The sequence below is a fragment of the Cavia porcellus genome, unplaced genomic scaffold, assembly GCF_034190915.1.
Source record: "Cavia porcellus strain 051 isolate PalLab524CR breed Dunkin Hartley unplaced genomic scaffold, mCavPor4.1 scaffold_17, whole genome shotgun sequence".
NCBI lineage: Eukaryota > Metazoa > Chordata > Mammalia > Rodentia > Caviidae > Cavia > Cavia porcellus.
The window spans coordinates 54,184,083-54,308,001 of record NW_026947500.1 but is presented as its reverse complement, the minus strand read 5'-3'; the positions used below and the strand labels follow the sequence as shown (position 1 = coordinate 54,308,001).

The window sequence follows — 123,919 nt, the reverse complement described above, 5'->3', positions numbered from 1 at the left end:
GGAAATAGGGTCCCGAAGTGGGTGTGAAGGACAGATTGGAGTTGGGCACAATGGGCCTGCACCAGGAACCGCAGTGGCATCAGTCAGCCGCCCCTAGCCCAGAGAGGACTGGTGGGACCTGCTTGGGCTGGTTTACACCCCTGGTTGGGACCCAATAGGGATGAGACTGTCTTGAAACTGTGATGTCCACACAGCACACACTAATGTGCTGAAGGCACTTGCTACGGCTCAGAGAAAAGGGGCTAGCTCACATTATCCCTGTGTGTACCTCAGATAACAGTAAACTGTGGCAGCAAGCCCCTAGCCAGCGTGCTGTAAACCGTAAGCAATATGGAGAGGGCCTGAGACCTCCACCATATGCCTGTCTGAAAGAAACCCAAAACATGACGAGAAAGAAGAAAAAGCCTCCATCTGCTGACCCTGGGAAAATAAGTCCAGACGAGGTAAATACAGAAGAGATTCAGGGCAGCAATCATGCAATATTGGCCACAGCATCAGTGGACATAAAGAGATACCTTCATGACCTCATAGACAAAACTGAAATTCTAACCCAAGTGAGGCAAGATATAAAAAGATTAATAAATGCTAAGCCCCTCTCAAGAAGACACATGGAAGAATGGAAGAACCCAGTAAAAGAAGAGAAATCTTTGGTGAAGAAGATAAAATCTTGAATACATGAAACAAATCCAAAAAGATTACCAGGAAATTAAAAATTCCATTCAAAGCTGGCAAAATGCCTTGACAGAAACTAAAGTTAGACTTTCAGAATTGGAAGATAGATTTGTAATGTGTGATCATGAAAGGAAAGACCTTAAAAATAGCAAGGAACCAGGAAGTAACAATACAAAGGCTAGAAAACAACAAAAGGATCTATAACTTAATAAAACATGAGCAAAGAAGCAGGAGTAAACACATGAATTACAGAGGTTATTCATAGAAATAAGGAAAACTTCCCAAGCACAGGAAAAGGAAATGATACCCAGATAAAAGAGGCATACAGGGCTGGGGATTTAGCTCAGCAGCATAAGTGCTTGCCTTGCAAGGGCATGGTCGTGAGTTCAATCCTTGGTACCAAAAAAAAAAAAAAAGCATACAGAACTCCAGCCAACTATAACCAAAACAGATCTACACCCAGACATACAATAATCAAGATCCCAGAAATTCACAAGAACAATATTAAAAGCAGTCAGAGAAAAGAAACATTACCTATAAAGGAAAAATCTATCAAAATCACAACAGACTTCTCAACACAAACTATCAAATCAAGAAGAGATTGGGGTGAAGTAGTCCAAGCCCTGAAAGAAAATAACCTCCAACCCTGATTGATGTGGCCTGCAAAACTCTCAAAATTAGTGGAGAAACAAGATGTTTCCATGACAAAGAAGAACTGTGGGTGTTCGTGACCACCAATCCAACCCTGCAATTACACTGAAGGACATTCTAGAGAGAGATAGAAAAAAATACCAGGATTCTAGCAACAGTGGCAGAGAGGCCTCAACGAATGGGGCAGACAGTGGAATGAAGGAGAAAAGTGGACAAATAGTAGCAGAAAAATAGAATAGCAGAGATGAGGAAGAGGTGAGCTATAATCTCTAATATAGATGGCCTTGATACACTAACAAAAAGAAACACAGGCAGAGTAGATCAGGAGATAGGATCCATCGAGATGCTCAGAATGGGAATAATACTCAACCTGAAAGGGGGTTAATAAGCCAAAAGTCAAAGATGAGAAAATGATGCTTTATGTGACAGGGAACCAGAGAGAAATAGGGACAACTCGTCCAGCAGCTGCAGATAGGTTGGAAAGTCATGCAACTTGTGCAATGGAGAACTACTCAGCTATAATGAAGGAAAACCTTGAAGGTTTAGTAAATAAATACAGCTCAGGATCAAGCTCGGGGGTAAAAGGTTCAGTGCCACTCAGATAAATAAAAGGTTGCCCCCCTAATTTAAAAACTAAAAGGAGTTAGTGCGACTCACAATATACAAAGCACTGTGAGAAAGGGAAAGGGGAGGAATTGTCTAAAAAAGGAAGGCAGAGGATATTGTTAATAGTGTAACAGGATTTAAAAGCCACATTTATCTCTCTGTTTCATTTGATTTTATTCTGTTCCAGTCTGTCTACTCATACTAGATTTGAGAGCACAGAAAGCTATCCCAAAAATAGCAGGTTATACCATGGTAACTGTGCTTAATTTCCTATTAACTTAAACTGAAGCCCTGTATTACTTACATTGTCTTACTATGACTGATCTTATTTAAAGCTGTTTTGTTAGACTGCTTTTTTGCCTTGACTGATTTTACTTGAATTTGGTATGCTTGATAGTATCAAGTCTAAGAGTAGAGGCAACTACTCTGAAGATGACAAGATGCAATAAGATACCCATTCCGGTTTGATTATTAACTGCTTTTGAGGTCCTACAATGTCTCCAAAGTTGTGTTTTTATTAAAATTGCTATGTAATACTGTGTTGAATTATGCCTGATGATGTGGACAATTCTATTGAAAATAACAAGAGACAGCATAGTAACTACTGTAGGTCACCTAGTATTGTGGTTTTTTTTTTTTTTTTTTTTTTAATTTTTTTTGTCTTTTTCTTTTTTATCGGTACCAGGGATCGAACTCACGACTGCCTGCTTGCAAGGCAGGCGCTTATGCCGCTGAGCTAAATCCCCAGCCCGCAGTATTGTGATTTTATGTATCTTTTTCATTTCATGTTTTTCTGGGAATTTGTTTTCTTGTCTTGTTTTGATCTGTTTTTCCCTATAATACAGAAAGGATAGATATACATGTAGAGATTCACACATGTGTAGAATATGTTCTAAACAGTTTATGGGAACAATTATACAATGCATGATGTAATGAACAGATACTCTGAAGAAGAAGAGACACTAAGATACCCAGTGCTAATTTGATAGCATTATGTATATATGATATAGCATTATGATATAAAATCTAACAATACTATTATTCACTGTTCAGAGTGATATTAAATCTAGTTTCTTACGTTTAATTTCAATATACGTAAAGATATGGACAGCTATTTTGAAGAGAATGAGAGACATTATGGCAGCCATTGTTGACTTCCCTATTGTATGGTCTTGAAGACCTAAAAAGCCTTCATCATCCTGTTCTGATTAGTTTAGTACTATATTGTTCAGTATGTATTCACTGTATGTGAAGCTGTGGACAACTATTGGAAGAAAACAAGAGACAATATGATAGACAGTGAACATCTCCAGTGGTCTTGCTTTGAAATTTGTGTTTCTTAAAATTGTTTCCTTATGATCTGTTTTGTTCTGTTTAATTTTACCCTCTTTAAAATAAAATTAAAAAGTCATCACATGGGTGTTGTTTAAAATCACAGCAGGCAGCTTAGTGAAGAACCAGCATGTGTGGCCTTCTTGGGTGAGAGGTAGACTGGTCAGTGACTGGCCACAGCAGATCTCATGGGTCATTAACAGAATGCAGTCAAGTTTAAAGCAATGCTAGTAAGAATTTGGGGCTGCCACCCACTGATAAAAATAAACATACTTTTCTGAAAAGTTCTATAGCAATGTAAAAACTTCCCATGGCCTTTGACTAATTAATTTGGCCTCAGGAATCTAAACAAACTACAAAGCAAAGGTATTTATGACAGAATGATGCAACATTCCATACCAATGATCCTGCCTTCTGGGAGGGGAAGGCAGGATGGTTGGAAGTTGAAAGCCCACCTGTGTCACTTTGCAAGTCAGGTTTCCATTGAGACTTGACAAAGGAACACTACAGGCTGCAGCCCCTCCAGGGGGAGATCCACACCATGTTGGAACTTAGGGTGCTGGGAAACCAAGCAACCAGCCTGCCTCCCTGCTAAGCAATAGTGAGCCTACTGGTGCACGGGCTGGGAGTCAAACATCCCACTTCCCCACACCCCCTTCCCCTGCCTCCTGTTAGCAAATGGGAACCAGAGATCTGAGCATCTCTTGAGAAGGTTGATCATAGCAAATAAGGGGGATTTCCTTTTACCACCTCTTTAAAGGCAAATATTTTTATTACTGTTTTGCTTTATTCTGATTAATGGTACTGCTCTATTCAATATTCTGTTTTGATAAGTTCTGTAATGTTCTGTATTTCATTTTATTTTGGCAGTGTAGTACTACACAGCTAGAAGGAAGGAAAACCTTGTGGCTTTAATACGTAAAGGAGTACAGCTCAAGATCAAGCTCAGGGATAAAAAGGTTCAGCACCACTCAGATAGATAATCGGTTGACCCCCTAATCTAAAAACTATAGGAGCTAGTGGGACCCAAAATACACAAAGCATCCTGAGAAGAGGAAAGGTGAGGAATTACCTAAAAAAGGAAGGCAGAGGGCATTGTTAATAGTGTATCAGGATTTAAAAGCCACATTAGTCTTATCCCTCTGTTTAGTTTGATTTTATTTTGCTCCGGTCTGTCTACTTATACTAGATTTGAGGGCACAGAAAGCTATCCCAAAAATAGCAGGTTATACCATGGTAACTATCCTTAATTTCCTATTAACTTAAACTGAAGCCCTGTATTACTTACATTGTCTTACTATGACTGATCTTATTTGAAGCTGTTTTGTTAGACCGCTGTTTTGCCTTGACTGATTTTATTTGAATTTGGTATGCTTGATAGTATCAAGTCTAAGAGTAGTGGCAACTACTCTGAAGATGACAAGATGTAATAAGATACTCATTCCGGTTTGATTATTAACTGCTTTTGAAGACCTACAATGTCTCCAATGTTGTGTTTTTATTAAAATAGGTATGTAATGCTATGTTCAATTATATTATGTCTGGTGATGTAGACAATTCTATTGAAAATAATAAGAGAAAGCATAATAACTACTGTAGATCACTAATATTGTGGTTTTATATGTCTTTTTCATTTCATGTTTTTCTAGGAATTTGTTTTGGTGTCATGTTTTGATCCGTTTTTCCCTATTATACAGAAAGGATAGGTATACATATAGAGATTCACATATGTATAGAATTTCTAAATGGTTTACGGGAACAGATTATATAATACACGATGTAATGAACAGATACTCTGAAGAAGAGACACTAAGAAACCCAGTGCTAATTCTGCAACATTATGATATAAAATCTAGCAATAATATTATTCACTGTTCAGAGTGATATTCTATTCTCTTATGTTCAACTTCAGCATACATAAAGATAAGGACAGCTACTACGAAGAGAATGAGAGGCATTATGGCAGTCATTATTGACTTCACCAGTGTCAGGTCTTGAAGACCTAAAAAGCCCTCATAATTGTGTTATGATTAGATTACTTCTATAATGTTCAGTACATATTCAATGCATGTGAAGATGTGGACAACTATTTGGAAGAAAACTAGAGACAATAAGATAGACAGTGAAGATCTCCAGTGGACTTGCTTTGAAATCTGTGTTTCTTAAAATTGTTTCCTTATGATCTGTTTTGTTCTATTTAATCTTAACCCTCTTTAAAATAAAAAATAATAAATAATAAAGGAACACTACAGCTTTAGAAAGAAAAATTATAATCTAAATGTTCAGTGTCACGATCATCTCAGTGGCATGGATAATTAGAACATTTCATTTTGGACTGTTCACAATGTGAGAGGCCTGTCTACATGCCTTGGATACATCTTTTAATAGAAAAATGCATGTGTGGTACATGGTAAGGAAGAGGACACAGGAAGACAAGTTCTTAAAAATTACCAGTGTCTGTCTCTGGGGCTTGGGATTTTTGTGAATATGCTTTTTGCTTTTCATTACTTTGCAAGTTTCCTACTGAGAAAATACTTTGTGTCCTTAGGGGGGAAATATTCTAAAGAAAAACTGGTTGAACAGTTAACACACTAAGAAAATGTTAAGTTTTAAAAAAAAAACCAGTAATAAGATGGCGTATGTGTGCTGAGGATGTGTGGGGGAAGAGGCCTGAGGGCAGGCACCGGCTCTGGAAGGCTTGCTCTGGGCTCTGTGTGCAGGTACCTGCTCCTCCTCTCCGTATTCTCCAAATTCCTGCTCAGCAGGGTGTGCACTATAACCATAAAAGGTGGTTATGCTTTAAAAACTGCCAAAAATAGCATCTATTTATCTCTGTGGAGGAAACCTGTCGGGGGACAGACCTGGAGATGCTGGACTTCAGAGCTCGGCTGTGGTGGGAAGTTGCAGGGGCTCAGGACCCCTCCTCAGAGGCAGCAGCGCTATCACCAGCCCTGAGATGGCTGCCTGCTCGGAGCAAATGTGTCCCAGCTCTGGCTCCCATGCCACCAGTGTCCATAGTGACACTAAGTTGCATTTTTCTAAACCAAAGCTGTTGCAACACCAAAGTTTCCCTGTGAAGAGTCAGGGAGTACAAGAGGAATTCTGAATTCAGGGGTGCAGTGAATTTCATTATGTGGGAGGCTGAAGGGAGACCTAGGCATCACCTTCCCCAGCGGTGTTGGAAATAGATCGACAGTCCCCAAGCAGCCTCTCTGGGCTCCCTATCTAGCAAATCAAGGCTGTGAAAAGGAGCTCCAGCACCATTCTGCATGACTTTACAGCTCCATCTTCAGCAAATTTATTCTCCAAAGCAGCACCAGCCAAGATTTGGAAAACATTAGAAAGGAGCTGGGAGCACTTGGGCAAGCATGAATATAAAATTGTTTAAATTTACCAGTCTAAAGAATGAGAAAGTAGGGCCAGGGATTTAGCTCAGCAGTGTGAGTGCCTGCCTGGCAAGCACAAGGTCATGAGTTCAACCTCTGGTACCAAAAAAAAAAAAGAAAAAGAAAATATAGCCTGGCATAGTGGTACAGGCCTGTAATCCCAGCACTCAAGAGGCTGAGGCAGGAGGATCCCTGCAAGGTCAAGCCAGGCTGGGCTACAAAGTAAGTTTGAGGCTAGCCTAAATTGCATAGTGAGACCCTGTCTCAAAAAGACAAAAGAGAGAGAGAGAGAGAGAGAGAGAGAGATACAAAGGGAAAATACCTCATGTCCCACACCTCAGAAAAACTACTAACAATTTAGTGCACCATCCTCCAAGGTTGTTCCACACACAAGTACGTGAAGAATTGTAGGTTGCTTCTTCGTGCATCATGGATTTATCTGTCAGTGTACAGAATGCAGCCCTTCTTTGTTAGGGTTCCGTAGGGCTCCACTGTGCCTCTTGTGCTATGATTTACTCCACTTCTCCCCAGGTTGCAGAGCTCAGTCTTCAAGTTCCTCTGCTCTGTCCTCAATGCTATCTGGCAGTGAGCAGAGGTGAAACACATAATTGCCACTCAAATGTTTTCATGGCCATTGCAGAGTGCACCGAGAGCCTCCTTCGTTTTCTGTTTGGATCTCTCTACCCTGAAACAGAATAGCCCTTGTAATTACACAGCCCCAAAACAATCAGCTAGGCCCCAGCCAGGAAAGGCTAGACCTGCTCTTTAAATCATGAATGAAATGCCTTGTTCCCAAAACAGGCAAAAGAGAAAAGAGGGAGAAAAGAGAAGAAATGGAAGCAGAGCTTTACAAATCAGGAGAGGAAGGGACAAAAGTAGAATTAAGATGTGGCTGGGGATTTAGCTCAGCGGCATAAGCACCTGCCTTGCAAGCATGTGGTCATGAGTTTGATCCCTGGTACTGGTAAAAATACAAAAATACAAAAAAAAAAAAAAATTAAGATGCAGTGTGCACAGGCGCAGATTCCCTGTGATGAATGTGATCGTGTGTATACCCAAAATGTACTGATAAACTTTATTAACTTAAAAAACCCTTTTTTTGGTGGGGGGGCACTTGTTTGTTTTGTGCCAGGAATTAGACTTCACACTCACCAGGACAGTGCTGCGCCACTCGCTGAGCTGTATCCCTGGCCCTAAACTTCATTAATTTTTATTTTTTGGTGTCAGGGATTGAACTCACAGCCTCAAGATTGCCAGGCAGGCACTTATGCCACTGAGCTAAACCTCTGGCCCCAAACTTCATTAATTTAAAAAACAACTTTTAAGTCTCCTGTTCACAGACCCATCTATCTTCGTGTTGGAGCAGCTAAAAGAGCTTCAAGACTTTAAAGATTAGGTCTGCAGTCTCTTCTGATTGGATTTTAATCTTTCTGCTTTCAGCCGTCAAATGAAGGGGCTTCTCTCGGGAGCAGAGAAAGGTGTCCCAGCTGTCAAATGAAGGGGCTCCTCTTGGGAGCAGAGAAAGGTGTCCGGTCGAGGTCCTCTGTCAGGGACACCCGCAGGGGGTGCCGCTGGCAGTCTGGGCCGCAGATCTGTTCAGAGGTTTCTAAAGCAGTGGCAGCACCTTCCTTGCACGCTTCTTCCTTCCCAGTGTGGTATTTGCTGCCGTTTTGCTTTTCTATCCAAGTGTTGAATCCGGAGCCTCTCCAATGCTAAGCATGGACTCTAGCACTGAGTTATAGCTCTTCCCATTTGTAGTTGATTTTGAGATAAGGTCTTGCTATATTGCCCAGGGTGATCCCAATCTTGTAATCTTCCTGCCTCTTCCTCGAAAGTAACTGGGATTAGAAAGTGCATACTACCATGCCAGCCTCCAGAGTTCTGAAATGCTTTTACTTTTTATATTAGATATATTCAATCCCAGGGAATCCATTCTCTGATTAATTCACTCTACTAATATGTGAGCCCCAAATGCAGAAGCTGCCTTGCCATACCTGTTTCCAAAACCTCACATGGTCAACACCTGGAAGGCAGTCAACATATATCTGGTGATGACATAACTAGTTATGCTATAAGAAACTGGAATTTAAACCAGGCATGATGACATGTGTCTGTAATCCCAGCACTTGGGAGGGTGAGGCAGGAGGATTCTTGTGAGTTCAAAGCCAGCCTGTGGTACACAGTGAGACTCTGTCTCAAAATCATAACAAAACAACAACAACAACAAAAACCCAGAGTTCAAATTGGTTGTGGTGAGGCATGCCTATAATCCTACCATATCCTACCATTCTGGAAGGCTGAGGCAGGATGGTCATTGTTTGTCTTTTTTTTTTTTTTTTTCCAGTACCAGAGATTGAATTTATGACTTTATGCTGGCCAGCTGGTACTTATACCACTGAGCTAAATCACCAGCTGGCCACAAGTTTGAAGGCAGTTTGGCTCCACAGTTAGGTCAACCTGGAACATTGTTTCAAAAATAAAAATATTTAAAGGGGTTATTCAACGAACAGACCTGATTTAACCAAGGTCTATTTGTTTCCCAAGGTCCATTTCAGAATACATCGTCACTTATTTTATCACAAACACCCCAGTCAGTGACGGAGGTGACAGATACAAAGTCACCACTGTCCTGGTACCCAGGGCCACATGCAGAACAGAGAGTATAGGGCAGAAGGGCAGAGCTAAGGAGCCTGGAAGCCTTGAGGATTGGTGAGCTTGAAGCAGCCACCCGAGTGGTGAGAACTGAGGAGGTGCTGAGGACAAACCAAGGTGTCCAGTGTCTGCAGGTCACTGTCACCAGAGTGGAGGGGCCAAGTGACCACTCTACCTGGGCCAGCCTTTTCTCACTGTAGGGGGGCAGTCACAGGCAAAGCCACACAGTGAGAAGCATGGACCAGTGCAGGCATATGGGGAGACAGGCCAGAGCAGGTCACAAACCCATGTCCAGGGGCAGCACTGACCCACCCAACATGCTGGCCATCAGGCCTCAGCCAGAGTTTGGGCAAGGACTAGCCACACTGGGCCAGGTGGGGACCCGCCAGAGAGCCTCCCCCTGTGCTGAGACCAGGACTGGAAACCCAATGGGACCAGGGTGGGGAAGTCATTTCTCTGAAAATATATTCAGGGTAACAGGTATCGTTGGTATGGTGAGAGCAGTGAGGCTGGGAGAGGCATGCAGGGAAATGGTCCTGCCTCCCAAGGACTGGGTCCCTGGTTGTGCGCTACCATGCCCTGCTGATCTCTTGAGTGTCTTGTGTGTCCTGTGCAGTTCATGGGTTGAGATGTACCTCCTGCTTTGAGGCCCTGGCTGGGGACTCGGCAGTGCTAAGGACGGCACACACACACACCACTGCCCTGATGCCATGAGGGAGGCTGCACTTCGTGGAAACTTTACCTTCAGCTTGGTGGATCTAGAACTGCTCTAAAAAGTTAATCTATCGGGGCTGGGGATTTAGCTCAGTGGGATAAGCACCTGCCTTGCAAGTAGGCAGTCGTGAGATCGATCCCCGGTACCGATAAAAAGGAAAAACACACATACACAAAAAAAGTTAATCTATCTTTGTGAGGAGGGGAATGGGCTCTGGGGATGGGGCAGGGAAAGGACAAAGACAGTAACTAAAAAGGAAGAAGGTGTCTAAGTGTCTGTCCTGTAAACCACTGTGAATAGATATTCATCCTGTATTTCGAACCTATGCCTGTGTTTAAAAATACCTAGCTAGCATCACTTAGTGAAACCCCGTGTCAAAATAATATTTAACAAGGGCTGTGGATACATCTCTGTAGCAAAGCACTTGCCCAGCACATGAGAGGCCATGGATCCAATCCCTGGTACCACTCACCCCCCAGAAATGGGAGTCCCTGAAAGACGGGGGGCGGGGAGAGATCGCTCAGTTTCGGTTACTGACTGGATACAGGGATGAGAACGATGACTCCCTAAGAAAATCGATAACACCCTAAGAAAATCAAATACCAGTTTCTAAAAGTTGTAATTATTTCCCAACTAAGCATGGACTATTGGCTGTCCTGGGCCCAGTGCCATCAGCTTTCTCTCCAAAATGTATCTAGGACATGTGGACTTTGCTCCCTGCCTGTCGCCACCATGTTTAATCAAGTTACCAGTATTTCTCCTCTTAACTGTAGCCTCTCCCCACTCTGCTGACTCCAAACCTAGTTAAACAAAAACTAGGGTCACTTGAGCCAGGCATGGTGGCTCAAACCTGTAATCCCAGCACTAGAGAGGCTGAGGCAGGAGGATCATTAGAAATTCAAGACCAGCCTTTTCCAAATGAATGTATGGCAAAAAAAAAAAAAAAAAAAAAAAAAAGACCAGCCTGAGTTACAAAGTGAGCTCAATGCTAGCACAAACTGCATAGTGAGACCATGTCTCGAAAAAACTGGAAACAAACAAAAACCCCCTAAGGTCACCCGCTTTAATTACTTCCTATGGGCAAAGTTCCTGTGGCCCTTCTGGTCAGAGGGGTCCAGGCCTTCTGTGTCCACCTCTGTCCTTGTCTCCCCGATGGCCCTGGATTATTGCTTGAAGCGAGTTTATCCTTCCTTGAAACAGGTTACACCTGCTTTATCCCTTCCCTCCATAGTATAGCACATAAATATAGAGTTACTGGACGTTTTTCCTCACGTGAACAGTGTATGTTTGCACTTGTGTGTTTCCTGTCTCATACCTGACTGTCCCTAAGAGCCTGTGTTTGAGTCTCTCTGTACATTCACTACCATGTGTGTCCCAGCAAGTGGCTCAGGCTGGAGATGAAGAGTTGTGCAATAAATACTTGTGGCCTGTTTGGTTCAGTGTGGTCTGGTACAGACAAGTTCTATGTAGCCTAGGCTGACCTCGGGGTGACCCTCCTGCCTCAGCCTCCCAAGTGCTGGGCTTACAGGTGAGTGCCACTGAGACCAGCCATGAATACTTATAAGTAGGTGGCTCTTCTAGGCTGTGATGATCTATAGATGAAGCAGATACGGATCACGCTGGAGGAAATTCACCCTCTGGGTGGGAGAGAGGACTGAATTAAATGTCTATAAGGGAGTTAACATCAAAGGAAACTCTGTAAGTTATGAGAAAGGGACATTATTTATGGCCACAGAAATCAGAGGACACACTTCAGAAGGGTGGAATAGCCTGGCATGGGTGGGGAAAAGGCTATACAAGGGCACTGGTCTGAGGGAGAGAATAAAATCAGAGAAAGATGTGTGGAGGAATTCGAGAGGAGGTGCAAGAGAGAAGGTTTAAAGCAGATGCCACGCCAGATGGTCACAGACCTCACTTGCCAGGCTAAGAATTCTGGTCTGGTCTCACCAGGATGGGACATATCTATAATCTAAGCACTCAGGAGGCTGAGGCAGGAAGACTGCCATGAGCTTGAGGCTGGCCTGGCGTCCAGGGAAAGTTCAGAGCCAGACTGACCTACATGGAAAGACCTTGTCTCAAAAAGAACAAAAACAAAAAGAATTCTGGTCTGTAGGCCAGAGGCAGTGTTGGTAACAACCCAAGTGAGTTAAAAAGAATTAAACGAGGGCTGAGGATATAGCTCAGTGGCACAGTGCCTGCCTGGCAAGTGTGAGGTCCTGAGTTTAATTCCCCATAAAAAAATTAAACTATATAATAAAAGTAGAATTGGTAGTACAATGAACACTACATTTTGTTACATTTGTTTAAGAGACAGGGAGCTGTATCTGTGTATGTGCATTTCAAAGTATGTGTCACTAACTTTGGCTGATTTTGCTCCCTTGTTTTACTTTTTTTTTGGTGGAAACTACAAACAATATGATTCTTCACTCCTCAATACTTTAGCACATTCTTCTACATTTTATGTATTTTTTGTATCTATCAGACCATTGCAGAACTGAGCAAATACAACAATTGCCTAATAATATCTGGCACAGGTCCATTTTAAAATTCCAACAGTCCTAAAAATGCCTAAAATAGCTGTTTTTACAGAAGAACCTAATCACACATTTGACTGTGTCTTTTAAGGTTTGTTTTCTTTTAATTTAGGACAGTCACCCCAACTCCTTTTCAGGACGCTAGTTTTCCTTGATCCACTCTAGAGGCCAGCCCTCCTTCAAAGCACTTCTGACACAGCTGTCTCCAGGATGCTCCACATGCTCCACTTATCTGATTATGTCTTTTAGTGTCTCCTTTTACTAGCTTCTGTAACCTCTAAGGCTTGGTTAGATTCAGCTTCAACTTTTCTGGCAAGAAAACTTTTCTCACTGAGAATGTGTACTTCATGCTACACCAGGGACCTAAAAAAATACTGACTGTCTTGGGGTTAGCGATGCAAAGGCAGGTAACTAGGTTAAGATGGAGACAGCCTGACTTGCTCAAATTAAAAAGTACGGTATGTCTTTTTTCTTTGTGCTTGGTAAACGACCTGAGGGACCCGTGGCAACAGAACCCATATTGTTATAGTTGTTCCCTATTAAAAAAAGAAGTCTGCACATGGATGTGCCCTTAATAATGAGCATTTTTGTAAATTACTTTTCCAAAATCATAGAGCCAGTAAGCAGCAAAGACATGACAAAAGCATAAAAGGGTTAACTTTAGTTTCCTTTAAAAAAAATTAATTGTAATTAATTTACACATACCGAAGATGTGTATTGAATTTTTTCTCCAGAATTCAATAAATATTTCTATTTGAAACCATTTTCTAGAACAGGACATTTTTCTTTATTTCCTGTTTTTCTTCCCCGAGAAAAATCCATTTGTTTTAGTGTCCAAAAGCTACACTTCAAACTGCTAGGACAAACATGTGTTGAGTTCCCAAAATACCACCCTTTTGGCTCTATTTGTAGTAATAATTACAACGTCTAAATGTTACACTGGTTACTGAATTTGTGATTTTTTCCCCCCACAACGTATAGACAAAGTCAACTGATGAAAAGTTCTGATTTCCTGTCTAAAGCCTGTAAAATGTACGCCTAGGATGCTAAAGCCAACAAAGGCCTTCAGGGATAGAAGAGACATAAGTCCTCGCCAATTTACCTCAAGCTGGGTCAGCAATGCGTGGGGGCAAAATAGAGTCTGGGGATAGTCTGGAATCCAAAGATGAAGCGTGCGGGGCGACAAAGAGCAAGCCAGAGAAAGAATCTGGCGGTCCGATCATTCAGGAGCCGCGGAGGGTGCTCTCTTTGGGAAGCACCCCTTAGGAAGAGGGGTCCCTAACTCAGGGTGAGAAGCGGGGGTCTTATAGGGAGGGATGTAACTGCCAAGGGTCACTCTGCCGGCCCAACTCTTCCTAACAAGGTACCACGAATCTCGCAATTCAGAAACGGAATTCAACACAGAGCGAGACAGTGAATATAATACCTTAGGAGGGACGGCTAGCCTCGGCCTCCCATCAATATCCCTAAAACCGGAAGCAGACGGGCACGCCTCCGAATGCTGTTCCTGGATTTCATTGGTTATCCTGCCTGCCCCTCTCTCGTTAGGTTTCTTTCATTGGTCAGCATTGCCAGGTCTCGCTTTCACAGACAATCCTCTGAACTAATCATTTTCAATCACCGCCCCGAATGTAAGTGACATAGATACTAACCAATAAGCTATGAAAATGAGAATGTAAAGACGAAACTCCTCCCTTTCTGCCTCATCGTTCAGTGAAAGGTAGAAAAGGTTGAGCAGCTATATCAACCACCAATCCCGAAGGGCGGAAGAGGACGCCAAAAAGAGTGATGGGCGGGGTGACGTGGCAATGACTGAAGCATACATAGAAATGAGTGGCGGATATATGACCCAATCGGCGAGCAAATAGGTCGGCGTCTCTGCCTTGGTCCGTCCTCCCAGAGAGAGGAGAGACTTCAGAAAAGAACCAATGAGGCTGTAGCAGAGTCTGATTGGCCGTCATCTGTACCAATCCACGGTGGGAATGGCGGGCGCACCCCACCCCGGACTCTCACTGGGCGGAAGAGGTTGACGGGCCCGAGAGACATGCCAATGTCCGCGGGGTCTTCCGCAAGTGACACTCGACCGCGCCAATTGGCGTGCTGCTTGCCGGAGGCCGAGCCCTCCCCCGTGGCCGTCGACGGGGCGGGGACGCTGCGCGGCGGCGGCTGAGGCGCTAGCCGTGTGGGGTGCTCCGGGAGGTGGTGGCGGCTGCGGCGGCCCTCGCAGGCGTTTCGGGTCCTGCGTCTCTGGGCGGCGGCGGCGGCTCATGGCGGCGGCCGAGCTGAGAGGAGTGGTGGCTCCGGGCCCCGCGGCCCTCGCGGCTCCAGGCGGCGGCGGCGCCGGGCCCCCGCTGGCGGGCGGCGGCGGGCGCGGGGACGCGGGGCCGGGCGCGGGGCTCGCGGCTGGGACGGCGACGGGCGCGGGAGCGGGCGGCGCGGGGCCCGGGGCGGGGGCAGTGGCGGCGGCGGGGCCCGCGTCTGCACCGCCGGCCGGAGGCTCGGGCTCGGCCCGCGAGGGCTGGCTCTTCAAGTGGACCAACTACATCAAGGGCTACCAGCGGCGCTGGTTCGTGCTGAGCAACGGGCTGCTGAGCTACTACAGGTAACGCTTCCGGGGCGCCGGGCCGCGCGGTGACAGCGCGTACCTCCGCCCCTGCCTCGCCCTGCGGCGGCTCCGGAGTGCCGCGAGCGGCCCTGCGACGGAGCGCGGGGTGGACGCGTGGGATTGCAGTAGGAGAGTATGCGCCCAGGTTCCGGGGCCCACCCCTGCTCGCTGCTGTCCCGGTCGTGCACGGCGCGGCTTCCGAAGCCGGGCCGCGGCCTCCTGCGTGTCCGGGCAGCGCGCGCGCGGTGGTCTCCCGCACGGCACCAAGAGCCTGCGTCCCAGTGGGGCCGCGGCTGTCCCGGCTTGCCCCACCTCTTCCCGGAGGAGCGATGCAGCGCCTTGGCCGGCGTTTCTGAGATCTTGGGGTTGGTGGAGCTTGCGCTCTGGAGAAAAGGGAGGCCGAGTGTTTGACAATTTATTATGCATTTGGCCCCTCCTGAGACTGTAGAGAGAGATGTGAAGCTGGGCCATCTGAACTGGGGCCATAAAGCATTTCCCCAGGGCCGGAGGTCGTGGCAAGATGATTTACATACAGTTTGTCACGGGCTGCCAACAGCCACGCTGGGAGTTAAGAGATGTTCCTGTCCTCATGATGACGAAACGGGCCGCGGGCACCTTTCCCGGTGTTGGAGGAATCGGGAGTCGAAGTCACTTGCGTTCTCACCAGCATAACCTAAAACCCAGTTTAGTGTTACAGGAATTAGAGAAGCAGTTACCTGTCTAACGCTAGAAAGTTTGTAGGTCGTGGTTACTATGTGTATCTTATACAAAGGGTATAAAAAGTATCCATTCTGGGAGACTTTATGATAGTATCCTTTCTAATTGAAATCTTTTCCCCGAAGACTTTCTTATCCAGGCCTCTTCAACTGATGTTGAAGAATAGCTCGCTTTGGGTTTCTTTTCGGTCATTCGGCTGACCAGGAGTTAGGGGTGAGCAGATCCCTTTGCCTTTGTATTAGCTTTTAGAAAATTTGAAGATGAGCTTGAAGGTGGGAGTTGGAGACAGGAATACTTTCTTATCGGTCCTTTGACAGTAAAAGATGTTGCCTCAGATATCTCAGCCTCTCAGCTGACACTGTGAACAGGTGTGTATCTCATTTGTGTTATTCAGATTTGATTTTAAGTTTAGCTTTTCTGACTGTGCATCTAGGATTGTTATAAATCTCAGATTTTAGCTTACCGTGTTGTTTTCTCCCCTACTTGAGTGCATGTTTTCTTGTCATCACTGTCTGTCATTCTCATGTCCAGTTGATTTGTATCCTGCTATGACTTGAAAATCACTATTAGCTGGGTTCCCTGTTTTCACAAATGGTGCATAGCCGAGGGTCTTAATGTGTGATCTTGTCTCTTTCTTGTCCAATTTGGGGGCCAGTGGAGTGTTTGTTCAGTACTAGTCTTGGTCAGTACTGATTTTGGACATTAGTAACTTACATATTGTGTTGCAGCCACTTTCAGCTTCCTTCTTACAAGAGCTGACACTTGTCTTGACTGTAGATAAGATTCCTTTCAGAGCATACCAACCCTTGCTGGACATGGTGGTTCACATCTCAGCATTTGGGAGGCTGAGGCAGAAAGGTCACTGAGAATTTGAGACCATCCTGGGTTACATAGTGATTTCAAGGCCAGCTTGAACTACATAGTGAGACCCTTTCTCAAAAAAAGAAAACAGCTAGCCATGTGGTGGCACATGCCTCCCAACACTTGGAAGGCTGAGGCAGGAGGATCACTGTGAGTTCAAGGCCAGCTTGGACTACCGAGTGAGACCCTGTCTTAAAAAACCAAACCAAACCAAAACCTTACCAACCCATTTATAGGGGAATACATGGGTGCCCTGTTCTTTCCATGCTGATGGTCCTACCCACAAACAGCCCAGCAGCAGAGGCCAGAGGAGCAGATGTGTACCACCCTCCAGATGAGGTTACAGTGCAGTGCAGTGCTGCCTGCTGTCTCTGTGGATGTAGGCAGTTTACCCATCCCATCAAGGCTGTCAGGTGTGCATCTCCCTCCCAGAGTTACTTAGAGTTGTCGTGTGTCCAGAGTTGTTTTTGGGCCTCCCTAACCTGTAGTCTCTTATGTATCCCCACTGTTCCTCTGCAGTGTGCTTCCTAGACTCAACCTCTGATGAACCGCCTTGATAGACTTTGGAGAGCCATTCTGTGCTTCCTGCCTCCCCTGAGTTTTCTTACATGCCTGTTTCTTCAAAACTTGTTCAAAAACGGCGTGGTGGCACATGCCTGTAATCCCAGCCCTCTGAGGTTAAGGCAGAAGGATTGCCCTGAGTGTGAGGCCAGCCTGGGCTATATAAGTGAGTTGAAGGCCAACTTGCACTACATAGTGAGATCCTGTTTAAAACAAAAAGCTTTAGGGATTTATCTCAGTGGCATAAGCAGTGGCCTGGCAAGTGTGAGGTCATGAGTTCGATCCCTGGTTCATCAATCCTGGGTTGGTTCAAAAAAAAAAAAAAAGCTTTATGTGAATCCCAGCTCTCTCAGAAACACCAGGGCAGGTTGTAGTACTGGTTTCCCTGGCGACCTTCTAGAGGTTAAGCTACTATTTGAGCCAGCCTTTTTAGGCAGGACCTTTCTAGCCAGAAAACATCACTGGAAGAACTTTTCATGTTCTGCACTAATCATTTATAAGCCTTGTTACATCTGCCCAAACCTGAGAGCTTTCAAGTCAGCCCACCTTGCTCCCAAAGTGGCTTGGCATTTGTTTTTTTTTTTTTTTTTTGTCTTTTTCATTTTTATCGGTACCAGGGATTGAACTCACGACTGCCTGCTTGCAAGGCAGGTGCTTATGCCGCTGAGCTAAATCCCCAGCCCCCGGCTTGGCATTTGTTAAACTGCTGTAGACTGCATGTGTGAAGAAACTGCAGTCTGGCAAGATCACCCATGCTGAAGAGGCTTCTAGGAAGTGGTCAGTGGAAAACCATAAGAAAGAGGAATTCAGTAGATGGTCCAAGCAGCACTCCTGGAATAGACAGTGAGGGTGAATGGCTGGTCAGCTGTGCATCTGTAACTCAGGCTGCATTATTCATCATGTAACTGAAGCTGGGGGCAGGAGGTAAGAATAGAAAAACCAGGACTTGCTTTATGGCGGGGTGGCAGGTGCATACCATGGAAAGTGGCCCAGTCCATCGAGCCCTCCCCGGCTCCACGCACGCCCGCCTGCTGGTTTGGGTATAGGCTTTCTTAGAGGTCCTGAACCTTGGTCTCTGAGTGCAGGGGTGTGCCAAGTCTGGCATGCAGGAATTCTGGATGTGCCAGGTGTGTTTGGCCACTTGGCTCCCCTGCAAGGGAACCGTCTCAGCTTTGTGCTGTGGCAGTTGGCAAAGGACTTTGCCCTCTTTCTGTGCCAGGTTGGACAGGGAAAACTGCAGTCTCAGTGCTCAGGTCCCAGCCTCACCAGCAGGCAGTGGGGACGGCCGCATCACTCTCTGCACATTGGACATGGGGCAGGCTCGGTATTTTATGTGAAGTGCTTTGTCGCTCATTGTCACCAAATACTGCTGCAAAGTTCAAAAGTGAGGCTATTAATAGAACTGTGAGTCAGGAGAGATTGGGAAAATTTTACACCCAGCCCCTTGAGCACAGATCTGCTGAATCTCTTGTAGCTATTAATAGGATGGTTGAGGAGTTCCCACTGGTGGAATTCCATGGTCCTTAGGAAGAAATATATTCCAGAAAGGTTAAAATGCCTGGTGACTGTTTCATGATTATTTGTTCCTTGCTCTGCCAATCCCCGGTATTTCGTATCATTTGAGCCCAAGCTGATATTTAATAATGTAAACACGTCAGGGTGCTGTTTTACACTTCTTCGATGTAATTTAAGCTCGGTGTGACCGCTCTCATTGGGGCCAATTTACGGGGTGGGGGTTCAATAGGTGTGTGAAGTGGGGCGGTCTTAAGAAACGAGGTTAAAAAAAAAAAAAAGAAATGAGGTTAGGCAAAATCATGTTGCAGGGTGTTGCAGAGCACTTTGTAACTTCCAGATAGAAAGTATTTCTTGACTGCCGGAGGACATGAGGGAGCTTTTTGGATGAGGGGACTTTACTACATCCTAAACATGGTGATGGTGAAACCAGTGGATACATTTGGGAAGCTTCGCTTAAGCTGTGCCCTTAAGATTGCTGGATTCATATTGCACGTAGTCATGGCTCAGTAAAGCTTGCTTTTAAGAAGCTGATAGTGAGCAGGGCCAAGGGCAATAAAACGTAATTTAGAAACAGTACTTCGTAGCTTTGGAGAGGAGGTTGTTTAAAGGAAATGTAGATTTGTAGATTCCTAAGACTTCCATTTTCCAGAGAGCTGGGAGTTAGGAAAAGAAACGGGGCGTGATGAAAGATGAAGCACCGTCACCTTTGTGTTCAGCTGCCTCTGTCTCCCCATGGCAGGTCGAAGGCAGAAATGAGGCACACCTGTCGTGGCACTATCAACCTGGCCACGGCCAACATCACGGTGGAGGACTCCTGTAACTTCATCATCTCCAACGGGGGTGCGCAGACCTACCACCTGAAGGCCAGCTCGGAGGTGGAGCGACAGCGTTGGGTGACTGCCCTGGAGCTGGCCAAGGCCAAGGCGGTGAAGATGCTGGCAGAGTCAGGTGGGGGCAAAGGGTACCTTGTCACCTGCAGTTCTTCCCCAAGGCTGAATCTGGGGTGTGGGGTGGTGGGGGTATGAGTTTGAGGCAGTGTCTGGAGACAGTTTCAATTGTCACAAGTGAGGAGGTACTACTGTATAGTAGAGAACAGAGGCAAGGGTCCTGCTAAACTCGCTACACTGCATGGAGTAGCCTCTGTAGCAAAGGACCACCTCATTGGGTGTGGAGAACTGTCCTAGGCATGACACTCATGCTCCCACTGTTAATGCCTGCCAATACCTTAAAATCTGGAGACAAAATCTGGGAACATAATTATTAGCCAATCAGGTCAGTTTTAGGATTTATTTTTGTTACAACTCGTACTTTAGGTTTATCCAGGTCCTTTTTCCAGTGCTCCCTTGTTAATTAAGTTGAAATAATGCTAATAGACAACCAAAAAACTGTGATGTTTTCTATGTAGAATTTTCATTTTGCTAAATTGTTCATTAAAGAGAGCAATCTGGTTCTGTTTTGATTTTTCTTCAAGGAAAGTGATGAGATCTGTGTCTCTGAAAGGCTAGGTGTTTCATCTTAGTAAGCTTGTTCACTCACCTGCTGACTTTGTTTGCTAATTTAGTTTCTCCTATGTCTTCCTGTAGTATGTTGAATGTCTGCTAAGCAATGAAAGGAAGATAAACTGCTTTGTGAACTTTTTGAACTAGGTTATATTTTTGACCTTGACTGCATCTATCTAGCTGATAGGGCAGGTCTCATCTTATTTCTTTTGTTTCAGTTTTAGTGCTGATGTTAGTTCTTCTAGAGGAAGTGACAGTGCTAGAAAAGCACTTTGCAGTTACAAAGTGCTCAGTATGAAAGGTAGTAAGCAATGCAAGGTGTCTTGCTTGTGGTGCTAGGTACGGGACAGCTATTTAGTATATGCCGCAGGTGTTTGCTGCAGGTGTCCTGTGGACCACAGTGTAGAAAAGCGGCCTGGGCACAAGGAGCCAAAAGTCAGCCGGGGCATGACTCCAGGGGCCAGCCTCAGTGGAGGGCATGGTTGGAAGGGGTCCTGGCTTTCACCCTGGCCAGGGATCACTCATCTTCTTGGCTTCCCTGCAGATGAGTCGGGTGATGAGGAGTCTGTCTCCCAAACTGACAAGACAGAGCTGCAGAACACCCTGCGAACACTGTCCAGCAAGGTAGAGGACCTGAGCACGTGCAATGACCTGATTGCCAAGCATGGCACTGCCCTGCAGCGCTCCCTTAGCGAGCTGGAGTCCCTCAAGCTGCCCGCCGAGAGCAGTGAAAAGATCAAGCAGGTCAACGAGCGGGCCACGCTGTTCCGGATAACGTCCAACGCCATGATCAATGTGAGCACTTGCACTGTGTCCCTGCTGTCCTTCTCCCCCTCCCTTCCTCTTTTTTTGCCTCCCTCCTTCCCTCTATCCTCTCTCCCTTCTATCCTCAGCGTTGTGCATGGTAAAGCAGAGAACTTCAGCTCCTGTCTCCTGCTTGGGGATCTAGATTGCATTGTCAGTCTCGCCAAGTGAGACTTCTGCCCAGATAGTCAGGCAGACAGTGTGATAGCCGGGGAGCAGACAGGAGGCCAGCATTCCAGCCTCACATTGCCTGCAAGTAGGATGGCGCTGGGGATGTCAAGTCCCTGTGGGCTGTAGTTTAATTCACAGTGGTGCCTCATTTCAGGAGCTCATTTCATTCCTGGATTCTGGTAAAGGTGATCATGGGTGTGTTCCTGCAGGAAACATGGCTGTGTCATGTTTGTCACCTCCTGCAGAGCTCAAAAGCAGAATTTTACTTCACACTTTTGTTTGAGAACCAGATTGTTTGCAAACAGAAGCATTCGTGAGGTGAGGTGCACTGTGTTTTTTACCACCTTAATCTGTTGAAAGTGAGAATCTGCATGGGTCCATTCTCCCATCCTGCTCCTCAGCATCATGCTAGGGTCGTGTCCTGCTCGGCCATCATGTCCTGCCCTGGGGGGTGGTAAAAGGGTTTGCAGCTGGCCCCGATGAGAACTCCCTCCTTGGTCTTCAATTGCAGGACTGACTCTTGATAAGAAAATTACTGGCCTCTGCTTGGACACCTTACTTTTAAAAGAGGGCATTGCTCCTGGCTGCTCAAGGTGCCAAGGGTGGCCGTTGTTGGTTTGCAAGATATTTTAGCTGTCCAAGCAGAGGCTCAGCAAAGCGTGGTGCCCTGGCTCAAGGACGTGGTGAGAAGTGTGAGATAGATACGTGCTCCTGACAGTGCAGTGCTCCCTCTCCTCATCCTTGGTGCTCATGAACCAAGTTGTTTTAGTCCCTCTCAGGTAGAGACACTCAACTTTTCCCAGGTGAGAGGTCTGTGCTGTGGGAAGGGCCCCGTGCGGGTCCTACCAAGTGGGAGAGACCATGCACGTACAGTGACTTGTGTCCTCTGCCCAGGTGGTCAGGCAGACAGTGTTATAGCCAGGGAGTGGATAGGAGGCCAGTGTTCCAGCCTCACATCGCCCCCTAGCAGCAGCTTAGTACCACTTGAAACGCACTGTTACCAAGCTGTCTTCCCTGTAACTTGCTATGCTAGTTGTGGTGCCTTCAGTGTGACGCACATGTTAAGGTGAACAACCAGCACATCGCAGCTCTGAACAGAGCTCCATCAGAGGGAGAATGCTTTTCCCTTATTTTCTAATTTGCTTAGGGCGGAGCTTTTCTCACTGGCAAAGTGGGTCTGATGAAGTCAGTTTGAGGCAGTCAATATAGGTCAGTGTAGTCAGCCACTGATGAATACCTGGGCCAGGGGACATCCCTTAGGCTATTGCCAGGGAGCTGGAGACAAGGTGGTAAGCTGAGCCCTTGGGAGGGAGCATGTTGAGTGTGGGGGTGGAGTGGGCTGCGTGGAAAAAGCCATGGAGGTGTCGAGTCGCACTCTGCTCAGGGCAGGGTGACCAGAGCCAGGACGACTGAATGCCACAGTACCCTGGGAGTCTTCCATGAAGAAGGGCAAGGTGCATGGTCAGACATGCATCGCTAGTGGCTCTGGCAGTGGCTTCAGTAGCAGGATGTCCCTCAGGAATGTAGGGGGGCTGATATGGGGTGATTCATGCATGGTACCCCACAGAGCACCTCACACAGAGCTCTCTGGCTGGCTGGATCTTGGTCAGCCTTGTTCCAAAAGAGCAAGGGGAAAGAGCAGGTGTCTGGTGGCAGAGCGCTTGTGTGGCATGTGCATGGGTTTGCAAGAGGGATATTGGGGGCAGTGGTAGCTGTGGTTATCCCTCGATGGTGCCCTAGAAACTGCCACCAATGGGCTGTTAGTGCAGAGGGGTGTTGCTGGCGCTGAGGCTGCAGAGGAAGGAGGCCAGGTGTGGGTCTTTGGAATTGGGTTTAGTGATAGCAAATGAGAGGCAGACTTGGCCAGCTCTGATGTGGGCATTAATGTGGAGCCTAGGTTTCACTGGCCGCTTGCTCTGAGCCTGTCTGGTTCTGAAATCCTTGTGTGAAGTAGCACCTTCTGGATGGAAGTGGTTGCTGTACTGTTGGTTTCCCAATAAGAGGAGGAGCCCCAGGTAGGTTAATAACCTGCCTGGCCTGCAGCCTGTGCTGCTGCCTCAGGGCTCCACAGATGCTAGAGGAGGCCTGGCTGGGTGGGAAGATGGATCTGAGGGAGCAAGTGAAGCGGAAAGAACGATGTGCTTCAGGTCTCTGGTGTGGGCCGGACAGAGAGCTTGGAACTGCCCTGGGTTGGGCAAGGACAGAGAGAAACAGGTGGTGAGGGAACCCTGGGAGTGGGCTTTGGGACTGAGGGTACTGTGAGTCAGAAGTGGGGGCCTTCTCCACAGCTCACTGAATTTGCAGCCTGGGAGCTTTGGCTGCAGTCGGTCCTTGGGGTAGACGCGCCTTTCAGCTTCTCTGTGATGGGGAATGGGCTCCCACACGCGCATCATCTCCTTCATTCTTCATCTGGCAAACTTCACCAGGCTTCTCTTGCATCAAGACAGCCAGGAGGCATGAGATTGTGGGAATGAGCTCTGAGATGTCCTTGGTTTGCTTTTGATTCATCTGGAAAGGAAAGGCAGTCGCCAGCCTGGGCACAGCAGGCTGGAAGGTGGCACTGAAGAGGCAGCCGCACCGTCTTTATTGAAAGTGGAGCTTTTTCTTAAGAGTGAGGGGACAGAAGAGGTGTGTACTGAGGTCTGTGTGTCCCAAAAGCACTGGGTGGGCCCATGGGAACCTCGGGAGGGCGCCACTGCGTGGCGTGGACCCTCCATGGGCACAGATGGCTGTGGCTGTTCGTTGCACTTGTCCTGGTGGGAGCCTGCAAAGGCGTGGATGCAGCCAGATTAGTCTTTTCTCTGGATTGCCTCTCAGGTTGCTGAAATACCCTTCCGATTTTTAAGGTCAAAAGTAAAAGAAATCTCTCTGTATTTAATTCAGCAATGATTCCCTGCTTCCTTCGGCTCAAGGCCTCTGCTTTTGGCTGTTTGGTGCAGCCTCTGAGGGTGGTGGTTTCCCTGTGCTCTCGAGCAGCCTGCACACTGGGCTCTGTGGTGGTGTCGGGAATACCTTGCCTCCTAGGTGTGCTGCTGACTTGGTATTTGTTTGGTTCTCACAGTCAGGAAAAGATAAGAGAGCCGTCACAGCCGTGGTCACACTTCCCTGGGCTTGACCTTGGTCGTGGCTCAGCGCTAGCTGCCTGGTATGGTGGAGGAACAGGGTGTCCTTCATTGTCATTGGCCTGCCACAGTCCCCCGGAGGCCAGGGCAGGATCCCTGACCGCACTTTCCCTGTGCAGGCGTGCAGAGATTTCCTCGTGTTGGCGCAGACCCACAGTAAGAAGTGGCAGAAGTCACTACAGTACGAGCGAGACCAGCGGATCCGGCTGGAGGAGACCCTGGAGCAGCTCGCCAAGCAGCACAACCACTTGGAGAGGGCCTTCCGAGGGGCCACCGTGCTGCCTGCCAACACCCCAGGCAGTGCCGGGTCCGGAAAAGGTGAGACACGTAGCCCCGTAACGTCTTTCCACCAGAGCCTGCAACTTCCTGTGTGTGCTAGGAGCACCCTCACTTTCCATGCCCAAGCTCATGTGGAGTGGCACTGGGCTCTCCAGTCCTCCCGCTGCTTCTCTGGCTTTCTGCCATTTGTTGCTGAGTGCATGCTTGCTGAACCAGGCATTGGTGGAAATAACTGGCAGGAACAAGCACAACTCTTCTCCTTGTAGATCAGGGCTGTGCTGGTAAAGGGGACATGAGTGATGAAGATGATGAGAATGAGTTCTTTGATGCCCCAGAAATCATCACCACACCTGAAAGTCTGGGCCACAAGTAAGTGACCCCAGGTGGGCAGGGAAAGTGGGTGCATCTGGTTGGTCCGGGGTTCGCTCCACTGCAGGGGCAGGAGGCTTGTCCGTCTCCATACTTAGCAAGTGCTGGCTCCTGTCTTTCTGAGACAGGGTCTCTCTGTGCAGTTCAGGCTGGCCTTGAGCTCACTTTGTAGCCCAGGCTGGTCTTGAACTCACAATGATCCTCCTGCCTCAGCCTCCCAAGTGCTGGGATTACAGGCGTGAGCCACCATGCCCGGCTTTTTTTCTTTTCTTTTTTTTTTTTACTGGCTCCAATCTTGAGCACAGCGTGGGCAACTCTTAAACCATGTCTCCCTGGGCCTGCAGAGTCGTGCATGGGCACCCTCCTCTGGTTGCCCATCCATGAGTGGCTCAGGGTTTGCACTGTGCAGTGCTGCTGAGGGCCAACCTGACTCTGCTCTTGGTTCTTCTAATGCTTCCTGCGTTTCCTGTTTGCACTGTGCAGCGGTGCTGAGTACCACACCCAATTCTGGGCTTGGTTCTAATCCTCCTGCATTTCCTGTGCCTGCAGACGCACTGGCAGTAACATCAGTGGAGCCAGCAGTGACATCAGCTTGGACGAACAGGTAACTTGGTCAGAAGCTGTCTGTATGAGGGCTCGGGCCATGATTCCTAAGGGTTTAAATTTGTGATACACTAAGGAAACAGGAAGTCCTGATTTTCAATTTTTTTTTTTTTTTTTTGCACAGGGGAAGGGAGAGTTATAGCCAATTGTCTCTTGTTTGTGGGTGATTGAATGGCCTTGTTCTTGCTCTCAGTACAAGCACCAGCTGGAGGAGACCAAGAAGGAGAAGAGAACCCGAATCCCGTACAAGCCAAACTATAGCCTCAACTTGTGGAGCATCATGAAGAACTGCATTGGGAAGGAGCTCTCCAAGATCCCAATGCCGGTGAGGCCCTCGAACAGCCAGTAGCTGCCCGAGGACTCCCTGGCCCCTGGGGAGCATGCCACTGGAACAGTTCTACCCACTTGCGCAGCAGCATCAGCTGTTGAGTTGCTGGTGTGGTTGTGGCAGTGGCCTGGCGCCCCTGCAATGCCCAGAGTCCAAGTCTGTGCTCAGGACAGTCACTTACAAGAAGGTTCCTCCGCTGGGGCCTGCAGAGAGAAACACGGCCTCGGTTCTTTCTCTGCAAGGTCTGCAGTTAAATAGGCAGACAGGTTAAAAAAAAAAAATGCTCTGAAATTGTTAGGGGAAATACAGTTGACATACAAGAGCATAGATGCAAAAATAAGTCACTGCAGGCTGAAATACAGTTGACATACAAGAACATAGATGCAAAAATAAGTCACTGCAGGCTGGAAGCCAGGGTCTGTTTCCATGGTGACTGTGGGATTGGCTGAAGTCACACTTGCGGTCCTGTCCCTCTAGTGTAGATCCATTCACCCTGATTCAGTGCCTTGGTGGGCCTGATGCTTCCTGCCTGAACCTCCTGACCCTCGGCCCTTTGGTATGGCTGTGGCCCAGACCATTTCCGGCAGGATCCAGCTCTCATGTTGGCTCTCGGGGAGGCTCTGGCCCAGCAGCCAGGATGACCACCTTGCCCAGTTCTCCAGGAGCTCCATTGTTAGCATGTGGTAGGGCATTGCACTGGCTCACTCTGCAAGCATTGGCCATGTGCTGCCTGTTTGCCTTGTATGGGAATGGGTGTACCAGTTAGGTCCAGCTTCTATTTAAAGGCACAAGTCCAAATGTGTTGGTTTAAACCAGGGGTCAGCAAACCAAGCTAAGGACGGTTTTTATATTTTCTAATTTTTAATGTTTGAAAAATATCAGGGGCTGGGGATTTAGCTCAGTGGCATAAGCGCCTGCCTTGCAAGTAGGCAGTCGTGAGTTCGATCCCTGGTACTGATAAAAAGGAAAAAGACAAAAAAAAAAAAAAGAAAAATATCAAAACCCATACACTCAAATGCTCCTTCCTGGTGGCGTGTGCACAGCTGCTGTCCTGGGGCCCTGGCAGTGTTGAGCAGGTGCAACAGGGGCCGCATGGCCGTGTGACTCTGGGTGTCCAGCGTTCCCCAGGTCAGGCTTTTGGCCCTGCTGTCACATGTGCAGGAGCTCCTGCTCTTGGCATGATCTTTGGGCTCAGTCCTTAGGTACACAGTGGCTGCCTTCTCTTGAGCCATCAGGATCACACTAGTGCTTCAGAGGGCACGTCTGGAAACTTCCTGACTCATTAACCTCTTGAGTCTCCGTGGAGCTGAGTTATGTGGCTTTTGTCACTGGAGAAAAGGCTGGAGGTGGAGGGGGGGAATTGTGCTGCAGATTCTGTCCATGGGCACATATTTGGCCAACCGAACCATGGGAAACATTCTTCCGCTTGCACCTTCTGCCCCTAAATGACCCCAGTCTTCATGGGCATTTACTGTGTGTGTGGTCCTGGTATCTTTAGCCTGGTGCCTGGAACCTGGAGATCTTCCACAAATGTCCAAGTAATTAGTTAACTGGGTCTTCAAAAGCACATAGGAATTTATATCTAAATTTATAGGATTTTTGTTAAATTGACTAGGGCTGGGAATGTAGCTCAGTGGTCCCATCAAAAAAAAGTTGACCACAGACAAGGCAAGGCCGAAAATAAGCACATGGGAGAACCAGGAGGCGAATGGGGGGAGAAGTCGTGCTCCTGGGATCTGAGAGGAGAGGCTGGAGGGTGCAGCAGGCAGGTGGGCTGGGGGGCATCCCAGCCTCGGAACTGAAGCAGTTCCAAGCAGTGGCTGTGAGCAGTGGCTTCTAGGATAGGCGACCTCTCCCCTCTCCCCACCAGTTCCTAGTTGACTTTGCCTGGGGAAGGCAGTCCTGTGCCTGTGTACCCGAGCCATCCCTGTCTGTTCTTGGGGGTCATAGGAAGTGAATTCTGGCTGTCTCTAGGCTTTGGTCTGCTGCGGCTTGGCGGGGCTCCCCTCCTGCATTGGTTTCTGGGAGCTCTTACAGGGCCTCCCCACACCGCCTCGAGGTTTTGGTGTCTACCGGGCCCCCAGCCCCTGGGCTGCAGGACACCAAGGCTCCTCTGTACCCTGCCTCTTGGTCCCCTGCTGTTGGTGGGCTCTGTGCTGATCTTTGTGACTGCTGCCTCTCCATCGCCTGGACAGCTGCTTCCTTGCCCTTTGCATCCTTAGATGCCTTTGTTTCCCTTCACCCCCTGCATAATGAATGGCCATTGTGGAAGCTTGGTCCTTTCGGAGACACTGGTTCCCGGGACAGTTGTTAGAAGGCAGGGTTGGAGTAGGATGGACCCGTCTGATGGCTTTGCCAGCTTTTGTGGGATATGTGGGCACGCTGCTTCACAGCACCTGAGGTTTTGCTCCCTAGAGTTGTGTGGGTGTAGTTAATCAGCATCTCTCTGATTAGGACTTCACTGTCTTAGGTGGCTTCCTTCAGTGTCTGGAGCATGGTTTTGGGGTGCGGCACTCTGTATATGTAGGTGCCACTCCCAAAGGGTGAGCTCCAGAGTTGGTCCTGTGGTGCTGTGTTGATATAAAAAGGTGCCCAGAATTTCTTAGAAAGTGTAGACCCTGTTGTCTCTTTTTAAATATATAAGCACATACAAATAAGAAAATACTGCTAGTGGCTAAATCAGTCTTTTTCCTTTATTCTTCATTCTTTTTTTTTTGGTACTGGGAATCAAACTCAGGACCTTGTACTGCTGAGCTGCATCCCTGGCACCATCTTTTGTTAAAAATAAACTCTTTGTAGTGAAAATTGTATGAGTGATTTTATAGTTGAATGCTGACAGTGAATATTGTAGTCAGGGATTGGTAGTGGAAAGGTGGACAGAAATGAAGACAAAAGGGGAGTGAGTGTAAGAAAGCGAAGTGTTAGTTTTCATCTAACTGAAATGCTTCTTAAGCCAGAGCTTTTCAGCGGAAGGAAACTTTCTTTCTCTGTGGTCTGAACTTGGGCTCACATGAGGTGACATTCAAGCTCATGCAGCTGCACTGCTGATTGCATAAGCTGTAGGCTAGCTTGGGAACCCAGCTTCTTTTAGTGCAGTCTGTAATTGGTAGAATCATTTAAGATTTTGCAAGGTCTCTTTAAAATAAAAAAAAAATTTTTTTTTCTCTTTAAAGAAAAAAAAAAAAAAGATTTTTGCAAAGTTCCATAGGGAGTGTTTCCCTGTGGGTCCCAGGTAGTGAGTACTATCACTCTGCTTGAGTTTTCATACCCCAGGGAGTAGCCCTGGATCTGGAACCCTTGTGTTCAGTTAGTGTCTCCCATATAGAGGTGCCCCCTACACACACACCCACATGCATACATGTACTTTATCTCGGGGGAAAGTGCCCTATGCTGGCTCGATTCTTGGATGGGTAAGAGCAGTGCTTTTGGCCCTGGTAGGGCACACCAGAAACAACAGTCCAGACTGGGAGAAGTCAGAATCCCAGTATTGTCTCGTCCAGGGCAGAACCTGACCTCAGTGACCTCGCAGCAGTCAGGTCAGGGCAAATTTGTGATCTTCTGTCTGAGCTGGGCCTGCTGGTACACAGCTGCTATCTGTCCCAGCACCAGAGAGCAAGAGGGTCCCTGAGCTTATGGCAGCCTAGGCTGCATGGTGAATTCAAAGCCAGAAGATCTCAAAAAGCCAAATTAAATTTACCCTCTTTTCTTTCCTCGTGCAAGACTTCTGGGTGTCCTTGTGCTGAAATCTGTTATATTTTGTGATGTACTCATCACGCATCTGATGACAGCCTCCCTTGGTGCCTGGGTCTGTCAAGCTTCCCATCTCACAGAGCTTGTGGTTAGTGACCGGTGTGACAGTGACCTCCACCACTCAGTGCCAGAGGCAATCAGCCAGAGAAACCGGGTGCCTACAGGGTCAGCCCAGGAGCCACTCAAAAGCCCAGGCACTGCTCTCTCTCTTGCAGGGGTTGACAGTATCCTAGCATCTCTGCATCTGTTTCTCCACCTGCAAAAATAAATACACAAATAACATACAATAAATAAAATAAAATATGTGGCGAGTATTTGGGCCTAGTGTTTACATCTGCTCTTTTCCTTGTAGGTGAACTTTAATGAGCCCTTGTCCATGCTGCAGCGCCTTACTGAAGATCTGGAATACCATGAGCTGTTAGACCGGGCTGCAAAGTGCGAGAACTCTCTAGAACAGCTCTGTTATGTTGCAGCTTTCACCGTGTCCTCCTACTCCACTACTGTCTTCCGTACCAGCAAGCCATTCAACCCACTCCTTGGAGAGACCTTCGAGCTGGACAGGCTGGAGGAGCACGGGTACCGGTCCCTCTGCGAGCAGGTAGAGGCCTGTGGGTCTGCCACTGTCTGAGGGGAGGGGTGGCTTCTAGAGTGGTTACCCTGGAGTTGCTGTCACCTCAGCCTACTTTACTTGGGGGCCAGCCCCAGAAGCCCTGGCACCGTGGGTGAACATGAGTCTTGGGGACTTGGAGTGCGGGTTAAGTTGCTCCTCCTTCCTGCCACCTTTACTTGAACCTGGTTTCTTCAAGGTGAGCCATCACCCTCCTGCTGCCGCGCACCATGCGGAGTCCAAACATGGCTGGACACTGCGTCAGGAGATCAAGATCACCAGCAAATTCCGGGGCAAATACCTCTCCATCATGCCCCTTGGTAAGCATTGGTGTGCAGGGTGACAGGGTGTCCTGCCTCAGGGACTGTGTGCTGGCGTAGGCATCAGACTTATGCTTGGCTGAGTGGTTTGACTTTTCAGCTAGTGGAGGAATCAGGAGGTGCAGAGGCCAAGGCCCATCTTGGCACACATGCTTCGTCCTCTTATCGGAAGTGAGCACTCCTCCAAGCCCCACGCAGAGCATCAATCTCGGCACGCAGTATTTCAAAGCCCTCTTTTCCCCTAGTGTTTCTTTCACTTCTCCATGACCCAGCCCTCTGCGAGTCAGAATCTGTGATGGCAGGTTGGGTGTCCTGACTGGCCTCTACTGCCTTCCCCTCTTCCTCTGCCTGCTGGCTTAGGTATCCTTTATGTATTGGATGAATTCAGCTAGGATGAAACGACTTCAAAAGATTTTGTAGGATTACAGGTTAATTTTGTGCAAAGATCACAAAGATCAGGCGTGAGAACAGAAATCTGAATGCACAGTGTTAAAAATAGTATATGAAGTCTTCGCACCTAGATAGATCTGGTAGCTTTTCCTTACCTTGTGTTTTGTATATTTTAGGGCCCCTAAATATAGGTCAGTGGCACAGCACCTGCTTGACAAACGTGAAGCCCTGAGTTTGATTCCAGTACCAAAAAAAAAAAAAAAATCCTGTAATCCCAGCACTCTGGAGGCTGAGGCAGGAGGATTATTGTGAGTTCAAGACCAGCCTGGGCTACAAAGTGAGCCCAAGGCCAGCCTGAACTACATTGAGACACCCTGCCTCAAAAAGCCAAAAAAATAAAATAAAACTATACATTTTATGTATTGTGATCTCATCATCTATAGTTTTATGGTGTTAATTTGTGCAGCTTAAATTACATTAGAGAAAAAGTTGCAAGCAAACCACCCTTACACTGTCTTATTTGTCTAACTGCAGTTACCATCGTGGTCCAGTTTTGTCTTTTCCTTCCTTTTTTTTTTCTGAATATGTATATGCATGGTTTTAGGGATTGAACTCAGCCTACGCTCTATTCTAAACTGCATCCATAGTGCCTTTTACATTTTTCATTTAGAAACAGAGTTTTGCTAAGTCTCCAAGTTTACCAGGTTGGGTTTGAACTTGCCATCCTCTTGTCTCAGCATCTTATTTATCTCAGTGTAGATTTGAGTTAGTCTCTTGTGTCCTTTCATTTCAGCCCAAAAGACTCCTTTCGGAGTTCTTATAAGGCAGATCTGCTATTTACAAATCTGTGCAGGTTTTATTGATGTAGGAATATCTTTTTTTTTTTTTAAATTTTTATTTTTTTGGTACCAGGGATTGAACTCAACCTCACACTTGCTTGCCAGGCAGACGTGTATGCCATTGAGCTAAAGCTCCAGCCAATCTGGGAATGTCTTAATTTGCCTTTGTTTATGCAGAAGTCTTGTTTTGCCTCGTCCCATTTTGAGTATGTCATCCCACTGCATGCTGGCCTCTCAGGTTTCTTCTTCTTTTGTTTTATAATAAATACACAAAACCTAAAATGTAGCATCTTAGCCATTTCAGCTGCAAGGTTCTGGCCTTCAGTACATGTGGTAAGGGTAGACAAATCGGCCTGTCCAGCTCTGGGGGTCTCCACTGTGGAAAACAGAAACTGGTCCCTACTCCGCAGTGGCTCCCATTCTCCCTTCCCCAGGCCCTGGAAACCACTATTCCGCTTTCTGGTTCTGGGTGCTCTCAGGATCTTTATGGCTGGAATCACACTGTGTTTGTGTTTTCACGATTGACTCTTTTCACATAGCATGCTGTTCACAGGATGCGTCCACTCTGTAATGATGGCAGAACTTCCTGCTTAAGGTGCACGGTGCTTGCTGTATGTAGAGACTATGGTTTGCATGTGTGCGTGTCTGTCAGTGGATCCGGCATAGTTTCCATGTTTAGCTCCTGTGAATAGCGCTGCTCTGAACACAGGTGTGTGGGCAGCTCTTGAAGACCTGCTTTTCGTGTTCCTTTGGGTGGATACCAGAAGTGGAATTACTGGATCAGCCTGAGCTGTATAGAGTTCAAATCAAGATTTAACATAGCGAGAGCCTGTCTCCAAAATCCAAGAGGAAGGCCGGCAGCCAGATGTGCCTAAATCACAGTTACCATGCTCTTTTCCTTAGTAGTTATGGAGGGAATTTAAAATAAAAGCATTACTGAGATTGATTCTATTACTGGCTTCGTGTATAAGATTTTGATTACTTTAAGTCCCCAGCTGTGCTCACACCACTGATTTTGGTTTGGTACTCATTTAAGATTAACTCAGAGGAACAGGAAAGCGTACCTACTGAGTGCTTGTAATATTTCAAGTGTTTTGTTGGGCAAAGTACAACATGGTGTTGTTAAAGTAAGAAGTATCAGTAGAGGGAAACCAGTCCATTGTTATTTCCCGTCTGCGTGGTGCTGTTTGTCCAATGTTTCTTTTCACTTGTGTACCTCCCCACGTCCAGGTACCATCCACTGTATTTTTCATGCAACTGGGCACCACTACACTTGGAAGAAAGTTACCACGACTGTGCACAACATCATCGTGGGGAAGTTGTGGATAGATCAGGTAAGGCCAAGCCCCTGTGCCTCTGGATCGAGATAGCCTCTTGGGGTGGATCTTCGCAGATCACTTGAGGACTTCCTGTCATGCGATAGGACTTTTATCCTCCTCAGTCCCTGTGCTACAACTTACCATTTGTAAATGACCAGATCACAGCATTCATCTGTGACGACTAGACTGTGTTGAGCACTCTGAAGGTTACAAGAAAGTAAGACCCATGCTGCCCTCCTTTTAAAAGGCGAAAGATATGAACTAAGGAGAAAGCAGAGCCTGGTCTGCTACTTTAGTGCTTTCATTACTCATGGAATATTTATTGCCTAACAACAGCTAGGTGCTGGAGTTAGAGTCAGGTGAGACCTCCTACAGGGCTCTGTGTTTGGAGATTGGTGACAGTCACCACACAGCACTCCAGGGCAAGAGATGTGCTTGGGCCTTTCTTACTCCCTGATAGTTTGCTCAAGAGAGAGCGCTGCTGTCTTCTGAGCAGTGTGGCTTGGAGCCAGGTCTCAGAGTGGCTGGAGACTCAGGAGGCAGAGAGGAGACCTGAGGAGGTGTGGAAAGGCTCGCTGTGCACAGCCTGGATGCTGTGAGGGGGACACTGCGAGTTCGGCAGAAGGGTCTTGGAGTGGGGATTGGAAAAGTAGACAGTGTGAATCTCAGTGTGTGTGCTAAAGGTCACATTGAGCCACCTCACATGTGACACAAAGCAGCAACTGTCCTTGGTCTTGATTGCAGCCTGGAGTCCCAAGGTGGGGAGAGCCTGCTGCGCTCTACAGGGTTGGCGGAGGTCAGCGTCCTGAGCAGGGGGCACCAGGATGCCAGGCTGATGGGTAGAGGGCCTTGAGGTGTAGGGTTCACAGAGCTAATCCATGTTCCTTTTCCTTTTGCAGTCTGGTGAAATCGATATTGTAAATCACAAGACAGGAGACAAGTGTAACCTTAAATTTGTTCCTTATAGCTACTTCTCTCGGGATGTAGCAAGAAAGGTAAGGGAAGCCGGATTGAAGTTTTCTCACCTGACCAACCGTGTGTGTCTCAGGGCTGGCAGGTCCACGAATGTGTGCTAGATTGTGTGGCTAGATTGATACTCTAAATATGGTGCTTCATGAAAGCAAGGTGGTAGCACAAGGGCATAGACAGACAGACCTCCTGAATGTGGTGAGTCAGAAGCACAAGACAGCATCTGCAAGAGTGGACTGTATCGTACTACACCAGTGGCCTCGTTTCTTCTCTGTGGTAACAAGTGAGAAGTCAAAGCCAAGAGTGTTGAATAGAAGGACCCCTGTCAGTTGCTTCTTCTATTTATATCCTTGCATTAAAACTCCCCCTACAGCCAGGACTGGCAGTGCATGCTTGTAATAATAGCACTCCAGGAGGCTGAGGCAGGAGGATTGCAAGTGTGAGCAACTTAGTGATTTAGGGAGAGCCTGTCCCGAAGCAAAAGACTGGGGATGAAACTTAGCGTGAAGGCCCTGGGTTCAATCCCTACTACCAAAAACAGTAAAAACCCCTGTGCAACACTGAGAGTAAGAGACTCTGGGTGGAACCTATGCCAGCCCAGGACCTCGCTGTGCTCTGCTGCTTAACCTTGCTGTCTGCCTTGCAGGTGACGGGGGAGGTGACTGATCCATCAGGAAAAGTCCACTTTGCCCTCTTGGGGACCTGGGATGAGAAAATGGATTGTTTCAAAGTCCAGCCAGCTGCGGGTGAGAACGGGGGTGATGCCCGGCAGCGAGGCCACGAAGCTGAGGAGAGCAGGGTCACACTGTGGAAGCGGAACCCTCTGCCGTGAGTACCGGGTGGCCCTACAGGGCGAAGGACAGAGAGGCCATGGAGGGATGGGGATCGCCTCAGGGGTCATGCCATGGTGCTACATGGATGCAACCTGCCTCCTCCCCAGGACACTCAGACCAGCTGGACTGGGCTGCCGGGAGGATTTGCCCTCTGTGAGGCCCAGGGCACTATGAATTCTTCAGCTTAGACAGCTGTGCAGGAGCAAGCTGCCGGGAGCAGCCAGCCAAGATGGCCCAGGGAGTGAGGGGGCCTGTGGTAGTGGCCTGGGTTATCTGGGAAGCCCTGGAAGGAGCGCTGGGAGCTGGCTTCCTGGCCCGGCCTGGGTCTTGGGTGGGCAAGGCCTCAGTCTCGGTCTTGGTGTTGACAGTGACCCTGGGTCTCATGTGGGTGAGGCCTGGCGGTTGGGTCTGGATCTCAGCCCTGGGCCCAGGTGTCACCTTCCCTCTCTCCTCTGCCTCCAGGAAGAATGCAGAGAACATGTACTACTTTTCCGAGCTTGCCCTTACGCTCAATGCCTGGGAAGGGGGCACGGCCCCCACCGACAGCCGGCTACGGCCAGACCAGAGACTGATGGAGAACGGGCGCTGGGATGAAGCCAATGCTGAGAAGCAGCGCCTAGAGGAGAAGCAGCGGATGTCCCGCAAGAGGCGGGAGGCCGAAGCCGTGCGCGCCACAGAGGACGGTAGGGGCCAGTGCCTGGTGTGGTGCCCTGGAGGGCAGGGTGGGGTGGGGAGCGCCCTGCTGACCCTGTGTCGCTTCCCTCCCCAGGCACACCACATGATCCCTACAAGGCCCTGTGGTTCGAGCGCAGGAAGGACCCGGTCACCAAGGAACCCACCCACATCTACAGGGGAGAGTACTGGGATTGCAAGGAGAAACAGGACTGGGGTGCGTGCCCAGACATTTTCTGAGGGTCACACAGGGAACGTGGATGGAACAAGGACAGGACAGCGGGAGCTGGCGCCACCCTTCAGGAGTGCCCGTCCTTCCCGAATCAGTCACCTAAAGCAGCCCTGTGGTGGTGATTGGCTGGTGGCCTTAGCTGATTGACTCAGAGACCAATGGCCTGATGAGTTGGAGAGGGAGCAGCCACTTGACTGTGGTCCTGGCTATTCCCCTGCCTGCTGTCGCCCTTGGCCCAGCCTCTGTCTGATCCCGCTTGGCTGGGTGCAGTCTGCGGGGATAGGGTGCGTGGGCATTTTGGTGCTGTCCAGAGCTGAACTGATTGGGAAACTGCTCCGGAGGAGCCTCGGGGGACTGCAGCAGCGGAGAGCCTCAGGGTGGCTGCTCTGGTCCTGCGCCCCAGGCCTGCCCAGCTGTCCAGTGCCGAGAGCCGCTCCACTCCACCCTCTAATGGCAGCAGCAATTCCGTGGCAGGGAGAGGCTGGGTTCAGGGGGACAACCAGGAGCCCTACTCGCCTGGCTCTCGTCCCTGTCCCTTGTCGCCTTGAAGCTGCTCCCAGCGCCCAGGTCTGCACCTTGAGCAGTGGGCGCCTGTCCCACCCTGAGGTCCTCCAGGAGTGGAGAGACTTTGACCTGGGACCTGGATCACCATCTCTTGAGCCCGCGGACTGGAGCCGCCTCTGGAATAATGTGTTAAATACCTGTATATTATATATATGTAGAGAAAAATCTAATTTTTGTTTGATTTCCCTGCTCTCTGTTAAGAATCTTGGTTCTGAGAGCCCCGATGTCCCTGGGACTGGCCATTAGGGGCCAATGGGCCGCATGCACACTCGGCCACATCTGGCCACCTGGACTGTCTCCAGGCTGCAGTGGGGCTGCAGGCTGCCAGGCTCTGCCCAGCTGCTGAGGATGGGACCTCCCCTCCCGCTGCCTGCTCACTCTTCCCTTAGGAAGAGCATGAGGGAAACCTCGAGGCCAGTTCCCAGCACCAACATGGGAGGCAGGGGGCTGCTGGGTGTGCTGTAGTCTTGTTCTGAAGCCGCTCTCCCCCGCCAGGCGGCTCATCCTTGTTGAGGATCACAAATTGAGGTGCCTTCCTTGTATGCTTTCTGTTAGTTTTTCGTTTTTGTTCCTTAACTGCTGAGCCTCAGCCAGTGTGGGATCCTGGGGCAGAATCATTCCAGAGGAAGCCACTCCACCAGGACCAGGTCTCACGGGCAGGCAAACCAGTCCTTCACTCAGTCTCCTGCATCCCCTTCCAGCCGTGATGAACAGAAAAAGAGGGACAGATGTGGGGTGTCTCTCCTGGGTCCCTTCCCCAGCACCAGCTCGGGTGATGTCGGGGTCCTCAGTGGACTCAGTAGGGTGGAAGTCCCTGTGAGCACCCTGCTTGCTTCCTCTCCATCTGCACTACATTTCTGCCCCCACCCCTGCCCCTGTTAATGGAAGACACGTAGAGCCTTCAGGTGGAATAAAGTCACATCAAAACAGAACTATATATATTTTCAGTTCTTTTGCCTTATTGCTTTTTTTCCAAAAAAACTACTAAATTAAATAATTTTTAAAAAGCCATATTGTGTGTTTGGTTTGCTTCTGTTCTGCTAGGCAGGATGCGGTGGTAGACAGCAAAGGGTCTGCAAGAAGTTTGGCTCAGGGCCCTGGCCTTAGAGAACAACTGGTACAAAAAACCCTGGTGTTTCAACCCTGCTGCTGCAGTGGAAGCTGTGGGAGCTGATGAGGAGGACTTTTTTGTCTTTTTGAGACAGTTTTACTTACACAGTTCAGGCTGGCTTTAAAGTCACTCTGTAGTCCACGCTGATCTTTAAAGTCCCAGCAATCTTCCTGCCTCAGCTCCTGAATGCTGGGGTGACAGGTGTATACCTTCACACTCAGCTTCATTTTGGTCTTGAGAAATAATTGGTAATGTTTGTGATTGTGGTCTGTGGCCCAGTGTTGGCTGGGTTGAGTGTTTGCTTCCTAGGTACAGTGAAGTTTCCTTGAATTTGATTTCTGCCCATTTAGGGCCTCAGGCTCTGACTCAAATAAGGGCTCAAATCCTGCTTTTTGCAACACAAGCAGCTGATTTTGACTAAAGATTCCTGAGAATGGCTGTGACCTTAAACACACCTAGTTCATGTTTTCTCTGAGGGTCTCCACCAGGCAGGGGAGGCAGGGTGATGGGCGGGGGCACTGGGCCAGATCAGAGGAGGCTGGGTTCCCCACCATGCCAGGCCTTGGCCTGCACATCTGTGGCAGTGGGCAGGAGCCAAGGTGACACCACCACTAGGTGTGGTGCATACCTGTAATCCCAGAACTCTGGGAGGCTGAGATAGGAGGATTGCAAATTTGACTCCTAATGTGGGAAATTTAATAACTTGGTGAAATCCTGACTCAATAAAAAGGGTTGTATGTAGCTCAATGCAAAGGACCTAGGTTCAATGCCCAGTGCCAGGGAAACAAAAAATTAAGTCACAGAGATACGGTAGGGCACTTGGCTGACTAGAGGGCATCCTGGGACTGCATTAGGAATTTTCCTTGTACATCTATCTAGGCAAAAATAAGCTAAACAAAATGATAGGCTCTTGAGTCTGAAAAAACTGACAAAATCTAATTTAGGCAGGACAGCTGTGTGTATGTCACCCTGGAAGCACGCCCTCTGGGCAAGCTCCTGAGAACAGTGGCCTGGAGCCCACACGCTGAATGTGTAGTTTGTGAACTGCACTAAGGAGTGTGCTCTTCCATCTCATGCTGTAGTAACCCACACTCACTGCCTACTTATGAATCAAGTGGGTGGGAAACACTGAATTACTCTAACTGCCTTCCAGAGACTATTTAAAAACAGTTTTTTGGCAAGTTAATCCAAGGATGCAAAGTCATGCAATGGGAGGTGGAGGTGGATGAGAATCAGCAAATTAGGGACATTATTAAAAGCACAGCTTGCTTTTTAGAGCTGTAAAGAGGCCCAAGTCCATTCCATTTCTTGATACTATGTAGTTAAAGATTTTTCTAAAAGACAAGATGGGATTAAACAAGATAAGGTACTGTGGTGGATTGATAAGTGATCACCCTGGAACATCCAGCTGGACTGAATCAGTGTGGTGTTGGGTGTGGGAGGCCCACCAGAGGATGGCCACCACCCATGTGTGTAAAAGGAGAACTGGAGGGGAAGATGGTATGCTGTTGATTCTCCTGGAGAAGCTTGGCACGCTGGTATCTATGATATGAACTCAGCTGTTATCAGAGGAGCTCGAGTCCTGGCTGTCACTGAGGATGGCTGCAGTCTCCAGGGGAGCTCTGGTCCTTACCTTGAGCATCACTTCCTGGCTCCAGTGCAGATCCCTCAGCTGCTGGCACAGATCCTCTTCGCACTGGCACAGACTTTCCAGCTTCCATCCCTGGCCTTTGGGCTTTCCCAGCGCAGATGTAGACTTGGATGAGGTATTGCCATGGGCTTCAGACCTCCAGCTGGACTTGTGCAGGTCATTGCTGTGGGATCCAGGCCCTCAGCTGGATTTTCTGGGCCTCTGGTGTATGGACAGATAGCTTGCACTCTCCTGCATTTGATTTTGGGTGAATATTGTAATATAATCCTATAAACTGTGTGTCCTTAAATCCTTTTCCTTCCAAACTTTGACCACAACAAGTAGATACATTGTTTTATTTTAAAATGGTGAATAGGGGCTGGGAAGCTCAGTAGCATAAGCACTTGCCTGGCAAGTGTGAGGTTGTGAGTTTGATCCCTGGTACAATAAATAAATAAATAAAAATGATGATAAAGAATTTCAAAACAATAGGAGACAAACACTAGTTAATATATTGCATATTGTTACCTTCAAAGTAGCCATTTAGATTACAAGATATAGATATGAAAAGAATGATCAAACAATTGAACAATGGAAGCACAAATGCACAAACTGTTTTTATTTATTTATTTTTGTCTTTTTGAGACAGGGTCTTGCTATGCAGTTCAGGCTGGCCTTGAACTTACTTTTTTAGCACATGCTGGTCTCGAACTTGAACTCTTCTGCTTCAGCCTCCTGAGTGCTGGGATTACAGGTATGCACTACCATGCCCAGCTTTAAATTGTTTCTTTTTAATAAGTACAATTTAAATGTAAGGTTTAGCAAATCCGTGCTTTTTAATAAATACCATGTTATGTATACTACAAGATGAGATATAACATCGTAAGTCTACATGTGAAATTTTACAAATGGCTTTTTTTGTGGGGGAGGATTGTATTTTTCTTTCTTTTTTCTCTTTTTTGTATTGTGGAGTATCAAACCCAGGCTAGGCACACTCCAAGCCCTCTTCTAAACATTTCTGGTATTTGAATTGATTATTATGTAAAAAAAAAACCTTAAAAATGCCCATAACTTTGGACCTTGTAATATCTGCCTCCATGCAAGAATAGCACATTATACATATACATATACATATACATATACATATATTCACATGTAAACATTTGAATAATAAAATCAAGGGGAAAAATAATGAAACCTAGGAGGAAAGTTTGGTGAAATGGATCGTATTGTGCATACAATCTACTGTTATTTACATATCCACATGAAGGATTAATTAGCATGAAATCGGTTCATATAAATGCCTCAGCTGTGGGGGGGGGAGCCCCACAAGTTATTTTTATATGAGAAAAATAGCAAAGCAATCAAAAACCTTAGAAAAGTACTTATTACTTCTGATTTGTGAACCAGATTCTTGCCTTCTCACTTCTGCTGCCCACATAAAATGTTTGCTTCCAACTAAACTTGCCTAATGACCTTCTCCAGTGTCATAAAATGAAAGCTTCATTGTATTTAATCAGGAACAAGGCCACCTAGAGGCAGCCGAAATAGCTCAGTTGGGAGAGTGTTAGACTGAAGATCTAAAGGTCCCTGGTTCAATCCCGGGTTTCGGCAGTGGCTTCAGCACAACTTGTGCTATTACTTTTGAACTTCAGGCAAGTGTGAAAATGAGGGCTGTCCACAGCGGCTGTGGGGAAATTTGGACAGTCTTCGTTTCTGTGGTGCTAGATTTAACTAGACTGTGCACTTTCATCTGCTACATCCAAATCCCCCACCCGGCATCATCCTGTCCTCTTCCAGCCTTGCAGCCCTTCTACCTTTGCCCCAGAAGCTTTGCAGTTCATGCTCCAAAGGACAGACAGACAGGCCCTACGACTATTTCAGGTTCTCAAACCCTGCAGTTTGCAACTGTATTTGCTTCCATCACCAATTTGTCTATCACTGGGAAGGGACAACGAGCCTAGAGGCACAGATTCCTGGGGAACACCTAGGGCACAGGTACCCACCTGTCCCCAGGAACTGGACACTCCTCCTCGGGGCTCAGGCAGAGGAGGGAGCAGCAAGCTGGAGGCTCCATACTGGATCCTGATTTTCGAGCTAACAGCTGGGCATGGGACCCATGCTTATAATTCCAGCAGTTGGAAAGCTGAAGCAGGAGATTGCCAAAAATTCAAGGCCAATCGAGAACTACATAATGAGTTTAGGGCCACATTGAACTATCCAGTGAGTTCCTGTCTCAAACTAAAAATAGAAAAAAACCCCAACTAAACACAGCAAGACAGCTTCGTGACAATGGGCCTCCTTCTGAGGGAGGAAATGCAATGGGGCAGCGCACTTTCCGGCAGCTCTCTGTTCATCCAGTTGCAGATCTCTGGTCACCTGCTAAGCTGCCAGTGGATGAGGGGCTCTGTCCTCCGAGTGCTTCGGCTCTTGGGAGACTGATGCACTCTATTAGGAATCCTTTGGAAGATCCAAGCATTATCAGAAGGAAGGGCACCGAGATGGCAGCCTCAAAAGTTGGGCAGAGTGAGCTCTGAATAAATTGTCAAATCGGGACTGGTCATTTTATTGGCCAGTGTCATTAAACTGCAGCAACCAGTGGCTCGCTCTGGCAGATCTTGTGAAAGTATTCATCGTTAGAGGCAGGATTAGCATTCCCCTCGGTGGGCTTTGAGAAGCCTGGTTGTACCTCATCCACTTACTGGAGGCCCCCAAGAGCAAAGATTTCAGCTGACAAGGAAGGGGTTCTTAGAACTGATGGAAAACCCGCCCAGTAATTTGAGTAACTGAATGAATCTGGAGCGCTCCAACTGCATCAGGTGGATCCGTCCATTGATAGATTCAAGGCTCAGCAGGCTCCTTGGGAAACAGTCGGGCTGGGTGGGGTGGGTGCTAGGTGGAGGTTGGTTATCTTTGGAGCGTTTATCTTGACCCCTTCCCAGCTTTCAGCGCATCTTCTGCTCCTTCTCTGGCTCCACTGTGTCCAGCTCCTGGCCGCCCTAAGGTATAGCTTTCCACTATGAAGGAATTGGCTGGGGCCATCGTGATCCATGAACCCTGACACCCACCTGCACCGGGCCTCAGGACATCATTGGCTCACTCCTTGCGCTTCCCCAGCCTCCTCCTTGGGCAGCCACGACCTCTGGGCTCTCGCAAGCCAGGTGCAGCAGGGAGCCTCGAGCACCCCTCACCGAAGTCCCCTGCCCACGACCCTGAGAAAGATGCCACCGCTCTGGGGGGAGCTGCCGCTCTGGCCTCAGTGCCAGCCCGGTCCTTCAGGTTTGTTTTGCAGCAAATCTGCCCGGCGGAGCCCAAACCTGTTTCTTTTTCCTTCCCCTCTCTCCCATGCCCTTCCGTCACCGGGTTTCTGGGTGTGCGGAAACACCTGAAACCATGACCCAAGTAAATACTTTCTTCTTTCTTCCTTAGACGCAGACAGGCACCTGTAATGACATCATTTCGGTTTCCCTAGGGTGCTCCAACCAGGGCGCCGGCTGCACCTTGCAGCTCTCCTTGCCAAGGGCGGGCAGATGCTTCAGTCTCAGCGTACGCCCGGGGAAGGGGAGGGCAAGCCCGGCTCCACTGCCCCAGCCGATCACCCACATGGGCCGCGCTCCCGGGAGACCCAGGCCTCTGTCCCGGGGGCAGCGCCTGGGTTCACGAGGACAGCAGGCCTGGGGCCGAGTCAGCGTCGCCGTCCCGGGGAACCAGGACGTTTTTCTTCGCGTTACCATGGGAACCGCGCTCCCAACCCCGCCCCTTTGGGAGTTTCCGGGATCACCCCGCACCCCAGCTGCGTGTGATTTTCTTTTATTACAGAAGTCTCCGCTGAGAGCTCAGAACCGTAGCGAGAACGTTGGTTCTCCTTTGCAGGTGATGAAGCCGGCAGGGAGGTGACAACCCATGTAGCCGCGGAATCACCCCAGCCCAGGAGACAGCGCGGCACCAGCCGATCCAGTTGGGAAGTGAGTGGGCATTGCGCGTGCGCGGACCGGTGGTGGGCGGGGCTATGGGGTCGAAGGCAGGGCGACGGGGTGGGCGTGGCCGAAGGCTAGTCAGTGCGTACGTACCGAAGCGGGGGGGGGGGGGGGGGGAGAGGGGGGGTTACCGTTCGTAGCTTTAAAAAATCTCGTCTGCTTTCTCCCGCAGCTGATGAGGGGTGCGATTGTCCTTAACAGTGGCCTCTGACCTGCGCGCCTACGGCTGAGACTGTTCCCTTCTCCGCTCGCGGCTGTGCGGAGCGCGAGCCCCAGCGCACCAGGGGCTCCGCATCCGCAGCACTACGTGGGTCGTGCCCTGTCTCTGCAGGGTGCTGCTACGGCCCGGCCCGCTGCGCGACTCGATGTTTCGGAACCAAGTGGGTAGGGGCAGATTCACAATCAGCCTAGAATGCTGCTGCGGGTTCACGTCCTTAGAGTGCTTTTCAGGAGCTGAGACAAGACTTGATAGTGTGAGCCCGGATAGCTCAGTCGGTAGAGCATCAGACTTTTAATCTGAGGGTCCAGGGTTCAAGTCCCTGTTCGGGCGCACCTAAATTTTTATAGTAATTTTTACAAAATGAGAAACTGGCTTTAGGATACGCGTGTGCTGCCGAGTGTTCAGGTTCTCGGTGAGGTCTACTCATCCCGGGGCCGCGGCCAGCTGAGCTTCTTTTCAGTCTCTGGGGCTCCAGAGCTCTCCCGCCTCCTCCCACTGTCTAAGCCTAGCTGCCTCGGGAGGAACGGATAATAGCAGCAGCAGCCGACCACTCACAAGCCTGGACGATTGGGATGATAACGCACGCGTTCAGTATTAAAGTGATCATTATTATCATTATGAAGAACTAGCTTTCTTTCTTTCTCTCTTTTTTAAAATAAGTTTTTCGATCTGGCATTGAAACAAAAGATGTACACGGCGACAGGCGAGGGACCCTTACCGAGTTATGCCTGCCCAGCGTGTCCAACAGCGGAAGCCGCACACCCATCCAGGCCTTTGATGCGCACCCTGCAGGTCCCATGGGACGGAGTCTGCTTCCCTGCTTGCGAAACCTCACCGCAAAACATAATACACTTTGTGAAGCAAAATTAGGAAAAAGTAAGAGGATAAGGAAACAAATTTTTTTTCTAAATTTCTCTTTGGCAGGAGGAAAAGGGCTTTTGTGCTTGCCGAAATAGCTCAGTTGGGAGAGCGTTAGACTGAAGATCTAAAGGTCCCTGGTTCAATCCCGGGTTTCGGCAGCTTTTGCTAGCGCCCGAGCAGCCCAGGGCTCACACCCCGCTGGGTCGCGCTGTGCCCACCCGTGGCAGACGCGGAGCCCCTGCCCTTCCCACACCTGGTTTCAAAGGCTCAGTTCCTACTGGAAATGTTAACCCTCGTGATCCTGAGGGCAGGCTAGCATTTCCACCGCTATGCTTTATTGACGTTTTGAATATAAAAGATGAAAAAAAAATGCATGTCAGTCTTAGGGGAAAAGAAAAGGGATCCGAAGACTCTCTTCAGGAAACAGGCCGTGAGTTCGGAGAGAGCTCGTTTATACCCAACACTGGGGCGCCCCTGGACAATTCACTTTAGAAACTAAAACAGCTTCCGCCCGAACAGGGACTTGAAACCTGGACCCTCAGATTAAAAGTCTGATGCTCTACCGACTGAGCTATCCGGGCTCTGCACTTCTCGTCTGCCCCTTGCCTAACCGCGGTAGGAGAGAGCCATTGGCAGGTTCTAACTTGGTTAGGATCCGGAGTCTTTCCCGATTCCCTCAGAGGCAAATCTGCCAGTCGGAATTCAGGCTTTTGTTTCTCCTCCCCAGTCACAGAAACCAAAGTCCCAACCGCCTGCCCGGCCCGTGCCCCTGCGGACTGGGCCAGGGAATTAATTCTGAGCAGCCTACGATGGATGAAGCCGCTCCCTTGGTCGGGGAATCTGCATATTTCCCTCAAGTCGCCACGGAAAGCTTTTCTGTCTTCCGGGCGTTGTTCTGTCCGCGGCCGCTTCCCAGGCGCCCCTAATGAGTCTTTTGTGTGATTTTTATCCCTGTTTCTCCAGATCTTCGCTCCCGCGGCGGTAGGATGACAGTCCCGGGAGGAAGGGAGGCCTGGGGAGGGATGCGGTCCAGCCTCCCGGCATTGCAGGTTGAGCTCTGGTCCAGAGGCCCCGCCAGGTGGGAGGCGTTGAGGCAGGAGATGAGGGAGGGCTGTGGGCAGAGATGAAAGTCAGTCAGTTCTGGAAGGACGCCCAGGTGAAGTAACGACAGCAAACACTGCCCCGCGGTAAGCGCGTAACTTGCGAAAACTAACGTACACACACACGCATGCGCTAACGGCACGTTGTGTTGTTTGTGGCAACATAAGAGAATAACCTGATCATCTGAAGTCTGCGGTCTGGGAGGGCGCGGTCTCTGCTGCATCTTGGCCCCATCACCAACACGGAAGAGTGGCGCACGCATTACTTTTACAGTAACACAAGTGGGAAAACGCGGTCTGTTACACTATTTCACGCTTTTGGGATTTCCCAGTTGGCCGCTCAGATCAACACGTCTTTAGATGCTATGACTGCTAAGCGTTTAGCAGAGAAACGATAAAAGCGTAGAATTCCTCTTTAATGCTTCGTGGTTGGGGAGGGAAGCAGCTGATACTAGAAAACCAACGTGCTGGGTTCAGCGCTTTCATTTCTTTCTCTCTCCCTCTTCCTTTTTTCCCTCCCTCTGCTGCTTCTCCTCTTACAGTTTTCACCAAGATACGCATCCCTAAGCACCGGAGGCCAAGCCAGGGTCCACCCAGAACTTCACGCCAGAGCCCTGGGAAGGGCCTGCCCGGAGCCTGGTCCCCCAGCAGCACCGGCTGGAAGTGGCTGTCGAAGGCAGCTCCAAGATGAACAGAGCAGCTGTTTTGCGCTTTCCCTGGCCAGAGGCCTGGGGATCGCTGGCTGACCTCGCAGAGGCCCCAAGTTGTCTGGCAGGGTGGGGTGAGATCCGAGCCTGTCTCTGCCGTGGTTCAGCACGGCCCACTTCGCACCTTCGGTGCCGCTGCCCTTTCCCCGGAAATGGAGCGCAGAAGCCCCGTGCGCCACGGCGCCGGGCCAGGCCTCCTTGCCAGGGGTTCTCCCAAGCTGTCTCCGGCAAGTGGGCGTGCCAACGTCTTCCCCGTCGCTGCCCACGCGTGGCCGCGCAATGACCTCGGTGAGGAGGATCGCTTGCGTTGTCATCTCGCGGACAGACCCTTCCTGCTTCCCAAACCACAGACTGCGTTTTCCAACCTGCGTCAAAAGGAGCGCGAGGCTTCTAGTGAGGTTCGAACCCACAGGGATACTAATCCACTAGGTTTTAAGTCTAACGCCTTAACTACTAGACCATTCTGATACCGGTGGACAGGTACTGCAGCTCGAGCGACTCGAGCGACACCGATTTTCAAATCCCCAACAATCGAGGTGGCTCCGGATGCACACACGCGACGGGCCCAAGCCTAACGACTGAGTTCCACCGCGGGAGCCTGATCCAGCTCGAGACTCTCGCAGTCACCTGGGCCCAGAGCGCGCGGGTGGTGAAGGGCGGGGCTTCGGATACTGGTTTCTCCCTTCGTCTTCAGTGCCCTTCACCTTTCTTTTGTCAAAATAAAAGCGACTCTGGTGGGACTCGAACCCACAACCTTTGAATGCCTCCATCTGTCTAGAAGTCCAATGCGCTATCCATTGCGCCACAGAGCCAGTTGCTTGTTCAGCGCTCCGCGCCTCCACATCTGAGTCCGCACGCGCATCCTCCCCCGTGCCACGAGCATGATGAACGCGAAGCCCGGGGACGCGGAGCTGAGTCGAACAATTCCGTCCGGGATCAGGATGTCACAGGGCTGGGCTTCATGTGGCACTACTATGTGTGGAAGCAAATGGCAACAGCGCGGTTCCATAGTGTAGCGGTTATCACGTCTGCTTTACACGCAGAAGGTCCTGGGTTCGAGCCCCAGTGGAACCAGAGCGGTTTCCATACCTTTTGAAGGTGCCGTGCACGGTTCCTTTTGCAGGCGCTGTGCACCAGTTCCGGAGTTCAGGCGGAGGTTACATTTGCTTTCCCAGCGCGAGCGGCCCTTCCCGCTCCGTGCCTAGCGTTCCCGTGACGTCCGCTGTGCGTACTTACGTGCGTGCGTGCGCGTGCCCATACACCACGACGTATTACTGAAATAGCCTGAGCCCAACCTCCTCCTTGCATGGTTCCATAGTGTAGCGGTTATCACGTCTGCTTTACACGCAGAAGGTCCTGGGTTCGAGCCCCAGTGGAACCAGCGATGGTTTTTGAGTGCAGATCAGCTTTTGCCTTCCGGTTTTTGCTCCCCGCGGCCGGAGAGGAGCGGGCGGTTCTTTCTGGCTTCCCTGAGCTTATCGCCCCGCTTCCCCGGCCGGTTCCCGGCGCTCGAGGCCCCCCGGGGCTGCCTCCGCGTGGCGACTCCGCGGAGGTGCGGCCGGCGCTCTTTTGGTCTCCCCCTCGCGCGTGCGTGGGTCTCCGTGGACGCGCCGCCCCCTCCTTTACTGAGCGTGAAACGCGTGGCAGCTAGAGCGGCGCCCTGCTCTCTCTTCTGCTGCTCCTGCTTGCCGCGCGATCGCCAGGGTTTCCCCGTATCTGCAGCACATATGCGGAGCGTTTATACACTGTTTCTTTCCTTTTCAGTGTGGGCCACGGGGCCCCAGGCTGCAGCCCGCAGGCTCGGCCAGAGCCCGCCTCGTGAGCTGGGAGCCGGGTTCACCCGTCCGCCAGGTTGCGCCGCACCCTACTCGCTTTTACAGAAGGTGGAGGAGCGCTGAAATTGCGTGCCTAGAAAAACCCTTCCGCGCTTTGCGATTCCGAACTGCCCATTGCGCTCGCTTTGCCCCGGTGGTTCTTTCTCCAAGGCTCTGAAGTCCTGGCCGCAGCGGAGGTCTCTGCTTCTGCGGGCCCCTCGGGACGGGTTTGGAAGACGCTGGGTGCTGGGTTTCGCTGCCTGGCTGTCTTCTCCCGCGTCCGCTGCTGACTTCCTTTATGTGCAGCTCTGTGCCAAAGCACCCTTTCCCGAAGAATACCCGTTATGCTGCATCGGGACCCACCTCTGATTTTTTTAATTTTAATTTTTTGGTCAAAATGATTTAAAAAAATTTTTGTGTTTCTTTTTAAAGATGTTTTTATTAGTACATATTTGTGGTCCATCGTGATTCCAGTCACCTTGGGAACAGGTACACTTGTGCACACATTTCACTTCTTTACCCTCCCTTTCCTGGCCTCTCCCCCTCTCCCTCTATCTTGACATCCTCTACCTCAACCCATTTGCAAATGAGCTATCTCAATGTTGCCTGTTGTCTTTAATTTTGGTTTTTAAATTATTTATACTTTGACTTTCTCAGATGAGATGTTGCATGATATTTAAGGTTGTACACCTGTTTTATTTATGGTTGCAAGGGGCATCCATTTTCTTACAAATGACACAAATTTTTCTTTATGGCAGAGTAGTACTCCATGGTGTGTAACACTACATTTTTTTTTATCCTTTCATCTGTACATGGACATACAGGCTGCTTCCAGGATTTCACTATTATGAGCTGTGCTGGTATGAAAATGGGTGTGCATGCTTCACTGTAGTGTGACCCTAATGACGGCATTTTAACTGGGCTATACCTGTGAGGATTCTATCTTCAAATAAGGAGGCCTCCTGAGGTGCTGGAAGTTGGAATCTTGGCATAGGGCTTTAGGTGGAAACAATTTGAGCCATAGCATAAGTTGTCCAAAGCAGGAGATGCCATTTTGCTCTCAAACATGGGCCGGAAATTCCAGTTCATCCTTGCGGGGTTTGAATCCAGAGCAAGACAGAAGGGCCTGGTGGAGAGAGCCGCTCACTTCGTGGTGCCCAGGAACCAGAGAAAGGAGGAACACAGACTCCAGCTCCTGACCACAGGCCAGCTGCAGCACTCTAAACCCCTGCCTGGAGTGCATGACACCTTTGGGAGATTTTATTATGTATTTCGCGTGGGCAATTATTTGAAGATAATAAGATATATTATGGTAGCCACTGTTGATTTACTATTATCTTGTTTTGAAGTCCTGCAGCACTTTCATTGTTTTGGTTTGATTGGTTCTATTCTGTCTTATTTTCTTTAACATAAGATTAAAAAGATTTATTCTGTCAGCTTGTGTTTACATTGGAGAGTTGAGATCATTTACATTCATTCATTATTGAAAGATATGGACTCATTCACATAATTTTGATTTTCTTCAAGTTGTCATGTAACAGAGTAGGACAGGGCTGGGCAAAGAGAGATTCTAGAAGAAAACAAAATAAAGTCTTAATAAAAACCACACAACAGACTTTAAAAAGTCAGTTGAAAGTCTTAATAACAGTCTACGTCATGCAGAATAAAACACAGCAGAACTTGAAGGTAAATATTCATTCAGAAAGAAAAACAGACATTCCTTGTATAATGACCTACCTGTTTAGTGACTATTGGGACTGAGCCATGATTTTCAGACTTATGCCTGAACCATGCTTTTTGGACTTATGACCCTCCAACTGGGTTTAATTTTTTTTTTGTCTTTTTCGTTTTTATCGGTACCAGGGATCGAACTCATGACTGCCTGCTTGCAAGGCAGGCGCTTATGTTGCTGAGCTAAATCTCCAGCCCCTGATCTATTTTTTTTTTACAGTTCTGTATGTTTTATTTATAGATGTCTTTCTTTTGTGCAGTACACCTTGTTTACACAGCACTGTAATTTTTTCTGACTGTATTTACGGAACAGTACTATGGTTTTATGGTCTTTTATCCTCACAGTATTACATATGAGTTATACAACTGAAAGCAAAGTCATCGAGTTGGTGTTTCCTTTGACCTTTGTTCGGAATATTGTAATACACACACTTGATATAGTTGCTCATCTGATGACCAGACCATTAAATACCTATTCTCAGGACAGAACTCAGTCATTAAATGAGTAATCCCCATAATGAAGACACAATAAACAAGATACCCACTTGGTGGATAGCATGGCCACAAGTCAGGAGTATCAAAAACATGGATCAAAATCCGCGAAACTCACTCTGTCTACAGCACTGATGGTCCAGGAGTGGCTTTCATGGGATATGATGGCCATTTTGGTCCCTTTTCTGGGGTTAAAAGATGTCATACAGCACATCAAGGCCTTAACTCTCCTTTGTGTGTCTTAAATGCCACCTTCTCTGGGGTTCCTTTTCTGAATAAAGATGTCAAGTGAAGGAGACAAGCTGTCCTCCAAAATCAGATGGACCCGGACGTTGTAACAGCAGCAGAAGAAAGGACCATGTGAGTATAAACACTAAATGTTGCATGTACATTCCTTTTCCTTCTGGTGATATTTCAATGGCTGCTCAAAATACTGAATGACAGAGCCTGCATGATAGTGCACACCTGTAATCCCAGCACTCAGGAGACTGATAAAGGAGGATTGCTGTGAGTTTGAAGCCAGCCTGGGCTACAAAGTAAGTGCAGGCCAGGCTGAACTGCATAGTGAAAGGCTGTCTTAAAAAGACACACCCCCCCAAAGATATTGGATGACAGGTTAATTCCATGTCAATTCGGAGCTCCCTGTACCTTCTCCTTACCCTCTTAGTTGGAGCCTGACACTGGCTCTTCCTGGTGGAAACGTTTGTTGGCTGTATTACCAGAAGTCTTGTTGATCTTATTATTTGGCTCATGCATACTGAACTGATTTTTTTTCGGCTTTGTATCCTTTTTTTTAAAAGCAATATGCCTAGCTAAGATGAGATGGCTGGTGTCCATCAGAAGCCTCTCAGTAGAGCCTCTGAGGAGTATCTCTGACCATGAGCCATGACTATGACCCCTTCATCAAGAAGTCACCAGCGTGGGCTTCGCTCATGCGCCCTAACAGTAATTAGGGATAGCTCTTCTGGCGGGGGGTGGTGGTGGTGGTGGTATTGTAGACATTGTAGACAGGCGGAAATCAGTAGGCAGTCAGGCAGGATGGGTTCTCAAAGGAGTCAGTGCCACAAATGAGAAAAAATCAAAACTGTGGTTGGAGGCGCCTCAGAAGAGGACCAGACTCAAAGTCACAGGGTCCAGGCCTGCACATTTCCCTGAGAGATAAACAGTGGCTTGAGATTACTCTGTAATTAGCACCATTGAGTCCAGTAGGCATCAGATGTCCAGGTTGGTGACCAGAATATCTGCACCCATCCCTCCCTTCCCAGAAATGTTTTTGGTCTTTCTATTTAAGAAGTCACGTATCTGTGCTACACTCCTCACCTCTCTCTTGAGTTGATGTTAGCCAAGCAACTCCACCTGTGTAACACTATAAGTTGATTATAGTTCACGCCACATTGTACCCACTTCATAATTTTGCTCTGTAAAATATTTTTGGAAGTGTTCCCTGTGTGGCAGATCACTCTTGGGCTCCCCACTGTCTCTCAGGAGCTGACTCTTAATAAATCTTTCCTACTCTTAACTTCTGTTGTCCCTTGGAATTCACTGTTTGATATTTGGGGACATGAACATGGCCCCTCTGACATCTAGCAGGCTAGGGGTTAAGTTTCTCCTGTATCCACACACATTGGTCTTTCTGAGCCTGGCTTATTGTGCTTAATACAGTGTCCTCCAGCCTCATTCACATTTCAAATGACAGGACTTTTTCTCTCTTTGTGGAGCACATACACTAAGCAAGCTGTCTACCCCATGAGCTGTATCCCCACCCAAAGTTTCACTGTTTTTAAAGACTGAATAATGTACATACATGTACCATATTTTTTATGTATCAACTAGAGATTTTATTTTATTTTAAAGAGAATAAAATTAAACAACAAAAATAAAACAAAACAAGTCATAAGGAAACAATTTTAAGAAACACAAATTTCAAAGCAAGACCACTGGAGATCTTCACTGTCTATCATATTATCTCCTGTTTTCTTCCAAATAGTTGTCCACATTTCACATACAGTGAATACATACTGAACTTTATAGTACTAAACTAATCAGAACAGGATGATGAAGGCATTTTAGGTCTTCTAGACCAGACAATAGGGAAGTTAACAATGGCTGCCATAATGTCTCTTGTTCTCTTCGAAGTAGCTGTCCTTATCTTTATGTATGCTGAAACTGAGCATAACAGACTAGACTAATATCACTCTGAACAGTGAATAATAGTATTGCTAGATTTGATATCACAATGCTACAGAATTAGCACTGGATATCTTAGTGTCTCTTCTTTTTCAGAGTATCTGTTCATTACATCATGCATTATATAATCTGTTCCCGTAAACCGTTTAGAAATTCTATACATATGTGAATCTCTATATGTATACCTATCCTTTCTGTATAATAGGGAAAAACAGATCAAAACAAGATGCTAAAACAAATTCCTAGAAAAACATGAAATGAAAAAGACATACAAGACCACAATACTAGGTGATCTCCGGTAGTTATTATGCTTTCTCTTGTTATTTTCAATAGAATTGTCTACATCATCAGGCATAATATAATTGAACATAGCATTACATAGCAATTTTAATAAAAACACAACATTGGAGACATTGTAGGACTTCAAAAGCAGTTAATAATCAAACTGGAATGGGTATCTTATTGCATCTTGTCATCTTCAGAGTAGTTGCCTCTACTCTTAGACTTGATATTATCAAGCATACCAAAGTCAAATAAAATCAGTCAAGGCAAAACAGTGGTCTAACAAGCCAGCTTCAAATAAGATCAGTCATAGTAGACAAGGTAAGTAATACAGGGCTTCAGTTTAAGTTAATAGGAAATTAAGCATAGTTACCATAGTATATCCTGCAATTTTTGGGATATTTTTCTGTGTCCTCAAATCTAGTATGAGTACAGACTGGAACAGAATAAAATCAAACTAAACAGAGCGATGATTAATGTAGCATTTTAATCTGGATACACTATTAACAATGTCCTCTGCCTTCCTTTTTTAGACAATTTCTTCCCTTTCCCTTTCTCAGGGTGATTTGTATATTTTGGGTCCCACTTAACTCCTTTAGTTTTTAGATTAGGGGGGCAACCCATTTTCTATCTAAGTGGTGCTGAATCTTTTTACTCCTGAGCTTGATCTTGAGCTGTATTCCTTTACCTACTAAAGCCTCAAGGTTTTCCTTCCTTATAGCTGAGTAGTTCTCCACTGCACAAAAGTGTCATGACTGTCCAAGCTATCTACAGCTTCTGGACAAGTTGTCCCTTTTTCTCTCTGGTTCCCTTTCACATAGAGCATCGTTTTTGCATCTTTGACTTTAGGTTTATTAACCCTTTCAGGTTGAGTATATTTCCTATTTACAGCATCTTGATGGATCCTATCTCCTGATCTACTCTGCCTGTGTTTCTTTTTGTTAGTGTATCAAGGCTATCTATATTAGAGATTATAGCCCACCTTCTCTGCCTCCTCTCTGCTATTCTATTTTTCTGCTACTATTTGTCCACTTTTCTCCTTCATTCCACTGTCTGACCCATATACTGAGGCCTCTCTGCCACTGTTGCTGGAATCCTGGTATTTTTTTCTATCTCTCTCTAGAATGTCCTTCAGAGTAATTGTAGGGTTGAATTGGTGGTCACGAACACCCACAGTTCTTCTTTGTCATGGAAACATCTTGTTTCTCCACTAATTTTGAGAGTTTTGCAGGGCACATCAATTGGGGTTGGAGGTTATTTTCTTTTAGGGCTTGGACTACTTCACTCCAAGCTCTTCTTGATTTGATATTTTGTGTTGAGAAGACTGTCATGATTTTGATAGCTTTTCCTTTATAGATAATCTGTTTCTTTTCTCTGACTGCTTTTCATATTCTGTTCTTGTGGTGAATTTCTGGGATCTTGATTGTTATATATCTGGATGCTGATTTGTTTTGGTTGTATTTGGCTGGAGTTCTGTATGCCTCTTTTATCTGGATATCATTTCCTTTTCCTATGCTTCCTTTAATTATTTCTGTGAATACCCTTCATAATTCATTTGTGTTTACTCCTGCTTCTTTGCTCACATTTTTTATTCTTAAGTTATAGATCCTCTTGTTGTCTTCTAGCCTATGTATTGTTACTTCCTGGTTCCTTGTTATTTTTAAGAGGTCTTTTCTTTCATGATCACACACTGCAAATATATCTTCAAATTTTGAAAGTTTGACTTTAGTTTCTATCAAGGCATTTTTGCAGCTTTCAATGGAGTTTTTAATTTCCTGGTAATCTTCTTGGATCTGTTTCATGTATTCTAGATTTTATTTCTATTCTTCACCAGAGGCTTATCTTTTTTTTCTGAGTTCCTCCATTCTTTCTTCTGTGTCTTCTTGAGGGGGTGCTTAGCATTTCTTTTATTAATCTTTTTATATCTTACCTCACTTGAATTAAAATTTCAGTTTATGTTCATCTATGAGGTCAGGAAAGTATTTCTTTATGTGGACTTATTTTCCTAGGGTCAGCAGATGAAGGCTTTTTCTAATTTCTTTCTCTTATCATGTTTCTGGTTTCTTTCAGACAGGTGTATGGTGGAGGTCAGGCCCTGTCCGTATTGCTTATGGTTTTCTAAAGTGTGCTGGCTGGGGGTGCCCTCCCCAGTTTACTGTTATCTGAGTGCACGCAGGGGCTATGGGCTGGCCCCTCTTCTGTGAGCCAGTCAACCAGTGAGTGACTTCAGCAGGTTAGTCTGTGCTGTGCAGATGTCACAGGTTCGGGACTTTCGTCCCTGGCTATTGGGTCCCAACCAGAGGTGTGACCCATGCCAAGCAGGTCCCACCAGTCCTCTCTGCGCCAGGGGTGGTGACTGATGCCACTGCGGTTCCTGGTTCCCAGTTCAGGCCCATTGTGCCCAACTCCAATATGTCCTCCAGCCGGCCACACCTGCCGCAGGACTCACTGTGAATTAATGCAACTCTCCACCTTAGCTATATGCTACATTGCACTGCGTCCTCCGGACAAGGTCCCTGGGGCTCACCAACTCCCAATTTTGGCAGCTGCAGCTTCAGTGCGACTGTGAATCGTCCAACTCCAGGGTGCACCCAGCACAGCATGGGACTGGTCCCAGTGAGCACGTCTGGTTCCAGATTTTCATCCACATTTTTCCTTCCTTTCTCTCTTTTTCCCCAGTTTTTTCCTGGGTTGTGAGAATCCCTCTCCTTTCGTCTGGTCTTCTCCATGTTGTTAAATTCTAGCGTCTGAGTTGTTTTTCTCAGACAGGCTCTCTACTCTGCTACCTATCAAGCCGCCATCTTCAGAACTCCCTCCATATTTTCTTTATCATCTGTTATGGCCAAGGTTGGTTTATTATCTTGGCAGTTGTGAATAATGCTGAATGAACAGGGAGGGGACTGTAGAGAAAACTTTGATATTCTAATTTATTCATTTGTTTATTTATTTAACATAGGATCCTGTTGTATAGTGCAGGCTGGCCTTGAACTCATTATGTATTCCAGGCTAGCCTCAAACTTGTGGTGATTCTCCTGCCTCAGCCTCTCAAATGCTGGGATTACAGGCATACAACACCCCACACAATTTTGGTTTTGTTTCTTTTGGATATAAACACAGCAGTGGACTTGCTGATCACATGGTAGTTCTATTTTTAACTTTCTGAGACTCTTCCATGCCATTTTACACTCTTACCCACAGTGGATGAGGGTTTCATTTTGCCTACATCGTTGCTAACATTTGTTATCTTTCATCTTTTTGTTTTTTGTTTTTGTTTTTTTTTGGTCTTTTTTTGTTTTTATTGGTACCGGGGATCGAACTCACGACCGCCTGCTTGCAAGGCCTTTCATCTTTTTGATGAAAGTGTGAACATTATGGTTTTAATTTGTATTTATCCAACCATTAGTGATTGTTATAGATTAAAAACCTGTGGTCAACTTAACAACAGCAAAGTAAATCACCATGGTGCTGAGCATAGATGTTTCACCTGAGGAAAGTTGCCAGCATAAATAGAAAGGTGGAGAAGGAAAAGGAAGGTGTTGAGGTGCTGAGAAATTGTGGGTTCTCCTAGGCATTGCTGTTTGAGCCGTTGGTTATCCTGGAGAAGCTCTGATCCTCAGATCGAGCATTGCTTCTTGGCTCCGGAGGGGAAGACATGTGCTGCTCAATCTCCAGGATGAACTCATCATGCTGACTTCTTGGCATGTACTCGACTGTGCTTGTTGTTGGGAGGAGTTCAGGGCCTCTGTATCACTGAGGATGGCTGTGCTGTTTTTCAGAACAGCCCTGGTCTTTGTTTTAAGTCTCACTTCTTGGCTCCAGCATAGAACCCTCATCCCACTAACACTACAGCTCCTTCACCCTGCTGGCATAGACTTTCTGGCTTCCGCTGCTGACCTTTGGTCCTTCCCACCACAGATCCATAAAAGAGACTGGTGTGAGTCCTTCTTGTGGGCTCTGGACCTCCAGTTGGACTCCTGGGAGGCATTGTCATGAGTTCTGGGTCTTCATCTGGACTCATGTGGGACATTGTTGTGTGATTCAGGCCCTTGGCTAAATACTCTATGTCTTTAGTGTTGTGGATAGATTTCCTGCATTTTCTTGTGTTAACTGTCATAAAATTTAAACTCCATGTCCTGATTTTAATTTTTCTCTTCACAACCTTTGACTACAACAGTGATGTTGAATATTTTTTATTTGTACATCATCTTTTAAAAAATGTCTCTTCCAATCCTTTGCCCATTTTTAAGTTGGTTCTTTGAGTGAATATTTGCTATGGTATCAAGTTTCCTATATATTTTGGATATTGACTCCCGCTCAGCCATGTGATTTGCAAATATTTTCTCCCATTTCAAGGCTGTTTGATTTTTCTGAAAAACTAACTTGAATTCTGTGGTTTTTGTACTGTTATTTCATGAAAAATGAAAACAATAAAAAAGTGGCAGGTCCAGGCCCACAGCATTGCACTTTGTAGTGTTTCGGGATCTTTGATTTGAAAACTGGTGACTTGGAGCTGGGTTTTTCTGTTGTACATCTCTTTCAGAACTGAATGAAATAGAGAGGAAGCTGGTGGTGAGGAGGGGTCTGCTGGTCAGAACACAGGAAATAGTCTTTGGGAGTGAGTGCCTGGGATTCTGTGTTTCATTAAATTGTGAGATAATTTAGATATTTTTTTGAGACAAGCTCTTGCTATGTAGTCACCCACTGCAATTTGGACCTTTCCCACCCAACCTCAGAGTAGGATGCTCTAGGGAAATGCTCAGCTCTTCAGCTGTGATCTCTAGGGTCCTACAGGACTCCACCAGAAGTGCCTCAGCAGAATAGTGGCAGAGCTGCTCCTCTGGGTGACGGTAAGATTGATGCACAAATTAGTTTCATCTGCTAAAATGCAGGCCTACAACCTTAGGGAGCAGAAAGGGATCTGATGGGATTTGACACTTGACCTGCAGAAGTAAAACCTCAGGCTCTTCAGGTTGACCTAAGGGAGAAGGCCAGGGAAGCAATGGCTCCACCTAGCGGTAAGAAAAACATTTTACTGGACAGGCAATTCCACATAGTACTTTCCTCAAAATAAGACCTCACTGGATAATAAACTATAGCACAGTTTTTCAGTGTGTTTGTTATATAAGCCCTATCCCCAAAGTAAGCCTCTGGACGAGTTTAGTGTGATCTTTGCCACACATGTTAGACATGGTGAAGCATAAAATAACGTTAATGTATAATTTAAATATAAATAAGTACTGACAATAGTTAAATGCTAATATAAATTGTAATTTTTGCAAATACTCAGGAGGATGCCTTTGGACCAGAGGAAAATACCTTTGTAAACTGAGGCACTAGAGGCTTATTTCTGAATGACAATTGAGTCCACTCATATGCAGACACCTGGAAAGGACCTTTTCCATCTCAAGCTTAGGGTGACACTGTAGACCCCAGCTCCCAGTGGTCCTGTGAGAGACCCTGCAGCAGACAACCCAGCTAAGCCGTACCCACATTAATGACCTATGCCAACTGGGACTAATTTGCATGGTTTTCAGTGACTAAACTTTAGGGTAGTAGATTACACAGCGAGAGATCACTGATCCAGGACTGAACTAACAGTCTATTTTATTGGATGAAATCTATATTGACCACATTTTCTTACCTACTTAAAAGGCAGGTAATGCAACAACAACAATGAAACTCTAGAGCTCTCTAGGACAATGTTTGTGCCTGTGGCTTTATGGGTAGTGAAATATCCTGCATTGTTGATATAGCTTAATGTAAGTATAACTTCTTAGATACTAAGCAGAAGCCACTTGAATCTTTCCTGAATTTCTCAAAGAATTTCAGAACGGCATGGTCACTGCTAATCCTGTCAGTCTGTACAGATAGGTGAATTTATTGGCCTTAGTAAATTACTATGGAAATGTAAAAACAGTCTTCCCTTTATAGAAAAAAAATGCAGATAGGTACAACAAGTATATGTGAACTGAATAGATGGAAATAGAATGTGCTTAATGTCTGAGTGTTTTCTAAGAACATGTCTGCAGCTGCAGAAAAATACAGGTTAAGGCAAAAAATCATTTGCTGCTTTGTTGACAGAGAAGTAAATTTCTGAGGCATTTGATTGCTGCTTTTCATCACTGTATTTGGTGAAGTTATTTTGAGTGTGCCAACAATAAAATATCTGCACTTGGGAATAAGAAGTCTGTGCAGACCTTTGGGTATTTAGAATTCTGCAGTCACCAAGGTTTGGTCAAGGTAGAGTTGGCAGAGAGATGAGCCAAAGGCCTCACTGCACAAAACTCCAGGGGCATGGGGAGCACAGGTCTCGGGTCAAGGGCAGAGCCAGGCAGTGCATGGGGCTCAGCAGCTGCAACATCCAAGAGGGTTTCTGGGGGGCACTGGTGTTTTAATGCTGTCGAAGTCCGCCCTGGCTTGGGAAATAGTCCAGACCATGGCTGAGTAGTGGAAAGAGACTAGAACGCAACACACCATGGGAAAGATCAGTTGACAAAAAGACCCTCATTCCTGTCTTTTTATTTTTTGAATATCCATCCTGTTCCTAAATATTAGTGTTTTCCAAAATAAATATAAAATTTATGTGTGTTTGTGAATTCAAAGTAAATGCCATACTGTATTCAGGAGCTTAAAAGCCTTTGTTCAGAAACAAGTTAGCAAGTCTAAGCCTGTGAATTCAGTGGTAAGAACACAGACTTATCTTACAGGTTAAGCGTTTTGGAGGTGGACAATTCCTGCCAGGTGTAGCTCTCTGGTGGGACCGTAGAGGTGACATACTGTTCACGTCCTTCTTCCCTGTCAGGGTGATAGAGTTGCATCACTTTCCTCTGGCTTGTCATTTCAGGGTGACAGTCTGGCTGCAGCCAGTATTCGGGGTCTCTCTCAACTTCCCCAGTGGCCGTCTGCTTGGTCCACATGCTCGGTCCACACTCAGACCTTGACCGAATCAGCACTGCTCTTTGTTGCCCTGGGGTCTCAGGGCCTCAGTTTCTGGGAGTTCGGGTGTCTTGTCATAGTCACAAAGATGCGCGATCCCCAGGGTCATGGGGGGTCTGACAAGTTGGAGAAGACTCTCATTTCTTAAGGTTCCTGCACTCAAACACTTACAGTTTCTCTGAGTGCTGTCCTCAGGATTGATCTGTGCAGAATCCACTCCACAGTTCTGACTCCAGGGGACCTAAACTTTGTTATAGCCTAGTTTTAATCCTTGTGCCTCATTTCTGTTTTGTATGTGCTGCTCAGCCCCCCCTTCCCTTCCTATCTTTCTAGGTTAAGTTTCCATTTCCTGAGAAAGCTGTAAAAGCCTTAGGTATCAGTTTCCCTGTATCAGTTTCCCCTCTCCTACCCCTCATCTGGCTATCTGTAATAAAATGTGCTGTTCTTTAAGAAATGCTTAACTTCAAGGAAATTACGGAAAGTTCTATAAAGCCCAGATGCTACCTAACTGTTGTACTCTAAGAAATTAGCTTCATTATATGTGTATTATAACAAAACCTGAAACACGGCTTATGTATGTGTTTTCTTTTTCCCTTTCGATGACCTAATTGATATGTTAAGCAATGCTCTCCTCTGTAAAGAATTGTAAAACCTTACCTAATTGTTATGTTAACCATTGTTGGCCTCTACATAACAGAAGTTGTGCTAAAACAAGCTAACAAGGGTTGTTAATCACTGTTAGGCACCTCTATTCTCCGCTAAAGAGCTAAAGAAAACTAGGATGGCCCTCTAACTTACACTTGTTTGAAGTAACTTGCTTGTGTGCAGGGAGATTTGCTTATTAGCATAACCCTTTACCTGACCTTGATCCCCCTCCCCAGAAAGAAAGAAAAACATAACTGCCGTTTTCTGTTCTGTATGGCACCTTATTGCCTCCCTCTCCCCTTACCTATCTATCTAGGCTAGGCCATAAAGATTTTGGGTTTCTGGTGGCCTCTTCCTGACCTGGTGGTGGTCTGTCATAAAATGTGCCTTAGCTTCAGAGAAATTACAGGAAAGTGTTGTGGCTTAACCCAAATGCACCAAAAGGGTTAAGTTCCAAATCCTTGTGAAGGCTTAAGTTTCAGCTTCTTGTAACTTTTGACCCCTTCCCACCTGTTAGTGTTAACGAGCTGTCCTGAGATAATTAGCTTTCTACTTTCTTCTCCAAATGCTATTGCAGATAATTCCTATCTGCAGGATGGGAGTAACTCAAAAGGCGCCAAAGGCTCCCGAACTAAGTGGACAGCTATACAGTTTCCAGATTCGGGTCAACAAGTTTGATGGCTCTGCAGGTTTCTTTGTTTCCTCCCCCCCTTTTCCTCCAGCCTCTTTTTAAAGTCCTTCCTTCAGTCTCTGGCACGCAGTCTCCAAATTGGCTCCCGGGGATTGCATCACCAAGCCTGGCCTAAAATAAAGTCTTTGCTCCCCAAATTTTAATTTCTTGCTTCCTTGGGTTTTATTCTGTGATCCGAGCTATCACATTTGGGGGCTCACCCAGGATGGGAGCAAGACCCCAGACTCATTTCTGAAAATTTGAAAGTAAGTACTCTGGAGGGTTTGTTTGGGCTGCAGTCAGTTTGTACTCTTGGGGAGGGGACACCCTCAATTTGGGAAGTGGGGACTTCCTGAGGACAGAGTCAATTGGTTTTTTGGGACAAATCTTGTCTGTTTGTATAGTTTTTGGGACGAACTTCATCCATTTGTGACTCTGCCCTGGGTGGGGAACTGCTCCGTTGGTTAAATTGTTAGTTCCTCCAGATTCCAAAATTTGACCAATTTTTGAGCAAAGGCCATTTTGCTGCAGTTTGTCTTGTCTTGTATGTCTACTTGTGTGTCCATTTGGTCTAATTGTTCTTCTTTTGGTTACCCCAAATCTAACAGAACATTCTCTCCTAGGAATCCCTTATATGAGCCCAAAACGGGCAAAGGGATTTAGATATTTATGTTCAATGTTTTTGTACTTTAGAATTGTCTGCCTGTTTGAATTTGTTACTAACTTAGGGACTTGTTGCCCATTTCTGTTGCAGGATCCATATGGCTTATTAGACTCAAGCTTCATAATAAAAAAAATTATTTCCTTTAGCTCACCAAACTGTGCATGAAGCAACCTTTGTTTGTATCTTTAATGTTGTGGCACCTTGTTTAATGTTTTAGTCCTCAATTGATTACTTGGAACCTCAGCATGCCTTTTAAAAAAGAGTATTTTCTTTCTGGTTAAAATGTAAACATATGTGCACATATATATGTATATTTATGGTTTTTAAGAATCATATCAACTTTACCAAGTAAAAACCAGGTCATACTATATTTGAGCCAGTTAAAAGATGACAGTTTTTTTAAAATACAGCATTTTAATGTGGTAAAAGGACATAAAATAATTAAATATGTTTTAGAGTACTAAAAGGTGACTTCAAGGGTTTTGTTGAGAGTTTTAATGTTGTCTGCGAAGCGAGAGGAAAGGTAATTGACTGGTAATAGTAAGAAAAAGAGGGACAAAGAAAGTGGTTTTGTCTTCAAGTAAAAATGTCTGGCTGTGCCAGAATGTGGAAGAAGATAAAAGCTCAACTTGGGGGTATATTGTAAGTTGTAGAAAGCTTGAGAGGATGTGAATTTTATTTGTCTTGGTTTATAGTACTGCAAATAATAGGTTTGAAAAGAAGTAAATGTGTTCAGAATTTGACAGTATTAGATCAGTTTTGGTAGATTTATTCATAAGACTGGTAAACCTTTGCTGCAAAATGTTTTCATTAAAATGAGATTATAGGTGATTATAGAGATAAGATACAAGTTCTTACATGTGCTGTGAACATCTGGGAGATTATGTGGTACACTTTTGTTACCTATGAAAAAGTCCTTTTTTGTTAAGCATGTAATTTCAGTAAAATGATGGCCTTCTATGTGACACCCTGAGACAAAAATTGGTGTGCCATCCAGATGAAGCCTGCTCTCTGATCCAGAATGCCAAAACCATGTTTTCCTTTTGTCCCACCTTGATTGGACATCCAGAGGTAAGGAGGTTTCCCGAGTATCACCAGTTGTTCTCTTTGAAACTCAGTCGGCTCCACATGTTAGACAAAAATTGCAAAGGTTTGAGAGATTTGAGAAAATGCCCCTTAGCCAGTTAATAGAGATAGCACAAAAGGTTTTTGAGAACTGAAAGAATTTACAAGAAGCTACCAAAAAAAGATAACCAAGGTGTTAGAATTGCTCTATGAGAGAGAATTTAAAAAAAAAAAAACAGATGAGAGTTCTGGGGGCGGTTGGCTACTGTAGCTAAATTTTACTGAAAAGCTCACCTCTATATGACTCCCGTAAGGGAGAAACTCAAAACTCACTGAACTGGACTGATAAATGTGAATGGGCCTTCCAGCAGCTCAAGTGGGCCTTGACAGAGGCCTCAGTCCTGGGACTCCCTGACATTACCAAGCTGTTCACCTTGTTCCTAGATAAACTCAGGGGCATTGCCAAAGGAGTCCTAACCCAGGACATTGGCCCTTGGAAGAGGCCTATAGCCTACCTCTCCAAAAGGTGAGTGGCCCCCCTGCCTGAGAATCCTAGCTGCTGTGGCAATGTTACTTACTTATGGACAGAAGATTTCTGTGGTGATCTCCCACAGTTTAGAGACTATTATCAAAATCCCTCCCAAAAAATGGCTTTCTAATGCTAGAATTTCACACTATCAGGTCCTGCTCCTAGACCCAGAGTCGGTAGTTTTCAAGACTTCTTCAGCTTTAAACCCAGCCACCCATATGCCTGATGATGAGCCAGAGGAACAAAGGACACCTCTCCATGAGTGTGCTGACATCCTTGAACTACAGCTGATCTTACCAACCAGCCTTTGGGAAATGCCAACAATGATTTCACCAATGGAAGTAGCTTCATCCAGAATGGCAGATGAGTGGCCGGGGCAGCAGTGACCACAGAAAAGGAGGTACTCTGGGTTAAGCAGTTAGAGCCTGGTACCTCTGCCCAAAAGGTGGAGTTCATTGCTTTGACTGAGGTGCTAAAACTAGCCACAGGAAAGAGGGTAAACATCTATACTGACTGTAGATAAGCTTTTGCTACTGTACATGTATGTACATTGAGCCATCTATCAGGAGCGAGGTCTCTTAACGTTGGCCGGGACTAAGATAAAAAAATGCTCCACAGATCCTAGACTTGCTGGCAGCAGTCTGGCTGCCTCAGTGGGTTGCTGTTATTTACCCTAGGAAACAATTTGGCAGATCAGGCCACTCAAAAAATAGCCTCTACATCAGAGGGGCCAACCGAGGAGGTAACTGCTCTGATGCTAGTCCCTCCAATCTTGTCAGAACCAGTCTACGCAAAGAAAGACCTACAGTTAGCATCTCAACTTGGAGCAAACTCCCCCACCCCAGGGGGCTGGTACCAGTTACCTGATAAACGAGTACTGTTACCGGAGGCACTAGGGCAGGAGCTGTTACATCGGGCACACCAGACTACCCAGTTAGGGAGAACTAAACTTGTGGAATTGTTCAGAACTCGGTTTTTTATTCCAAAACTCTGCAAACTGACCACCTCTTTGAGCTCCAGATGCCCACAGTGGTTGTTAGTCAACTCAGCCAAGAGCTCTACGCTGGAGACCACCCGACATCGAGGAATTGTTCCAGGAGACTTCATGGGAAGTAGACTTCATGGACATGGTAAAGCCTGGTTTACAGGGGCACTGCTATCTCTTGGTATTAGTAGACACCTTCACTGGCTGGATAGATGCTTTCCCTACTAAGTCCAAGTCAGCCTTAGTGGTAGTTAAAAAGCTATTGCATGAGATCATACCTTGATTTGGCCTCCCACTATCACTGGGGCCAATAATGGCCTGGCTTTCTTTTTTTTTTATTTAAGGAGAAAAGAAAAAAAAAACAGTGAAAGGGTACAAGTTATACAGATTTACAGAAGAAAAAAATGAACAGTAGGAAATCACTAGTTAATGGATTACATATTGTCATCTTAGAAATAATTGTTCAAGTCACAAAATTAAAGCTTGTAGAGTGGACATTCCAACAATGATACTGCAAACAGTTCTGTTCAATGACCCAATAAAACTCTGTGATATCATTTTCTATCTTATACACTTAAATATACATGCAGTTATATAGTTTAGAGCACTTTCTTTTCCTCTCTTTTGTACAATGACTATTACACATTTTGGGAATGGCCTGGCTTTCATAGCCCAAGTCACCCAAAAGTTAGCCCAGGCATTAAAGATTAATTAAAAAACTCCACTGTTCCTATTGGCCACAAAGTTCAGGGCAAGTAGAGCACTTGAGCCAGACTATTAAGGATACTTTAGCTAAATTGTCCTTGGAAACTGGCGATAATTGGGTGAGCCTTCTTCCCTTTGCACTATTAAGAGCTAGATGTACCCCATATGTTTCTGGAATTTCCCCCTTTGAAGCCATGTTTGGGAGGCTCCTGCCATTGGTTCCAAGATTGTCAGAAGACAAATTAGCTGAAATTACTAATCAAAATCTTGTTAAGTCCCTGCAGACTCTCCAACCTGTGTTGACTTCAATCCACCAGCTGTTTAGACAAAAACACCTGGATCTGCCTTCAGAGATGCCCCTCAAAGTGCCAATCAAGCTGGGGACTTCAGTCTTGGTGCGATGTCACCACCACGACTCCCTCGAACCCCGCTGGGAAGGACCTTTCACCGTGGTGCTCAGCACTCCCACAAGATAGCAGGAAAGACTGCGTGGATTCACCATACCCACGTCAAACCACTGGAAGCAATAGACAGCGAGGAGTGTTCTCAATGGACTATACAGTAGATTGGTAACCCCTTAAAGTTAAAATTGACTAAACATAGTTAGATTATGCCAGGCATGAACTGTTTTAGCTTGCTTGCTTTGATTTTTTTTTTCCTTTTTATCGGTACCAAGGATTGAACTCACAACTGCCTGCTTGCAAGGCAGGTGCTTATGCAGCTGAGCTAAATCCCTAGCCCCTGCTTGCTTTGATTTTAATAACATTGATGCTGACCTTGCACGGCGGCTTTGGTTCCCTTGTAAACAAAGAGCAATTGTTAAGATCTTTGTATGGGAACCCCTGTGATTGTGGAGGGGGCTATATTACTAAAGGTAAAGGCAGCAACTGGGGGGGGGATTATACATACAGTGGGAAACCAGGATTGTGATGCTTCCCACACAAATGATAAATTGTATACATACAGTCTTTGGACAGATTGTGGGGACAAGTTAACTTTCTTTGTTGCTATACCCTCAGTTACAGGGGTTTTGACTCAAAGGTGGATGTGTATGTTAAAGCCCCGTGTGATGCCTAACAAAGGTAGCCAGCCAGGGCCATGCCCTCAGAATTGTTCTTAGTATTCAGAAATGCATTCCTCCTGCTATGACTCTGTACAAAAGTACAGGCATAGAGAGCAAAACTTACTTCACTGCTGAGCTTATGAGGACACGGGCTGGAAGTGTTGGAGGTGATTGGTCCACCAATCCAATAGTAATAGAAAGTTCAAAGTATGTCCAAGCCTCATGTCTCAGCACGGTTGGTAAATCAGTGTGCTGGAGCAGGGAGGCCCCTATACATGTGTCTGATGGGGGCGGCCCACAAGATAAGATCAGAGAACTCTTGGTTGAGGAATGAGTCAAGCAGCTAATAAAAATAATGTTTCCCCAGATACATTACCACCCCTTGATGCTGCCTAAATTGCGGGGAGTTGATCTGGATGCTCAAACTTCTGATATACTAGAGGCCACTCATAAAGCCTTAAATGCTTCCAACCTAATTTTGGCTGATGCAGGACACAGGGCTCCCTCATACCCCTTGCGATCCCCACCAATGTTTCTCTGACTATGCTGGAGGAACAAGATTACTTAAATTGTAGTGCTGGTCCCCCTTTAGAGTACAACCAGTAGGCTTCAAGGACTCTCTCTGTCTCCAAGGAGGTTTTCATAATGATACCTCCGACATTGATGTGGAGTTCATTGCATTTACTAATTGTAGTTCCATAGTTAACTGGATTACCTACCTTTATCCCACCAAAGGGACAAGTATTTATTTGTGAAGGAAATATGGCCTATACTTTCCTCCCAACTAACTGGACAGGGATATGTGTAACAGCTGTCCTGTTGCCTGATATAGAGATCCTATCTGGGGATGAGCCTGTCCACATTCCTAGTTTAGATTACATTACAGACTGCTCAAAGAGGGCAATTCAGTTTATCCCTTTATTGGTAGGCCTAGGAATATCAGGAGCCTTAGGTATGGGGGCAGCAGGAGTAGGGGTTTCTGTCCAACTTTCTAACCAGATTGTTAGTGATGTGCAGGCATTATCTAGTACCATTCAGGTCATTCAAGACCAAATAGACTTGTTGGCTGAAGTAGTTCTCCAAAACAGAAGGGGACTAGACCTCCTAATGGCAGAACAAGGAGGGATCTGTGTGGCATTGCATGAACGATGCTGCTTTTATGTAAATAAGTCCGGCATTGTCTGAGATAAAATCAAGAGACTACAGGGAGACCTAGTTAACAGGAGGAGAGAGCTATTTGAAAACCCTTTATGGAGTGTCTAAAACGGAATCCTGCTCTATCTCCTGCCCTTGCTTAGACCATTGTTAGGGGTACTGCTCCTGGTCACAGTAGATCCTTATATACTCAATAGAATAACTACATATGTCAGACAACAAATACAAGGCGTAAAGTTGATGATGTTATGCCAGCACACCTACGAGCCCGTACCTCAAAATCCTTAAAAATTAGGTCAAAGATTTGACCTCAGTCACAACATCAGAGGGGAATGTTATAGCCTAGTTTTAACCCTTGCACCTTATTTCTGTTTTGTATGTGCTGCTCAGCCCCCCTTCTCTTCCTATCTTTCTAGGTTAAGTTTCAATCTCCTGAGAAAGCTGTAAAAGCCTCAGGTATCAGCTTCCTGTAACCCCCTCCCGTACCCCTCATCTGGCGATCTGTAATAAAATGTGCTGTTCTTTAAGAAATGCTTAACTTCAAGGAAATTATGGAAAGTTCTATAAAGCCCAGATGCTACCTAACTGTGTCAGCTATTACAACATTCCTGTGGTTTTCGGCTTTAAAACCCAACCTTTCTAGCTGTAAGGTGCGCAGTCTCCAAACTGGCTCCTGGGGATAGCATAGCCAAGCCTGGCCTAAAATAAAGCCTTTGCTCCCCAAATTTTAATTTCTTGCTTCCTTGGGTTTTATTTCAGGGTCTGAGCTATCACAAACTTCTGTCCACCATCCTCTTAATCCCCCAGTTGGCTTTGGCCACCTCCCATTTCTTTAAATTACATTTTCTCACTTTCACAATGATTTCGTTTTGGGTCTCTGATTCCCAGGGGTCCAGGAGTCATTTCTGGAAACAAAGCTATGTATTAACAAAATCCTGAACTGGGCATGGTGGAGTCTCAGCTACTTGGGAGGCTCAGGCTGGATTTCCAGCCTGCATGATTAAGTATCTGTGAGACTATCTCACAGAAAAAAAATGCTGGGGATGTAGCTCAGTGATGGAGCCCTATCCATAATGCATGAGGAGTCTCGGGTGTGATTCCCAATACTGAAAAAAAATCCTCCAATGCTCCTTGTCACCTGTCTGATGGAGTAACACCCATGGGAGGGATGCCGGGGAACACTGCATCTCCTGTTCTCTGGAAACACAGCTTGGTTGCAGTCTCCAGGCTTCCTTTCTGGTAGGCGAGGCCACGTGACCAAGAGCCAGCCAATGGGATGTGGTCCCGCGCCATCCCTGCTATTGCACTAGGCAATGCTGACCCCCATCCCTTCCTCCATCTCTTGGGGAGCTCAGTGTCTTCGGCGCAATAGCACCGCCTTGTTTCACGAACTGGAAGTATGTCTTTTGTGTTTGCCACTCACCATTTGGCAGTTTCTGCTTCAGTACTGGGCATTCTCTGCTTAATACATGAAGGCCAGCAGATTTGGCTTGAGATATAGCTTAATGGGTATATCACAGTCCAAAAATCTCAATAGAGCCTGGGTTAAATATAAGCTTGATTGCCAGATAATCCTCTCCAGCACCATTCCCAACCCTTTCACTAGAGAGTAACCAAGTTTCAAAGTAGATAATTAGACACCCTTTTTACTATCCTTTCTCCACCTGGGAAGGAACTTGTTGGAAAGTACAAAGGACACTGATGTTCTATCAATAGACGTCCTGGGAAAGCTGGGCTCAGCTGGACAGGGGATGGGAGTGCGTGCTGGGGAACAGGGAGTTAGTTGTTTCCCATAGCTGCCTTTACCCGGCTTTTCAGAGTTGGGTAAGCTGTCCACCAGGCCGCTCACTAGCGCTGTTTCTCTATGAATACTCCTGCAGACAGCATGGCCTCCTTCTCCCAGCAGGAAATCGTGGTCTTCAGGTCATCTGCAGAAGGATCCTATGTCCCCAAGAGGAAAAACAGATTTGCATGGCTCAGGGGGCCACTCAGGGAATTCTTTTTTTTAAATTTTATTTAAAGAAAGTCTAAACAAAACAGCAAACTGGTAGAAATAACACATACTTTCACAGAAAAAAAAACAGTAAGAAATCACTAGTTGATTATTACAGATTGTCCTTTTACAAATAGTTATTCAAGATACTAAAGTGGAGCATATAAAGTGGGGATCCAAACAGTGAGACTGAAACCAGTTCTGTTCAACTATGCAACAAAAACTTAGAAATATGGTTATCAATCCTATACACTTAAACATACATGCAGGTATCCATATCTTCAATTATGTTGAGATTGAACAAACCCAGGCAGGCTAATATCACTCTGAACAAAGACTAATGCTATTGCTGGATTTCACATTATGACACTCCAGGATCAGCACTGGGTACTTTAGTGTCTCTTTTTCTTCAGGATATCTGTTCGTTTCATCATGTGTCATAAGATCAGTTCTCATAAACTGTTTATAGATTCTATACATGCATGAATCTTAACATGTCTTTCTATCCTTTCTATATTAGAGGGAGAAACAAAACAAAGAAAGACAAAATAAAACATATTCCTATAAACACATGAAAAAAAAAAGACATGTAAGACCATTGTACAAGTTCTATCATAGTTCCTGTGTTGTCTCTTATTATTTTCAATAGAATTGGCTATTATCAGACATAGTATAATTGAATATATCAGTACATAACAGTATTAATGAAACACAACTTTGTATATAGTATAAAACTTCAAAAACAGGCAGTTATCAAACCAGAATGTGTATTGTAGAGTCTTGTCATCTTCAATGTAGTTGTCTATACTCTCAGACTTGATACTATAAATCATACTAGTTTTGAATAAAATCTGTCGATACCAAACATCAATCAAACAAACCAGATTTAACTAAGATCAGTCATGATAAAACAGTATAAGTCATACAGGGATCCAGATTAAGACAATAGGAAATTAAAGATGATTACTGTGCTATATCCTGATGTTTTTGGGATTGCTGTCTGTGCCCTCAAATCTAATGCAAGTAGACAAACTGAGACAGAATAAAATCTATCAAAAAAGAATAAAATGTATCTAACTAAAGCAGTGCAAGTAGTGTGGGTTTTAAATCCTGATACACTATTAACAATATTTTCTGTCATCTTTTTTAAGACTCTCCCTCCCCTTTCACTTCCCCAGGGTACACTGTGCATTTTTTGGGTCTGACCAAGACCCTTGGTTTTAAATTGCAGTGGGGGGGGGCAACTTGCTATTTACCCTAAGTGGTTCCAAACCTTCTCTCTTCTGAAATTGATCTCAAATTGTATTCCTTTACCTATGAAAGCCTGTCTTTCCAACCTATCCACAAATACTGGTCTGGTTGACCTTATTACTCTCTGGTTCTCTGTCACATAGAGCATTGTTTTCTCATATTTGATTTTCAGTCCATGTACTCTTTTTCATTTAATTATATTTCCTATAAATAGCATCTCCGTGGACTCTACCTCCTGATCTACTCCACGTGTGGTTCTTTTTTTAAAATTTAGTGTATCAAGGCTATCTATATTAGAGATTATAACCAACTTTCTCTGCCTCATTTCTGTTATGCTCTTTTTTTTTTGCCATCAGTTGTCTGCTTATCTTCTTCATTCTGTTTTCTGCTCCATTCATTGAGGCCTCTCTGCCACTGTTCCTGGAATCCTAGTTTTCTCTCTCTTTTTGAATGCCCTGCAATATTCTCTGTAGAGCTGGATTGGTGGTTGTGAATTTCTCCAGTTCCTCTTTGTCTGGGAAGCATCTTGTTTCTCCATTAATTTCTAGAGACAGTTTAGCAGGGTATATCAACCTGGGCTGGAGGTTATTTTCTCTCAGGGCTTGGAATATTTCGCTCCAGGCTCTTCCGGACTTGATGGCTTGTGTTGAGAAGTCTGCCATTATTCTGATGGTCCTTCCTCTGGAGGTTATCTATTTTTTGTCTCTAACAGCTTTTAATATTCTGTTCTTAAATTGAATTTCTGGGATCTTGATTATTATATGCCTGGGTGTAGCTCTGTTTTAGTTGTAGGTGGCTGGAGTTCTGTATGCCTCATACATCAGAGTATCATTTCCTGTTCCTCTGTTTGGGAAGTTTTCCTTAATTATTTCTGTGAATAGCCTTTGTAGTTCCTTTGTTTGTACCCTTGCTTCCTCATTCACATTCTTTATTCTCAAGTTATAGATTCTCTTGTTGTCTTCTAGCCTTTGTATTGTTACTGATTGTTTCTTTGTTATTTTAAAAAAGTTTTCCCTTACATAATCTCACATGGCAAAACTGTCTCCAGTTTGGGTAATCTATCCTTAGTTTCTTTTAAGCAGTTTTGCCATCTTTCCATAGAGTTTTTAATTTCCTGTGATCTCTTTGAATCTACTTCATGTATTCTATATTTTCTTTATATTCTTCATCAAATGGTTCTCTCCTTTGAGTTCCTCCCTTCTTCTGTCTGTGTCTGCTTGAGGGGTTCTTAGCATCTCTTTTATTAATCTTCTTATATCTTGCTTTACTTGGCTAAATATTTCACTTTTGAACTTGTCTGTGAGGTCTCAAAGATATCTCTATATGTCCCCTGGTGCTGTGTCTGATATTGCATGTCTGTTGTTCTCATTCCCCTTTGTATTTACCTGTCAATGTTCTCAGGATTGGGACCTGGAGACTTTTTAAAAAAAATTTATTTAAAGAAAAGGAAACAAAAAAATACATGGAGATAAAAAAGGGTAGAAATAATACAAAATTACAGAAAAACAAACGGTAAGAAATTGCTGGTCGATAAGTTACACATTGTCATTCTAGTAATAGCTGTTCAGGTTATAGGATTAAAGTATTTAGAATGACATTCAAAAAGTGACCCTACAAACCGTTCTGCTCCATGATCGAACAAAAGCTCAGTAATATGGTTATCAGTCCTACACATTTGTTTTACATCTCAAAGAGGGTAAGATTAAACATATCAAAACAGAACAGAACATTTAAAAAAAAACAATTTAAAGAAATACAGATTTCAAAGCAAGTCCACTGGAGATCTTCATTATCTAACTGTCTCTAGTTTCTTGCAAATAGTTGTCCCTGTCTTCACCCACTTTATATACTTATTGCATATTATAGAACTAATCAAATCATTACAGGATGATGAAGTCTTTTTAGGTCCTCAAGTTCCAAATTATGGAAGACAATAGTAACTACCAACGCATCTCTCATTCTCTTTGTGATAGCTGTCCCCATCTCTACATATGCTGAAATTGAACTCAAGAAACCAGTCCAATGTCATTTTAATCAGCGAACAATAGATTGCTGGAATTTATATTATAATGCTACAAAATAAGCCTCGGGTTTCTCAGCATCTCTTCCTCAGAGTATCTGTTCCTTACATCTTGCATTATATAATCTGTTCCCATAAATAATTAAAAAAACCCATGTGTGAATTTCTACATATATATCTATCCTCTCTGTATTATAGGGAAAACCAAGTCATAGCAAGACAGCAAAACAATTTCCTAGAAAAACATGCAATGGATAAGACATATAAGACTACAATGTAAATGATCTTCCATAGCTACTATGTTTTTTCTGTTGTTATTTTCAATAGATTTGACCACAACACTGGCTTATTATAGTTAAACATAGTATCACCTATTTTTATAAAAACTTAACTTTGATAGCATTGTAGGATTTGAGAGATGTTACTAATTAATACCCTTATGGATATCCTTTACAACGTGTCATCCTCAGAGTAGTTGCCTCTACTTTTAGGGTTGATACTAACAAGCATACCAATTTCAAATAAAATCAGCCAAGGCCAAGCCATAGTCTTACGATTCAGATTCAATTAAGATCAGTCATAGTAAGACAATGTAAGTAATACAGGATTTCAGTTTAAGTTAATAGGAAAGTAAGGATAGTTACCATGGTATAACCTGCTATTTTTGGTTCAAGATGTCTGTGCCCTCAAATCTGATATGAGTGGACAGACCAGAACAAATTAAATTCACACTAAATATGGCAATAGGACTACTGTGTCTTTTAAATCGTTATACACCATTAACAATGACCTCTGCCTTTTTTTAAATATAGTTTCAGAGCTGTCTATACTAAAGACTATAGCTTACCATCTCTGCCTCATGCCTGCTACTCCACTTTTCTGCTATAATTTGTCCACCTTATTCCCTCATTCCATTGTCTGCCCCATTCACTGAGGCCTCTCTGCCACTGTTGCTGAAATCCTGGTATCTCTTCCTCTCTTTCTCTGTAATGTCCTTCAGCACTCTCTGTAGGGTTGGATTGGTGGCCATGAACTCCCACAGTTCCTCCTTGTCTTGAAAGTATCTTATTTCTCCATTAATTTTTAGAGAGAGTTTTGATGGGTATATGAACTTTGGTTGCATATTTTTTTCTTTCAGGACTTGGAATATTTCTCCCCACTCCCTTTTTGACTTAAGAGTTTGTGTTGATAAGTCTGCTGTTATTTTGATAGTTTTCCCATTGTAGGTAATCTGCATCTTTTCTCTGGCTGCTTTTAATATTCTCTTCTTTTGGTGGATTTCTGGAATCTTGATTATTATATGTCTTGGTGTAAATCTGTTTTGGTTGTAGGTAGCTGGTGTTCTGTATGCCTCTTTTATCTGGATATCATTTCTTTTTGCTATACATGGGAAATTTTGCTTTAATATATCTGTGAATATTTTTTGTATTTCATTTTTGGTTGCTCCTGCTTCCTCACTCACATTCTTTATTCTTAAGTTATGTATCTTTTTGTCATCCTCCAGTTTTTGAATTGCTTCTTTCTGGTTCCTTGTTATTTTTAAGAGGCTTTTTCTTTCACGATCATATGCCATAAATCTCTCTTCAATTTCAGAAGGCTGTCTTTAGTTTCTGCCAAGGCATTTTGCCAGTGTTCAATGGAGTTTTTAGTTTCCTGGTATTCTCTTTGGATCTGTTTCATGTATTCTAAGTTATGTTTAAATTCTTCTTCAGAAGTTTCTCTTTCTTTTCTGATTTCCTCAGTTCTTCCATCTGTGTTCTCTTGGGCGAGGCTTGTAATTTCTTTAATTAATCTCTTTATATCTTGCCTCACTTGGATCAGGAGTAAAGCTTTAAATTCTTCTATGAGATCATGTAGGTACTTTTTAATTTCGGCTCATGCTGTGTCGAGCAATGGATGGTTACTGTGCTTGTTCTCTTCAGTGTTTACTTCTCCTGGACTTATTTTCTCATTTGGGCAGCTGGGGATTTTTATTTTTATTTTTATCTCTTGTCATGTTTCTGGTTTCTTTCAGACTGTCCTGGGGTTCTCTGGCCCTCTCTGAATTGCTTAGGGCCTTTCAGAAGTGTGCTGACTTGAGTTTTTGCTGTCCTCCCCAATTTGCTGTTATCTGGGGTAGGCTGGGATGCAGGGTTGGTACAGGCTAGTCTCCAGCCTCTGTGCCAGTTAATCCGTAAATTAGGCTGTACTTTCTGGATGTCATTGAATTGTGACTATTTTGTATCTGCTTATTGGGCCCCAAGCAGAGGCTTGGTTTAGCCCCAGTAGCACCTGCCAGTTCTCTTTGTACCAGAAGCAGCTGACTAATGTCACTATGGCACAGGGTTCTGCCCAAATCCCAGCTGTACTCTTTCAGACCTCTCTGTGACAGGAGCACAAGAACAGCAGATATGCCCAAATCCAAGGTGTCTCTCACTAGTTCTCTATATGGAGCTGAAGCCAGCACGTAATCAGGCTCTGCCCAATTTCAAGATGTCTTCCACCAGCCCTCCCTACAGGGGGACCTGGTGATGTCACCGAGCTGTAGTTTCTGCCCAACCCTTAAATGTCTGCCACCAGACTCTGTGTTATTGATTTCCCCGTGGTGGTGGGCACTGTCCAGTTCCAAGATGTTCTCTGGCCAACCCCAGCAGCTGCGGGGTTCCCAGTACTCACCAGAGTCCAGTGCAGGTCCTCGTCCCGGGTCCACCGCACACCAAGCTGCCCACCTTTCCCCCACTCCCGGCACAGCGCAGAACAGTGCACAGCGTGCGCTCCCAGCACAGTGTGGAGCGGTCAGAAATCTGCGCAGCGTTTGGCTTTGGAACTCCAGAGCCTTGTACGGTCTCCTCTGGTGCAATGGTGCAGTCCTGGCTGCTTCTCGGAGTCCCGGGTCCCAGTTTCCCGCAGTCACCAAAAGCCAACATAGCTTTTCCTGCTGGGTCCACGGGTCAGTTTGTTGATTTAAAGGCACGGGATTTGCAGCCTCCCGTTATCAGCGTTCATAGTCTCAGCGCTACTTTAAATCCTCCAGCTGCACTCTCTTGGTTAATAAGAATCACTATCAATTTGTCTGGCCCTCTCCATGTTGTCATATTCTAGCTTCTAGTATGATTTCTCCAGAGAGAATCTTCGCTTGATCCCCTAGCAAGCCGCCATTTTTTTTGGTGACCGAAATGAAAAAATCGACCTGGAGACTTTTTGTTGTTGTTTCCTCTTCCCATCTTTTTTGTTTCTTCCAGGAGGCCCTAGTTTCTTTCTTTGTTGGTTACAATTCTTCTGAAGCATGCTGGCTAGGTGACCCTTCCCACTGCAGTGTGCTAGTGAGTTGCAAATAGGGGCAGTGTATGCTGCCCCCTCCCCTCCAGATCAGTCAAGCCTCTGAGGCTTGCACTGTGTTACTGTGCTCCACCTCCCCTCTGGGTCAGTTAAACTTCTGAGGCTTCACTGCATACCATGCACCACCACCATAGGGAATTGATTTTGGATAACCTATTGGGTCTCAGCCAGGTCACACGACCCAGGGCTAGCTCACTCCAGCAATCCCATTTGGGAAGGGAACGACTGAAATCACTGCTGCCCCTTGTACTTGCCAGCCCTGCTTGGTCCCAGAATGTTGTCTGCCAGAACCCACTCCCCCTTTCTGCGGAATGGCTCCACTCCCATCACTCATCACAGATGGATGCAGGCTCCCTGCCAGCTCAGCTGGCAGACCACCGCGACTGCAGTGTTACTGCGCCTCCAGTGAGTTGAAGCAGCGGGACGTTGGACTGCTCAGCAAGTTGCCTGCTGTGGTAGGAACACTGAACTTTTACTGTTCCAATAATAGCACCGGGACTGTATGTTTGGTTGGTTCTTCTCACCTTAGTTTCTTCTTGGGACAAGAGAATTCATCTTCCTCTGTTTGGGACTCCCCATGCTGTGTTATGTTAAATTCTAAGTTGACTATCTCAGGGAGCCTCTGTAGACAACTGTTATCTATCCGCCATTTTTTGCTTCACCCTCACCCATGGAATTCTTTTCCCTCAGTTTTTACATGTCAGACACTCATGTGCATCCCATGTGTGTACCACTTAGTGGTCTTGTGAGGTTCACCCTAACACTCCTGTGATATACTTACACACCCTTCTCTCACTCCACGCCTAATGCTTTCTTTCCTTGGATTGTGCTTCTCTGTCTTTCTCCCTTTCAAAAGGTCCACACACTGTGGGATACTGTTGGAAGCTCACAAGTACAGACATTTTTTTCCCCAGTGCTTTGTCTTTATTTGTGCACTTTGGCAGAGGGTGTGCTTTTAAGGCAGGGAATTTTGTCCTTGTGCAGCAATATGAACCCCCAGTTTTTTCAGGCACAAAGTATGCGCTTTGTAAATATGTGTGGAATTAGTAATTGAAAGTGAGTAATTGAAAACATGAATGAGCTTCTGTTTATGGCACAAAGACCTCAGCATGAGTTCTAGTACACACTTCTAGGACTCCTCAGAAAGCGTAGAGACCCCTGTGCTTTCAGCAATAAGGTGATCCTTTCCATCTTGAGAAAGTGAAACTTAATGTCTGTCCTTAAATTCTGAGACTGTTTTGTCCTAGTCCAATTTGAATGTTTTCTGAAGGACTCAGTTGTTTCTTTAGCTTCTGTATCACTGACTTCATCTCCTAGTTGTGCAGGGTGTAGATCAAGGGGTTGAGCAGAGAGGAGATGACTGTGCAGGTGACATGGATGGGCTTATCTGCAGGGAGGGTGGTGAAGGGCAGGGCATAGATGTAGATGCTGGGCACAAAGTGCAGGGTCACCACAGTGATGTGAGAGGTGCAGGTGGAGATGGCTTTCTTTCTGCCTTTTCCTGTGTGTGACCTCAGCATCATCAAGATGACCAGGTAAGATATGAGCAGAAAGAAGAATATAAACCAACTGAGTAAGGCATTGTTGGAAATCATGAGGATTCCCAGAGTTATGGTATCAGTGCAGGTCAGTTTGAGGACTTGTGAGACATCACAGTAGAAAGTGTCAAGAATGCTGGGTCCACAGAAGGGGAGATGGAGTAAGAGGGCAATCTGCATCATGGAGTGGACAATATGCCGAGCCAGGAGGCCTAGATAAGGGCCATGCATCACCCCCTGTTCATAATGGTCATGTAGTGTAGCTGCCGGGAGATGGCCACATAAAGATCTAAGGCCATTATAGACAGAGAGAAAGCATCCACTCCCCCAGGAGGTGGAAGAAGAACATCTGGGTGATGTAGCCCTCAAAGAATACGGTCTTCCTTTTGGAGAGAAGAGTGAACAGGACCACGGGTGTAGTGATGGATGAGAAGCAGATGTCAAGAATGGAGAGATTGCAGGGCAGGAAGTACATGGGGGTGTGAATGTGGGAGTACCAGGTCACTGTCACTATGATGAGGAGGTTTCCCAGCAGAGCTACCACATATACCAGAACCAAGAAGACAAATAAGACCCAGCTGTGCTCTCAGGACTGAGTGATTCCCAGAAAGATGATTTCTTTCACTCTAGTGTGATTTCCCAGATCCACTGAATCCCAGATCCTGTTTAGAGGACATCTCTGGAAGAAATAATTGCACAGTGACTAAATGTTGAGCTCTAAAGTCCAGTTTATTTATTTCTTTAGGTTTTGGCTTAGGCTTTAGGGGAAAGTTCAGAAAGAACATACACCATGCATTGGAGCAGCACAGTTCTTGAAGTTCCCAGGGGGAAGGATGGTGAGAGGATGGGAAAATACAGCAAAGAGAGGAAAGCTGAGGTCAGGGGGAGGCCTGTCTCCTGATGGGAGGAAACGAACTGCTCAGTCAGTCTAGCATATTGATTTATACACTCAGGAGGACGATGTTAATTTCAGCTCTGCTGCCTAGCAGCTGGTTTGCCTGGCAGGCCTGGGCCCCTTGCCTTTCCTTCTGGAACAACTGGGGTACCTGGTTCACTATGGGCTCTCTGTGTTTTCAGGGCTGTCCTTACTTTACATGTGATCGGTCTCCAGCTTCACCCAATCCCTACCTCCACATGCTCACAATGGGGATACTGTTGCTTGGAGAAAGACCATGATGGACTTTAGCTCAGTCATCCAATTCTACCATGGAAATCACTGAGATGCAGCTTTGTACCTGGGATCCTATTGAGCTATGCTATTACTGTGAAATCTGACACCTAGTATAATAAAGAAGATGCATAACTTTAAGTGTTTTAGGAGTTTATATTTGCAAAAGACATTGTTAAGAGAGTTAAAAGTTTGCTTGAATGTGGAAGAAGATATTTACATTTTGTAGTAGTCAGCTTTTATCTATAGAGCTGAAAAAATCTCATGTTTGAATATAGAAAGAGCTTACACAAATCAAATTAAAACCCCCAGAGGACCCCCAACCCAAAATGGCAAAAGGTAGAGAGCAATACTTCACAACAGAAGATAGTAATTCCGCTTCAGTAGTTAAGGTGGAGATGCAAACTGAAATTACAGCAAAAAGCCACTGTGCTACTACATAAGTAAGCAGCCGAGAGGCTAAACTGGAAAATCCAGAATCATTGAGTAATGACAAATATGGGCAACAATTAGGACCCCCACATGCTGCTGGTGGGTGTATAAAACCATGTAACCACTTAGGTGTTTGAGTATATCTGGTAAAAATACACACACACATACATTATATGAATTATATGTATCTATGTAGATGTATATTTCCTAAGGGTCTAGTTGTATATCTGTGTCTCTCTTAGTAATATACATTTTTGCTGGGTATGGTGATGCATGCCTTTCATCCCAGAACTTTGGAGGCTGAGGCAGGAAGATCACTGTGAGTTTAAGGCCAGCCTGAGATATATAGTGAACTCTAGGCCAGTCTGAACTACAGTGAGACTCTGTTTCACACACATGCAAACAAGAATATGTATTTCTAGTTCCAAGACATATCCTTGAATGATCATTCCAACACTAGTTATAGATTTCCTTAAACTAGAAAAATGCAAGAAACTCCATAACAGGAGAAAAATAAATTGTGCTAAATTCACACCATATTGCACAGCAGTGAGAATCTATATGCAATATCATGTGAAGAGAACAAGAATATAAACCAGCAGAGTGACTCACACTTGGTGAATGAGTCTCAAGCACAGCTATGTTCTAAATGCCCCTGGAGCCAGAGAGCACTGTTGCACGCTGAGCCTGAATGCACAGCCACAGGGAGCCCTCAGGCTGACTTCTGTTCTCCTACTCATGCTGGTTGCCCAAGTATGTTCAGGTTAGGGAAAGACTCTGTGAGCTGTGTGCTTCTGTGCATCTTTCTGTAAGCAACTTTAGGAAAAGGTTAAAAGAACAAATGTGTGGTAATTCCTTTGCTATATTTAATCTCATGTTTAAAGAATTTAATATAAAGCAAAGTTTTTTTTTTTATTTAAGAGGAAAAAGAGAAAAACACAAAACAAACCAAAGCGGCGTAAGGGTACACGCAATACAGAACTACAAAACACAACAAAACAAAACAAAACAAAAAACCATAACAGTAAGAAATTACCTGCTAGTAGATTACACACTATTTTCTTGAAAATAGTTCCTCAAATCACAGTATCAAAGAACACAAGGTGGACATTCAAACAGGGAGACTGCAAACAGCTGTGTTCAATGTTCCAAAAACATTGATAAAGTCAGCTATTTAACACCCCCAAACACACTTGCTGTTATATCCGTTAGAGATCTTTTTCTTTTTTTTTTTCCCTCTCTTTTTTACAACAAAATTTACACATCTTGGATTTTATTACTCCTTAGTGCTTATTACTTTCTTTGGGGGGGGGGGAAGAATACAGTCAAATATGGCAAAACAAAGCTGTCAGTCAATACCAAGGATAGACATAGCACATGGTGTAGAATAGAGTACAAGTTTATCAACAATGGTTATCAACGTTGTCCCTTGTTTCCTTAAAAAGAATTGTCTATCTTATTAGATATTATAAAGTTGGACAAAACAGTAGAGAACAAGACCAATAAAACTTAGGCATTGTAAACATTACAGGACTTCCAAAGAAGACAATAGTCAAACCAGAATGGGTATCTTAGTGAAACTTATTGTCTTCAAAGTAGTTGCCTATGTCTTCAAACTTGATACTATCATATAGAATGGAACAGAGTCTAATCAGTCAAAACAAGATCGTGGGAGTACTACAGGACTTCAAAACAAGTTAATAGGAAATCGAAAAGAGTTACTATTTATATATCCTAATTTTTTTTTTTGAATTTTTTCTTTAATTAAGACAAACATAAGAAATGACTAAATAATTTTTTTTGAAACAATAAGGGGGAGATTGAGATAAAACAGGACATAACAATATAACAATAGAGGTCACAGCATGACTGTTTCAATAACCTAGTACTTCACCACCTTATAACCTGACTTAATAGTAGTTACCATAGTGTCTTTTTCCTTGAAATATTTGGGTAAAACTTCATATACTCTAGCTTCAAATATTTTCATATCAAGAAGCCCAGAATAAAGCCTTTCTAATTAATGAGTGAAAACTTTATAAGGCTTCAAGGCCACCTAATGGGAAATCATGATTACCACATATTTTTATATATTTGAATCATTACTTACATTAGGGAAACTATTCGGTATTCACACATGCGAGATTGATTTATTTCACTTATGAGTATGGTCTCAAGCTGTGCCCATTTATTGATAAATATCTCAATGTGATCCTTCTTTATAGCTGAATAATACTCCATTGTATAGAAATACCACAACTTTTTTATCCATTCCTCAGTTGATGGGCACTTGGGTTGTTTCCAAGATCTGGCGATTACAAATTGTGCTGCTATAAACATAGGTGCACATATATCACTGTGGTATGATGCTTTCAGTTCTTCTGGGAATATGCCTAGAAGTGGAATAGCTGGAATAAATGGGATTTCCAGTCCCAACTTTTTGAGAAATCTCCAGACAGATCTCCACAAAGGCTGTACCAGTCTACACTCCCACCAGCAGTGCAGGAGAGTTCCTTTTTCCCCACAGCCTCTCCAGCATTTGTTGTCGGTTTTCTTGATCCTGGCCATTCTTTCAGGAGTGAGATGGTATTTCAGTGTGGTTTTAATTTGCATTTCTCTAATGACCAATGATGATGAGCATTTTTTCATGTATTTATTTGCCATTTGCATTTCTTCATCTGAGAATTGCATATTCATCTCAGATGCCCATTTTTGGATTGGATCTTTGAATTTTGGAGGTCTGAGTTTCTTTAATTCTTTGTATGTTTTAGACAAGAGGCCCTTGTCTGAGAGAGAGTTCACTAAAATCTTTTCCCAGTTTGTGGGTTTTCTTTTCACTATGCTGGAGATTTCTTTTGACATGCAGAAACTTTTTAATAAGAAGTGGTCCCAGTTATTGATTCTGGGAAGTATTTCCCGTGCGGTTTGAGTCCTGTTCATGAATTCTTTACCTACTCCTATGTCTCCAAGGTTTCTACCTATTTTGTCTTCCAATAGATTTAGTGTTTCTGTTTTAATATTCAGATCTTTGACCCATTTAGATTTTAATTTAGTACATGGTGATAGACATGGGTCTAGCTTTAGTTTTCGGCAAATGGAGAGCCAGTTTTTCCAGCACCATTTATTAAAGAGACTGTCGTTCTTCCAGTGAACCTGCTTGGCTCCTTTATCAAAAATAAGGTGGTTGAGTGTGTTCATAGTTGTGGTTGTATCTTCTAATCTATTCCACTGATCTTCAGCTCTGTTTTGATTCCAATAACATGTTGATTTTACTACTGTTGCTTTGTAGTATAACTTCAAGTCAGGGATTGTGATGCCTCCTGCTTTGTCTTTGCTGCTTAGAATTGCCTTTGCGATTCTAGGTCTCTTCTGGTTCCACATGAAATTTAGGAGTGATTTCTCTAGATCTATAAGGTATGTTGATGGTATTTCTATTGGGATTGCATTGAATCTGTATAAGAGTTTTGGGAGAATGGCCATTTTCACAATGTTTGTTCTTCCTATCCATGAGCAAGGGATGTCTTTCCATTTTCTGAGATCATCTTCAATTTCCTTTTTCAGTGTATTATAATTTTCACTGTATAAGTCTTTCACTTCTTTCATAAGAGTAATTCCTAAATATTTCATTTTTTTGCTTGCTAATGCGAATAGTCCAGTTTCTCTTATTTCCCTCTCTGTAATTTTGTTGTTCGTGTATAGGAATGCTATTGATTTCTGAGTATTGATTTTGTATCCAGCCACATTACTGAATTTATTTATTGTATCTAAGAGTATTTCAATGGAGTTTAGGGGGTCTTCTATGTAGAGTATCATGTCATCTGCAAACAGTGATAATTTAACTTCTTCTTTTCCTATCTTTACCCCTTTTATTTCTCTTTCTTGCCTAATTGCTCTGGCTAGTACTTCCAGTACTATATTGAATAGGAGTGGTGATAAAGGACATCCTTGTCTTGTACCCGATTTTAAAGTAAAGGCTTTCAATTTTTGGCCATTTAGTATGATGCTGGCTGTTGGTTTGTCATAAATGGCCTTTATTATATTGAGGTAAAGACCATTTATTCCAGTTTTCTGTAGAGTTCTTATCATGAATAAGTGTTGGACCTTATCGAAGGCTTTTTCTGCATCTATAGAGATGATCATGTGATTCTTATTTTTGGCTTTATTGATATGGTGGATTACATTTATTGATTTGCGTATGTTGAACCATCCTTGCATTCCTGGGATGAATCCCACCTGGTCATGGTGTATAATCTTCTTGATGATTTGCTGGATCCTATTTGCCAATATTTTATTGAGGATTTTTGCATCTGTGTTCATTAGGGAGATCGGTCTATAGTTCTCTTTTATAGTTGGGTCTTTCTCAGGTTTTGGTACTAGAGTAATATTTGCTTCCAGGAATGACTTAGGAAGGATTGCTTCCCTTTCAATTTCATTGAATAGTTTGAGGAGTGTCGGCATTAGGTCTTCTTTATATTTCTTGTAGAATTCTGCAGTGAATCCATCTGGGCCTGGGCTCTTCTTGGTGGGCAAGGACCCAATTACATTCTCAATTTCATTAGCAGAGATTGGGTTATTCAACAGTTTTATATCCTCTTGATCTAGTTTTGGTACTTCATATGCTTCTAAGAATCTGTCTATTTCTTCTGTGTTATCAAACTTTTGAGAGTAGAGGTTTTCGAAATAGGTGTTGATGATCCTCTGTATTTCTATTGGGTCTGTAGTGATTTCTCCTTTTTCATTTCTTATTGCATGAATTTGAGCTTTTTCTTCCCTTTTTTAAATAAGGTTGGCTAGGGGCTTATCGATTTTATTTATTCTTTCAAAGAACCAACTCTTTGATTCGTTGATTCTTTGGATTGTTTTGTTAGTCTCTATTGCATTGATTTCTGCTCTGATTTTTATAATTTCCTCTCTTCTTTTGGCTTTGGGCTTGACTTTCTCTTCTTTTTCTAGCTGTTTGAGGTGTAGCATCAAGTTATTTATTTGTATTCGTTCTGTTTTCCTGATGTGGGAACTCAGTGCAATAAATTTTCCTCTCAGAACGGCTTTCATTGCATCCCACAGATTCCGGTAAGTTGTATCTGCATTTTCATTTTCTTTTAGGTATTGTTTAATTTCTTCTTTAATTTCTTCTGTGACCCACTGATTACTCAAGAGTGTGTTATTTAGTTTCCATGTGTTTGCGGAATTTTTGCAGTATCCTTTGTCATTAATTTCTAATTTCAGAGCGCTATGATCCGATAATATGCAAGGGATGATTTGAACTCTTTTGCATTTGCTTAAATATGTTCTGTGAGCTAATATATGGTCTATTTTAGAAAATGATCCATGTACTGCTGAGAAGAATGTGTATTCTGATGTTGTTGGGTGGAACATTCTGTATATGTCTATCAAACCCATTTGTTCACAGGTGTGATTCAGTTCTGTTATTTCTTTGCTCATTTTCTGTCTGGTTGATCTGTCCCTTGGTGTCAGTGGTGTATTAAGGTCTCCTGTTACAATTGTGTTACTGATAATTTGAGTTTTCATTTCTGTTAATAATTGTTTTATATAACTGGGTGCTCTGGAGTTTGGTGCGTATATATTTAAGATAGTTATCTCTTCCTCTTGGAGTTTTCCCCTTACGAGTATGTAGTGACCTTCTTTGTCCTTTATGGTCATTGTTGGTTTAAAGTTCACGTTGTCTGCAAACAGAATGGCTACTCCTGCCTTTTTTTGGATTCCTGCTGCATGAAGAATTGTTTTCCATCCTTTGACTTTCAGTCTGTGAGTATCTTTCTGGGTTAGATGGGTTTCCTGTAAACAGCATATGGTTGGATTTTGTTTCTTGATCCATTCTGCTAGTCTGTTTCTTTTGATTGGTGCATTGAGACCATTTACATTAATGGTTATTACTGTTAAATGCTGGTTAATTGTAGGAATGTTATCTCTCTGCTGTTGCATCTTTATCTTTCTGTTCTGTTTAATTATTTGCTTTGCTTAGTGGTTTTTTCCTTTGTGTATCTAAACTGTCTTTCAATATTTTTTGCAGGGTCGGTTTGGTGTTCATGAAGTTCTTCAGCTGTTCTTTGTCATGGAAGTATCGTATTGCACCATCTATTTTGAATGATAATTTTGCAGGATATATCAGTCTTGGTTGGAAATCATTTTGCTTTAGGATCTGGAATACTTCACTCCATGCTCTTCTTGACTTTATCGTTTGTGCTGAGAAGTCTGCTGTGATTGTGATAGGTTTTCCTTTATAAGTGATTTGTCTTTTCTCTCTGACAGCTTTTAATAATCTATTCTTGTGTTGGATTTCTGGGATGGTGACTATTATATGTCTGGGTGTAGTTTTATTTTGGTTATGACTGTTTGGAGTTCTATATGCTTCACTGATCCTGATGTCAGTTTCTGATCTCATGCTTGGGAAATTTTCAGCTATTACTTCTCTAAATATCCTCCTGACATCCTTCATGTTGTCTCCCTCTCTTTCATTAATCCCTATCATTCTTATGTTATTCTTCTTTGCATCGTCTTGCAGTTGTTGAATTGTTGTTTCCTGGTTCCTTGTTATTTTCAAAAGATCTTTCCTTTCCTGTTCACTAGCTGCAATCCTGTCTTCAAGGTCTGAAATTCTATCTTCACTTTCATTAAGGCGGTTTTTACAACTTTCAGTGGAGTTTTTTATTTTCTGTATATCTCTGTGCATCTGCATTATGTATTCTGTTTGTTTCTTATATTGCTCGTCTAGGGATTCTATCTTTTTGTTTAGTTCCTCCAATTTTTTATCTGTGTTTTCTTTAGATATATTTAGAATCTCTTTCATTTCTTTTATCATTTCTTCTTTTATCTGGGAGATTATTTCGAGTTTGAATTTCTTTAAAGCTTCCTGGAGTTGCTTGTCAATTTCAGTGGCTATTGTGTCCAATATATGAGGTGGATGGGATATATTTTCTTCTATATACATCGCTCCTAGGGTTTCTTGAGATGGGCTGGAGGTTTGAGGTTGTAATTTGGTCTTTCGTTTTGTCATTTTCCTATATTTCTCTGTTTCAAGTGTTATTTGAAAGCTTCCTCAGGATCTGTTGAAAATCCCCTTCTATGTTTGGAGCTACTGGGACTCTGGCGCTGCGCTACTCCAAGCCATTAGGCCTACAGAACCAGTGGCCCTCCTCTGCCTGCTCAGAACTCCGCAGTTCCAGACAAGCTGGGCTTCAGGGACACTGTGCGCCCACCTGCCCCTTGGAAGCTCCACAGTTCTTCAATCGCAGCCAGGTTAGGGTGCTCACCACAGGCCGCAGTGCTTCAGGAACCTGTGGACCCTCCCTGGTTGCAGAGATATCCACAGTCCTCCAGACACGCAGAGAGGCCAGTGAGGGCACCCCAGATCTGCCCAGCTCCTCCTCTGCAGACCTATGGCCAGGCGCGGCAGCTAAACAGGCTGGGCTAGGCTGGTAGTGTGGGCCAGCCCACCTATCGGAAGCTCAGCAGGTCTCCAAATGAAGCCGGGAATGGGGAGGCTGATGTGGAAGCCTCAAACCCACCTCTCTCCTTCACTGCACCTGGAAGCCTGAGGGAACTCCAGCAGTCTGGGCGCAGAAATGCAGAGTTCTCCAGACACGCAGAGAGGCCAGTGAGGGCACCCCAGATCTGCCCAGCTCCTCCTCTGCAGACCTATGGCCAGGCGCGGCTGCTAAACAGGCTGGGCTAGGCTGGTAGTGTGGGCCAGCCCACCTATCGGAAGCTCAGCAGGTCTCCAAATGAAGCCGGGAATGGGGAGGCTGATGTGGAAGCCTCAAACCCACCTCTCTCCTTCACTGCACCTGGAAGCCTAAGGGAACTCCAGCAGTCTGGGCGCAGAAATCCAGAGTCCTCCAGACACGCAGAGAGGCCAGTGAGGGCACCCCAGATCTGCCCAGCTCCTCCTCTGCAGACCTATGGCCAGGCGCGGCAGCTAAACAGGCTGGGCTAGGCTGGTAGTGTGGGCCAGCCCACCTATCGGAAGCTCAGCAGGTCTCCAAATCTATAAAGCAAAGTTTAAGGGACCACTCGCTTTGTTGATAGTTGCTTTTACAGCTTCGTCGTTACGATCTTTACTTTGTATTTCCCACTCACTCGTGGGGCTGAGGTCGTTCCAAGCTGTTGGGTTAGGCAGGCAGCCCTGGTGTCCCTATGTAGCTCTTTTTCTAATTCTGCTTTGCTTTCCTTTTTCTCTTTCCTCTCCTCTCCCTGTCTTTCCTTTCCTTTCCTTTCCTTTCCTTTCCTTTCCTTTCCTTTCCTTTCCTTTCCTTTCCTTTCCTTTCCTTTCCTTCCTTCCTCTCTCTCTCTCTCTCTCTCTCTCTCTCTCTCTCTCTCTCTCTCTTTCTGAATCAGGGTCTACCTTTGTAGCTCAGAGTGGCAGTGTAGGGAACATACAGAAAGAAGACCTTGATTGATCTGGGATGCGAAGAAGTATTTTAACTAGTGACAACAGCCTTGCCATAGGAGTCACTGGTTTCAAATAATTGCCCAGGAAACCACAGGGACTAGCTTAAGAGTTTCCCCCATTAGCTTATTTTTCACCTCCTTCTGCCTGCTTCTGTTTCTCCTCCCTCCTCTTTCTCTCCCTTTTCTGTTGTCCTCCAGGTACCCAGGCACTGGGGAGAGAGCCCAAAGCCTTCATCCTGAGCTTTCTCTTCAACTCTTTCACATTTTTGATTTTGAAGCAGGGCCTGGCTAAGCTACTAAACTGCTTCAGCTGGGCCCCAACTCTCAGTCCTCCTCCCCTCAGCTTCTCTCCTCATCTTTATTTCTGTTTCTTTTCCCCAATCGTGTCACAATGTATGACATGAGATGCTGGTATTGGAAGCTTGTAGGTGACAGGTGACAGTGGCTTAGCCTGGCACCTGGAGAATGTCAGGGATGAACCTGCAGAGTGTGGGAAGTTAGACTTTCTAGTCAGTACAGATGATGCACTGGACTTGCATAGTAACCCGAGCCAGTCCCACAGGGCTCCATGGCTCAGTGCAGGAATGAGTCCTGAGTGTCATCTCCACAGCAGGAACTCCTATTGATAAGACATCCAGTGGAACCCTCTGAATAGTGTCATATTACAGAGGGAGAAGCATACTTTGAAAATGTAGGATTATGCTCATTGCATTGAAATACAAGTGCATATTAAAAAAGAGGGGCAGGGAAAAGATAAGGTAACACAGTTTTGTGCGTCTTTGCAACACCAAAGTAAGGGTCATGGAGCTTTTATTTTTAAATCACCCTTTGGAAATCTGCTCACCAGGTGCTTGGACAGAGCCTGGAAATGATGGCCCCTGGCCGCAGCAGTCTGCAGAGCAGGAGCCGCACCACTGTGGGCACTGAGTTGATTTGCTAGAGTGTACTAGCTCACTGCAGTCTTCTCTGTTTTCATTTTCCAAAGGTTCTTATTGTTGATTGAATCTCTAGGTTTAGAAGAGCCTAGCGCTGAGTGGCTTTTCTCCTATCCAGAGGCACAGGAGGGTGCAGGTAAGTTAGGCACTGAAATGCCTTTCTCCCAGCACCCAGTCTTCCAGGCAGCCAGGAAGCAGAGGTGTCCAGGCGGATATTCCGAGCCCAGATGCCACGGTTGCAGAGTCACCTTTCCCAGATGAGGAAGGTCAGCACATTCTGTCTGCTTTGAAGACCCTAGCAACCCCAAGATCCTGTGAAGTTCCACACAGCCCCATCCCAGGGAGCCCAGGGACCTTTCCCCTCCATTTTGCAAGTTCTACCTTTGCTCTCTCCAGTAATAAAGCTGAGCTCTTTCTGCTCTGCTTCTTGGAGACTTCTGGCTTTGACAGGAGCCCTCTGTACTGAGTAAGGTTTCTGAAAAATCCACACAAGCTCACACACTCACGTGAACCCTGTGGGTAGGAAACCAATATGCTCACAGTGTGCCCCTGTGACTCAGAAGCAGGATCTGGAAAGATCCTGTTCCTGTCAAACCTACCTCAGGGCTGGAGACTATGCCTGCCTCTTGCTATGGGAAAGGCAACCTCAGGCACTCCTGCTTCTGTTCTGCTCAGAAGCTGTGGCCACCAGTCCTTGGCCCTCAGCCACAGCCCAACTCAGCACGGGCAGAGAGAAGGCATCTGGGCATGGGCGTGCCCATGGGTAGCTGACACTGTGCCATTCCCGCAGGAGTCAGTAAACTGTCACTCATTGCTCCCACCTCTGTCCCTTACTGCCTCTTGGTCCCAGCACACACATCCATGCAGGAGTCTCTGGGGTACCAGGAGCAAAGTTTCTTTCCCTAGGGGCAGCAGAGGGCACTGTATACTTTCTGTGCCCAGAGGAGTTTTCCCTGAGGGTTACAGTCCTCCTGTGCAGTCCTCCTCTTGACCAAATTCAGCAGCTTCCAGGCAGCTGTGACACAGAAGGGAAGCCATGGGGATGTGAAAGCCCTGGGGGTGCAGTGAGAGCAGCTCTCAGAGTCTGGACCTGTGCATTTCTTTGTTCATCTCTGCTGAAAGCAATGTGTGTTGTTCCTGTGCAATGATTTTGGTTCGCCTCTCTGAGGTCCACAGTTCACTCAGAATCCTGGGAAAGAGCTTGCTTGGCAGCTTGTGAGATTTATGAACATAATCACTCAACAATTAGATTAGGGAGTTTTTCAGTAGTGCGCAGGGATAGTGATCATTCAAACATTCACTGCCACCACGATGCAGTGCCCATGAACACCCCTGTTGCTAGCAGCAAAACTCTCAATAGACAAACAGCTTAGATGCCCATCCATGAACGAACAGGGGAAATGTCCTGGAAATTTTATTCAGCCATAAATTTGAGCCATTTGTAAGAAAATGGATGAATCTTGAGATTGTAATGTTAAGCAAAGTAAGTCAGACACAGAAGGTTAAATACTGCCTAGTTTCTCTCAGATGAAAAACCCAATTACAAGTAAATTAAAGGATAAAATCATGGATGCACCTTGAGATCATAATGCTAAGTGAACCAGATCAGAGTCCTAAGCTCAAATATGCCATGGTTTCTCTTACATGAGAAGCCCAATCTATAAATAAAGAGCAAACTAAAAGATAGATAACAGGAAACAGGAATCTAGATATTTTGCAAAAGGGAGGAGATCAAGAAATGGAGAGAGGGTAGGGGAAGATGATGAGAGAAGAGTTAAGATGTGTTCTGTACATGAGCCAACTCTGTAAGGAATGTTATCGTGAGGACCACAAACACGTGTTCACAAATTTAAAATAAAAAAATAAAAGCTAAACTTAGGGAAAATAAAATGAAACAGTGCAGAATTTTTTGGAATAGGGGAGGGTATCAGAGGACGTGGAAATCTTAGGAGGGAAGAAAGGGGGAACAAAAATGCTTAAGATATTCTATATGTATCCTAATCCCCTTGAATTAATGTACATTTCATGTATTCCAAATATACACCAATTAGAAGCATTTGACTCAGGAAGTACACATCCAAACATACTTTGAAAGCCATGTGGTGCCTCTATTGTCTTTAGTTTTCTGTAGTTCTTTCTGGAGTTGTCTGTAGTTCTCACCAGCAGTTTAAGAAGCTATAAAAACACATCTCGTCTTACAGTGCAGAAATAACTCGAGATTGTATGTATGTTGGTACTATATGGACTTTGTATTTGTAAGTTATTCCTTGTTAGAGCTGGTCAGAGCCACTGTTTTCATGAAGAGATGCAGCCCAGCTGTGGTGCCATGGGGTTCAGACCGGTGTGACCAAACCCACTTGCATTCCCTTTCCCAAGAGACTGACTCGGGTTGCGCTGTGTGTTTGGTCTCATTTGGGTGTTGGACAAATGCTGTGGCAGGGCTTCTGGGCTCTTATCCCTTTGGGATTACATCTAGGTGCTGTTATTCAGACTTTCTGCTCTTTGGTACCCCCGGATTCTGACACACAGATAGAACCTGAGCAGAGGGAGTCACAGAGAAAGGGTGGGAAGGACACATTGGCATGAAATGGACCTGGCAAATTGGTGTTTGGCAGGAGAAACAGATTGTCCCATGTGTGTGGTTTCTGGGGTTCTCCAGCTCCTCTCATTCTGTACTGAAATAGGTGCCTCAAGGTCTTCATTCCTGCTGAGAGCCCACTGTGCATTTAAGGGATTCTCAGTAGCTCCTGAGGCTACATGGAATTTAATTAAGCTGAGGTAAATTCTTAATCTGTGATAAGCTATGTGCACTTCATGGGCAGTGGTGGTGGAATTCTTCTAGAACAGGATTATAGTTTGGTGCAGAAGACCCAACCCTGTAAGAAATCTCACTCATATGGTAGACAAAAGATGGGTTGTGTATTGAAGCTGGGTTAAGGCCTTGAAAAAATCACTTTTTCTCTCAAGGCTTTTGTTTTCTTATCTTCTTCCGAAAAAAGAGTTGAACTATGAATAATATAACTGTCTAAACTGACATATTCTTACTTTAGTCTTTTGTAAAAATACATCAATCAGTTCAATACTGTAAAACTAGATTATGCTGAACAGAAACCTGGCTTTTCAGTCACTTATTCATTGAAATAGGAAAATGAATGGGTAGTTAGGAAGTGTTTGTGGTTAAATAACAATGTATGTGAACCTAAGATACTGTGGAGAACATAATAAAGTGATCCCTGGTGATGAGGATTTGGGACCCATTTTATTCCTTTTCAGAAGATCCAAGTCTCTTTCTGAGTCTCCGCAAGGCTGACTTCATCTCCTGGTTCCGCAGTGTGTAGATCAAGGGGTTGAGCAGAGGGGAGATGACTGTGCAGGTGACATGGATGGGCTTATCTGATGGAAGGGTGGTGAAGGGCCGGGCATAGACATAGATGCAGGGCACAAAGTGCAGGGTCACTACGATGATGTGAGAGGTGCAGGTGGAGATGGCTTTCTTTCTGCCATCCCCTGTGTGTGACCTCAGCATCATCAGGATGACCATGTAGGACACGAGCAGGAAGATAAACCACATTGTAGTGACCAGGCCATTGCTGGAAATCATGAGGATTTCCAGGGCGATGGTGTCAGTGCAGGCCAGTTTGAGGACCTGTGGGACATCACAGTAGAAAGTGTCAAGAATGTTGGGCCCACAGAAGGGGAGCGGGAGCAAGAGGGAGATCTGCACGGTGGAGTGGACAAAGCCCCCCAGCCAGGCGGCTGTGATGAGGGCTGTGCACCGCCCCCTGCTCATGATGGTCACATAGTGCAGGGGCCTGGAGATGGCCATGTAGCGGTCAAAGGCCATGACTGAGAGAGAAAAAATGTCTGCACCACCAAGGAAGTGGAAGAAGAACATCTGGGTGAAGCAGCCTTGGAAGGAGATGGTCTTTTTCCTTGCAAGAAGGTCTACAAGGACCTTGGGTGCAGTGATGGAAGAGAAGCAGATGTCCAAGACAGAGAGGTTGCGGATCAGGAAATACATGGGGGTGTGAAGATGGGAATCACAGGTCACTGTCACCATGATGAGGAGGTTTCCCAGCAGAATTGCCACAAACACAAAACACAAAAGCAGAAATAAGACCAAGCTCAGGTCTTGGGACTGAGTGAGTCCCAGAAATACAAACTCTTTGACACTGGTGTTATTTCCCAACTCCATTGAGTCTTATCTCCTGATCCTAGTAAGGCTAGAAAAAGTACAGTGTGTTATCTCAGTGAGCCTCTATTCTCCTATCCCAGATTTGGGCTTGTGAAGTCCAGGGTGAGGCCTGAGAGTTCAGGACGGCCCATTGTCACACAGATTACTCTCTCACACGGTTATCGCTCACATGTCCAGAATTATATGACACTCTGCAAGCATGAATTTCCTTGTTTTCTCTTCTGCAAAATACAAATATTTTTGGAAATGTCATGTTCTAAGTAAATAAGTGCTAAGGATCTGCAACACAGGTACTCAGTAAGGGACTGTTTGTGGCATGAGAGCTGTCACAATGGAGTTAGATTTTTGTGTGGATAAAACAGTGCCTATTTTGTGTGACCACAATTCTTTGGGCTCCCCAGGCGTGAATCCTCTGCTCCTCAGACTCCACCTCCATCTATAGGGGTCTAAGGACTCCTATATGCAGCCTGGTGCCTTTCCAACTGAATTCTGCAGGAGTGTTCTCATGATCCCTTTCACATTATAAATTTAATCCAGTGAAAAATCAGAAAATTTTAGACGGCTGTGACCCTGGGTTCAATCTTCATTACAAAAAAAAAAAAAGAGAGAGAGAGAAATTAAAATTTAGAACCATAAAATTCTTCTCTATTGCTCTATTATTCTTCCTTTAAGGGACTTCACTCTTTCTAGTCTTACTGTGACTAATTTATATTTCAGAATCCCTGAGTGGTGAGCAACATTATAGCTATGAAAACTAAAGCAGTACTCAGGTCTTCTCTTCTGTTCATGGTTCTAATTTCTTTCTTGAAGATTAGTTTTTAACAATTGAGTTAGCTTTGGTATATAATGGACTTAATGTATTTGGAGCATACAGTTTGGTATGTTTTCACATGAATACATACTCATGACACCATCACTGTTGTTAAAATAGTTATCCTCCCCAAAGTGACCTTGTGACACTTGGTAGTTTGTCTCCTTAATGGAGCCTTTCTCAAACACTGATCTGATTTTTGCTGATGGTCTCTAATTTGTGTTTTGTAGGATTTTCTATCCATGAAATCTTACTGTGTGTACTCTGTTTCTGTCTGGCTTCTTTCACATGTGAAATACCTCTATGGTCTTGTGTGTAGCTGTTATTTTGTTCTTTTTTATTATGTGAATATACTATAGTTTGTTGATTCATTCACTACCTGGTGAACATTGGGATTAATTTTTAACTTTTTAACTATTCCATAAAAAAGCTGCTAAGAACAATCAAGTACAGGTCTTTGGTGAACATATATTTGTATCTTTCATGTAAATAGCTAGGAGGGGAATTTCAGTAACTCTTAAGTCTCACGAATAAGAAAACAATCCAATTTAAAAAGGACAAATGATCCCGTAGATGCTTCCATAGGAAGATACAGGCACAGAAAGTAGGCATATGAGAAGATGTTCAGCATCTCTTATTACCAGAACAATTTAAATTAAAAATTCATGGTAATGTAAATCACATGACAGTAGATATTCTTTGTCTGACACAGAGTCTTGTCATGAACTTTAGGCTGGCCTTGAACTCACAGTGGTCCTCCTGCCTCAGCCTCCTGACTTTTGGGATTCCAAGCCAGCACTACCATATTCAGTAACACAATGTAAATTTACAAAATATTTTACACTTATTAGAATGATTAATGGATATATTGGGAATAGGCAAAGGTATAGGAAACTGGAACAACTGTGAGAATTAAAAACAGTAAAACCATTTCTGAAGTTTCTTTTTTTTACTAGTTGACTTTTTAATTTTCTTCAATTTTTATTTACTTTTTTATGTTTTTGGTAAGCAGACACTTTTTATTAAATGACCCAATTGTAAAAACACCATGGCAGGGGCTGGGGATTTAGCTCAGCGGCATAAGTACCTGCCTTGCAAGCAGGTGGTCGTGAGTTCCATCCCTGGTACCAATAAAAAAGAAAAAGACAAAAAAAAAAAAAAACCAAAAAACAAATGAGCAAAAAAACCACCATGGCAGATACCTCAGTTCATCCCTCTACTGAGCCTGTTAGTCTGGTCTTCCCCATTTCCAGCACCTCCCCCTTCTACTAAATGGGTATCCTTTTCTCCATTCTGCCTCTGGGAGATGATGGTTTGAAGGGCCGCAGGAAGTTATTTGACTCTGAAGCGTTTTCCAACCCTGTAGATTTCACGAGTCAAATCCTCCATGCAGACAGTGCTGTATTTACCAAGAGACTGAACAATAGATACGTTGCCTGCCAAGGCAATTCTCTTCTGCCTGCTTTTGCCATCATCAAACTTGCATATTAGTTCACTTATGGACCTCAGGTTTGGGGCCCCCATGTAATGTGTGGTTCCACAGTTCTCAGAGGCTTAACTGAAGGCTTGTTGAGCTTCGGGAAGGCACCATTGAAGATTTGGTGAAGATAAAGAAGCTGTGACACCTTGCGAGCCTTTGGGCTCACATCATTGACACCCTGATCTAGATGAGAAAGCAGGCTTTCTGCAGGTTCATAGAAGCTGCCACACAGCTTTTTGTGCCATCCTCGCTGTTCAAATCTGAGCTCTGTACATCTGTCTGGTCTCTTCAGGACATGCCTGGCTTTTTCACAGATGAGCCTCCTCCTTGCCTTTTGGAGAAAACTTCTGGGCAAACATCTTTCCCAGGTGCTTTACCTTCAGCTCTATGAAATGTCTTTGCTTTTTCTTAGGGGTTTCCAGCACAGCAGCAGCCTCCTTTTTCTTCTCTTCGACACCTTCCATGGGTCCAGCCAGAAAAGAGCTCTTCAGTTTTTGTTTACTGTTGGTGCATGGTGTTTACATTCCTCATGGGGAGCTGGGGCCATGTGCACAGAACATCACAATTCTTCCTTCACCACTTTTCTTCTCCTCTCCTTTCTCTCTTTATCTTTTTTTGTCTTTTTTAAGGCAGAGTTTCACTATGTTGTTCAGGCTGGCCTTGAACTCACTTTGTAGCTCAAATTGGCCTCAAACTTGCAGTGATCCGACTGCCTCAGCCTCTCACATGCTCAGATTATAGGTGTGCACCACCACACCCTGCTTCTCTTACTCTTTGTCCCATTTGCAAAATCCCATCTCCCTTTTTCCTACTATCTGTCTTTTATTTACATTTTGGGCTTCTCATATAAGAGAAACGTTGCTATACTTGAGCTTGTGTGTCCGATTTATTTCACTAACATTACGGCCTCTTGTTGCATCCATTTGCCTGCAGAGGACCCAGGCTTCTCTTTCTCTAAGGCAGAGGAGTGCTTCCCAGCCTTGGTAGTTTCTGAGCATGTTAACGAGTTACTCACCATGTACTCGGGTTGCTTTTGGGTTCCCTTCTTCTTCTCAAGAACCTTTGAAGTAGATCTCGCGTGCTTTCTTCCCCACTTATGCCATTTTCTTTCTATAATCAGAAAAAAAAGGGCAACAGTCATTTCCCTACCCTTCTCAAAAATGTGTTTTCCAGCTCCAGTCAAGATGATTCATTTCTTCTAGTTCATTTTCTCTTAAGTTTTCTTTCCTCTCTATGTAATTTTTGTCCATACTTTAAGTAATAAGGAAAAGCAAAAGTCGAGCTATCAAGGGTTAGTGAGTAGCTAGCAGACTGCAGCACAGTAAGGTCTGGTCAAATCCCAGCCAGACCCTGGCCCACCTTGACCCTGCTACCTTGTCCCTGGGGCTCCATATCCACACTGGGCATCTGTACAGGATTGTATCTTCTCTATTGCACTTTTGGGAGAGCAACTGAAACCAGCTACGTAAAATGCCAGTTCTGAAACCACTGCCTAATTCACAGTAGAGTGGCGGTGTGTGTGGCATTACAGAAAATCTCTGGGCTGTGAACTCACAGAGACACAGCTTCTGCCAACACAGGAACAGTCTCTCAGAGAAGCTGTGTACTTCCCTTAATCTGTGTGCTAAACCATACTGCACTGAGGACTAGAGTGACACAGTGTCCCACAGGACTGTGACCATGACTATGAGGACCTGAGTCATGTGCTTTCTTGTCTGAGATTATAGGAGCACAGCAGGAAAGCTGCTTGGCTCAAGGACCATGTAACAAGAGCCACCAGTCCAAGTCCTGACCTCACTTGTGGGTAAATCCACTGGGGCCTCACTGACTCGTCTTTGCAGTGGAAGTAATGCCTGCTTCACAGGGAGCCGTGAGGAGCTGGTGATTCTTAGATGGGAGACTGTGTGCTCTTGGGCTGGCTGTCTGTTGGGGTGACCAGGCTGGGGAACCTTGCAAGAGGAAACTTCTGGGGAAGGGAGCTGCACATCCTGATTAGTGGGAAGAGTGGGGACATTATCATCAGACAGTATCAACATGGTGAAGTCACTGGGCGTGTGGAGTAGAGCCTACTTAGTTATACAAGGCTCCCACAGGGACCCTCATTTACTCAGGGTACTCTGGAGCTAGTCAGTACTTCAGAAGGAAGGACAGGCCTCTTGATGGCAAACTATCCTCAGTATTTCAAAAGCTTCTTCCCCACCCTTCTGCTCTTTTCATTCCTTCTGCTCACTTAGCAGATACTGATGAGCGTTAGCAGAGGTCACCTAAGAGAAACCCAGTAGGAAAAGCGCTGGACTGTCGTGGTTATATCGGGGGTGGGGGCCATCTCAGGACAGATGAAAAGACAGGTGTGAGAAGAGAACGTCTTCTCAGGAAAACGGAGTGGAAAAGGTGACATTTACAGTTAGGGTGCACGTGGTAACGGGAAGAAAGTGTGTGCTGGCTTGGGAGGCCACTGGGACACGTGACATTGTCTGGCTTGGAAGGGAAGGATGAGAACACAGAGGAATCAAAAGACAGAGAGGAGAAAATTATGGCCATAATTTTTGGGTACAAATTTAAAGAAGGGTTTGGGGGTATTCACTGTATTAGTTTTTCAACCTTCTCTATCCTTCCCTTCCCTCTTCTTTCTTGACCTCCCTTTCTTATTTTCTTTCTGCCTTCCTTTTCCTCTTTCCCCCTGCTGTCTCTCCTACCTTCTCTCTCTCTCTCTCTCTCTTTCTTTCTTTCTTTCTTTCCTTCCTTCATCCTCCATTTTTCCTTCCTTCTTTCTTTCCTTCCCCTCTCTTTCCATCCACCCTGGAAATTAAACCCAGGTCCCTGTACATGCTAGACAAGTAGTCTACTACAGAGCCATACCCAATTCTGTGTTTTCATTTTTCTTCCTCTTTTTTCCTTTGGTCTTCCTGCTTTTCTGAGAGTTTGAAATATTTTATTTTACTCTATAGACTAACACTTAGTATAAAGGTTACGTCTGAAGAGATCAATTTCTTAGAGTAAAGATGTCTGAGCAAAGCCTGCTCCTGTTCCTCTGAGCAAGTCCTGGAGAACAAATACAGCTGCTCTGCAATCCCACACCCACTTGCATGTCTGTGTCATGGCGTCCTCTTCATTAACCTTCGTCCTCTGCTGCCTGGCACTGAAGGGTCTCTGTGGAGCGTGTCAGTGCCCACAGGATGGGATGTGTAGTCAGAACGAACTTCTGAATCTTAACGGTCATACCTGGATTTCAGTATTTTCAGTCTTCCTTTCCTGCTCTGGACCACAGAGCCCCACACATCACAAGCACACACGCCCTCATAAAATTACCTATCTTATTTAAGATCTTCAGCCTTCCTTCTTGGACTCCAGGATCCTAAGTAACGATGGGCGTCATTTAGCTTCAGAGCATTCTGCTAAATGACCCTCAGAAGGCTGCTTACTCCAGTGGCTTCTCATCCCTTTGGAGTAAGGAAGGGCAAACTGAGAGAATACTATTTTCTCCCCACCTCCCAGCTGATTCCCAGGGCCCCATCACGTGGACCAATTCCTCTATCCCAGAACCTGTGTAAGAATTATCAGAGGAATTGGCATGGATGTGGCTGCAGAAAAGTCCTGTGGATGTTGACCCAGTTTCAGTGGGAGTAATTAAGAAGTTACAAGGCACATGTGCTTAAGAATACTCATTTTGTCTTGGGTCTGAAATTGTCTTTAGGCTGTGGGAGGAGCACACTCCCTCAGGCTGTGGCTGCAGCAGTAAGAGTGCCCGTGTTCAGATATGTTCTGCTGAATTCTTCAGGAAATGCAGGAGAGGGCTCCTGCTTGTGGTGTATGTGGTGCAGATGGACTTGCAGCTGGCTGGGGCCTGACCCCACCACTGAGTCCTCTGTCCTGTTGCATTCCCAATCTGACAACATTTGCAAGGACATTTCCACGAAGGCTCAGGAAAGGCCCACCGGCTCCTATCTTGGCATTTTGTTCACGAGGATCCTCACTTGGGGAGGAGCCTGAGCAGGGACAGGCCGAGCAGCATTTTTGGCTGTGCATCCTAAAAAAAATAAAGTCAAATGAAATAAACCACCAAGATCACCACACAGTGAGCAGTGCGATTCAGCTGGCTGCATTCTCTGGCCACCTTAGAGATCTATTTATGGCCTTTAAAACTGAATATTGACAATCATTGCTCTCCCATCTGTCTGGGATGCTTCAGCAGCAGAGTTCTTTACCTCCTTTGGCACAGTGTCCAGGTAGCCCGCAGCAGCTTTTGTGGCCTGAAATCTCCCTGAACATCACCAAAGTCCAGACCTAAGTGCTTCTCTAGCTGAGAGCAGAATTAAATTTAGTATGTCTTGCTCTGTCTCTGCTGAAAAGTGCCAAGCAGAATATGCAGCCTTGTAGCACTAGTTTGGAATAACTGTTTCCATTGCCCAGTTTCCATGTGTAGGGATTGACTTTACATTTGCACTAGTCCACGAAGGTGTCCTCCTCAAAACCAGGAATTCCAGCAGCCACTGATAATAAACAAGTAAACAAGGGAGCAGAAATCATTTTAGATGCCCCACTGGCAGCTCAGCAGGGTTTTACTTTGCAGTATTATTAACCCAGAGTTTCCTTACCCACCTCTTCTCTCCCTCGAAGGCCGTAGGGGAAGGAAAACTTTCTGAATCAGGACAAAGTAGTCTATGGCCATACCACCTTGAACATACTGATCTTGTCTGAATCAGGACAAAATAGTTAGAGAAATATCTAGATAAATAAAAAACAGTATTTATTGAGACTTCCCAAATACTTTTTTAAAAAATAAACTTTTTTTTTTTGGTATGTGGGATCGAAGTCGTGACCTCATGCTTGCCAGGCAGGTGCTTATGCTGCTGAGCTAAATCCCCGGCCAGAAGTGAACTTTTAATTTTATGGTGCACTCATAAAATGATGTGAGAATTTTGCTGAGTTTATGTTTCTCTTACATGTGAATTTAAAGTTACTATTATGATGACATATTTATCATAAATAATGAACTACATGTTGACAAATTATTTTGAAATTAGGCCATGCTTTATTTTGATTTTTTAGTTTTTGATTTACCTCCTTTTGCAGTTCCAGGGACCCACCCAGGAGAACCTACATGTGGCTGTCATGCCTCCTGAAGCTCTTCTGCACTGAGCCAATTTCTCAAACTTCCCTTGGGTTTTTTCTTTTTTTTTCTTTAAAAAGAAAAACAAAACAAAACAAAACAAAACAGTGAAAGGGTACAAGTAATACAGAATTTTAAGAAAAAATATACAGTAAGAAATCACTAGTTAATAGATTACATATTGTCATCTTAGAAACAGTTGTCCAAATTACAAAATTAAAGCATACAAAGTGGACATTCATACAGTGAGATTGCAGACAGTTCTGTTCAATGATCCAACAAAAACTTGGTAATATGGTTTTCTGTCCTGCACACTTAAATATACATGCAGTTATATCCTTTAGATCACTTTCTTTTCCTCTCTATTTTACAATAACAATTACATTTCTTTGGTTTTATTACTCCCACAGATTTTATAACTTTTTTTTGAAGAGAAAAAAAATCAAATGTGATAAATCAAAACAGAGTCAGAACAGAAGGATGGGATATAGTACATGATGCAAAAACAGAATACCAGGTGATCAACAATGGTTACCATTACGCCTCTTGCTGTCTTATAAAGAGTTGCCTATATCATCAGGCATAGTAGAATTGAACAAAACATTACAGAACAAGACCAATAAACCTACACTTGAGACCTTACAGTACTTCAAAAGAAGATAATAGTCAAACCATAATGGGCATCATAGTAAATCTTATTACCTTCAAAGTGGTTGCCTATACCCTCAAACTTGATACTATCAAACAAAAGAGAATATAGTAAAATCAGTCAGAACAAGATGGGGGTTCAAATCAGGTTTATAGGAAAAAAATTACTATAATATATCCTGCGGTGAGGTGGGAGCCACAGGTGGACAGAGCTTTCTGGTAGCTTGCATCTGTGTGCATTTTTAATATTGTGATAAATATGAATAAGTAGGACACCAAGATAAATAGGAGGGCAAAGAAGATATTGAAACTGGCCATAAAGATCAGAACCAGTTCATTGACATGCCCATCAGAGCAAGTCAGAGCCATGACTGCTGGAACTTCACAGAAAAAATGATGGACCATGTTAGACACAGGAGAGAGTGAATGTGTCACTTTTAATGACAGATGTGGTCAGGATACCTCCTAAAGTGCAGCCTGTGATCAGGCAGGTGCACTCACTTGTGGTCATGGTGGTGGTGTAATGCAAGGGCTGACACACTGCTTCATAGCGGTCATAGGACATAGTGGCCAGGAGGTAATTTTCTACTGTGGCAAAGGCTCCAAAGAAGAAAGCCTGAGCAGCGCAGTCACCATAGAAAACGATCTGGTTTCCTGTCAGGAGTCCCGCCATGACTGTGGGAGAGACAGTTGAAGAGTAACAAAAGTCCACCAGGGACAGGTTGCCGAGGAAAAAGTACATGGGGCTGTGCAGACAAGAGTCTAGGAGGATGAGCAGGATCATCCCCAGGTTCCCAGTCACAGTGATGGTGTAAATGACAGTGATCAAGATAAAGAGGGGCACTTGTAGCTCAGGGGCACTGGTTAGTCCTAAGAGGATGAACTCTGTCACTTCTGTCCTATTCTTCATCACTGTTATTTTAGAATCAGGAGACGCCCTATAGAAAAGGAACATGCCTGAAACGTAGTAATGATTTCAGTGAAGCTGAGATGCTTCTGAATAATGTGCATTATATTACTATGCCAATTACATGTGTTTCAAAATTCTTATGACTAAAGCATGAGCATATTAATTATCTATGGAGCTCTAGACTTGAATGAGAGTTCTTCATGCCACATCTCCATAGTTTTAAGTTTTTATGTATTTGCAAACTGAGATTTAAAATATTTAATATATTGCTCTACATGATGATTCTGGAATTAATAAAGCAATCAATTAATTATTCTCTAGACTATTAAACTCACAGACTTTATATAGTTAGCATGCCAGGAACTGCCCAGATGATTTTACATCTATATTTTTTGATTTCTCAACAAATTTATGCAATTGGGTAGTCTTACTTTCACTTAGATTATGAGGCACCAGAGGTTGAGGGATACATATTTGTGTTTCTAAGAGTATTAATTGCTGAACTAAGCTTTGGTACCAGACAGAATGGTACCAAGTTTAGTGATCTAAATTAGACTTAAATCAAGTTGCGTTTAAGTCTTTTTTGCAATTATTCATTGTCCTCATTATTTTAATCTGAACATCTGGGTTTTCACAGTGAATTAACTGTGTATGTAGAGCAGATTTGGTGAGATCTCTGGGGGTCACCAGTGCCTGGCTAACCATGGGGGGACTCTTGATAGGAGGGTGCACCTCAGTTACAGAACTTGCAATCCAAGCAGAGAGGAGCTGCCTGTCAGTTCCACATTTACAACCTAAGAATTACTGGTCCTAAATTAACTTTCCTGAGCCAGGTTTCTTTCATCTACAAAATGAAGCTGGTAGAGGCCTTACCTCAAGGAGTCATTGTAATAGACTGAATGAGATAAGGCAGTAGAAGTGGTAAAACGCTGAGTGATTAGCACTTGCCACATGCTAGTCATGCTATAACCATGAGGAGGGGATGAAGTCCTGCAGGTAGGGTGAGAACAGTAAGACAGCATGCAGGGCTTCAGGTGCAAAGCATTTGTTTGGCTCAGGGACCACTGAAATGTTATGACACGCCCCCCACACCCCCAGTAATTCACTTTCTGTTCACGATCTGCCCATCTGACTGGCTACTCTACCTTCTGCACAAGCACATTCTCCTTTTAACTTGTTCCTTGAAGTCCATATTCGAGCTTCAGTTGAAAGGGAGCTCTTTTATCTCATTGCAATCACCCCATAGTTGAATCACAGCTCTCAATCGTCAGAAGTTCACAGTTCATGGCTTACCTTGCCCCACATATTTGTTTATTTTGAAATATTTAAAATTGAGGGGCTGGGGATTTAGCTCAGTGGCTTAAGTGCCTGCCTTGTAAGTGGGCAGTCATGAGTTCGATCCTTGGTACTGATTAAAAAAATTTAAAATTGAAAAATTTTTATTTGAATTGGTGGAAGTATAGGATCAATAGTTTAAATCTGAGCATTTAAATGTATGGCCTTTGGAAACATATCCATCCTTTACTAACTGTAATTCCTTATTAATATCTTTCTATTTCTTTTTCAGCTTCACTTTACAAATCTAGTTCATGAGGATTTTATGTTTGTCCACCCTAACCTACAAAGCACTTCTAGCATATACAATCTTCAACAGGAGATTTATATGTGAGTGTATACATGACAGTGTGTTTGGATATCTATTTGTACATAGGCAATAATACTACTTTTTTCTTATTTACCATTAAGCGAATGGTTAATTTGTGAAGATAAATGATATTCTAAAACTGCAAGTAGTTCTAGGAAGACTCAAGATCTTTTGCTAAAATCTATTTTTATCTTAATCAAAATCTTGTACTTTTCAGTTGCATCATTGTGAATACTCATAGGTGTGTCAACAATCATGAGCGAAGGGGATTATATATAAAATGCTGAAATGAAGTTCAGATTTTGCTAAGTCATTAGTAGTCTGAAGAAGGATCCTTTCAGTATGTATCAATCAGGGTTACAGAAACATACACAACACAAGATATACACAAATGTATAAAAAAATGACAAGATTGGCTTATGATGGTCAGCCATAGAGACGAATGAGAAAATGTGCAGAGGCTGTCTGTCGCTGGAGGCTGTTAGGTTCAGTCCAAGATCTGGAGGTCACTGCAGTGTCCCATGAAAGTCTGTATCAGGAGACAGTGGGTCTGTGACAGAAGGTAAAGAATCTAAGCTTGGGGGATCGAGAAAATGGCGGCTTGCTAGAGGATCAGGCGAAGAGTCTCTCCAGAGAAATCATATTAGAAGCTAGAATATGGCAACATGGAGAGGGCCAGATAAATGGATAACGATTCTTATTAACCAAGACAGTGCAGCTGGAGGATTTATAGTCATGCTGAGACTGTGAAGACTGAAAACGGGAGGCTGCAAACCCCGCGCCTTTAAATCAACAATTTAACCCGTGGACCCAACAGGAAAAGCTGTGTTAGCTTTTGACTGCCTCTCTACACCAGAGGAGATCCTGAAAGACTCTCGAGCTCCAAAGCTGAATGCTGTTCCACACTGTGCCGGGAGTGCACGCAGCGTGGATTTCTGACTGATCTGCGCTGTGCCGGGAGCGCGGGAAAGGTGGGTGGCATGGACCCTGGTGGGTACTGGGACCCTGCGGCTGCTGGGGTTGGCCAGAGAACATCTTGGAATGGGGCAGTGCCCGCCACCACGGGGACATCAATAACACAGAGTCTGGTGGCAGCCATCTTATAGTTGGGCGGAACCTACAGCTCAGTGGCGTCACTGAGCCCTGCTGTAGGGAGGGCTAGTGGAAGGCATCTTGAAATTGGGAAGAGCCTGAGTACGTGTTGGCTTCAGCCTCATACAGAGAACTGGTGGGAGACATCTTGAGTTTGGGCAGTTCTGCTGTGCTGGTGCTCCTGTCACAGAGAGGTCTGGAAGAGAACAGCTGGGATTTGGGCAGGACCCTGTGCCATAGTGACATTAGTCAGCTGCTTCTGGTACAAAGAGAACCGGCAGGAGATACTGGGGCTAAACCAAGCCTCTGCTTGGGGCCCAGCAAGCAGATACAAAATAGTCACAACTCAGTGACATCCAGAAAGTACAGCCTAATTTACAGACTGACTGGCGCAGAGGCTAGAGACTAGCCTGTACCGCCCCTGCATCCCAGCCTACCCCAGATAACAGCAAATTGGAGAGGACAGCAAAAACTCAAGTCAGCACGCTTCTGAAAGGCCCTAAGCAATTCAGAGAGGGCCAGAGAACTCCAGGACAGTCTGAAAGAAACCAGAAACATGACAAGAGATAAAAATAAAAAAAATCTCCAGCTGCCCAACATGAGAAAATAAGCCCATGAGAAGTAAACACCGAAGAGAACAAGCACAGTAACCATCCATTGCTTGACACAGCATCAGCCGAAATTAAAAAGTACCTTCATGATGTCATAGAGGAATTTAAAGCTGCACTCCTGATTCAAGTGAGACAAGATATAAAGAGATTAATTAAAGAAATGAGAAGCCCCGCCCAAGAGAATACAGATGGAAGAACTGAGGAAATCAGAAAAGAAAGAGAAACTTCTGAAGAAGAATTTAAACATAACTTAGAATGCATGAAACAAATCCAAAGAGAATACCAGGAAACTAAAAACTCCATTGAACACTGGCAAAATGCCTTGGCAGAAACTAAAGACAGCCTTCTGAAACTTGAAGAGAGATTTATGGCATATGATTGTGAAAGAAAAAGCCTCTTAAAAATAATAAGGAACCAGAATGAAGCAATTCAAAAACTAGAAGATGACAAAAAGATACATAACTTAAGAATAAAGAATGTGAGTGAGGAAGCAGGAGCAATCAAAAATGAAATACAAAGAATATTCACAGATATATTAAAGCAAAATTTCCCATGTATAGCAAAAAGAAATGATATCCAGATAAAAGAGGCATACAGAACACCAGCTACCTACAACCAAAACAGATCTATGCCTAGACATATAATAATAAAGATTCCAGAAATACACCAAAAGAACAGAATATTAAAAGCAGCCAAAGAAAAGATGCAGATTACCTACAATGGGAAAACTATCAAAATAACAGCAGACCTATCAACACAAACTCTTAAGTCAAGAAGGGAGTGGGGAGAAATATTCCAAGTCCTGAAAGAAAATGATATGCAACCGAAGATCATATACCCGTCAAAACTCTCTCTCAAAATTAATGGAGAAATAAGATATTTTCAAGACAAGGAGGAACTGTGGGAGTTCATGGCCACCAATCCAACCCTACAGAGAGTGCTGAAGGACATTACAGAGAAAGAGAGCAAGAGATACCAGGATTCCAGCAACAGTGGCAGAGAGGCCTCAGTGAACAGGGCAGACCGTGGAAGGAGGGAATAAGGTGGACAAAATATAGTAGAAAAGTGGAGTAGCAGACATGAGGCAGAGACGGTAAGCTATAGTCTTTAGTATAGACAGCACTGAAACTCTATAAAAAAAGGCAGAGGTCATTGTTAATGGTGTATAAGGATTTAAAAGACATAGTAGTCTTATGGACATATTTAGTTTGAATTTAATATATATTGGTCTGTCCACTCATGTCAGATTTGAGGGCACAGACATCTTGAACCAAAAAAAGCAGGTTATACCATGGTTACCATCCTTACATTCCTATTAACTTAAACTGAAATCCTGTATTACTTACATTGTCTTACTATGACTGATCTTAATTGAATCTGAATCATAAGACTATGGGTTGGCCATGGCTGATTTTATTTGAAATTGGTATGCTTGTTAGTATCAACCCTAAAAGTAGAGGCAACTACTCTGAGGATGACAAGATGTAAAGGATATCCATACTGGTATTAATTAGTAACAGCTTTCAAATCCTACAATGCTGTCAATGTTAAGTTTTTATAAAAATAGGTGATACTATATTTAACTACAATAAGCCAGTGTGGTGGTCAAATCTATGGAAAATAACAAGAGGAAACATAGTAACTATGGAAGATCATCTATATTGTGGTCTTATATGTTGTATACATTGCATGTTTTTTCTAGGAAATTGTTTTGCTGTCTTGCTATGACTTGGTATTCCCTATAACACAGAGAGGATAGATATATATGTAGAAATTCACACATGGGTTTTTTTTCTTTTTAATTATTTACGAGAACAGATTATATAATGTAAGATGTAATGAACAGATACTCTGAGGAAGAGACGCTAAGAAACCGAGGCTAATTTTGTAGCATTATGATAGAAATTCTAACAATACTAATGTTTGCTGATTAGAATGACGTTGGACTGGTTTCTTGAGTTCAATTTCAGCATATGTAGAGATGGGGGACAGCTATCACAAAGAGAATGAGAAATGCGATGGTAGTTACTATTGTCTTCCCTAATTTGGTACTTGAGGACCTAAAAAGTCTCCAATGATTTGATTAGTTCTATAATATACAATAAATATATAAGGTGGGTGAAGATGGGGACAACTATTTGTAAGAAACTAGAGCCAGTTAGATAGACAATGAAGATCTCCAGTGGGCTTGCTACGAAATCTGTATTTCTTTTTTTTTTTTATTTAAGAGGAAAAAGAGAAAAACACAAAACAAAACAAAGCAGTGTAAGGTTACACATAATACATAACTACAAAAAAACATAACAGTAAGAAATCACCTGTTAATAGATTACATATTATCATCTTGGAAATAGTTGCTCAAATCACAGTATCAAAGAATACAAAGTAGACATTCAAACAGAGAGACTGCAAACAGCTGTGTTCAATGATCCAAAAACATTAATATAGTCAGCTATTTAACAGCCCTATACACACTTGCTGTTATATCTGTTAGAGCTCTTTTTTTTCCCTTCCTCTCTTTTTTACAACAAAATTTGCACATTTTGGATTTTATTACTCCTTAGTTCTTATTACTTTTTTTGGGGGGGAGAGAATACAGTCAAATATGGCAAAACAAAGCTGTCAGTCAAAACCAAGGATAGACATAGCACATGATGTAGAACAGAGTACAAGGTTATTAACAATGGTTATCAACGTTGTCTCTTGTTTCCTTAAAAAGAATTGTCTATCTCATTAGATATTATAAAGTTGGACAAAACAGTAGAGAACAAGACCAATAAAACTTAGGCATTGTAAACATTACAGGACTTCCAAAGGAGACAATAGTCAAACCAGAATGGGCATCTTTGTGAATCTTATTGCCTTCAAAGTAGTTGCCTACACCCTCAGACTTGATACTATCGCACAGAATGGAACAGAGTCTAATCAGTCAAAACAAGATCGTGGGAGTATTACAGGACTTCAAAACAAGTTAATAGGAAATCGAAAAGAGTTACTATTATATATCCTAATTTTTAAAATTTTTCCCTTAATTAAAATAAACATAAGAAATAACTAAATAATTTTTTTAAAGAATAGTAGTTACCATAGTGTCTGTCTTTTTCCTTGAAATATTTGGATAAAACTTCATATACTATAGCTTCAAATATTTCCATATCAAAAAGCCCAGAATAAATCCTTTCTAATTAATAAGTGAAAATTTTATAAGGCTTCAAGGCCACATAATGGGGAAACATGATTACCACATATTTTTATATATTTGAATCATTACTTACATTAGGGAAACTATTCGGTATTCATACATGCGAGATTGATTTATTTCACTTATGAGTATGGTCTCAAGCTGCGCCCATTTATTGATAAATATCTCAATGTGATCCTTCTTTATAGCTGAATAATACTCCATTGTATAGAAATACCACAACTTTTTTATCCATTCCTCAGTTGATGGACACTTGGGTTGTTTCCAAGATCTGGCAATTACAAATTGTGCTGCTATAGACATAGGTGCACATATATCACTGTGGTATGATGCTTTCAGTTCTTCTGGGAACATGCCTAGAAGTGGAATAGCTGGAATAAATGGGATTTCCAATCCCAACTTTTTGAGAAACCTCCAGACAGACCTCCACAAAGGCTGTGCCAGTCTATCCTCCCACCAACAGTGCAGGAGAGTTCCTTTTTCCCCACAGCCTCTCCAGCATTTGTTGTTGGTTTTCTTGATCCTGGCCATTCTTTCAGGAGTGAGATGGTATCTCAGTGTGGTTTTAATTTGCATTTCTCTAATGACCAATGATGATGAGCATTTTTTCATGTATTTATTTGCCATTTGCATTTCTTCATCTGAGAATTGCATATTCATCTCAGATGCCCATTTTTGGATTGGATCTTTGAATTTTGGAGGTCTGAGTTTTTTTAATTCTTTATATGTTTTAGACAAGAGGCCCTTGTCTGAGAGAGAGTTCACTAAAATCTTTTCCCAGTTTGTGGGTTTTCTTTTCACTATGCTGGAGATTTCTTTTGATGTGCAGAAACTTTTTAATAAGAAGTGGTCCCAGTTATTGATTCTGGGAAGTATTTCCCGTGCGGTTTGAGTTCTGTTCATGAATTCTCTACCTACTCCTATGTCTCCAAGGTTTCTACCCAATTTGTCTTCCAATAGATTTAGTGTTTCTGTTTTAATATTCAGATCTTTGACCCATTTAGATTTTAATTTAGTACATGGTGATAGACATGGGTCTAGCTTTAGTTTTCGGCAAAATGGAGATCCAGTTTTTCCAGCACCATTTATAAAGAGACTGTCGTTCTTCCAGTGAACCTGCTTGGCTCCTTTATCAAAGATAAGGTGGTTGAGTGTGTTTGTAGTTGTGGTTGTATCTTCTAATCTATTCCACTGATCTTTGCCTCTGTTTTGATTCCAATACCATGTTGATTTTACTACTGTTGCTTTGTAGTATAATTTCAAGTCAGGGATTGTGATGCTTCCTGCTTTGCCTTTGCTGCTTAGAATTGCTTTTGTGATTCTAGGTCTCTTCTGGTTCCAGATGAAATTTAGGAGTGATTTCTCTAGATCTATAAGGTATGTTGATGGTATTTCTATTGGGATTGCATTGAATCTGTATAACAGTTATGGGAGACTGACCATCTTCACAATGTTTGTTCTTCCTATCCATGAGCAAGGGATGTCTTTCCATTTTCTGAGATCATCTTCAATTTCCTTTTTCAGTGTATTATAGTTTTCACTGTATGTCTTTCACTTCTTTCGTAAGAGTAATTCCTAAATATTTCATTTTTTTGCTTGCTAATGTGAATAGTCCAGTTTCTCTTATTTCCCTCTCTGTGATTTTGTTGTTTGAGTATAGGAATGCTATTGATTTCTGAGTATTGATTTTGTATCCAGCCACATTAATGAATTTATTTATTGTATCTAAGAGTATTTCAATGGAGTTTAGGGGTTCTTCTATGTAGAGTATCATGTCATCTGCAAACAATGACAACTTAACTTCTTCTTTTCCTATCTTTACCCCTTTTATTTCTCTTTCTTGCCTAATTGCTCTGGCTAGTACTTCCAGTACTATATTAAATAGGAGTGGTGATAAAGGACATCCTTGTCTTGTGCCTGATTTTAAAGTAAAGGCTTTCAATTTTTGGCCATTTAGTATTGATGCTGGCTGTTGGTTTGTCATAAATGGCCTTTATTATATTGAGGTAAAGACCATCTATTCCAATTTTCTGTAGAGTTTTTATCATGAATAAATGTTGGACCTTATCGAAGGCTTTTTCTGCCTCTATTAGAAATGATCATGTGATTCTTATTTTTGGCTTTATTGATATGGTGGATTACATTTATTGATTTGCATATGTTGAACCATCCTTGCATTCCTGGGATGAATCCCACTTGGTCATGGTGTATAATCTTCTTGATGATTTGCTGGATCCTATTTGCCAATATTTTACTGAGGATTTTTGCATCTGTGTTCATTAGGGTGATCGGTCTATAGTTCTCTTTTTTAGTTGGGTCTTTCTCAGGTTTTGGTACTAGAGTAATATTTGCTTCCAGGAATGACTTAGGAGGGATTGATTCCCTTTCAATTTCATTGAATAGTTTGAGGAGTGTCGGCATTAGGTCTTCTTTGTATTTCTTGTAGAATTCTGCAGTGAATCCATCTGGGCCTGGGCTCTTCTTGGTGGGCAAGGACCCAATTACATTCTCAATTTCATTAGCAGAGATTGGGTTATTCAACAGTTTTATATCCTCTTGATCTAGCTTTGGTACTTCATATGCTTCTAAGAATCTGTCTATTTCTTCTGTGTTATCAAACTTTTGAGAGTAGAGGTTTTCAAAATAGGTGTTGATGATCCTCTGTATTTCTATTGGGTCTGTAGTGATTTCTCCTTTTTCATTTCTTATTGCATGAATTTGAGCTTTTTCTTTCCTTTTTTAAATAAGGTTGGCTAGGGGCTTATCGATTTTATTTATTCTTTCAAAGAACCAACTCTTTGATTCGTTGATTGTTTGGATTGTTTTGTTAGTCTCTATTGCATTGATTTCTGCTCTGATTTTTATAATTTCCTCTCTTCTTTTGGCTTTGGGCTTGACTTGCTCTTCTTTTTCTAGCTGTTTGAGGTGTAGCATCAAGTTATTTATTTGTATTCGTTCTGTTTTCCTGATGTGGGAACTCAGTGCAATAAATTTTCCTCTCAGGACGGCTTTCATTGCATCCCACAGATTCCGGTAATTTGTATCTGTATTTTCATTTTCTTTTAGGTATTGTTTGATTTCTTCTTTAATTTCTTCTGTGACCCACTGATTACTCAAGAGTGTGTTATTCAGTTTCCATGTGTTTGTGGGATTTTTGCTGTATCTTTTATCATTAATTTCTAATTTCAGAGCGCTGTGATCCGATAACATGCAAGGGATGATTTCAGCTCTTTTGCACTTCTTTAAATATGTTCTGTGAGCTAATATATGGTCGATTTTAGAAAATGATCCATGTACTGCTGAGAAGAATGTGTATTCTGATGTTGTTGGGTGGAACATTCTGTATATGTCTATCAAACCCATTTGTTCACAGGTGTGATTCAGTTCTGTTATTTCTTTGCTCATTTTCTGTCTGGTTGATCTGTCCCTTGGTGTCAGTGGCGTATTAAGGTCTCCTGTTACAATTGTGTTACTGATAATTTGAGTTTTAATTTCTGTTAGTAGTTGTTTTATATAACTGGGTGCTCTGGAGTTTGGTGCATATATATTTAAGATAGTTATCTCTTCCTCTTGGAGTTTTCCCCTTACGAGTATGTAGTGACCTTCTTTGACCTTTATGGTCACTGTTGGTTTAAAGTTCACATTGTCTTCAAACAGAATGGCTACTCCTGCCTTTTTTTGGATTCCTGCTGCATGAAGAATTGTTTTCCATCCTTTGACTTTCAGTCTGTGAGTATCCTTCTGGGTTAGATGGGTTTCCTGTAAACAACATATAGTTGGATTTTGTTTCTTGATCCATTCTGCTAGTCTGTTTCTTTTGATTGGTGCATTGAGACCATTTCCATTAATGGCTATTACTGTTAAATGCTGGTTAATTGTAGGAATGTTATCTCTCTGCTGTTGCATCTTTATCTTTCGGTTCTGTTTAATTATTTGCTTTGCTTAGTGGTTTTTTCCTTTGTGTATCTAAACTGTCTTTCAATATTTTTTGCAGGGTTGGTTTGGTGTTCATGAAGTTCTTCAGCTGTTCTTTGTCATGGAAGTATCGTATTTCACCATCTATTTTGAATGATAGTTTTGCAGGATATATCAGTCTTGGTTGGAAATCATTTTGCTTTAGGATCTGGAATACTTCACGCCATGCTCTTCTTGACTTTATCGTTTGTGATGAGAAGTCTGCTGTGATTCTGATAGGTTTTCCTTTATAAGTGATCTGTCTTTTCTCTTTGACAGCTTTTAATCATCTATTCTTATGTTGGATTTCTGGGATGGTGATTATTATATGTCTGGGGGTAGTTTTATTTTGGTTATGACTGTTTGGAGTTGTATATGCTTCACTGATCCTGATGTCAGTTTCTGATCTCATGCTTGGGAAATTTTCAGCTATTACTTCTCTAAATATCCTCTTGACATCCTTTATGTTGTCTCCCTCTCTTTCATTAATCCCTATCATTCTTATGTTATTCTTCTTTGTATCGTCTTGCAGTTGTTGAATAGTTGTTTCCTGATTCCTTGTTATTTTCAAAAGATCTTTCCTTTCCTGTTCACTAGCTGCAATCCTGTCTTCAATGTCTGAAATTCTATCTTCACTTTCATTAAGGCGGTGTTTACAACTTTCAGTGGAGTTTTTTATTTCCTGTATATCTCTGTGCATCTGCATTATGTATTCTGTTTGTTTCTTATATTGCTCGTCTAGGGCTTCTATCTTTTTGTTTAGTTCCTCCAATTTTTTATCTGTGTTTTCTTTAGATATATTTAGAATCTCTTCCATTTCTTTTTTTTTTTTTATTTAAGAGGAAAAAGAGAAAAACACAAAACAAACCAAAGCGGCGTAAGGGTACACGCAATACAGAACTACAAAACAAAACAAAACAAAACAAAAAACCATAACAGTAAGAAATTACCTGCTAGTAGATTACACACTATTTTCTTGAAAATAGTTCCTCAAATCACAGTATCAAAGAACACAAGGTGGACATTCAAACAGGGAGACTGCAAACAACTGTGTTCAATGTTCCAAAAACATTGATAAAGTCAGCTATTTAACACCCCCAAACACACTTGCTGTTATATCCGTTAGAGCTCTTTTTCTTTTTTTTTTCCCTCTCTTTTTTACAACAAAATTTACACATCTTGGATTTTATTACTCCTTAGTGCTTATTACTTTCTTGGGGGAGGGGGAAGAATACAGTCAAATATGGCAAAACAAAGCTGTCAGTCAATACCAAGGATAGACATAGCACATGGTGTAGAATAGAGTACAAGTTTATCAACAATGGTTATCAACGTTGTCCCTTGTTCCCTTAAAAAGAATTGTCTATCTTATTAGATATTATAAAGTTGGACAAAACAGTAGAGAACAAGACCAATAAAACTTAGGCATTGTAAACATTACAGGACTTCCAAAGAAGACAATAGTCAAACCAGAATGGGTATCTTAGTGAATCTTATTGTCTTCAAAGTAGTTGCCTATGCCTTCAAACTTGATACTATCATATAGAATGGAACAGAGTCTAATCAGTCAAAACAAGATCGTGGGAGTACTACAGGACTTCAAAACAAGTTAATAGGAAATCGAAAAGAGTTACTATTTATATATCCTAACTTTTTGAATTTTTTCTTTAATTAAGACAAACATAAGAAATGACTAAATAATTTTTTTGAAACAATAAGGGGGAGATTGAGATAAAACAGGACATAACAATATAACAATAGAGGTCACAGCATGACTGTTTCAATAACCTAGTACTTCACCACCTTATAACCTGACTTAATAGTAGTTACCATAGTGTCTTTTTCCTTGAAATATTTGGGTAAAACTTCATATACTCTAGCTTCAAATATTTTCATATCAAGAAGCCCAGAATAAAGCCTTTCTAATTAATGAGTGAAAACTTTATAAGGCTTCAAGGCCACCTAATGGGGAAACATGATTACCACATATTTTTATATATTTGAATCATTACTTACATTAGGGAAACTATTCGGTATTCACACATGCGAGATTGATTTATTTCACTTATGAGTATGGTCTCAAGCTGCGCCCATTTATTGATAAATATCTCAATGTGATCCTTCTTTATAGCTGAATAATACTCCATTGTATAGAAATACCACAACTTTTTTATCCATTCCTCAGTTGATGGGCACTTGGGTTGTTTCCAAGATCTGGCGATTACAAATTGTGCTGCTATAAACATAGGTGCACATATATCACTGTGGTATGATGCTTTCAGTTCTTCTGGGAATATGCCTAGAAGTGGAATAGCTGGAATAAATGGGATTTCCAGTCCCAACTTTTTGAGAAATCTCCAGACAGATCTCCACAAAGGCTGTACCAGTCTACACTCCCACCAGCAGTGCAGGAGAGTTCCTTTTTCCCCACAGCCTCTCCAGCATTTGTTGTCGGTTTTCTTGATCCTGGCCATTCTTTCAGGAGTGAGATGGAATCTCAGTGTGGTTTTAATTTGCATTTCTCTAATGACCAATGATGATGAGCATTTTTTCATGTATTTATTTGCCATTTGCATTTCTTCATCTGAGAATTGCATATTCATCTCAGATGCCCATTTTTGGATTGGATCTTTGAATTTCGGAGGTCTGAGTTTCTTTAATTCTTTGTATGTTTTAGACAAGAGGCCCTTGTCTGAGAGAGAGTTCACTAAAATCTTTTCCCAGTTTGTGGGTTTTCTTTTCACTATGCTGGAGATTTCTTTTGACATGCAGAAACTTTTTAATAAGAAGTGGTCCCAGTTATTGATTCTGGGAAGTATTTCCCGTGCGGTTTGAGTCCTGTTCATGAATTCTTTACCTACTCCTATGTCTCCAAGGTTTCTACCTATTTTGTCTTCCAATAGATTTAGTGTTTCTGTTTTAATATTCAGATCTTTGACCCATTTAGATTTTAATTTAGTACATGGTGATAGACATGGGTCTAGCTTTAGTTTTCGGCAAATGGAGAGCCAGTTTTTCCAGCACCATTTATTAAAGAGACTGTCGTTCTTCCAGTGAACCTGCTTGGCTCCTTTATCAAAAATAAGGTGGTTGAGTGTGTTCATAGTTGTGGTTGTATCTTCTAATCTATTCCACTGATCTTCAGCTCTGTTTTGATTCCAATAACATGTTGATTTTACTACTGTTGCTTTGTAGTATAACTTCAAGTCAGGGATTGTGATGCCTCCTGCTTTGTCTTTGCTGCTTAGAATTGCCTTTGCGATTCTAGGTCTCTTCTGGTTCCACATGAAATTTAGGAGTGATTTCTCTAGATCTATAAGGTATGTTGATGGTATTTCTATTGGGATTGCATTGAATCTGTATAACAGTTTTGGGAGAATGGCCATTTTCACAATGTTTGTTCTTCCTATCCATGAGCAAGGGATGTCTTTCCATTTTCTGAGATCATCTTCAATTTCCTTTTTCAGTGTATTATAATTTTCACTGTATAAGTTTTTCACTTCTTTCATAAGAGTAATTCCTAAATATTTCATTTTTTTGCTTTCTAATGTGAATAGTCCAGTTTCTCTTATTTCCCTCTCTGTAATTTTGTTGTTCGTGTATAGGAATGCTATTGATTTCTGAGTATTGATTTTGTATCCAGCCACATTACTGAATTTATTTATTGTATCTAAGAGTATTTCAATGGAGTTTAGGGGGTCTTCTATGTAGAGTATCATGTCATCTGCAAACAGTGATAATTTAACTTCTTCTTTTCCTATCTTTACCCCTTTTATTTCTCTTTCTTGCCTAATTGCTCTGGCTAGTACTTCCAGTACTATATTGAATAGGAGTGGTGATAAAGGACATCCTTGTCTTGTACCCGATTTTAAAGCAAAGGCTTTCAATTTTTGGCCATTTAGTATGATGCTGGCTGTTGGTTTGTCATAAATGGCCTTTATTATATTGAGGTAAAGACCATTTATTCCAGTTTTCTGTAGAGTTCTTATCATGAATAAGTGTTGGACCTTATCGAAGGCTTTTTCTGCATCTATAGAGATGATCATGTGATTCTTATTTTTGGCTTTATTGATATGGTGGATTACATTTATTGATTTGCGTATGTTGAACCATCCTTGCATTCCTGGGATGAATCCCACCTGGTCATGGTGTATAATCTTCTTGATGATTTGCTGGATCCTATTTGCCAATATTTTATTGAGGATTTTTGCATCTGTGTTCATTAGGGAGATCGGTCTATAGTTCTCTTTTATAGTTGGGTCTTTCTCAGGTTTTGGTACTAGAGTAATATTTGCTTCCAGGAATGACTTAGGAAGGATTGCTTCCCTTTCAATTTCATTGAATAGTTTGAGGAGTGTCGGCATTAGGTCTTCTTTATATTTCTTGTAGAATTCTGCAGTGAATCCATCTGGGCCTGGGCTCTTCTTGGTGGGCAAGGACCCAATTACATTCTCAATTTCATTAGCAGAGATTGGGTTATTCAACAGTTTTATATCCTCTTGATCTAGCTTTGGTACTTCATATGCTTCTAAGAATCTGTCTATTTCTTCTGTGTTATCAAACTTTTGAGAGTAGAGGTTTTCAAAATAGGTGTTGATGATCCTCTGTATTTCTATTGGGTCTGTAGTGATTTCTCCTTTTTCATTTCTTATTGCATGAATTTGAGCTTTTTCTTTCCTTTTTTAAATAAGGTTGGCTAGGGGCTTATCGATTTTATTTATTCTTTCAAAGAACCAACTCTTTGATTCGTTGATTGTTTGGATTGTTTTGTTAGTCTCTATTGCATTGATTTCTGCTCTGATTTTTATAATTTCCTCTCTTCTTTTGGCTTTGGGCTTGACTTGCTCTTCTTTTTCTAGCTGTTTGAGGTGTAGCATCAAGTTATTTATTTGTATTCGTTCTGTTTTCCTGATGTGGGAACTCAGTGCAATAAATTTTCCTCTCAGAACGGCTTTCATTGCATCCCCCAGATTCCGGTAAGTTGTATCTGCATTTTCATTTTCTTTTAGGTATTGTTTAATTTCTTCTTTAATTTCTTCTGTGACCCACTGATTACTCAAGAGTGTGTTATTTAGTGTTCATGTGTTTGTGGAATTTTTGCAGTATCCTTTGTCATTAATTTCTAATTTCAGAGCGCTATGATCCGATAATATGCAAGGGATGATTTCAACTGTTTTGCATTTGCTTAAATATGTTCTGTGAGCTAATATATGGTCTATTTTAGAAAATGATCCATGTACTGCTGAGAAGAATGTGTATTCTGATGTTGTTGGGTGGAACATTCTGTATATGTCTATCAAACCCATTTGTTCACAGGTGTGATTCAGTTCTGTTATTTCTTTGCTCATTTTCTGTCTGGTTGATCTGTCCCTTGGTGTCAGTGGTGTATTAAGGTCTCCTGTTACAATTGTGTTACTGATAATTTGAGTTTTCATTTCTGTTAATAATTGTTTTATATAACTGGGTGCTCTGGAGTTTGGTGCGTATATATTTAAGATAGTTATCTCTTCCTCTTGGAGTTTTCCCCTTACGAGTATGTAGTGACCTTCTTTGTCCTTTATGGTCACTGTTGGTTTAAAGTTCACGTTGTCTGCAAACAGAATGGCTACTCCTGCCTTTTTTTGGATTCCTGCTGCATGAAGAATTGTTTTCCATCCTTTGACTTTCAGTCTGTGAGTATCTTTCTGGGTTAGATGGGTTTCCTGTAAACAGCATATGGTTGGATTTTGTTTCTTGATCCATTCTGCTAGTCTGTTTCTTTTGATTGGTGCATTGAGACCATTTACATTAATGGTTATTACTGTTAAATGCTGGTTAATTGTAGGAATGTTATCTCTCTGCTGTTGCATCTTTATCTTTCAGTTCTGTTTAATTATTTGCTTTGCTTAGTGGTTTTTTCCTTTGTGTATCTAAACTGTCTTTCAATATTTTTTGCAGGGTCGGTTTGGTGTTCATGAAGTTCTTCAGCTGTTCTTTGTCATGGAAGTATCATATTGCACCATCTATTTTGAATGATAGTTTTGCAGGATATATCAGTCTTGGTTGGAAATCATTTTGCTTTAGGATCTGGAATACTTCACTCCATGCTCTTCTTGACTTTATCGTTTGTGCTGAGAAGTCTGCTGTGATTGTGATAGGTTTTCCTTTGTAAGTGATTTGTCTTTTCTCTCTGACAGCTTTTAATAATCTATTCTTGTGTTGGATTTCTGGGATGGTGACTATTATATGTCGGGGTGTAGTTTTATTTTGGTTATGACTGTTTGGAGTTCTATATGCTTCACTGATCCTGATGTCAGTTTCTGATCTCATGCTTGGGAAATTTTCAGCTATTACTTCTCTAAATATCCTCCTGACATCCTTCATGTTGTCTCCCTCTCTTTCATTAATCCCTATCATTCTTATGTTATTCTTCTTTGCATCGTCTTGCAGTTGTTGAATTGTTGTTTCCTGGTTCCTTGTTATTTTCAAAAGATCTTTCCTTTCCTGTTCACTAGCTGCAATCCTGTCTTCAAGGTCTGAAATTCTATCTTCACTTTCATTAAGGCGGTTTTTACAACTTTCAGTGGAGTTTTTTATTTCCTGTATATCTCTGTGCATCTGCATTATGTATTCTCTTTGTTTCTTATATTGCTCGTCTAGGGATTCTATCTTTTTGTTTAGTTCCTCCAATTTTTTATCTGTGTTTTCTTTAGATATATTTAGAATCTCTTTCATTTCTTTTAACATTTCTTCTTTTATCTGGGAGATTATTTTGAGTTTGAATTTCTTTAAAGCTTCCTGGAGTTGCTAGACAATTTCAGTGGCTATTGTGTCCGATATATGAGGTGGATGGGATATATTTTCTTCTATATACATCGCTCCTAGGGTTTCTTGAGATGGGCTGGAGGTTTGAGGTTGTAATTTGGTCTTTCGTTTTGTCATTTTCCTATATTTCTGTGTTTCAAGTGTTATTTCAAAGCTTCCTCAGGATCTGTTGAAAATCCCCTTCTATGTTTGGAGCTACTGGGACTCTGGCCCCGTGCTACTCCAAGCCATTAGGCCTACAGAACCAGTGGCCCTCCTCTGCCTGCTCAGAACTCCGCAGTTCCAGACAAGCTGGGCCTCAGGGACACTGTGCGCCCACCTGCCCCTTGGAAGCTCCACAGTTCTTCAATTGCAGCCGGGTTAGGGTACTCACCACAGGCCGCAGTGCTTCAGGAACCTGTGGACCCTCCCTGGTTGCAGAGATATCCACAGTCCTCCAGACACGCAGAGAGGCCAGTGAGGGCACCCCAGATCTGCCCAGCTCCTCCTCTGCAGACCTATGGCCAGGCACGGCAGCTAAACAGGCTGGGCTAGGCTGGTAGTGTGGGCCAGCCCACCGATCAGGAGCTCAGCAGGTTTCCAAATGAAGCCAGGAATGGGGAGGCTGATGTGGAAGCCTCAAACCCACCTCTCCCTTTCACTGCACCTGGAAGCCTGAGGGAACTCCAGCAGTCTGGGCGCAGATATCCAGAGTCCTCCAGACACGCAGAGAGGCCAGTGAGGGCACCCCAGATCTGCCCAGCTCCTCCTCTGCAGACCTATGGCCAGGCGCAGCAGCTAAACAGGCTGGGCTAGGCTGGTAGTGTGGGCCAGCCCACCTATCAGGAGCTCAGCAGGTCTCCAAATGAAGCCGGGAGTGGGGAGGCTGATGTGGAAGCCTCAAACCCACCTCTCTCCTTCACTGCACCTGGAAGCCTGAAGGGAACTCCAGCAGCCTGGGCGCAGAAATCCAGAGTCCTCCAGACACGCAGAGAGGCCAGTGAGGGCACCCCAGATCTGCCCAGCTCCTCCTCTGCAGACCTATGGCCAGGCGAGGCAGCTAAACAGGCTGGGCTAGGCTGGTAGTGTGGGCCAGCCCACCGATCGGGAGCTCAGCAGGTCTCCAAATGAAGCCGGGAATGGGGAGGCTGATGTGGAAGCCTCAAACCCACCTCTCCCTTTCACTGCAACTGGAAGCCTGAGGGAACTCCAGCAGTCTGGGCGCAGATATCCAGAGTCCTCCAGACACGCAGAGAGGCCAGTGAGGGCACCCCAGATCTGCCCAGCTCCTCCTCTGCAGACCTATGGCCAGGCGCGGCAGCTAAACAGGCTGGGCTAGGCTGGTAGTGTGGGCCAGCCCACCTATCAGGAGCTCAGCAGGTCTCCAAATGAAGCCGGGAGTGGGGAGGCTGATGTGGAAGCCTCAAACCCACCTCTCTCCTTCACTGCACCTGGAAGCCTGAGGGAACTCCAGCAGCCTGGGCGCAGAAATCCAGAGTCCTCCAGACACGCAGAGAGGCCAGTGAGGGCACCCCAGATCTGCCCAGCTCCTCCTCCGCAGACCCACGGCCAGGCGAGGCAGGTAAACAAGCTGGTCTAGGCTGGTAGTGTGGGCCAGCCCACTCATCAGGAGCTCAGCAGGTCTCCAAATGAAGCTGGGAGTGGGGAGGCTGATGTGGAAGCCTCAAACCCACCTCTCTCCTTCACTGCAGCTGGAAGCCTGAGGGACCTCCAGCATTCTGGGCGCAGAAATCCAGAGTCCTCCAGACATGCAGAGAGGCCAGTGAGGGCACCCCAGATCTGCCCAGCTCCTCCTCTGCAGACCTATGGCCAGGCGCGGCAGCTAAACAGGCTGGGCTAGGCTGGTAGTGTGGGCCAGCCCACCGATCGGGAGCTCAGCAGGTCTCCAAATGAAGCCGGGAATGGGGAGGCTGATGTGGAAGCCTCAAACCCACCTCTCTCCTTCACTGCACCTGGAAGCCTGAGGGACCTCCAGCATTCTGGGCGCAGAAATCCAGAGTCCTCCAGACACGCAGAGAGGCCAGTGAGGGCACCCCAGATCTGCCCAGCTCCTCCTCTGCAGACCTATGGCCAGGCGCGGCAGCTAAACAGGCTGGGCTAGGCTGGTAGTGTGGGCCAGCCCACCTATCAGGAGCTCAGCAGGTCTCCAAATGAAGCCGGGAGTGGGGAGGCTGATGTGGAAGCCTCAAACCCACCTCTCTCCTTCACTGCACCTGGAAGCCTGAGGGAACTCCAGCAGCCTGGGCGCAGAAATCCAGAGTCCTCCAGACACGCAGAGAGGCCAGTGAGGGCACCCCAGATCTGCCCAGCTCCTCCTCCGCAGACCCACGGCCAGGCGCGGCAGCTAAACAGGCTGGGCTAGGCTGGTAGTGTGGGCCAGCCCACTCATCAGGAGCTCAGCAAGTCTCCAAATGAAGCCGGGAGTGGGGAGGCTGATGTGGAAGCCTCAAACCCACCTCTCACCTTCACTGCACCTGGAAGCCTGAGGGAACTCCAGCAGTCTGGGCGCAGAAATCCAGAGTCCTCCAGACACGCAGAGAGGCCAGTGAGGGCACCCCAGATCTGCCCAGCTCCTCCTCTGCAGACCTATGGCCAGGCGAGGCAGCTAAACAGGCTGGGCTAGGCTGGTAGTGCGGGCCAGCCCACCCATCGGGAGCTCAGCAGGTCTCCAAATGAAGCCTGGAATGGGGAGGCTGATGTGGAAGCCTCAAACCCACCTCTCTCCTTCACTGCACCTGGAAGCCTGAGGGAACTCCAGCAGTCCGGGCGCAGAAATCCAGAGTCCTCCAGACATGCAGAGAGGCCAGTGAGGGCACCCCAGATCTGCCCAGCTCCTCCTCTGCAGACCTATGGCCAGGCGCGGCAGCTAAACAGGCTGGGCTAGGCTGGTAGTGTGGGCCAGCCCACCGATCGGGAGCTCAGCAGGTCTCCAAATGAAGCCAGGAATGGGGAGGCTGATGTGGAAGCCTCAAACCCACCTCTCTCCTTCACTGCACCTGGAAGCCTGAGGGACCTCCAGCATTCTGGGCGCAGAAATCCAGAGTCCTCCAGACACGCAGAGAGGCCAGTGAGGGCACCCCAGATCTGCCCAGCTCCTCCTCTGCAGACCTATGGCCAGGCGCGGCAGCTAAACAGGCTGGGCTAGGCTGGTAGTGTGGGCCAGCCCACCGATCGGGAGCTCAGCAGGTCTCCAAATGAAGCCGATAATGGGGAGGCTGATGTGGAAGCCTCAAACCCACCTCTCCCTTTCACTGCACCTGGAAGCCTGAGGGAACTCCAGCAGTCTGGGCGCAGATATCCAGAGTCCTCCAGACACGCAGAGAGGCCAGTGAGGGCACCCCAGATCTGCCCAGCTCCTCCTCTGCAGACCTATGGCCAGGCGCGGCAGCTAAACAGGCTGGGCTAGGCTGGTAGTGTGGGCCAGCCCACCTATCAGGAGCTCAGCAGGTCTCCAAATGAAGCCGGGAGTGGGGAGGCTGATGTGGAAGCCTCAAACCCACCTCTCTCCTTCACTGCACCTGGAAGCCTGAGGGAACTCCAGCAGCCTGGGCGCAGAAATCCAGAGTTCTCCAGACACGCAGAGAGGCCAGTGAGGGCACCCCAGATCTGCCCAGCTCCTCCTCCGCAGACCCACGGCCAGGCGCGGCAGCTAAACAGGCTGGGCTAGGCTGGTAGTGTGGGCCAGCCCACTCATCAGGAGCTCAGCAAGTCTCCAAATGAAGCAGGGAGTGGGGAGGCTGATGTGGAAGCCTCAAACCCACCTCTCACCTTCACTGCACCTGGAAGCCTGAGGGAACTCCAGCAGTCTGGGCGCAGAAATCCAGAGTCCTCCAGACACGCAGAGAGGCCAGTGAGGGCACCCCAGATCTGCCCAGCTCCTCCTCTGCAGACCTATGGCCAGGCGAGGCAGCTAAACAGGCTGGGCTAGGCTGGTAGTGCGGGCCAGCCCACCCATCGGGAGCTCAGCAGGTCTCCAAATGAAGCCTGGAATGGGGAGGCTGATGTGGAAGCCTCAAACCCACCTCTCTCCTTCACTGCACCTGGAAGCCTGAGGAACTCCAGCAGTCCGGGCGCAGAAATCCAGAGTCCTCCAGACATGCAGAGAGGCCAGTGAGGGCACCCCAGATCTGCCCAGCTCCTCCTCTGCAGACCTATGGCCAGGCGCGGCAGCTAAACAGGCTGGGCTAGGCTGGTAGTGTGGGCCAGCCCACCGATCGGGAGCTCAGCAGGTCTCCAAATGAAGCCAGGAATGGGGAGGCTGATGTGGAAGCCTCAAACCCACCTCTCCCTTTCACTGCACCTGGAAGCCTGAGGGAACTCCAGCAGTCTGGGCGCAGATATCCAGAGTCCTCCAGACACGCAGAGAGGCCAGTGAGGGCACCCCAGATCTGCCCAGCTCCTCCTCTGCAGACCTATGGCCAGGCGCGGCAGCTAAACAGGCTGGGCTAGGCTGGTAGTGTGGGCCAGCCCACCTATCAGGAGCTCAGCAGGTCTCCAAATGAAGCTGGGAGTGGGGAGGCTGATGTGGAAGCCTCAAACCCACCTCTCTCTTTAACTGCACCTGGAAGCCTGAGGGAACTCCAGCAGCCTGGGCGCAGAAATCCAGAGTCCTCCAGACACGCAGAGAGGCCAGTGAGGGCACCCCACATCTGCCCAGCTCCTCCTCCGCAGACCCATGCCCAGGCGCGGCAGCTAAACAGGCTGGGATAGGCTGGTAGTGTGGGCCAGCCCACCCATCAGGAGCTCAGCAGGTCTCCAAATGAAGCCTCAAACCCACCTCTCTCCTTCACTGCACCTGGAAGCCTGAGGGAACTCCAGCAGTCTGGGCGCAGAAATCCAGAGTCCTCCAGACACGCAGAGAGGCCAGTGAGGGCACCCCAGATCTGCCCAGCTCCTCCTCTGCAGACCTATGGCCAGGTGCGGCAGCTAAACAGGCTGGGCTAGGCTGGTAGCGCGGGCCAGCCAACCCATCGGGAGCTCAGCAGGTCTCCAAATGAAGCCGGGAATGGGGAGGCTGATGTGGAAGCCTCAAACCCACCTCTCCCTTTCACTGCACCTGGAAGCCTGAGGGAACTCCAGCAGTCCGGGCGCAGAAATCCAGAGTCCTCCAGACACGCAGAGAGGCCAGTGAGGGCACCCCAGATCTGCCCAGCTCCTCCTTTGCAGACCAATGGCCAGTCGCGGCAGCTAAACAGGACTCCTTAATTTTGTTATGTTGTTGCTACACGTGTGAACAGTACACTTAACCCATTTGCATTTAACTTTCCATTGACATTTATAATATGCTCTACATATTTATTTTTTCTAGCTGGTTTTATTCATTTCTTGTGTTTCTCTCCATTAAGCTACTTATTATTAGCATTCCATTGGTTAATGAAATTTTAAGG

General features: G+C 44.5%; 2 protein-coding genes, 2 long non-coding RNA genes, 7 other non-coding genes and 2 pseudogenes across 11 annotated transcripts; 7 read left to right on the top strand and 6 right to left on the bottom strand.

Annotated features, from left to right (window-relative positions):
• The first annotated feature begins 14,679 nt into the window (after nt 1-14,679).
• Nucleotides 14,680-37,488, top strand: Osbp (oxysterol binding protein). Its single transcript, XM_063228159.1, has 14 exons — nt 14,680-15,150; nt 19,547-19,755; nt 20,851-21,101; nt 24,523-24,721; nt 24,949-25,051; nt 25,601-25,655; nt 25,848-25,979; nt 30,085-30,330; nt 30,539-30,659; nt 33,119-33,222; nt 34,107-34,202; nt 34,823-35,004; nt 35,472-35,692; nt 35,779-37,488. Exons 1-14 carry the CDS (start codon nt 14,816-14,818, stop codon nt 35,919-35,921), a joined length of 2,397 nt encoding a protein of 798 aa, XP_063084229.1. The 5' UTR covers nt 14,680-14,815; the 3' UTR covers nt 35,922-37,488.
• A 2,645-nt stretch (nt 37,489-40,133) lies between these two features.
• Nucleotides 40,134-44,040, top strand: LOC134470981 (uncharacterized). Its single transcript, XR_010040272.1, has 2 exons — nt 40,134-43,183; nt 43,368-44,040. It is a non-coding gene; the product is annotated as an uncharacterized LOC134470981 (long non-coding RNA).
• Trnaf-gaa (transfer RNA phenylalanine (anticodon GAA)) lies at nt 40,760-40,832 on the top strand. Its single transcript has one exon. It is a non-coding gene; the product is annotated as a tRNA-Phe (tRNA).
• On the top strand, nt 43,673-43,745 carry Trnak-uuu (transfer RNA lysine (anticodon UUU)). Its single transcript has one exon. It is a non-coding gene; the product is annotated as a tRNA-Lys (tRNA).
• A 321-nt stretch (nt 44,041-44,361) lies between the features above and the next one.
• On the top strand, nt 44,362-44,434 carry Trnaf-gaa (transfer RNA phenylalanine (anticodon GAA)). Its single transcript has one exon. It is a non-coding gene; the product is annotated as a tRNA-Phe (tRNA).
• A 155-nt stretch (nt 44,435-44,589) lies between these two features.
• On the bottom strand, nt 44,590-48,140 carry LOC106026346 (uncharacterized). Its single transcript, XR_001199963.3, has 2 exons — nt 45,553-48,140; nt 44,590-45,387 (listed from the first exon to the last, which is right to left on the bottom strand). It is a non-coding gene; the product is annotated as an uncharacterized LOC106026346 (long non-coding RNA).
• On the bottom strand, nt 44,785-44,857 carry Trnak-uuu (transfer RNA lysine (anticodon UUU)). Its single transcript has one exon. It is a non-coding gene; the product is annotated as a tRNA-Lys (tRNA).
• On the bottom strand, nt 46,810-46,895 carry Trnar-ucu (transfer RNA arginine (anticodon UCU)). The gene is given in 2 exon segments: nt 46,810-46,845; nt 46,859-46,895. It is a non-coding gene; the product is annotated as a tRNA-Arg (tRNA).
• Nucleotides 47,085-47,157, top strand: Trnav-uac (transfer RNA valine (anticodon UAC)). The gene has a single exon. It is a non-coding gene; the product is annotated as a tRNA-Val (tRNA).
• Trnav-uac (transfer RNA valine (anticodon UAC)) lies at nt 47,392-47,464 on the top strand. Its single transcript has one exon. It is a non-coding gene; the product is annotated as a tRNA-Val (tRNA).
• A 28,761-nt stretch (nt 48,141-76,901) lies between the features above and the next one.
• On the bottom strand, nt 76,902-78,262 carry LOC106026329 (olfactory receptor 4D9-like; annotated as a pseudogene).
• Nucleotides 78,263-91,329: 13,067 nt separating this feature from the next.
• Nucleotides 91,330-92,265, bottom strand: LOC100719665 (olfactory receptor 4D11-like). Its single transcript, XM_003464213.2, has one exon. It carries the CDS (start codon nt 92,263-92,265, stop codon nt 91,330-91,332), a length of 936 nt encoding a protein of 311 aa, XP_003464261.1.
• A 2,014-nt stretch (nt 92,266-94,279) lies between these two features.
• On the bottom strand, nt 94,280-95,020 carry LOC134471214 (large ribosomal subunit protein uL30-like; annotated as a pseudogene).
• Nucleotides 95,021-123,919: the final 28,899 nt, after the last annotated feature.

Bases quoted from the DNA above. Each gene is read 5' to 3' on its own strand.
- Osbp (XM_063228159.1), top strand. From the start codon at position 14,816: ATGGCGGCGGCCGAGCTGAGAGGAGTGGTGGCTCCGGGCCCCGCGGCC. The intron at 15,151-19,546 runs GTAACGCTTCCG...TCCCCATGGCAG, and splicing joins GGGCTGCTGAGCTACTACAG to GTCGAAGGCAGAAATGAGGC. The intron at 19,756-20,850 runs GTGGGGGCAAAG...GCTTCCCTGCAG, and splicing joins GAAGATGCTGGCAGAGTCAG to ATGAGTCGGGTGATGAGGAG.
- LOC100719665 (XM_003464213.2), bottom strand. From the start codon at position 92,265: ATGGAGTTGGGAAATAACACCAGTGTCAAAGAGTTTGTATTTCTGGGA.